The sequence below is a fragment of the Urocitellus parryii genome, chromosome 1 (assembly GCF_045843805.1).
Source record: "Urocitellus parryii isolate mUroPar1 chromosome 1, mUroPar1.hap1, whole genome shotgun sequence".
Classification (NCBI taxonomy): Eukaryota; Metazoa; Chordata; class Mammalia; order Rodentia; family Sciuridae; genus Urocitellus; species Urocitellus parryii.
In genome coordinates, this window is record NC_135531.1 from 276,520,120 (window position 1) to 276,664,298 (window position 144,179).

Genomic DNA, 144,179 nt, shown 5'->3' on the forward strand with positions numbered 1-144,179 from the left:
TCTTCCTGGCTCAGCCTCCCTAATTGCTGGGATTACAGGTGTGCGCCAATGATTGAAGATTCTTTCTATTATTATTTTTATTTTTAATATTTATTTTTTAGTTGTAGTTGGATACAATACCTATATTTATTTTTATGTGGTACAGAGGATCGAACCCAGGGTGCACACATGCTAGGTGAGTGCTCTACCACTGAGCCACAACCCCAGCCCTGAAGATTCTTTTTAAATATATAGACGTGTTCTAGGCTCACTGTATTCTCCAATCCATTTTTAGTGCAGCCACCCTTTCTGGAAATAACACATTAATGTTTATTGTGGGGCATGTGCCCTTCCTTCCAGAACTACAAGTAGTTTTGAATAATGTGGGGAAAATAAGCTATAAAATAAGCTTATTTTAAAATGTCAAGAGAAAAGAAGTTGACAGAAAATTGTGTCTACAGGTCTTGGCTGTGGCTCAGTGGCAGAGTGCTCACTGAGCACAGTGAGGCACTGGGTTTGATCCTCAGCACCACAGAAAAATAAATAAAATAAAGGCAGTGTGTCCATCTACAACTACAAAAAATAATAAAAAGGAAAGAAAAAAGAAATCAAAATGGTATCTACAATATCATATAATAAGAAAGAAAGAAAGAAAGAAAGAAAGAAAGAAAGAAAGAAAGAAAGAAAGAAAGAAAGAAAGAAAGAAAAGCTAGGAAGGCAATCTCCTGAGATGTCGTCTCTTGGTAGTAGGATTGTAACTTTCCTCCTCTTCTTCCCCCTCCTACTTCCCCTTGGAGAAGAGGGTCTGTAACTTTTCTTCTTAAGATTCAGTATGTTCTAAATTTTTTAAAGTGAGCATATGAATTTTTATAGGGAAGCAAATTAAAAGAAAAAGGAAGAAAGAGAGAGGGAGATAGGAAGGAAGGAAGAGAGGGAGGGAGGGAGAGAAGTAGGAATAGAGAAAGCAAATAAGGAAAAAAAAAGGCAAGACAGAAATCCATATATCCATTAGGTCTCAGTTGCAAACTAGTTTATGAGAAAAGGGGATTTGTTATGACTAGGATGTTCTAACATGGCACAGTTTCAGGTACAGTGGGATCCTTGTCAGCTCTGTATTCCTTAGCATACCACTAAATCTACAACTGGGGATCTAGAATTTGGTGCAATACACCATCATGCACAACAAAATATCTACTTTTAAGTAAACTTGTTTTTACTTTCTTGGAATCCTCCAAAAGAAACTTGTTATAATTGTGGCTTAATTATACTAAATGAATTGTAGATTGTTGCTGAATGTAAGTAAATTCAAAGTTGGTTGGGGGGCTGGAGTTGAGCTGATGACAGAGCATATGCTTAGCATGCTTGAGGCTGTGGGTTTGATCTCTAGCATCCCCAATAGTTGGTATGCATCTACCAGAAGACACGATTTGGATTCTAAGCCTAACCAAGGAGTGGACAAAACAATGTGCATGGCCAAAATGCACCATGACATAAATGACCACTCTCCATGTCTGTAGTACATGAAGTAATAAAGTGAAATTTCAAGTTCTATAAGTAGACACATCCATTATCTACAACCTGATTATACAGGGGTGTCCTGAGCCCAATAAAATATTCAGATAGCATACTGTATATTTCTGAGGCACATAATTTAGCTTGAAGTGAAAGTAATAATTATAATCTATATTAAACATTTGAGTGACAATAATTTGGCTTATCCTCTCATAATGAAGAAGAGCTGTTTCGGGAATGTTTTAAATAAGTTAAATCACTTAAAGAGCCATTCTAAGAGATTTTAGGAGGCACCTTTTTCTTTGAATACATTTCCTTTAATAAGTGCAAGAATTCAAAAATTATTTCATGGAACCAAGTGCTGTCTTAGGATCCAAAAGTGTCAATGCCTATCTGTTGCCATTGCAACAAAGTCCAGAAGTCCAGAGGGCAGTCGATACCAGTGACAATGATGTATATGTGCTTCTAATCCTCTGAAAGATGTGTTTTATTTATTTTTTGTGATGCTGGGGAGATGGAACCTAGGCAAGTTCTATGCTGCTAAGCTACCTCCCCAGTCATAACAGGTATATTCTAAAACTACAGCATTGCTGGAGTTCCCACACTGTCTCCCTTCATAGCTGTCTTAGTATCTCCATAATTTTTTCATGGTGCACCCAAGCCAAAATTAGCATTTCTCTTTCTTTAGTAAGTCCAGACAACTTATTAAGCTCCTTAATAGCTTTAATTTTTTTTTTGTGTGTGTGTGTAAGCCACATAAATTGAGAGAACATTTTTATTTTTTTGTTACTAGGAATTGAACCCAGGGGAGCTCTACCACTAAGCTACATCCCCAGTCTGTTCTATTTTTTTATTTTGAGATAAGTTCTAAGTTATAAGGCTGCCCTTGAACTTGGAAATCTCCTGAGCTTCTGGATCATTGGGATTATAGATGTATGCCACCATGCTTGGCTTATTACTTCATTTTTAAAGCACAATGAATAGCGCCTTCATGGTTTGTGATTTCTGGGCACTGTACATCTTCTCAAACCTTGAGATCAGACAGGATATCACACCCTTGTTTCTTATTCATGTTGATTTTGTCTGGGAACTTGCTTCCTATCACTAAAATCTCTGAAAGCCTGATCACTAGAGATATTGCATCACAGAGAATTTTGTAGCATGGCCTAATTTTGAAACTTTTTTTTTGGTACAAGGGGTTGAACCCAGGGGTGCTTTACCACTGAGCCACAGATCCCCAGCCCTTTTTTTTCTTTAATTTTTAATTTTGAGACAGGGTTTTACTCACTGAGCACAGTTGCTGAGGCTGGCCTCAAACTTGTGATCTTTCTCTCTCAGCCTCGAGTCTATATTAAACATGGGATTATAAGTGTGCACCACTTTACCCAACAAAATTTAGTTGTCTTGAGCTAACTGAGCAGTACAAGACAGGTATTCAGTATCATTGTATTTCCTTTTAAAGTTAAAAAAATTCTTGGCAACTCTGAGAGTTCACCCTTGGAACACAGCTTCAGAACTGAATATATTCACCAAATTTGCACCTCTCTTGCTTCTGTTTATTCAAAGCTGTTGTGGAAGCATGAGTTTGCAGACCAGATAAAATCACCAAAAGGACTACTAAGCCTTCTTGAACTTGTGCTCCTCCTGCCTCAGCCTCCTGCATCACTGGAATTATAGGCATGCACCACCGGGCTCAGCTGTCTGCTAAGCTTCTTATGTCTTCATGTTGAGGATTATTTTACTACTGTGTTTTGAAAGCTGTGAAAGAGACACCAGGTCACTAGCAAGGGGTTCTAAAAATAAACTTGACAATACAGGTGGAAAGTATTGCCTCCCGGGAACAAGACAATGTGGTTAAGTACAGGGGACTGGCGATCAGATCTACATCCTAGGATGCTCTTTCTGGTGGCGATGGAAGAAGAATCAGGACGGGGTGGGGGGGGCAGTACCTGGCTCCCTCCTTTCTCCTCCTACACCAGCTTGGCACATGGCTTTCATCTTCTACCCACAAGGCAGGGCCTTCCCTGTCCAGAGCCTGCGTTTTCTGGAGTTCACAGACAACTGAGTGGCACATCTGGTTCTTACTGTGGTTGGCATGTTAGGGATTTTACAAATCCTTCCCTAATTAAAGCCTAGCTTTCCAGACTCCTAGCCTGCGGGGGGCCTTGGCAATCTTGGTTAGGGAGTCAAAGGCCATGCATTGCCTGGTCTCCCCACCCCTCACTGCTAACTGCTGCGGCCACTGCACTTCCCAGTCTTCCTCAGATCACTATCTCATTTCTTCCTTCCTTCATTTTTCCTGTTCAGTACTGGGGATTAGACCCAGGGTGTTCTACCACTGAACTACATCTCCAGCCCTTTATTTTTTAAGTCAGGGTCTTTCTAAACTGCCCAGAATGGCCTTGAACTTGTGATTCTCCTGCCTCAGCTTCTTGAGTCACTGGGGTTTTCAGGCCTGAGCCACCATACCAGGCTTTGTTGTGTCTCGTCTCCTTAGAACCTACTGGAAGGGAGGTAGTTCATTCATCCTGTCCCACAAATATTAATCTATTTAGTGTCTACTACATTAAAAAGTGCTCAGTAAATATGCGTGAGCAAAGGTGTAATATTTAAAGATTTGGCATACAGCACATTCCTCACACATGATAACTTAAAAATCCAAGGACTGTGGCGTAGCTCAGTGATAGAATGCTTGCTTGCCTAGATGTGTGAAGCTCTGCACTGAAATAAATAAACAAATAAACAAAACCCCCAAATAACAAATAAAATAAATCTGAAAGGTTTTAGAGACCAGGGAGAGGGAATAAAATGGTGGCGCACACCTGTAATCCCAGCAGCTTGAGAGGCTGAGGCAGGAGGATAGTGAGTTCAAAGCCAGCCTCAGCAACTTAAGGAGGCCCTGATCAATTCAGGGAGACCCTGTCTCTAAATAAAATACAAAAAGGGCTGGGGATGTGGCTCAGTGGTTGAGTACCCGAGTTCAATCCCTGGTACCAAAAAAAAAAAAAAAAAATGAAGACTAGCCCGGTGCAGTGGCACACACTTGTGATTCCAGAGACTTGGGGAGCTGAGGCAGTAATACCAGCCTTTTGCAACTCAGCGAGACCCTGTCTCAAAATAATAATAATAATAATAATAAAAGAAGGGCTGGGATGTGGCTTAGTTGTGAAGTGTCCCTGGGTCAATATATATATTGGTAGATTGTGTGTGAGGCCTTGGATTCAATCCTTAGCACCTTAAAAATTAAAAAAAATCTATATAGACACACATATATATGTTGTAAAAAACATATCTCTTCATCCTTTAGATCCCCACCTTGTACTTCTCTTAGGGCACTTTTGATAATTATTTGTCATATCCCTTGCTAGAGACAAAGCTCAGGGAAGCCAGGCCCGTGTCGAGCACAGCCTCTTATTGATATGTATATTGGACTATAAGAGTGGCCTGAACATGGCTGAACCCTTTTGGGAGCCTCTCATGCCCTACCAGGGCCATATTTATGTCTCTAGCAATTATTAAATGCCTATGCCAGCGCTTCCCAAAATATGGGTCTGCAAACTGTCTATACTGCAATGACCAAAGGTTCTTTTCTTCTATTCTTTTTCTTGCTGGGTGTTGAACTTGGGGCCTATGCATGATAGGTACATACTGTACAACTTATTAGCATACTTGCTCAGGTACGTGCCATACCAATAAGCAGCCCCTGGGGTGCTTTTACAGCAGGTTTCTGGGCCCTCCATCTATGGAAATGGAATCTCTGGAGGCTGGGAAAATGCCCATCAGTATTTGAGAACCAGTGGTTATACCCTGGTTCATACACTCCTTCTATTAACATTCTGTGGCCTTCAACATAACCAGAAAATACCCAGGTGTTCAGGCAGCTATCCTAGCCTTCAACCAAACTACAAGAGCTGCCCTTGATAGAGACCCAGCAAGTGGCCTAGTGTCTGAAGCACCCTTAATCTCTCCTTTTGCTGAGTTCACCTATGACCTGCACCACCTCCCTCCTTCTCCTTCCATTGTTCAGCAGTCTGCCTCCTCCCTTCCAGCTTGAAGCACAAGTTTTACATTGTATGTTTTAAAATAAAATGATAACTCTTTCCTGAGAATATGTATCAACCCCAAAGAGATGCTGGGATTCATACATATGGTCTTTTTTTTTTTAAGAGGTTCTGGGGCCTTGCTCATGCCAGACAAGTACTCAACCACTGAGTCACATCCTCAGCCCAAGATGCAAGGCTTCTAAGAATGACTGGGTTATAATTCCTTCTGTTTTCCTCAGAGCAGCTAGCACAGTCTAACGGTTTTGGCCAGGTGAGTGAGTGGAGATGTGTTCTCTAGGAATGCCTTCTTTCTGCACTAGAGTGGGTCTAGTCTCCAGAGAGCGTTTCCTGAGGTAATTCTGGGAAACAGATACAGTTCAGAAAAAGGGGAGGTGATGAGCGCACTCTGAGAAAAGAGATGGCATTTTAAGAAAGCACAAAGAGGGGCTGGGGTTGTGGCTCAGTGGTAGAGCACTCACCTAGCTTGTGTGGGGCCCTGAGTTCGATCCTTAGCACCACATAAAGATAAATAAATAAAGGTATTGTGTCCATCTACAACTAAAAAGTATTGAAAAAGAAAGCAAAAGGAAACCTCAACTCATTTTCACCTTGTTTTCCCCAATATTTGGTATTTAAAGAACAGCTTTTTGAAGACAATGATTAATTTAATGAGGAACAGAATTGTCATTGAAAGATGGTGCTAGTGCTGAGTTTCCTTACCACCCACAGATGCAAAGAGAGCCAGGTAATGGCCTCAGACCTACCTCTTTGGTAATAGAAAACTTTTTTTTTTCCCCCCAGTGCTGGGGATTGAACTCAGGGGCACTTTACCACTAAGCCACACCCCAGCCCTTTTTATTTTATTTTGAGACAGTGTCTGAGTTGCTGAGCGTGGCCTTGAACTTGTCATCCTATCTCAGCCTCCCAAATCATTGGGATTGCAGGCATGCGCCACTGTGCCAGCTCCAGAAACTTTGAATCACTGGTATTTTATAAAGGACAGTGACAGGGATAGCAGCTCAGAAGTAAGTTTCTAAAAGAGAACGCTTTTTGGTTTTCTCTTGTCAGACCTGAAAGCACTGCTGATGAAATCGTGTCTCTCCCACACCAGCTTCCTTCTACTGGTCTTGCAGCAGCCCAGCCTCCCCAGCCAGCTGCTTCCCCATGGTTTTCTTGTTTTGTCTCTGATGTACACCCTTGGAAGCAACAACCGAGGCTTCAGGAACCAGATCAGTCAATCTCTGGAGTAAAATACAATTGAGATCCTATCACTGATAAAATATCTTTTGTCTCACTGTGGTACAAAATCATGTTCCAGAAAAAAGGAGAGATGGAAGCAGTGCCATGCTAAAACTGTAGGAATATTTTAATTCATGTTTTAATTACATTATGTAATAATATCACAGTCTATTTTACAAGTTAAATGTATGAGAATGTATGAAATAGAAATGGTAGGAAAAAACTAAACATGGGTCAGGAACATGAATTTTTCCAAAACCAAGGGCAAAGGAAGCCTGCAGGGTCCAAGGAGGAGGCGGGATGGGTGACCGCAATATCAGTTCCTGGCATTGGTTTGTTCCCTGCTTGCACCAGGAAGGAGTCCAGGCAAGTCCCCTACCTTGGTCTGGGGTTGGAGTTTAATCTGGTCAGTGGAAGATGGCGGCTTGGGAGAAAAAAGCCATCTGGTTACCTACACGGAGCTGGTCCCCTGGTGGCCACAGACAGGCTCTGCGTCAAGGGAATCAGGGGTGAAGTGTCATAAATCAAACATGTGGAGGAAAAAAGTAAACGGTTTCCTCCTCCCTCCCCAAAACCCAAATTCTTGAAGTGCACACTCATTCTTCTCTCAAACGTAGAAAAGTCTCACTCTGGATGTGCTTACGAGAAGATCGTCGTCAAAAAACTTTGTTTCTATGATAACATTCCCACTGTGAGGAAGGAGAAATGGGAGGGCAAGAGAAAGCATGAGCATGACAAGGCACAAGACTTGGCTTCCATAGGTGGTTTCCTTCTGGGGTCTCTGGCCCTGGGATCATGCACAAGTCAAAGCCTTACCGTGGGGCATTAGAATACTAGTCCACACGGGTTAGAAGTCTCACATGATACTTATGTGACTAGTTTGTCTCCATTGAGTTAAAAATGGGACATGAGAGCTTGTCTTGGTGTACTCTTACACCCTTCATAGGGTGCTCTACGCATAGGCTGCTTACAGAGCCCAGGGTCCTCATGATACCAAGCTGGAGGCAGGATTACAAACAGCCACCTGCAGACTGCCTCTGCCCTTTAGAGAGGTACCTTTTCCTATAATACCTACTGCAGTGGATAGCTGAGGTTTGGCTTGCCCTGTACCAATTCTCCTGACTTTGAGTAGCAGCACTCTGCTTCTCATTTGGGGAACCGTCCTTCCTCTAGTCCAGGTGTCAAACCAGTGGCTCCTCCTGTACCTTGCAGAGGGGTGACCATGGGATGTAACTCAGATCAATCAATCTCTCCCCTGAGCAGGATCCTTCCTCTGGTTGCTCCTGGAGGAAGCCATCCATAGACTCCTACCCCTGCATCTTCTAAGCTGCCCAGGTTTCTCCCTGGCTCCTTCAACTCTGTTCTATTAGCCAGAGTCTGTTCCAGTGGCTTATAGTCAAAGACCCTTAAACCATGTACCTGTACTGTGAGGATGAGATTTTATTTTTCTGGGTGGCTATCTCAGTGCCCCCATTTATTTGTAAAGTAGGAGAGACTGTGACCTTACCAAATCACTTAAGCTGAGTGAAAGGCAACTGTTTTGTTTTTTTTTTTTGGGGGGGGGGGGCTCTCAAAAATTAACAACTATTTTGGGAGGCTCTAAAAAGTAAGACATCACATACTCCAGTAGATTGGCTGGCTTTAGTACCTGAAAGAAACCAGATCTGGCCAAGAAGTTAAACAAAGATTAATCAAATTTAAAACAATGTCCTCCTCTTCTACCTTGTATTTTTTTCAGGGTAATTAATAACCAGGAGATACATTTCTACTGGTGATCAATTATAAAAAAGGTAAATAAGGTACTAAAACTCTACTGGGCTAGGGTGTAGCTCAGTGGTAGAGCCTCTGCCTGGCATGTGTGAGGCCCTATGTGCCATCCCCATACACAAACAAAAAAGGGGACTGAGGTTGTGGCTCATTGGTAGAGTGCTTGCCTAGCATGCATGAGACACTGGGTTCAATCCCTGGCACCACTTAAAAATGAACAAATAGGGCTGAGGTTGTAGCTCAGCGGTAGAGTGCTCGCCTAGCACATGTGAGGCCCTGGGCTTGATCCTTAGCACCACATAAAAATAAACAAATAAAATAAATGTATTGTGTCCAACTACAACTAAAAAATAAATATTTTTTAAAAAAATGAACAAATAAAATAAAGGTATTGTGTCCATCTACAACTACAAAAAATTAAAACATAAAAAGGTACTACTGTAATAAAAAAACTATTAAAGAAAAGAGACTATTAAAAACTCAAAAGTAAATAACCTCTATTTACATATTTAATGTGGCTTTTATAAAGGACCTGTTGAAAGAGATGATCTGATAGTACACAGTTATCTGTGGTAGTCTTTTTATTCCCCCATAGAACTAGGGGTTGAAACCTTGGGTGATTTTACACTGAGCTACATCTCCAGTCCTTTTTATTTTTATTCTGAGACAGGGTTTTGTTAAGTTGCCCAGGCTGGTCTTGAATTTGTAATCCTGTCTCAGCCTCCCAAGTAGCTGGGATTAAAGGCATGTGCTACTGCACCCAGCAGGACTAACTCTTTAGAAGTCACTATTACTAAAACATCCCCAACAGTGCTGGGGATCAAACCCAGGGCTTTGTATATGCTAGGAAGCTCCTTCCCACTGAGCTATACCTTCAACAGAGATAAAACATTTGAAAGACTAATATATTTTCCCAAGAGAAAATGGTAGGTGGGCAGTAACTGATGGTGTTTTTGGGCAAAGGACAAATGAACTGTTCTTTGTGCAGAAGCATAGCTATTAAATCAGAAGCTAGTCACTGGAAACCTGTAACCAAACATATCCTCTAAGTCAGGACTTAGAGTTTGGCAGATTCTGTTAAGGTGATAAAATAAAGCCTAGAGACACCAGAAGGATGGCAATTAGGACAGGGAGTGAGGTAGCTAGATTTGGTATCTATTACATGCCAGTTCCCTTGCACATCATCTCATTTTATCTTCACAATGCTTCTGTGAGAAAGAACTATTCATTCTTTGTTTAGAGATGAAAGACTAAGGCTCAGAGAAGTAACATACATTATTACCCAAGATGACAGGAAGTTAGGGTGAATCAGGAGGTTTTTTTCTTTTTTGGGGCAGGTGGGTGGGCACTTGGGATTGTACCCAGGAATGCTTTACTACTTGCTACACTCCCAGCCCTTCAGACTCACTAAGTGGCCTAGGTGGCCATGAACTTGTGACTCTCTTGTTTCAGCCTTCCAAATGGCTGGGATTACAGGTGTGTTGTACTGCCGCACCCGGTATGAATCAGGAATTTTTTTTTTTTTCTTTTTGTGGTGCTGGGGATTGAACCCTTGTGCACGCGAGGCAAGCACTTTGCCAACTGAGCTATATCCCCAGCCTCCTAAATCAGGAATTTAAAATGTGGTCTAATCAAAAGTTTTTGATTCTTTAAATTTTTTTTTTCATTTTAGATGGACACAACACCTTTATTTTATTTTATTTATTTTTAGTGGTGCTGAAGATTGAACCCAGGGCCTCACATGTGCTAGGCAAGCACTCTACCACTGAGCCACAACCCAAAGTTTTTTATTCTTTCTGCTCTTATCACACTATCTTATTTATTTATTTATTTTTGGGGGGATTCTAGGGATTGAACTCAGGGGCACTTGACCACTGAGCCACATCCCCAGCCCAACTTTGTATTTTATTTAGAGACAGGGTCTCACTTGAGTTGCTTAGTGCCTCACTTTTGCTCTGGCTGGTTTTGAACTTGTGATCTTCCTCTCAGTCTCCAAAGCCACTGGGATTACAGGTATGCGCCACCACGCCTGGCCACACTATCTTTTTTATAGAACAAAAGTCAGTAACCTGTAAATTAAGACATCCCTGGATACTCCTTTACCTTTATTTCTCAACCTAGTTCTCTGCCCCCTTGACCAGGATCAGGGGCTCCCTGGGCCTGGAATGCCTGCTTTGAGATACACTTTGCAGTTTCCTGGGACCTCACTCACGTTAGGACGCTGGCTGGCATCATCTGGGACTCAGGTGCTGCCTCTATCAAGGACTGCCAGGTATTTGTGGAGTTAGGGATCACAAAGCCAAATTCGAAGAACCATTCTGAGGGAAGAAGGAAAAGCTGGTGAGCAGTGCCCCCATATAAAGTTACCAGGCTCTTTGTCTCCCTTTAGAGGTGACCTCTTTTTACTCCAGAACTACTGAAGTTAGTGATCAGAAACTTTCCAGACCCTAAAGGCATAAGAAAGGATGAGGAAGTCCCCTCAGGTGGTCCTCTGAGTAGTGCCAGAGGCTTGCTTCTTGTGGCTTAGCAAAGGAGGACAAGTAAGCAGGACACAGGGTAAGCAGCATTTTCTTAAAAGCAGACTGGATGTGAACTAAAACAGAGGTAGACTTTCTCACTCAGAACTTTAGTGCTAAGGTGCCTAATGCCCTCTTAGGCTTTATGGGGAGAACTCAATGCAGGGTGCCCTTGCAGTTGAATCTTACTTATGGCACTATATGTACAGCACTGCACTAGACCTGAGCACAGCTGCTTTTTCCACGACCATGTCAAAATATCATATCAGTGCCAAGCCAGGCACCAACACCCAGACTCTCAGTGTCAGGGACCTTGAAGCCCCTTATCATAGCCAGACTTGTTTTGGGTTTATTTTCACTGGGGGTCCCTGATCTTGAAGAGAGTAAAAATCCTATTACAAACTGAGTTGAAAAATGAATGTTTTCAAAACACTCCTTTGCTTTTTGTCCCAATTCCATCTAAGCCCTGATTTCAGGTATGTAGGAAGCAGAATACCTTCTAGACATTGCCCTTTGAAGTAAACTTTTTGTTCCAGACGGAATTTTTCCATTTGCTCTGCTGAAGAAAAGTTCAATTCTCGAGACACTGCCTTGCACTTGAGGATTTTCTTGGGAACACGAGCTGATAAAAGAAATAGAAATGTTGGATCCATTCCACATAAAACCATATGACAATGATGCCTCAAGTTTCTGGGAACTTGTTACTGCTGATTTAGGAAACTTGTTTATATATATATATATATCTTAAATTCAGATAATGCCCCTGTAACTGCATGAAACTTCAGTTGAAGGGAGAGAACTCGAATGTACCCACTGTACCTGAAAGATCTTCAAGGAATACCAGATTTGGTGCCTCTTAGGGCCTTGTGTAGCTGCCTTCACCAGGCACAGGGCTGCATGGGTGCCCTCTTTTTATTCTTTTCGTACTTTGTTGTTGTTGTTATATAACTGGGATTGAACCCAGCCTTATGCATACTAGACAAGAGCTTTAGCACTAAGATACATCCCTAGCCCTTTTTAAGACAGGGTCTTACTAAATTGTTGAGGCTGGCCTCCACCTTGCGATGCTCCTGTCTCATCCTCTTGAGTAGCTGGGATTACAGGTGTGTGCCACTGTGCCTGACTCTACTCTCAATTTTTTTTTTTTTATTTTTTATGTGGTACTGAGGATTGAACCTAGTGCTTCGCACATGCTAGGCAAACTCTATACTGCTGAGACACAGCCACAGCCCCTCTACTCTCAATTTTAACTCTGCTTTCTCTTTTACTTCAGGGAGATAAAAATGCAAATTTCCTTTTGGAAAAAAAGTTGAGATCTTAGTTCACATCTTTAGGTTTATTCTAATGCTAAAACTTCAGCACAAAATGGGAAGTGGGAAAAAAATATAAGAAAGGAACAAAAAATGCCAGCAACATGTGGATTTGCATGTTATGCTATCAGGGCTCACACACTTATTAGATATGCATTTACTTAGCTTCCTGATGCCCAGAGCTGGTTCTGGTATTGACTACAGCCCTATGAACACAGGTATTAGAAAGTACCTTCATGCTCCACACCAGGGACAGACAGGTCTTCTGTTCCTTGCCAGAGTATTTTCCCTGTCTCAGCATCTCGAAGGTTCATCCAATTTCTGATCAAATATAATTAAGGAAAAATAAGGCTCTGAAAGTGACTCCAATTTTGTACTCTATGGATCATGTATTTGCTTCTACTTTCTTGTTTAGTTTTTTAGCAAGTTTCTCAAACTGCTAAGTGCCAAGAAAGTTGAAATGAATATGCAGAGTCCAAAAGATGTTTAAAAGAAGGTGCAGAGACCTACAGGAGATGTTTTTATCTACAATATAAGAATCCAAAGACTGCACGCACCTAGAAATTCCAAGAAAGGGACAGAAAATCAACATCGAAAAATTTACAATTTACCAACTGAATATGATTACCCAAAAGACCTAGAAGAACATATATCAGAGGTCCCTGAAGGAAATGACACATGTGGGTCCCCCTAAAGTGAAAATCATGGTGCATAAGCTTCAATCATAAGCACAGAAGTTCTGCTTTTTTTTTTTTTTGAACCCAGGCCTTATACATACTAGGCAAGTGTTCTATAGTTGAGCTACTGCCCCAGTCCTGCTTTTAAAAATGAGAAGATAGTGAAATATCACCAGAAATTCAAGAAGGCATTTACTCTGAAAAAACGAACCAGAACAAAGAAAAAAGCAATTTAAAGGAAAAAAGAGAATATAGACAAATGGAAACTTTTAAAATGTTTTCCTGGTTTGGCCATCACTATTTTTAATTTTTTCAGATGCAAACTTTTAAGAGGAGTATTAAAGATGGGTGTGGTGATACACACTTAAAATCTCAGTGACTTGGGAGGCATTGAAATTTGAGGCCAGCCTCTGCAAATTAGCAAGGCTCTAAGCAACTGAGTGAAACCCTGACTGAAAATAAAAAATAAAACAGGCTGGGGATGTGATTCAGCGCTTCTAGAATCCCCAGTACCAAGTGGGGGGGGGCAGGAAGTGGCAAGGCATAACCTTATAGGCACTAGATGTTATATATAAGTGATTGTGTATATTTTTGGTGATTTTCTTTGGCTGAAGGTTATAATATATGAGGCTAGTATACTCTCAGTCCAAAAAATCTTCTAACCTAAGTATTTATATTTTCTAGTTCTTGTATCATTTGGCAAAACAAATGAGTCAATAATGCCAATTCAAAAATACATCCTGAGAAAAGACAGCCTTTTCAACAAATGGTGCTGGGAGAACTGGAAATTCATATGCAGCAAAATGAAAATAAACCCTTATCTCTCACCATGCACAAAACTCAAATCTCAAAGTGGATCAAGGACCTAGGAATTAGACCAGGGACCCTGTGCCTAATAAAGGAAAAGGCAGCCTAAATCTTCATCACATCAGATTAGGCCCCAACTTCCTTAACAAGACTTCTAAAGTACAAGAAATAAAATCAGGAATTAATAAATGAGATGGACTCAAACTAAAAAGCTGCTTTTCAGCAAAAGAAACAACCAATGAAGTGAAGAGAGAGCCTACCTTTTGGGAGCAAATTTTTGCCACATGCACATCAGATAGAGCCCTAATTGCCAGGAAATACGAAGAACTCAAAAAACTTAACACCAAAATAAATAAATAAATAAACAAACAACCCAATCAATAAATGGGCTAAGGAGCTGAAGGCACTTCTCAGAAGATATACATTTGATCAACAAATATATGAAAAAATGTTCAACATGGGGGAAAAGGTACACTCATTCATTGCTGGTGGGACTGTAAACAGGTGCAACCAATCTGGGAAGCAGTATGGCGATTTCTTAGAAAACTTGGAATGGAACCACCATTTGACCCAGCTATGCCACTTCTCAGTCTATACCCAAAGGACTTAAAATCAGCATACTATAGTAATGCAGCCATATCAATGTTTATAGCAGCTCAATTCACAATAGCTAAACTGTGGAAGTAATCTGGATGTTCTTCAATAGATGAATGGATTAAGAAACTTTGAGAGGGCTGGGGATGTGGCTCAAGCGGTAGCGCGCTCGCCCGGCATGCGTGCGGCCCAGGTTCGATCCTCAGCACCACATATAAACAAAGATATTGTGTCTGCAGAAAAACTAAAAAAAAAATAAATAAATAAACATTAAAATTCTCTCTCTCTCTTAAAAAAAAGAAACTGGAATATTACTCAGCATTAAAAGAGAATGAAATTATAGTATTTGCAGGTAAATGGATGGAGTTGGAGAATATCATGCTAAATGAAGTGAGTCAATCCCCCAAAACCAAAGGCCAAATGTTTTCTCTGATGAGTGGATACTGATCCATAATGGGGGGGGGGACATGGGAAAAATGGAGGAAATTTGATGAGGCAAAGTGTAGGGAGGGGTAGGGAGGGAGCATGGGGGTAGGAAAGATGGTGGGATGAGATGGACATTATTACCCTACTAGGTACATATATGACTGCACGTATGGAGTTACGCTACATCATGTATAATCATAGAATGTAAAGTTGTGCTGCAGTTTGTACAATGAATCAAAATGCATTCTGCTATCATATACCTAATTAAAATAAAATTAAAACAATAAATAAAAAACAAAACAAAACTAAAAAAGAATAAAATACACATAATTTATTAAAGAGATTCCTGTTATAATTAAAAAAAATAAGTTTGGGAAAAAATATCCTCTAGAAAAACATATTTTCATGGAGGAACCACATAACTCAATGCAAGGGTTAGAAGATAAAGCAGAAGGAAGCTCTCAGAAAGAGAAAGAAAAAGACAAGGAGAGAAAAGAGTAGATATGCAAAAAGTGGGCATCTATTAACTAACAGGAGTTTTAGAAAAACAAAGCAGAGATAAGGGGGCAGGGAGGTCATCAATACATCAATTCAAGAAAACTTCCCAGATTGTAAGTGTTCTACAAATGTCCAATTCCCATCTTAGTGAATGTGCAGAATATCAAAGATAAAGAGAAGTTTTCTTCCAAAGGAAAAAGAAATTGTCATATAAAAGATCAAAATCATAATGGGAAAAGAAAAAAAAATCAGAATGAATCAGACTTTTCAACAGGAACCCTGGAGAATGAGAGAAAATTTGAGCAGTGCCTTTAATATTCTCAGGGAAACAATTTTTGATACAAACTGAAAATATTGTTTAATTTTTCAATAAACTGACAATAACAACCTCTACCAAAACAACAGGGAACCTGGTGCAGTTGCTCATGTTTGTAATCTCTGTGGCTAGGGAGGTTGAGGCAGGAGGATCTCGAGTTCAAAGCCAGCCTCAGCAACTTAGAGAGGCCCTAGTAACTTGGCAAGATCCTGTTTCTATATAAAAAAGGGCTGGGATATGGCTCAGTGTTTAAGCACCCCTGGGCTTCATCCCCAGTACAAAAACAAAAACAAACAAACAAAAACCCCAAAAAATCAAAGTTAGAAGATTACACGGGATCCAGGAAGCAAGAGCTCTAACACAAGAGGCAGGCATGGGAACTGGAGTGGTGGTGCTGAAGGTCCCAAGACAAGAAATCTTGAGTGCCTGGCCCAGGAGCAGAAGAGAGCAGGGCAGAAGCAAGAGACACGATTTCTCTCCATAAGGTGAACTTCACAGAATACCCAATGCATTTATACAGAAAGGAGATCCACATAATTAGGGGAGTCTGGGGTCAAATTAGTATATAATACAGGACACCTAAACAAATGAATCACAAAACAATACAATTACTGATATCAGGGAAAAACCAAAGGTTGTATTAGAAGGAAAGAGTAGGCACGGGACACAACATGGCTTCACTGTAAATAGTGTTGACACAGTCATTATGATCAAAATGGACTACAGTAGTGCATGCAGTAAACCCAGCAGCTCAGGAAGATTGCAAGTTTGAGGCTAGCCTCTGCAAGTTAGTGAGACCCTGTCCTCAAAATAAAAAATAAAAGGGTTAGGAATGTAGTTCTGTGATAGAGCTGCCCTGGGTTCAATCTGCAGTATCACCACTACTACCACTACCTTAACCAAAACAAACAAACAAACAAAAAACAACACACACACACACACACACACACACAAACACACCAGACTACGGCTTCAGTATGGTTTTTCTGGGAAGACACGGAACAGGAATGAAGTGTGGATAAACAACAAAACCATCATTTTCAATAGCAGAAAATCAATAAATAATACTTAAAACTGAAACACTAGAGTGTAGCCACAGGGTGCTTTTTAGAAATACCAAGATAAACACCAAATTAATCAGCTAAGAAGAATGAAAAATAGTCTTCTCTGGGGAGTAGAAAACAGGGTATGAGGACAGAGCATATTGCTCTTCATTAGAAACTTGGTGAACTGACTCTTTGAATGGTAGATACATATGACTTTATAAAAATAAAGAGTAAGCTTAAAAAAATGTATCTGGCAAGTTCAAGGCCAGACTGGGCAACTTAGCAAGACCTTGTCTCAAAAAGTAAAAAGGGGTAGGGGTGGTAAAGCTACTGGGTTCATGCTGGGCATGGTGACGCATGCCTATAATACTCATAGCTCAGGAGACTGAGACAGGAGGATCTTGAGTTCATAGCCAGCTTCAGCAACTGTGAAGGGCTAAGTAAATCACTGAGATCCTGATTCTAAATAAAATACAAAATAGGGCTGGGGATGTGGCTCAGTGGTCGAGTGCCCCTGAGTTCAATCCCCAGTACATCCCCTCCCCCCAAAAAACTACTGGGTTCAGTCCTAACACCCTCCCAACCATCCCCTCTCCCAAAGATAGTCTCAAGCTTTTTTGTTTAAAAACAACAAAATAGGTAAACAAGAAAATAAATCATGTCTTTTCTCTTTAAAAAAAGATAAAGAAGTATTTTCCAAAATCAAAGGCCAAATCTGTGAAAGATGGCTAATGTTTGTAAATTTTGTAGATTGAGTGCCAACTAAATACAGTTCACATATTGATATAGTTTTTCTTTGCTATTTAGCAACTCAACACTCTTCCCACAGGACCCTGTTGTCTCTCTCCCTGGGGGAGGCAGAGACTACACGGCACTGTGGCAGGTAGGAGGGCAGATCCTTCTCTTTTCACCCTGGTGCAACTAGAGACAGTGTGAGGCCTAGTCTTGTACATCTGGGGTGTCCAGTTCTGGAGTCATACAAGAACTTGGGAGTCTTCCATGTGGAGTGAGAGGCAGCCAACTTGCCCTTTCTGCTCTGTGGCCTTTCCAAGCAGTTCCAAAAGCCCCAGATACCTTGGCACACTTTCTCATTGTTTGGCTGGCTGGCAGTGGAGAGCCCAGCCCAACATCTCATGTGCACTGGCACTACATTTAACCCTCTGGAGAGACTCCTTCTAGGTTTTGCTGTCATATAGGAGAATCACAAGGGATAACAAAGGGCTGTCCAGCAGAGCACCTGGAATGAGATGAGGACTCTAGCTTCCTATGCCCTCAACTTGACTGCATATTTCTCCTCTTTGGGGTGCAGGTCCTAATCAACTCACCTGTGTGTTCACCAGGTCTCTAGGCACTGCAGAGCTGGTTGGCCTTCATATTTCCAAACTCCACCTTTTCTTTCTCTTGCTAGGCCTCTTGCATGCTAGGCAAGTGCTCTACCACTGAGCCACACTCCCCATCTTTTTTTCTACAACTAAATTCAAAGGCAACTAAAAAATATATGATCCTGCTTAGGTCATGTCTCTCAATTCCAAGTACTACAAATCTGCCTACCAGTCCTGGGGTTTCTGTATATTAAGAGAAGCTTCTCCAACTGGAGAGGGGAAAACAACAGATAATATTGCCCTGTCAACTTATTCTGAGTTCAGATCTAACAGACATGTCCTAGACACGTAAGCCAAGGTTTCCAGAAGAAACAGTCCTTATTCAGACAACTCAGGAGAGACTTCTCATTCTGACATAACAGAGAGCATCCCATGTCCCCATTACAGTGATAGGGGCATCAGACTTCTTAAAATTAAACAACAAACCAAACAAAATGGGAATTATCCCCACAGTTCCAGACTCACAGGCAGGAGGGGCATTCTAGTAAAACTAATGTGAGAAACACCTTGGAGAAGGGGTTTCCTAGATCAGACCCAGCAGCTTCCAGAAAACACTGACCCAGGTCAATAAGAAAAGCCTGAGACTAGAGATCACTTTTCCATCTGTCTAGTAAGTCCTAAAAAGAAGAAAGTTTTAAGTTAGTCTTTTATCTGACATTCAGTGAAGAGTGAATTTGATGTTTCTCCATTTCAGACTAAGGGAGAGAATCAGCTAAAAATACACTGTTAGTCTCCATAGCCCAGTGCTCTTCTCTTTATAAGTAATCAAGTTAAAGATATAATTGATTATCTTTTATTTAAAAAAAATCTCTGGCTAGTTCAAGAATTACCCACTTTTAGGGACCAGAGAGAGGGAAGAGAGGAGGGAAAGGGAAAATGTAGGGGTATGATACTGTCTAAATTATATTGTATGCAGGTAACAATAAATTTCACCATGGTGTATAATTATAATGTACCAGTAAAAAATAAAAAAAAAATCATTCCTTTCTGAGGCTCAGTGTTGTGGTGCTCACCTGTAATCCCAGCTACTTGGAAGGCCAAGGCAGGAGGATTACAAATTTGAGATCAGCCTGGGTTATTTTTTTGTTGGGGGGGTTTACTGAGGATTTAACCTAGGGGTGCTTTACCACTGAATCACATCTCCAGACCTTTCTTAAATCTTTTATTTTGAGACAGGGTCACACTAAGTTGCTTAGGGACTCTCAAACTTGCAATCCTCCAGCCTTAGCCTCCCAAGTTGCTGTGATTATGGCAATCAATGTCTACCTCAAGTGCTTCATTTTACAATCCTAACAAGAGTTGTAAGATTCTATCCTCAATATTTAATACAAAATTAGAGAAATACAAAGCATTCCATACAAAGGTGTTAGAGGAAGGCTATTTAAGGCCTCTTCAAGTTCTGTAATTTTTGAGGTGAAAAGGAAGGCTTGAAGATGGAAGTGTGCTCAGCGTAGAGCTCTTGCCTAATATGGGCAAGACCCTGGGTCCCACCCCAGCCCTGAGAAAAGAAAGAAGGAAGAAAAGGAAGGCTCTTAGTTCATGGGGATGAATATGGGGAACTGATTTACAAATTATAAAATGCAAATTCATAATAGCCTATAGCAAATAAAAATTATCAAGGTAAGTGTCTTAAAATAATAAAAAGAACAGGTGATCCTCAAAAGAAGAAACATCTGGCTAAAAATACTAGAAATAGAAAGGTGAGTTTTGATGACTGGTCATCATTTGGCTGAAACATTTTTGTCTTAACAGCTTCTTGCTAACCATATTTTTCAGAGAAAGGAGCCTGAGTTTTAAGACTTAAAGGTCAAGTCTCTTCCAATCTTGAGAGAGGAGGATTAGGTAGACAGGCTTTAAGGGAGGTGAGGGCTGGAGTACTATTTATAAATACCACCCTCTGGGTCACCTAGGTCTTTTCTCATTTGAAAGCTCCCAGGTGATTTGTATGCTGCATGAGCACAGAGGGCCCTCCTGTACTACAGGAAGCCTCCTGCTTAGAGGAGAGCTATCTTCTGGCACTGGGACCTTCTTATTTGGAACCAGGCAGAATAAAAAAAATTCTCATATGTAAAAATAAGAGCCTCTCTCTCTCTCTCTCCCCATCCCTCCCTCCCTCTCTCTCTCTCTTTCTTTTTTTGCCACTGGGGATTGATTCCAGGGATGCTCTACCACTGAGCTGTATCCCCAGACCTTTTTTTTTTTTTTAATTCTGAGACAGGGTTTCCCTAAATTGCCAAGGGTGGCCTTGAATTTGCAATCCCCCTGCCTCAGTCTCCCGAATTTCTTGGATTATAGATGTGAGCATCTTTAAAATAAGGTGCAGCTTAGTGGTAGAGTGCCCCTGGGTTTAATCCCCAGCTCCAGAGCAAAATCAATAGTTTGCAAAGTGTTGAATCTCAGGAAAGATGAGAAAGGAAGTGAACATTCTATAAACATCATAGAAGAACTGGAGGCCCTTGGCTCAAAGGAAAGGTGAGCTAAGTTCTCTTATGTAGAAGAAAATATGTGCCCTGGTGTGATGCAGTATAGCCAGTGGAGACAGATACATATGAGGTATAGAAGACAGTGAAGGAGGAGGGTGGCACTAGGCAAGTGCTCTACCATGGAGCCACAACCCTGGCCTCCCCAGCCCCTTTTTGTATTTTACATAGAGACAGGGTCTCACTAAGTTACTTAGGGCCTTGTTAAGTTGCTGAGGCTGGCTTTAAACTCAAGATTCTCCTGTCTCAGCCTCCTGAGTTGCTGGGATTACAGGTGTGTGCCATTGCACCCGGCTCAATATCAGTTTTTACATTATAAACAGAGCTAGCACCTCACTGGTGAGTTAAAGGAGGAAGGAAAAGTGAGAGAAATTATTTTAAGGGAAGACAGCAGAGAGAGTGAGGGAATGGGATGGCAAAGAGGGGATAGAAGAAAGAAACACAGGAAGAGAAAGACATAAGAAGGGAGCGATGCGATGGGAAAAAGACATTGAGAAAAAGACACACCAAGAAATGCCCACATACAACTGAAAACCAAGAAGGGCCAAGATGCAAGGGAACAAGAAGCAACCGGGTGTGGTGGCTCATGCCTATGGTCCCAGCTCCTCAGGAGGCTGAGACAGGAGGATCACAAGTTTGAGGTCGGCCTGGGCATGTTAGTGAGACTCTGTTTCAAAAAATAAAAAGGGCTGGGGGTACAGCTTAGTGGTAGAGTACCCCTGGGTTTAATCCCCAGTAATAGGAATAATTTTAAAAAAGAAAAAAAAAAAGAAAAAGAAAAAAAGGAAGAAAGAGGTCCAGGAAATTTGCAAAAGTTTCCCCAGAACTTTTTTAAATTTTGAGACAGGGTCTCATTAAGGTACTCAGGCTCGCCTCGAACTTGCAATATCTCTGCCTCTGCTTCCCAAGGTGCTGGAAGTACAGGCATGGATTAATTTGAGTAGCTTAACCTAGAAAGAGATTAAAGGAAGGGAATGGTTCCCTTAGTTTTAGCATTTTAAATAAAACCTAATTTTAATTCCTTCTAATTTTTTACTTTACCAGCAGAACTCAGGACTAATATGTAACAACCAAAATTAGGAGTAGGATGGATTATTTCTGGAAAAATTATTAGAAAACAATGACTATGTTCTACTGTTGCATGTGTTGCTAAATTAGTGCTCTTAAGATATGTGTGTGTGTGTGTGTGTGTGTGTGTGTGTGTGTTAGGCATAGGCAATTTTCTCCCTTGAGCTACATCCACTCCCTTTTTTCTCTTTTATACTGTTGGTATAAAACAGCTGCCTAATATTTCTCCTTTAGTTGTTAGTCCATTGTTTCTCAAAGTATGGTTCCATGCCCTTGTTAAAAATATTGCTTCCCAGACCTCATCTCAGACCTATGTGATCAGAATCTAAGTGTGAAGGCTGGGAATGCTCCTCTTAAAAAAGAGATTTTTATGGGCAATAAAATCTAAGAACTACCTGCCTAGCTTTCAGATCAGCACTGCCTGTTCAAAACCTCCAATAGTTTTTCACTGTTTAAGATGAAAGCCCTATTTATTTATTTATTTATTTATTTATTTTTAGTTGTAGATGGACACAATACCTTTATTTTATTTATTTATTTTTATGTGGTGCTAAGGCTCAAACCCAGTGCCTCACACTTGCCAGGCAAGAGTTCTATCACTGAACCACAAACCCAACCCCAAGTCCTATCTTTTTTTTTTTTTAATTTTTTTGTAGTTGTAGATGGACAGAATGTCTTTATTTTATTTATTTATTTTTATGTGGTGCTGAGCATTGAACCCAGTGCCTCACGCATGCTAGACAAGCACTCTGCCCCTGAGCTACAGCCCCACCCCCCTCTTCTTTTTTTTTAATATTTATTTTTTAGTTAAAAGTGGACACAATATCTTTATTTTTATTTGGTGCTGAGAATTGAACCCAGTGCCTCACGCATGCTGGGTGAGCGCTCTACCTCTAAGCCACAACCCCAGCCCCAAGTCCTATTTTCTTAATTTGCCATTTCAAGTTCTTTGTGGCTCTAACATCTCTAGTCTCCCTTCTTGCTTGACGCTCCTTCCCACCCCCACTGTCACTGGGGCACAGGGAAAAGCCTGTGCTCTCAGGTAGTTTTGGAAACCTTTCGCAGGAGGAGACAGCAAAATCAAAAGACTTGAGTTGTCTTTGGGGATCTATTCAAGTGTTATGATAACTACAAGGCCAAGCTGATTGAGGACAAAACTGATTGAAGACACAGAAAGAAAGATTTTCTTACCCTAGAGGACCCCTGTGGAGGCAATCATGACAAAAGCAAATGGTAGGACCAACAACACAGCAATTGTCCCAGAGGTACCAATTCCGAATACATCACATCTCTTTTGAGAGAAGAGAATGTCTTTTGTCTTTTTTTTTTTTTTTTTTTTTGTAGAAGAATACCTTTGATCCTAAGAAAATTTCTCATTGTTTGATGAGACTTCACAGGTAATACAGAGAATGGTCAAGTGCCTTGGCCAAAGTGGCGCAGGTAGAAGTTGTGGACCAGGAACTACAATAATGGTCAGATTGAAGCCCAAGTCTCTTGCGGTCCCCCTTACCCTTCTCCTCCCTGTGATGAGAAATAAAGCAATGATAAAACAACAAGGTTCTTCTTGCTCTGCTACGCCATTCTTATCCTTTCCTCCAAAGACTGAAATTCACCTTTATTTCTTGCAATGGATTAAATATTTGCGTCCCTCTTCAATTCAAATATTGAAATCCTGACCCTCAATGTGATGGTGTTAGAAGATGAGGACTTTGGGAAATGACTAGATCATGAGGGTAGACGGCTCTCTCCCTCCCTCTCCACTGCCAGGATACCAAGAGAAGAGGGCAGTCTGCACCCTGGAAGATGGCTTCACCAGAACCTGACCATGTGGCACTCTGTCTCACACTTCCAGCCTCTAGAACTGTGAAGCTGTAAGTTTCTGTTGTATACAATAAGCCGCCCAGAGGCACTTTGTTACAGCATCCCGAACTTACTAAGACATTTCTATGGCAACTTTAAAAATTACTGTTTTTTCTTTTTTCCAATGCTAGGGATCAAACTCAGGACCTTATACATGCTAGGCAAGTGCTCTACCTTGAACCTATACCCCCAGTCTGTGTTTTGTTCTTTTTTTTTTTTCCAAAATGTTTTATGTGGTGCTGAGGATTGAACCAGTGCCTCACACATACTAGATGAGCACTCTACCACTGAGCCACAACCCCAGCCCCTGTGTTTTATTCTTTTTTATTTATTTATTTATTTATTTATTTTAGTTCTCGGCAGACACAACATCTTTGTTGGTATGTGGTGCTGAGGATCGAACCCGGGCCGCACGCATGCCAGGCGAGCGCGCTACCACTTGAGCCACATCCCCAGCCCCCCTGTGTTTTATTCTTAATGAACAACTTATTCACAAAAAGATCCAGAAAAACTAAGTCTTAAGCAGTTTTCTAAACTGAACTGTTCAAACCAATAACAGTTCTGATTTCAGTCATATGCTCCCACTTTTAGGGAAGTTGATTGTTCATAAAAGAGATTCACAGGTAAAATACAACTTAATCCTTTCACTTCAGCTGTTCAGGTCTCCCTTATCTTGCTCACTCTTATATATCCTGTGTTTTATGGGTAGACCTAAAGACACTTGAATATTGCGACAGAAGGGATTTTTGTGTTCTGTGAATATGAAAACAACACTTTGTGTTAAGAGAATGATTCAAGAGATGTTTAGAAATGAGAAAAAATGATGCAAATATATAAGTTGTGATTCATGCTAACTGGGAAAGCTTTAGAAGCATTCCCTTTATAGTCAGGAGGACAAAGACACCTTCTAACTTCCACTGTTATTTAATATTATTCTGGAGGTACTAGGCAATATAATTATGAAAAAAAGGAATAAGAAATGTAAAAGTTGAAAAAATAAATAAAATTATTATTGTTTCTAAGTGATATGATTTCATACCTGGAAACCCAAAAGAATAAAATGAGATTCTACCATAAATAATAATAAAGGTTGCTTGGCTCAAAATCAATATACAAAAGTAATAATAATTAGGTGTGGTAGCCCATGCCTGTAATCCCAGTGGCTTGGGGGACTGAGGCAGAAGGATCATAAATTCAAAGCCAGTATCAGTAAAAATGAGGTGCTAAGCAACTCAGTGAGACCCTGTCTCTAAATAAAATACAAAATAGAGCTAGGTATGTGGCTCAGTGGCTGAATGTCCCCGAATTCAATCCTGGGTACCAAAAAAAAAAAAAAAAGTAATAAATATCTTTTATGTTAATAAGTCAGAAAATGAAAGATTTAGAATGAAAAATTTTCAAAGGCAACAGAAAACGCCTGGGAAGAAACAAACAGTAAGGATATTGTAAACTATTACAAAATGTTAAATGCTATTGAGAAATACAAAAGAAATATTCTTTCCCCCACCCTTTTTTTTTTTTTTAAGTGCTGGGAATTGAACCCACAACCTCATGCATGCTAGACAAGCATTCTACCACGGAACTATATCCCCATCTCCCCAAAGAAATCTTTATGTGGAAACATCCTACTTTCAGATAAAAAAACTTAATATGAGGCCGAGTGTGATAGAGCATGCCTGTATTCCCAGCAGCTCTGGAGGCTGAGACAGGAGGATCTTGAGTTCAAAGCCAGCCTCAGCAAATTAGCAAGGTCCTTAGTGACTCAGTGAGACCCTGTGTCTAAATAAAATACAAAATAGGGCTGGGGATGTGGTTCAGTGGTTGAGTGTCCATAAGTTCAACCCCCAGTTCTCCCCCACAAAAAAAAAAATCTTAATGTGAGAAAGATGTAATGTTCCATATTAATCTGTAAATTAGTAGAGTACTTATAACTTATAAGATAAAAACAAATGGATAAGCTGATTCTAAAGTTATGGGAGGGCTGGGGATGTGGCTCAAGCGGTAGCGCACTCGCCTGGCATGTGTGCAGCCCGGGATTCGATCCTCAGCACCACATACAAACAAAGATGTTGTGTCTGCCGAAAACTAAAAAATAAATATTAAAATTCTCTCTCTCTCTCTTAAAAAAAAAGAATAACCTTTCAGACAGTAAAACTTATAAATGAATAGTAATTAGAATAGAGTAGTGTATATAGGGTTGGATATGACTAGACAGATCAATGGAAAAAAATATAAAGTTTACCTAGAAAAATAAATCATATGGAATTTAGCATATGTCAGTGGGGCCATTTTAAATTAGTGGCATAAAGATGGACTGTTGAATACCATTGGGATCAAGGACTGACATCTAGAAAAATTAAATCTCTACCTCTGTCCACTAAAATGTATTTCAGATAGGTCAAAGATTAAGAAAAAAGAAAGAACCAGAAAAAAGCCTCAGGAATCTTGGGGATATCCTTTTTATAATCTAGAAAAAGTAGGGAAAATCTATTGTAATAAAAAAGTCCAGAAGCCTTTATAGTAAGTCTGCTTCTTCCTTTTCTGACCAAACCTGCAAACTGCAACAACAGAGTCAACCATCAATGGCAGAGTGACATCAATGGCACTGTCACTGTCTTATCCTCTATATAACATCTGCAAAGACTCCCTATTTTTTTTAATATATAATTTATTTCTTTATGTAATTTTTTGGGGATACTGGGGATTGAACTCAGGGGTATTTGGACACTGAGCTAAACCCCCAGGTTTATTTTGTATTTTATTTGGAGACCGGGTCTCATTGAGTTGCTTAGTACCTCGCCATTGCTGAGGCTGGCTTTGAATTTGTGATCCTCCTGCCACAGCCTCCTGAGCGACTGGGATTACAGGCATGTACCACTATGGCCGACCCTTTATTTTAAAAATAATTTAAAAATATTTATTTATTTGTTACCTGGAGCTGGAGATCAAACCCAGGTCCTTGTGCATGGCAGGCAAACATTCTACCACTGAGCAACATCCCTAGTCCTTTAAAAAAAAAATTTTAGGCAGGGTCTCAGTTGCCCCTGCTGGGCTTACACTTGCCTCAGTCTTCCATCTCTCAGTACTGGAGATGGAACCCAGAATCCTATCCATGTTAGACAAGTGCTCAACCACGGAGCTAGGTGGGATTACAGGTCTGTGCCATCATGCCAGGCCCTTTTTCAGATTAAACAACAACAACAAGAGGCTTTTTTTAAAAATTTATTTATTTTTGTGTAGATGGACATAACACAATGCCTTTATTTTTATGTGGTGCTGAGGATTGAACCCGGGTCCCGCCCATGCTAGGCGAGCACTCTACTGCTGAGCCACAATCCCAGCCCCAAAAAAGAGGCTTTTAAACCTAAGAAAAATTTCTTTTTTGGCTAGAGGGACTGAATTTTCATGGCATATAATCTATTATACTGCTTTAAAATGTTATAAAGACATAAATAACTTGGATTTAAAATCACTTCTTTTTTTTAATATTTATTTTTAGTTGTAGTTGGACACAATACCTTCATTTTATTTATTTTTATGCGGTTTTGAGGATTGAACCCAGGGCCTCGCATGTGCTAGGTGAGCGCTCTACCACTGAGCCACAACCCCAGTCCTAAAATCACTTCTTAATTATTAACCAGAGGACAGACCTAATTTTTCATATCATTGTTTCCTTGAATTTCTTTGTTCTACCAGAAAGTTTCTTTTTAGTGTTGATTGGGGCTGGGTTCCTCCTTACTCTAACATACATAACTTCTTGCAGAGATGGATTCTGGCAGGATCTGTTAATTTGATCAGGTTACTCTCTGCATCAACTCCATAGTCACCTGGTTTCAGTTCACTAAAGGCAGAGGTGTGTGGCTTCTTTGAATAAAAGGGGCAGAATTAACAGACCATACATTTGTACCTCCTGGCTAAAAGAGACAAAAGAATCCTTCATCTGAACTAATCAACATTTAAAAATTAGCTTCCACTTGCAAATGGCTCCTGCATGTCTTCCTCTGTCTTCCTCTGTCTGATTCTCTGGTACCTTCTCCTCTTTAGTCTTCCCTTTATTCTGAACTCTTGTAGTGCTTGCTCTTAGTGCGTGTTTTGAGTGTTAGCTATCATCTCCCTAATTTGATTATGGGCTTCTTAAGGATATAGATATTTCCTCTCCTTGAGTTGATAAATAAAGCAGGGGAGTCTCTGGCTGAGAGTTATTGGCATTAGTCTGGTCATTTTGATCAGTAACTTTATAATGTACCAAAATCTGTTAGAAAAATCTTTATTTTGGGGGGAGGAATTATGGAGAAGAAGGACAAATAAAGGAGAAACTGCTTACAACTTAGATTTGGATAATCTATATAAGGCTAGTCAATATTAATTTTTTATGACTTTTTTTTTTTTTTTTTTTTTTTTTGGTGCTGGGGATTGAACCCAGGGCCTTGTGCATGCGAGGCAAGGACTCTACCAACTGAGCTATATTACCATCCTTAGAGTACATGGATTTTTCTTAAGAAGGATTTTTCATGTAATTCATATTTGTTAGAGTTTTTATGGTACTGGAGACTGGCAAGTGCTCTACCACAGAGCCACATATATCCCCAGCCCTGTAATTCATGTTTGAATTAAGGCAAAACAAAAACAAAATAAAAACAAAATTTCCTTTTTTCCTCCCTCAGTACTGGAGATGGAACTCGGAATCCTAACCATGTTAGACAAGTGCTTTACCACGGAGCTATATCCCCAGCCCTTTCTATTTTTTATTTTGAGTCACTAAGAAGTCCTTGAATTTGCAACTGATCCTCCTGACTCAGCTTCCCAAGTAGCTGGGATTACAGGCATGAGCCATGGTGTCCAGTGAGGCAGGGCACATGTCCTACTGGTTAGGGGCTTCATCCTGACAGGGAAGAATCTGAGTCAAGCTAGGTGATAACTTCTAAAATTTATGCTCCATTTATAAGTAATCACATTTCAGATACTGAACCTCTTAAACAGAAACATTTGTCACACTACTATAATATGTTGTTTTCTACCACAGGAGACTTTAAAACATTTTTGATATCTTTATATATATATATATATATATATATATATATATATATATATATATATATATATATATATTTTTTTTTTTTAAAGTCAAAGAATCTGAAATACAATCACTATTATATCAATAGCACTTTATAAGCATATACTTTCTTTTTTTAAAAAATAACTATTTATTTATGTGGTGCTGAGGATGGAACCCAGTGTCTCACATGTGCTAGGCAAGTGCTCTACCAGTGAGCTATAGCCCCAGCACATCAAGCATACCTCACACAAGCACCAAGACCAAAACATCTGTATCTAAAACAATTTCACTAAATGTGCCAAGACAACCTGTAATTCTATGATATCTTAGGAACAGCTGGCAGGGATGTCCTCTGTCAATTTTTTCCTGTCACCACTATTTTCCTTTGTCTCAGAGCCACAGGGGAGGTCTACAGAGTTTGCTTTTGATTGGTAACAACAGCAGAGGCAGTGGATTCCCTTCTCGGCCTAACTTGACTCTGCTCCTCCCCTGGAAACAGGATAAAACTGAAGACAGAATATACCAAAGAGTAAAAATAATTGGCTATGTCATGAAACTTGTGGTTGGCTACTGAGGGAACATGGAAATTACTTTAAAGAGGAAGGAACAAAAGGAAATTCTGTAAAGCTGACTGTGGCAGGGAAGTGGACTTTGAGTAGACTAAGTTCCTTTGACCCTTTGCTCACCACTTTTTTGTTGTCGTACTTTTCTTTAAAGGATTTTTATTGAAATGAATCCCTGTTTTACTTTTTTTTTGGGGGGGGGGGCTGATGATCAAACCCAGGGCCTCATACGTGCTGTGCAAATGCTCTACTACTGAGCTACACTCCAGCCCTAAAAACTCTTTTTTTTTTTTTAAAGAGAGAGTGAGAGAGGAGAGAGAGAGAGAGAGAGAGAGAGAGAATTTTTTAATATTTATTTTTTAGTTCTCGGCGGACACAACATCTTTGTTGGTATGTGGTGCTGAGGATCGAACCCGGGCCGCACGCATGCCAGGCGAGCGCGCTACCGCTTGAGCCACATCCCCAGCCCTAAAAACTCTTTTGATTGATGTATAATAATATATAACATTTGCTAACTTTTTGGCTTTTAATGCACATAGTGGAACCTGACTGTAAATAAGAAAGCTGGTTCCATGACTGTTTTGCATGGTCATTCACCAAATAAACTCTCAGGATAATGAGAGAGTACATTATCCAGGTAAAAAGTAGTTAATGGTACTGTGCTAATATTGATTATCTGGTCTTGATAATACACCAAGACTACTGTAAGATGTCATTCATCACTGAGACAATGAATGGAGGGTACATGCAAACTCACTGTAACACACACACACACACACACACACACACACACATATTTATTTTTTAAAATTATTATTTTTGCAGGGCTGAGGATTGAGCCCAGGGCTTGGCACATGCTAGGTAAGTGTTCTATCACTAAGCTATACCCCAAGAATTTATTTTGAGATAGGGTGTCTCTAAGTTGCCCTAGCTTGTGGAACTTATGATCCCCTTGCCTCAGCCTCCTAAATAGCTAAGATTGACAGGTGTCTGGCCTGTGGGTTTTTAAATGCCCTCAACATCCCATTGTTATACTTTTCTTAGGAATAAACCTTATCACTCAGGTTTTTTTTCTTCCTTAAGAATATCAGAGTAGCCAGGTGCACTTGTGCACACCTGTAATCTCAGGAGGCTTAGACAGGAGAATCGCAAATTCAGGGCCAGTTTTAGCAACTTATCAAGTCCCTAAGCAACTTGGTGAGACCCTACCCCAAAATAGGGGATGGGGATGGGCTCAGTGGTAAAGCTCCCCTGGGATCAATCCCCAGTAGTAGAAGAAAAAAACCAAACAAACAAAAAACCACCTCCCTAAACTCCAAAACTATTACAATAATATTATAACAGAAATTTCAATAGGAAAATGGGGCAATGAAATTAAAGAGAATCAGTTGAGAGGGCCAGAAGAAGGAGTTTTTGGAAATCCTTTCCTTGTTCTCTATTATCAGGGTGTTTATTTCTCACTCTGAAAATTACAAGTTTTAGGTTGAGAGAAGGATGTAGCAGAGTTAATAGCTGAGGAGAGAGCTGCTGATGGCAGTGATTTTGAACCTGGGTAACTAGAAAATAAAGGTACCTCAAAAAATTAAGGAATTCAAGGAAGCAAATTGATCTTACTTTGGAGAGGAAGAGAAGAGTAGTTGCTAACAGGGAGGCCCTTTATGAATTTCAAAGATGAAAAGGAAAAACGTTATCATAAATGGTAGTGGTGGACATGAAGTTCTTCAAACTTCAATAATTGTATGGTATACCGGCATAAAATAAGCAGATCAATGTAGCAGAAAAACCTAGATATGATCTCATCATATGTATTATATATGCTTAAATTCAAGTCAGTGAAGAAAAATTGTCATTTCCTATTACATAATACAATACACTACAATTGACCTCAACATAAAGACACAAAGAAAATGTGTGTGAATATTTATATAACCAGAGGATGAGAAAGGCCTCTCTATGCAGAAAGCTAAAGAAGAAATCATAAAGACTAAAATTATATGTATATATAATTCCACAGAAAGAATTCAAGATCTGAGTGGTTTTAGCAGAAGGAGAAGTAGGGACTAAGGTTGAGGATGGAAGTCAGAAGAGACCCAGCTAAAAATTGCTTTAAGGGCTGGGGATGTGGCTCAAGCGGTAGCGCGCCTAGCGTGCGTGCGGCCCGGGTTGGATCCTCAGCACCACATACAAACGAAGATGTTGTGTCCACCGAGAACTAAGAAAAAATAAATAAATGTTAAAATTAAAAAAAAAAATTGCTTTAAACTGGGTGCGGTGGCTCACACCTGTAATCCCAGTGGCTTGGGAGGCTGAGGAAGTAGGATCACAAGTTCAAAGCCAGCCTCAGCAAAAGTGAGGCACTAAACAAATCAGTGAAACCCTGTCTGGGGATGTGGCTCAGTGGTCGAGTGCCCCTGAGTTCAATCCCCAGCACCAAAAAAAAAAAAAAAAAAAAAAAAAATCGTTTTAATTTTTTGACAAGGAGAATGTGTGTATTGCCTGAATAAGTAAATTTAGTTTTTTTTTTAAATATTTATTTATTTATTAGTTATTGGTGGACACAACATCTTTGTTTGTATGTGGTGCTGAGGATCGAACCCGGGCCGCTCGTATGCCAGGCGAGCGCGCTACCTCTTGAGCCACATCCCCAGCCCCGTAAATTTAGTTTTAAAAGAACTTCAGAAAGTAAAAACATAGAAAATCTTATGTAATTCCAAATCACGATAAAGTCAAATGAAAAATTAGAAAAATATTTAATATTTTATTTTTCTGGTACTGGGGTTTGAACTTGGGGGCAAGTCTACCACTGAGCTACATCTCAACCCTTTTTATGTCTTGTTTTGGAGACAGAATCTGGGTAAGTTGCCCAGGTTGGCTTTGAACTTGTGATCTTCCTGCCTCAGTCTCCAGAGTAGCTGGGATTAGAGGTGTGTACTAATGTGGGTACATTAGCATGTTTGCTGATACTTTATATACTTCACCTCATTAATAGATAGTGTGTGTCAAGTACTGTATTAGATGCTTTACAAAAACCCCCTGTTAGGTCTTCTTAGCTCAAATACTTTACTTTCTGTATGAGAAAATTAAGTCTTAAAAATATTAAAATCATACCTAAAATCAAAAAGCTAGTAGTAGTGGGATAAAGATGCAGGTGGTACTTTGTATTGCTTTATTTTTAAGATGTAAAGTTTCCTAGAATTTCTCTGAATTTTCAGTGGGCAGTCCTAATGAGCTAGTTCTTTGATTCTTCCCTTACCAGATCTTCCCCAGGGAGAACTGAGCACTGTCACTGGCTCTGGCTTCAACCTCATTCCCCAGCCAGCCAGCCACAGCCTGTGCTTCCTCCAGGGAGTGCTGTTAGCCTTTGACTTTTGCTGTAAGAAGAGAAAGACCCCTTCTTGAGTCAGAAACCATGTGAAGGGTATCCAGAATAAAACCCAAGTTTCTACCAGCAAAAAGCATCCTTTATCCTTTTGAGTTTTCTTAGGAAAAAAAGGATAGGCTCTTGTTAGAAAGAGCAAGCTTCCTGGGACAGAAGAGGCCAGTTTTCCCCAAAGGTAACATTTAAGAGTGAGTTTTAAGAGTCAGAAATATTAAACCTTAAAGGGTTTGGGAAGAGCAGATTCCACTACTATTTATTCTTCAGTTTGAACACGTGAGGATATAATATATACCCCTATGTTTTTTAAATTAAAGGAACACAAAAAGGTTATATTGATAATATAATAATATTTATGAACTGACTTCCAATGGAATCATCATACATTAGGCTTCTTTACCTGTGAAAAAGTATAGCCTCTGCACTAAGCCTTTCAAAATGTTTTGGCTGATGAAGTTTAAAGAACCCCTCCAAAACAGACAAATGAAAGAAATCAATAACCATAAAACAAAACAACAAGAAAAGCAAACTTCTAATGTCCAGGAAAATAAAACAGATTCATCTACTTAGGAAATTAACAAACCCATTTTTCCCATTCACTGTCTCTAGTCACCAGGGACATTTTAGAGGTCACAACACATTCTTCTTAGTAGAGGACCTGTCTACTGTCAATCTCTGGAAACCCTCTGGGTTGGGATTTTTTTTTAATATTTATTTTTTAGGTATAAATGGACACAACACAATGCCTTTATTTATTTATTTTTTTATGTGGTGCTGAGGATCAAACCCGGCTAGGCAAGCATTCTACCACTGAGCCACAATCCCAGCCTGGGATTTTTTTTTAATACATTTATCATTTTTATTTTTTTAATGTGATGCTGAGGATCGAACCCAGTGCCTCACGCATGCTAGTCAAGTGCTCTGTCACTGAGCCACAACCCCAGCCATGGATAGGGATTCTTTAAGGCCCAGAATTTATAACTCCCCTTGCCAGGAGACTGGGATTGATGACTGAGGGGTTTGAGGTTTTTCCATTGGTTCCTTCACTTGTCAAATTCTCCCCAGAGGCTTTTTCCTTATGGTGGGAGTGAGGAGAACTCTTTTTAACTTTTTTTTTAATAGTGCCTTTTATTCTCTCCTATGATCAAAAACTAATTAAATAGGTTGCACTTAATATTAATATGACAATATTCCCTAAACTCATCTACAGATGCCATGCAATCCTATCAAAATCCCAGTGGGCTTCTTTGAAGAAACAGACCATCTAATTCTAAAACTAAAAATGCCAATTGATCTTGAAAGAGAGAAAAATATTGAACAACTCATGCTTCCTGCTTTAACATTATTATTATTATTATTTTGGTACTGGGGTATTGAACCCAGGGGTACTTACCCACTGAGTCCCATCCCTAGCCTTTCTATGTTTTATTTTGAGATAAGGTCTCACTAAGTTGCTTTGGGCCTCTCTATGTTGCTCAGGCTGGCCTTGAACTTGTGATCTTCCTGCCTCAGCCTCCAGAGTCACTGGGATTACAGGCATGTGTCACCCATCTTGCTGTAGCTTATTATAAAGCAACAGTAATTAAGACTGTGTGGAAATGGCAGAAGAATGGACCAAAATCAATGGAATGGAATTGAGAGTCTAGAAATAAATCTCACATTAACAGTCTACTGATTTTTCACAAGAGTACTAAAATAATTCAATGGAGAACAGAACAGTCTTTTAAACAAATAGTAATGGGACAATGGATATATAATACATATATATATATATATATATATATATATATATACACACACACACACACATATATACAGAAATATATATCTGCATATGGATATACATTCATATATACAAATATATATGAATGAATATATGAATATGCAAATATTCACATATCTGAAAAAATATATGAATATATATTCACATACTTATATAAATAAAAAAATTGGGCTGGGTGTGGTGGTGCACTCCTGTAATCCCAGCAGCTTAGAAGGCTGATTCAGCATCGAGAGTTCAAAGCCAGCCTCAGCAAAAGTGAGGTACTAAGCAACTGAGTGAGACCCTGTCTTTAAATACAAAATAGGGTGGGGGATGTGGCTCAGTGGTTGAGTGCCCTTGAGTTCAATCCCCGGAACGCCCCCCCCCCAAAAAAAAAATTGGGCCCCTACTCTCACATCCTATATAGAAGTCAACTCAAAATATGTTTGTAGACCTAAATGTAAGAGATAAAATTATAAAAATCTTACAAAAAATATTGGAATACATCTTTGTGACCTTGGGTTAGGAAAAACCTTCTTAGGTATGACAAAATAAAAAACAAAACCAAAATGCAAGTGTCAAAAGAAAAATAAGTTGGACTTCATCAAAATTAACACCCACCTCCCTGTATTGGGGATTAAACCCAGGGCCTTGAGCATGCCAGACAAACACTCTACCACTGAGTTACATCTCAGCCCTTCTCCTACTTTTTTTTTTTTTTTTTTGGTGGGGGTACTGGGGATTAAACCGAGGGGTACTTTACCACTGAGCTACATCCTTTAACCCTTTTTGTTTTGAGACAGGGTCTCACTAAGTCACTTAGAGCCTGGCCTCAAACTTGCCATCCTCCTGCCTCAGCCTGGAGTTGCTAGGATTATAGGTGTTCACTGCCATGCCCAGCTCCCTGCTCCCCTGCACTCCCTTTATTTTTCAGTGATGGGAACTGAACTAGGGGTGATGCACCCTGAGCTATATCTGATCTCTTTTTATTTTGAAACAGGGTCCACGTTGCCAAGACTGGCCTCAAAGTTGTATCACCCTGCTTTAGTCTCCTGAGTACATGGAATTACAGGAATATATCATGTCCTTTTGCTTTCTCATGACAAACTTTAAAACATAAGAAAATTTTAATTTTAGCCTCACATAGTGGCACACCTGTAATCTCAGGTACTTGGGAGGCCAAGACAGGAGGATTTCAAGTTTTAGACCAGTTTGGGCAACTTAGCAAGACCCTCTCTCAAAATAAAAAATAAAAAAGTCGGGGGTATAACTCAGTGGCCCTGGGTTAATTCCCTAGTATCAACACACACACACATATACACTACAACAAAGACAACCTACAGAATGGGAGAAAATATTTGCAAATCTTAGACCTGACAAGGGTATTGTATCCAGGATAAAGAACTCAATAATAAAATGACAATAACACATTTTTAAAAAATAGGCAAAGGATATATGAATGTACACTATAGACATATATACATATACATACATATGCACACAAAAACCCAATGAGCACATTAAAATATGCTCAACATCATTAGTCAACAGGGATATGCAAATCAAAACCACAATGAGATACAATATCACACCTACTTGGATGGGTTCTTTTAAAGAGTCCTGACAACAAGTATTGATGAGAGTGTAAAAAACTGGAATTCCTTATACACTATTTGTGGCACTGTGAAATAGTACATAAACTTTAGAATAAACAGTTTGGTATTTCACCAAAAGGTTAAACATGGCTGGGGCTATAGCTCAGTTGGTAGAGAGCTTGGCTCGCATGCACAAAACCCTGGGTTCAATCCCCAATACCACACACACAAAAAAGGTAAGCATAAAATTACCATATGGCTCAGCAATTCCCTCCCTAGGTGTATACCCAAGAAAAACAAAAACATAAATTCACAAAAAAGTTTATCTATGGTCAGGTGCCGTGGCACACACCTGAAATCCCAGCTGCTCAGGAGGCTGAGGCAGGAGGATCACAGTTCAAAGCCAGCTGCAGAAATTTAGTGAGGCAGTTAGCAACTCAACAAGACCCTGTATTTTAAATAAATAAATAAAAAAGGGCTGGGGATGTGGCTCAGTGGTTAAGCATCCCTGGGTTCAATCCTCAGTACTCCACACCCTCACCAAAAATTTATCTATGGCCAGGCCTGGTGGTACACGCCTATAATCCCAGTAGCTCAGGAGGCTGAGGCAAGGAGGATTGCAAGTTCAAAGCCAGCCTCAGCATCTTAGCAAGGCCTTTGGCAACTTAGTGAGAACTTGACTCAAAATTTAAAAAAATAAAAAGGGCTGGGGATGTAGCTCAGTGATTAAGTACCCTTGGCTTCAATCTCTGGTAAAAACAAAAACAAAACAAACTTTGTCTATGAATTAATATAGCAGCATTATTCACAATAACCAAAAAAGTGGAAGCAACCCAAATGTCCATCAGCCAATGAATAAATTAAATGTGCTTTATCCACACAATGGATAGTCAGCCATAAAAATGAATTAAATATGTATATATGCTACAACATGGATGGATGATGAACACAGTATGCTAAATGAAAGAAGCCAGTCACAAAGGACCAAATATTCTAATTATTTGAAATGTCAGAATAGGCAAATCTATAGAGCAGAAAATGGATTAAGAGTTTCCTAGGGCTGGGTAAGGGTAGAAAAATGGGGATTGATTGTTAATGGGTGCAGGGTTTCCTTTGGGGTGATGAAAATGTTCTAAAAGTGATTGTGTTGGTGGTTGCAAAACACCAAGTCTACTAAAAACCACTGAATCTTACACTTCAAATGGGTGAATTATATGGTATATGAATTTTATCTCAATAAAGCTACTATCTATCTATCTATCTATCTATATATATATATAAAGAATTATAGAGATATCAAAAGTCTTTCAAAGAATCATAAAATGACCCTGTTCCACTTTTTCAGTTTTCATGCATAAATGACCAAAAATGACTAATCTGTACGTGGACTCTAAAGATACATGAAAAGCTCAATAGCTATTTATGATATCCCAGTGTTTTATAAATCATTGTTTTAATAATTATAAAGAAGGAACTGGGCTTCAAATCCACTAAGACCATCAATGAAATCCATCATGCATTTGTATAGCACTTTTATACACAGTATCTTAGCTGATCCTCTTGATTTAATTGGGTTTCACCCTCATTGTAAAGTAACAACCTCAGAGACACTAACAGGTAGTGAAAGGTAGTGATGGATTAGAACCTAGGTCTTATCTCTCTATTAAGCCATCTTCTAAGCTTATAAAAAGTTGCTTTTTGTATAGAATATTTCTTTATTTTAATATAAATATTTCTTAGTGAATTTTTTCTTACATTAGTGTCTTGAACTTTTTCCTTTTTAATACTGGGGAGAATCCAGGGGTGCTCTAGCACTGAGGTATATCCCTATCCCCTTTTACTTCTGAGACAGGGTCTCACTAACTTGCCCAGGCTGCCTTCCAATTTACCATCCTCCCTCCTTCAGCCTCCTGAACAGCTGGGATTATATGTGTCAGCCAATGTGCCTGGCTTGCACGATATCATTCTGAATATAAATAATTAAATTTGGTCCAAAAATCTAATCACTAATTTTTTTTTAAAGAGAGAGGAGGGGGGGGAGGGAGAGAGAGAGAGAGAGAGAGAGAGAGAGAGAGAGAGAGAGAGAGAGAGAATTTATTTATTTATTTATTTTAGTTCTAATCGGACACAACATCTTTGTTGGTATGTGGTGCTGAGGATCGAACTCCGGCCGCACGCATGCCAGGCGAGCGCGCTACCACTTGAGCCACATCCCCAGCCCCACCACTAAATTTTGATGTAATTTTATATGAAAAGTTTTATAGTTATTTTTCTCCATTTTTCATCTAGAATATCCAAAATCATTATCTACTTTATAGTTGTTAAACCCTTTTCAGTATCAGATAATAATCAACATATAATTGGTACCAAAAAAAGTGAAATTGGGGTTGGGGTTGTGGTTCAGCGGAAGAGTGCTCCCCTAGCACAGGCGAGGCTCTGGGTTCAATCCATAGTACCACATAAAAATAAGTAAATAACTGGGCTGTAGCTATAGCTCAGTGGCAGAGTGAAATTGGGTTTGATCCTTAGCACCATGTTAAAAAAAAAAAAAAACTAAACAAATAAAGGCATGCTGTCCATCTACAACTATAAATTTTGAAAAATAAGTAAATACATTAAATATATTGTGTCCAACTACAACTAAAAAATAAATATATTTTTTAAAAGTGAAATTAATCCAGACTTGAATTCTAACAAGCTATTTGGGCTATAACAAGGCTTAAGTGGGCATTTCATTTGTCCAACATTTGCTGAAAACTTATGTGTTTGACTCAGGGCTAACACATAGTATGATTTAATAAGACATAGTCCCTGCAACAGTCTCTGGAGTTTCCTCCAGGCGGGGAAAACCACCAGGTAAAAAAATAATTACAATGTAATGTGAGATGCACTATCTACAAAGGAGGCTTTTACAAAGTACCATCTTGGGCTTGCCTGTGCTCAGGTTTTATGAGATAAGTATCAGTGTCTAAAACATGCCTCCTAAGCTGAATATCTACTCACTAACTTGTATCACCTTTCAGTACTTTGCCATACCCAGGTGTCTCCTTCTTGCCCGATTTGCATATCCAGACAAGATGGCCAAGGTTGATAGGGTTACCATATCAGGTTAAGGCACACAGAGATCAAACATGACTCAAAAGAGCTCACATCTTGTCCTGACTTTGTTCAACAGGTATAGCTACAGCTCCTAAATGCTTTTGGTCATGAAGTACTTTGTAATCTTCCTCAGAAGAAATGCTAAGTTTAAAAGTTCTGTTAATAGAATATTAAGTCTATTTCTCTGAAATGAAAAACTGCACATTTCTCATCTACAGATACTGGTAGAAAAAGGGGCAATAATATGCCAAGTAGAGCTTTTCTCCTGCAGAGTAAACCAGTGTGTATCTTTTAAAAAGGTTCTTAGCAGGATGTCTTCATAATGCAATTGGACCAGGCAATAACAGATTTTTTTTTTTTTTGGCAGTGCAGGGGATCAAACCTAGGACTTTCTACATGCTAGGCAAGTTGGGCAAGTACCCTACCATTGAGCTACACCTGTGCAGACCATTGTTTTCTGAAGTAATAAGACTGGTATTTATTCTCAAAAGTTTGGGAAAGAGGTTATCCATGACTTTCTTTGATTATAACACAGTGTGGCTAACCATAAATTGCTTAAGTTTTCAAGGATTTGCTCTCAGGATTTTCCAGTTTGCTTACCACACAGACATATTAATGCAGAGGAACCTCTAACTGTCAGATATTGGTTGTCTTGAAGCAAAATTCCAACTAAATCAAGGAATTAAAAAAATTTAGAAATACAATTCCCTCCAATATGATTCATAAATTACAATCTAAACACCATTAAGAATTCCCTATGGCGAAGCATCTTAAGAGATGGTAAGGTCAAGTTCTATGTGTTAGGTTTAAACACAAAAAAATACTGGTGCTTAGTTGATGGTAGTTGTAAGAGCCTCTGGGAAGGTCTCTGACTTCACTGTGACATCTCCCTTTACACATGTCTCTTTCTGTGTAGAAGAACAACAAGTTCTGTGAATAGAATATTAAGTCTATTTCTCTGAAATGAAAAACTGCACATTTCTCATCTTTTATACTAAATGTATAAAAACGTTTCCAAAAGTAAAATAGTCTGTCAAAGACCGCACATTGTAAAGAAAGTGAATTAAAAGAAAATTTTTTTAGTTGTTCATAGATCTTTATTTTATTTATTTATATGTGGTGCTGAGAACCAAACCCAGTGCCACACACATGCCAGGCTGAGCCCCAGCCCCAGGCCAAGTCAGTGAATCAGGTTACCTTGGGTCAGAATTCACTTAAAACAATATAAAAGGTGACATGGTTGAATAACTTTTTTTTTTCTGGTACTAGGGATTGAACTCCAGGCCTCGCACATGCTGACCAAGAATTCTACAGACCAGCTACATCCCCATCCCAGGATAAAAATTTTTAAAAATTAAAAATCATTTATAAAACTTGTATAATATGATCATGTTCATTAAACAGTATGTATGTACATTTAAGGATTCTTGATTAAAAGAATCATGACTATTACTGAAAGTTTGGAAAAGGACAAAAAAATAAGAAATAGCTATAATTCTTTAGCCCAGAGATTATCATTTTATATTTTTTCTATGAATATATACTTTCCCTAGTAAATGTAAAAATAAATTTACATACACATGATGCTCTAAGAAAACTAAGGCAAATTATAAGATTCATGTACAACAGTGGTTCTCAACCTTGGCAGTAGGGGAATTTTTAAATTCCCAATGCTTGGACTAGACACCCCCCAAAAAAAGCCAACCAATCAAATCAGGATCTCCAGAGTTGGAACTCAGGCATCAGTATTTTTCAAAGTTCCCTGGGTGATTCCAAGGAAGCCAGAATTGAAAAACACTACTTGACACAGTTTTACACTCCTTGAGTAAAAGGCTTCTTCAAATTTCATGTGCATACTAATCACCTGGGGATCTTGTTAAACTACATTCTGGATCAGTAGGTCTGCGGTGGGACCTGAAATTAAACATATCTAAACAGCTCTAGGTGAGGCCAATGCTATCAGCCCAGGGACCACACTTTGATGAACATTTTGTTTTTCATTCTGGGAAAGAAAATTCTCCTACAGAACAGTAAGAAAAATATAGCCAAAATATGGCCATTGAAGTCCATACTCTTTATTATCAGCAAGGATGACTGATCAAAAGTTTGAGGCTAACATGTGCAACTTAGACAGACCTTATCTCAAAATAAAATAAAAAAGGACTGGTGATGTTGTCAGTGGTAGAGCACTTGCCTCGCATATATCAGGTCCTGGGCTCTATCCCCAGCACTGGAACTATCCCACCCAATATTTGGAATAGCACTTTTTTTTTGGGGGGGGCGGGGAACAGTCATTAGAGTTTATGTATTTGTGTGAACAATAGAGCATAAGCAAGCATGGGGGAGAAGAGTGGGCAGTGAGAGAAAAAAAATATCAAATATCTAGAAAGTTGTGGAAAAAATAAAGCCCTTGGCCATAGTACTAGAAAGGTATAGAGTGAATCTGGAAGGGTATAAGGGGATCTTCAGAATCTATTTCTCTGCCAAAAACATATCTGGGAACCAATACAGCTAATAAACTGACATCGGTGCAGATTAACAACCATCTTCTATCAAATCCCTTCTGGGGACAGAAGGGACCCCAGGAGTATAAGTTTCCCCTGGCAGTGCTTTGGGAACTAACAACAAACAGTGAACCATTTGTTTAAATGCCTTTTTCTGTGAGCAAAGAGAACATCTGGGCTCAAACATGGGGTCCCTTTGCAGCTTCCTGACAGCACCCTTCTGTGAATTTCTAAACATCCAGACCTACTTCACTAGACATATAACAACAAAAGGCAAAAACAAACAAACCAACCATTTTTTTCCTGAGGGTTTTCCCATGGTAATTGGAAATATTAGTATATTAATTAGTACATTTTTTAGAATGACAAAGTAAACCTTTAGTATAAAAATGTTCATAAATCACTACCAGACTTATTCCTGCAAGATAATTTCTAAAAACAATAAGTCAACTTTCATGTAAAATTATCTGGAGCAATATAAAACAGGGGCCATATCTAGGTAAATTTGTGTTTAAATAGAAGAAACTAAAGGAGAAGACTTTACTAAGAAGTGGAAGGAATTCTGTTGTCAGATGATTCATGCATGCTGTATGTGTCTTTGCAGAAATGTTAGCAATCTTTACATTTAGCGGCTATTTATTGTATGATGGTGATGTTAACATGTAGTGAGTGCCTGATACTGTGATGTGTACTTTATCCATATCCACATGAATCTTCAAATTCTATAAAACAGGCATTATTATATAACCCATATGTTGATGAGGAATCTATGGTCTGGGGATGGTAAGTACATTGCTCAAAGTTCATAACACCAGAAAGTGGTAAAGTTGGTTTTTTTGACTGCCTGATTCCAAAGGCCATTCTTTTAATATTTATATGATATTATCAGCTATCCTGCATGCTGTTTGTCTCAGGGAGGGGCTATACTCAAGACTGGGGGATACAAGATGAATAAGGTATGATCCTTAAGTTCAAGACAAGTAGTGCTTCCAGGACACAAGAAAGGCACTCTCAATACTATAGGAAGCAGAATGTTTTTTGGTGTCATGGGATGCCAACTCAGATGAGATGAAATCTGACTAGCAGATTATGCTAGTGTATCCCACAAGTCAGATCTCATCTCATTTGGGGTCCTTGATTCTTGATCTTTTTATATATCTTTGATGGGTAAAAGATACATTCAAAAGAAGATACACTATTTTCTAGTTCAGGCAAGCTTTCCAGAAATTATTGAACTACATCAAACTATATAAAATTGATCAGCCACAACAGTTTCTAGGAAATAAATCTAATACCAGTTGAGGGTTGGTCTCATTTACATTAAATGATAGTGTTGCCTGACATCTTGATACTAAAATCTATCAGAACAAATCAGTCCAAGATTGAGGTTCCTGTCTCTATTTTGAGTTTCTATATATCTCCAAAGGTTCAGGAAAATCCCATTCATTATACTAGCCAATAATGGCTACAAAGGCCAATCTTTTTTTTTTTTGTGATGCTGAGGATGGAACCCAGAGCCTTATGCACACTAGGCAAGCACTCAAACACTCAGCCTAGGGGCACTCTACTAATGAGCTATATCCCTAGCCCTCTGTATTTTATTTTTTGCTTTTTTTTTTTTTTTTTTTGGTACTGGGGATTGAATACAGGGGAATTCAACCACTGAGCCACATCACAGCCATTTTTTGTATTTTATTTAGAGACAGGGTTTCATTGTGTTGCTTAGCAGCTTTTTTTTCTGAGGCTGGCTTTGAATTTGCCATCCTCCTGCCTCAGCCTCCTGAGCTGCTGGAATTGCAGGCTTGCACCACCGCACCAGGCTGTATTTTATTTTTGAGGCAGTGTCTCACAAAATTGTCCAGGCTGACCTCAAACTTGCAATGCTCTTGCCTTAGCCTTCCAAGTTGCTGGGATTACAGGTGTGTGGCACCATGCCCAATGAGGTAAATAATCCTTAATCTATATTTTGTTATCGGTACAGATAGATTAAGTCTTAACTCTTGCACTTCTCAGGGCTACCTTCCTAACAGTTATGTTTAACATGATAACTGAAAACAGCATAAGGCAATGTAAAACATAAACAATATTTACAGGCCTATCTAGCATTTAGCTAGGTATATTCATGGTTTACAGGCAGTCTTCAAAGAAAGAAGAGGCAGGTAAAAGAATGATATTTCAGTACCTACTTTCTTTTTTTTATTGGTTATTCAAAACATTACAAAGATTGCAATAAATATGTCAAGTGTAGTAGTGTTCGGGCTCCTCTTTTTTCCTATTTTTCAATATTCATTTAGTACTCATGCCCACATGAAATAGTGGTGCTCCCAGCAGTTAAATACTTTTCTTAGGAACTTACAGCTGGAAAACAATGTAAGTAACATTCAGACAGAGGTCTGTTCACGTTGCCTGGGAAGAGTGACTTCAGGCATCTGCAGGGTTTTAGGTCGTCCCTTTGTGGATAGCCTAACAGAGATGAAAGAGCTGAGAGAACTGGTGAAAGAGCGAAAAAGGCAAATACACCATGGAAATGGTCTTTTGGGATAAGCTTAGTAGAGGTATGCAGCTAGGAAGCTGTACTGACTGATCCATGATGGAAACAAAATTCTATTCATAATAAAACTTCCCTATTACAAGCAGTGGTTACATATTTGAGCTTAAATATTTCAAAATAATGATCTCCTTCAATTGAGCTGTGGGTTTGGCTATTAAAAAGTAGTCTCCCTGCTTTCAATATATACTGAATGTGACCATGAATTTCTTTTATCTGAAGGTTATCTGATAGGTTCTTAACTACAATTTGGTTTTATAAAGATTTAGTGTTGCAAAGAAACCAAAATTACCTCAATTGACATAGAAGTTTTGCTTGTTACAAAATTTTTGGTAAAAAATAGTTCTTTTTATTTTTTTTTTTAGTTGTTGATAGACCTTTATTTTATTCATTTATTTATATGTGGTGCCAAGAACGGAACCCAGTGCCTCACATATGCTAGGCAAGTGCTCCACCACTGAGCCACAACTCCAGTCCCAGAATTCTTACCCTATTCAGCTAATCTCTGAGAAGACAGGAAACAAGAAATCTTAGGTGGACATTTGGCAATTATGTTCCATAGTTCAAGATGGAGAAACACACTGATTTTAAGAGAAGGGGTTAATGCCAACCACAGATCTGCTTCTAAGAGGTAGTTAGAGAAGCAGGTTGCCATCCTTCTCCAGTCATTTAGGAGATCATAACTATATCTGCATTATCAAAACTTTATTTCTCAGGAATTCACATGGGATTTATTAGAATAGGTCTGTCTCACAAGAGAGCTCAAGGAATGATGTTCAGAGTGAGTAATGGGAAAAGTTTTACATGAAGGCTTGCTTACCTTCTTCCCTTATCTTCGTTTCCCTCCAGCTCTTCAAAGAGCCTCTACTTTTCTTTTGCCTTGCCTATAACTATAATCTTGCCAACCATCTCACTCACTATTATTTCCCAAACACATATAGAAGTACTACATGTTAAGCACAGATGGTTTTGGGGATTCCACTGCTGTACTACTCAGAATGTAGTCTATACATATTTAGATTAATATGAATCCATTTGCACATCTGTGACAGTGTTTAAAACATTTGTTTTTCCTGTGTCATGAGGGATTGAACTCAGAGTGCTTTCACCATTGAGCTACATCCCCAGTCTTTTTATTTATTTGTTTAAAAAATTTTTGTGAGACACGGTCTTGTTAAATTGCTCTGGCTGGCCTCTAACTTGTGATTCTCTTGCTTCAGCCTCCTGAGTAGCTAGGATTACAGGCATGTGTCACAGCACCTGGCTAATATTTCAATTATTTTTCACTTTTTTAAAATGGATTTTTAAAAAAATAAATGACAGTGGAATGCATTACAGTTCTTATTACACATACAACACAGTTTTTCATATCTCTGGTTGTATATAAAGTATGTTGACACCAATTCGTGTCTTCATACATGTACTATGGATAACTATGTCTATCATATTCCACCATCCTTGCTAACCCCCTGCCCCCTAGATTTCCCTCCCACCCTCTGCCCTATTTAGAGTTCATCTATTCCTAAAATTTTTAATATCAACTTAGCAGAGTAATTTGTTTGTGGATTCTAACAATTTTTTAAACTTTTATTTTGTATGTCATCTTTGTAATAATTCACTTTATTTTATTGTATTTAAAAAAGATTGGTCTATAAAGAATTAGAAGTTAAAACTGGGCTATTCATCAGTGATAGTTTAAACAGTATTATTCCACGGCTTCTGCTCTTGACAAGGTTTGTCTAGTGTTATATAAGTGTCCAACAACAACAAAAAAATCCTTTCACATTCAGACATAAACTTTTTTCTTTTTGGCGGGGGGGGGGTGGTGGTGGTGGTACTGGGAATTGAACCCAAGGGTGCTTAACCACTGAGCCACATCCTCAACCCTTTTTATTTTTTATTTAGAGACATGGTCTCACTAGGTTGTTTATAAATGGCTAAGTTGCTGAGGCTGGCTTCAAACCTGTGATCCTCCTGCCTCAGCCTCCGGAGCTGTTGGGATTTCAGGTATGCACCACCATGCCCGGCTCAGACATTCACATTTCTGAAGAAATATAAAATTTAGGCTTTGTAAGTAGGTTTGGAAAATACAAATTTTTTGAAAAAGTGAATTACTAATAGGTTAAAAGGATAAGAGAGGAGGGTAAAATAGGAAGGTAGAGCTGAGAGAAAGACAGTTTGATAAACAGGAAATCACAGGCAACTAAGTTAAAGGTTACAAACTGCTACAAGCCTGAGGTGAAAAAGTCAAGAAGGCAAATCAAGGCTTATTGGAAGAAGGAAGACACTGAGTCCAGGCCCTGCTATCCAATCTACTTTTCAGTGCTATCTGTTACAGTAGTACTTACCAGGGTGTACTATGTACACTTAAGTTTGCAAGTCAAATTCCACTTTCTCAGCACATAATGGACACTCATATACATGTTGAACCACACTGAGCATCAGTGAGCAAGTTTTAAGGGTTGATTAGAATTCTCTTTCAGGTTAAGCATCAGAAAACAAGTCTTACTGAAGAGTATCTAGAAGGCAATGCAGGGGAGCTGCTCATTTAGGTTCCGCAGCCTGTACAAGGGGCAACTTAGAGCTGGTTCTCAGCAAAAACAAGTAAACAAACCAAATCCACCCCCCTACGGAGAACAGCAAAATCAGGCAGCTGAATTGCATGTAAAAACATTAGATTTAAAAGGCTGTTCTGCATAGGAAGGGCAGCAGAATAGAACAGACATTATGATTGCTGTATGTATATAGGTGACTCTAATGACCAGTGTGATTCTGCAATCTGTACAATTAGAAAAATGAGAAATTATACCCCAATGATTCAAATGTATGAATCGCCAAGATCACTGTAATGTCATGTGTAGCTAATTAAAAAAATTTAAAAAAATTAATTTGTATTATATAAACATGATGCCTGATAGGCAGGGCATGGTGAAAAGGAGTTAAAAGAGGACTTCTCTGAGGAAAATTACTTGACCTTTAACATTTTTAATAGTTCATTTTTATACTTATTGAAGTAAAATTGACCTATAATATACTGAACATCATTAGGGTGTACAATTTTTGTTTATTTATTTCATGTATATGTAACTGTGAAACCAATGTGAGAATCAAAATAATTAATTTTTCATAATAAAAAAAGGCTGTTCTGCATTAAGTTTGAATTCATGACTTGGCAGAATACTTGTAAATTATATACAGGCATGTGGTTCTGAGTAATTTCAAGGTAAATAGATTTTTCAGGCAAAATGGCTGACTAAGCACATAATGATATATGCTAATGTCTACCATGGCAGACCAGAGCAATACAGGCAAAGCTTCAATACCAGGCAAAGCTTCAATACCAAGGTCATAGGCATAAAGAAAAACTTCTCCCTTTTTCCTTTGGGGTGGCAGCAACTGCAATGACTAGAAGTAAACAAAGGGAGCTTATATTTGGTGGCATTCTGAACATTTATTTTCATCACAGAAATGCCTTTCTTTGCTTTGCTCTCCCAGTTTCTGGTTGTGGTTTTTTTCATTTTCTTCTTGTTGTCTTTGTTTTTCAACACTCTCCCTTTATGATCTCTCTCCTCTCAGTCTCCCCTCCTTGTTCAGTTTCTGAACTCATTTCCTTCTCTCACTCCTATCTTCATTAATTCTCAAATGCCCCTCTGCTAAAATCCTCCTGTTTCTTCTGTGCTAGTCTTGGTTATACAGAGCAGGATGATGTCTTTTAGTTCATTCTTTTCTTTTTCTTTCCCTTGTTTCCCTCTCTCCCTTCTTTCCTTTTGCTATATTGTGGATTGAACCTTCAAGCACGCTAGGCAAGAGTTCTACTGAACTACATACCCAGCTGCCCCCTTTTGTTGTGGTAGGGGGTTGACTCAGGGGCACTTTACCACTGAGCTTCACCCCAGTCCTTTTTATTTTGAGACAGGGTCTTGCTAAGTTAAGCTGCCCAGGCTGGCCTTGAACTTGCAATACTACTGCTTCAGCCTCTGGATAAGCTGGGATTACAGGCCTATGCCACCACACCCAGCTGTTTGTACATTTTTAAGAATCAATTCTAGCCAGTGGTGGTACAGGATTGTAATCCTAGAGGCTTGGGAGGGTGAGGCAGGATTGCAGGTTTGAAGCCAGCCTCAGCAATTTAACAAGACTCTAAGCCACTGAGATTCTGTCTCAAAATTTAAAATAAAAAGGGCTGAGGATGTGGCTCAGTGGTTAAGCACTCTTGGGTTCAATCCATGGTACCAAAAAAAAAAAAAAATTCCAAAACCAAAAAACAAAAAAACCAATTCTAATTCACAGACATTTAAACATACTTTCTACTCAATTATTTCTCAGTGATGTTCCATTTATGAGAGACAAGGTGAGAAAATATAAATGGATCCCTGGGAACCCAGGTTTCAGTATCCTTGAAACATATTTAATATGCAGCACTGTAATCAGTGGTTGATATCCCTACGAAATGATACTCTGGCCTGGCAAAGTTACTATGCTTGGAAAGGGTACAATAAAAATCCAAATTGGCCTGGGAAACAGTGGAGGTAAGTAATTTAGTAATGAGAAAGAGATCACCATTTGAAACGTAACGTCTTCTCACTAGCAAAGTCAAACAATAAAACAAATCTTTCTTTTTCTAGTATGTCTATTATTCTACTGTGAGCAGTTATATGCTTGAAATTGGTCAGAAACAAGCTGGGAGAGACAACCACAGGGATTCTTAAGAGACATTCTCTGCATTTTCCTTTGCTTCCCAACCTCTTGATTGAAGAAGGGATAATACAAGGTCTTTCCCAGGGGGCTTTCTCCCAAAGGGCATTTTCTTTCATGTTATTTGGAGGCACTGGGATATTGCCTTGAATCTTATCAAAATCTACATTCAGAGATTCCTAAGCTTCACTTAGTTTTTTTAAAACGCTATATTATTGAGAGGGAAAACATCTTTCTCAAATGATAATCCTTTAAAAACATGCAAAAGCAAAGCCAAAGGTGATTTTAGTTTTCAAGTAGGACTTAAGTGTTGTCTAGGGGGCTTCTTCTGTTGTCACTCCATGGCCAATTGCTTACTAGAATTGTGAAAAAAGATGTTCAGATGTCTAAGCTAGAGTAAAAAAAAAAAAAAATTATCAAGTCTCTAGCTTTTCTGTCACCCTGAAATATGAAATCTACAAATTTGCAAAATGGACCCAATCATGAATTGTACAGCAGAGATAAATGACTGTAACAATATAATAACAAAAATGCATTTAAATTTTTTTGGTTTTGTTTTTTGTATAGGGATTGAACCCAGGGACACTTAAACACTGAGCCATATCTTCAGCTCTTTTTATTTTTTGAGACACGGCATAGCTAAGATGCTTAGGGCCTTGCTAAATTGCTGAGCCTGGCTTTGAACCTACTATCCACCTGCCTCAGCCTCTTGAATTACTGGGATTAGGGGCATATGTACCACAGTGCCTGGTGAGGAGCTATGGTTTTTAAAATGAGGTGGCGTACATTATGTCATTCAAATTTCATAACATCTTTGTAAATCAGGTGGGGCAAGCTTTAACCTCATTTTACAGAATAAGTGACTTGTGCAAAAGTGACAACTTAAAAAGTGATTTCCTTTTTTATTATTTTTTGCATTGTTGGTGATGGAACCTAGGGCCTTATGCATACTAGGCAAGTGCTTACCACTGATTTATATACCCAGTCCTAATCTTTTTACCCATTCAAGCTAGTCCCCTAAACTCTGCTTTCCTAGGCCACCAGATTTCTTGAAGAGAAATTGATTCTTGATGACTTTCTTTTCTCATTATTCATTTTCTAATTTTTGCAGATTATAGTTAATTTGTTTCCTCAAATATCAATTTTTTTTGTTTTGTTTTTTTAAATACATCTTCTGCCAGGGTGGTACACTCTTTTTTTTAACGCACACCAGGCGAGCGTGCAACCGCTTGAGCCACATCCCCAGCCCTCAATTGTTCTTAAATCACTAGTTACTATAAGGTATAATGGGACTCTTAGTATATTCTTAAATATTTGTTGAATGAATAAAATTTCCGGCATCTCAAGGACTTGTTTTTGATCCTCCATTCTTCCTCACTCTTGATTCCAACTCACTCCTGAAACACTCTCCTCCCTCATTTTTCATGTCATTACTTATTTTCCTTCTCTAACTCCTCAGTAACTTAAAAGATTAAACTACTTAACACCTACTCATTTTTCATGGTAGTATTCAAATGACAATTCTGAAGTCTTTCACACCACCCCCAGTACTAGTCATTCTTCCTGTTTCTATAGCACTTAATATCTACTGCTAGGCCCCTATCACATTGTATTCTCAGTTATTCTCTCTCCCTTATACTAGAAATGTCCTTTGGACACAGAAACCAGTTTATTTATTTATATCTTTTATCTTGGATTTAGCAGGCGATTTGCCACTTACAGATTACCTTAAAAAATGTCTGAAACAACTGCCAGTAAATGACAGCCCTAGGACTAGAACCTAGCTTTTCTGGATCCTCCCTATTTAATACTTACATAGAAGATGGCTCAAAAGTAATTAAGACTTATGGTGACATTTCTCACTTCTTATTCCATGAAAGTGCTCAGGGTCTCAGCAGGGTCTGCTAGATTCTTATCTCAATCTATAAATACTTCAAGAAACCTTTAAAACTAATCCTAAAAGTATGTAACACTCTGTAACAGGAACCCTGGAGTTGGTTCCAAAATCCACACCCAATATACTTTCACTTGATAATTTTCATAGAAGCTTTAAAGAAAAGGTTGCATTATGAAACTGAAATAACTTAAGCTGCTCTCAGGTAGGATTGTCTATCTGAAATGCCAGGAAATGCTCACTTATTTGTGCGAGGTCCAAAGGGATCATGTAAGACATTCTTTCTCCTCATCCTATGAGATGACGTGAATTGCTCATCTGAGACCACTTCCTCATGGAATAAACTGTGTGAATAATTTAACTGGATAAAACTGCATGGTTCACAATCTTTGTGTTTATTAGATTTTAGTATGTTTGATTATGATCAAAGTTGCTAATCAGATTCCTGTAAATGACCATCTCTTGGCTACACATGAAAGAAAACAACCATTTGCTGCTTAATTACTTTGGGGAGACTGTCTCTTGTTTGCAGATAACGAATTGCTAAATTATTCTTCCTTATCCCAGGCTAGGCCCTGCCTTTTGTATCTGAGAATCGAAGAAAAACTAAAAATAGTATAGGATTTATAGCTATAATGGAAGAAAATAATTTTCAAGTGAAAAATAAATCTGTGACTTAAATAATGAGGAAAATTTTTGACTCAAAAATCAAGGATATAGTATCAAAAATAGATTCCCCAGGAAGGCAGCATAATATATTATGGAAAATATGGACCTTGTACAGAAACAAGGTTTAAATAGAGGTTCGCCTTTATCAAATGTCGATCCTCAATTTCCTCATCTATAAAGTGAAGACAATAATGTAGGGTTGTTGTAATAACATAATAATGTACTAAAGTGCTTTGAAAACCTGAAAAACAATAGGAATACCAGATATTATTAGGCCACACCCTTTCTTCTTGTGACCAAATTAATAGCATTATTTATAGCAAAGCTATTTAGGTTTAATTCTCTACCCTTTATCTAGATTCAGAGGCAATAATTGCTCCTCTTGACTCTGAATCAGCGTATCCAAAATTCACTAAATAAGATAATTCATCAATACTAGGAAAAGAGTTGGTTAAAAACAAAAAGGAAACCAGACTATATTCTTTAGTTACATCACAAAAAAACTGTGCCTATTTTAGGTGTGGAACATACATCAATAGAAATACTTGCTGGAAAGAGTTCTTATCAATTAAGAAAGGTTGTCAACCAAATCAAAAGATTGTAGTATTGGAAAAGGATCTTAGAGTCCTTCTGGAGATCACCTGTTCTGATATATACACATTTGATATGTATACAATTTCCCTCTGCAACACTCTGGATTGTCAAGCATTCATCTGTTTCCTAAAATGTTTATTGGAAAAGCCTTTTTTTTTTTTCCCAGGTAACTCTAATAGTTAGAAATTGGGCTAAACTCTGATTCCTATAATTTCTATTCCTGAGTCTTATATTTCCTCTGAGAGCAACACCACATACATTTAATTCCTCTCCTTTAGAGCAGTTTTTTAAAATTTAGGGAAGAACACCCTTGTCCTTTGAACAACTCTTTTCATTTTTAGACTAAAGGCTCCTGCGTTTCCTAATTACTGGCACGTTTCAAGTACCTCTTCTCTGAACCAGCTCCATTTTGCCCTGGCCACGTCACTGCAGATTAAATAAGCTTTTGTGTGTACCCCTACAGTGAGACTATCACCTTTTTGCCAGAAACAGGATGCTTCTTTTGTCCAAGCCACTGATATCTTTATGCATATCAGACTGTAAGAAAATATATTTTCTTTTCCTTCCAGCTTTAAAATTATCAGCAGGTCAAAGGCAAACAAAGAATGCTGTTTTTGAAACCTTCACAATTTTGAGATGAAGCATTCAAGCAATGTTTAAGAACTGTCAGGTTACTAGACAAGATGGCCTTTAATATTCCTTCCGATGATGTTAAAGCTCAGGAATAGGGACAGGTCTACAAATTCAGAAGTCAAATCCCGCCCCCAAATGGGAATTTGTGGACACAGAATGTCCACAAATGAGGCCTGTGGGGGGAAAAGTGAGGTCAAAACTCATAAGAAGCTAGAGTTGCCAAGCCTTAGCACCACCACTAGTCCTTTATCAAATACAGTGACAGTACTACCCAATTTTTCCATGACAGTCTTACCAGAATTCTGCCTCACTATTCCAGAAGTTATTATCTTGTTTCACTGTAAACCAAATGACACACTCCTGTAAAGAAACTTAGAAGGTCTGAAGAAGATCAAAAATGTTGAATTTTATCCCAACTTCTTCCTGAACTGCAAAAGTAGGAATGCCTGTTTAAGAATCCTAAGTAAGGGCTGGGGATGTGGCTCAAGCGGTAGCGCGCTCGCCTGGCATGCGTGCGGCCCGGGTTCGATCCTCCGCACCACATACCAACAAAGATGTTGTGTCCGCCGATAACTAAAAATAAATAAATATTAAAAAAAAAAAAAAAGAATCCTAAGTAATATAATTAATAGGACATTATATTAATTTAATCTATTTAGGATAACAATAACAACTTCTCAGAGAGAAACAAGCAAACAATTATAATCTACCTGGAATCCATGACTAGATAACCTGTGACCACAGTTTTTAAGGCTGCATGGGTGGTATGTTTTGGCTGCTCTCCAAGTACTTTGGTTGACAGATAAAACTGTTTTAGGAAAATCATAAACTTCAAATTCATTTCTAACACCTGACCAAGGCAATAGTATAAGGCAATAGTGACATTCAAGAGAAGTTGAACAGTCTATCTTAATTAGGAAATCTAAGTGAATAGAAAATGTAAAACCAATTATTTTAGACTAGAAATAAAAATCAAGGGGCTAGGGATGTGGCTCTAGCGGTAGCGCGCTCGCCTGGCATGCGTGTGGCCTGGGTTCGATCCTCAGCACCACAAACAAACAAAGATGTTGTGTCCACCGAAAACTAATAAATAAATATTGAAAAAAAATCAAACTTCAAAGTGTTATGGGAAAGAGGATATCTGGGTTCTAAGACCAAATTATGGGAGAGGAAAAGCAAAAAAAAAAAAAAAAAAAAGAGAGAAGAGTGCTTTCAGAAAGCTTCTAAACTAAATTTTTTTTTTTGTCAACCTGCCATTGGATTAAGAGTCTTTCCTAGATAATAATATAAACACCAGGTACATATCAATGTTTATAAACTGAGTCATTTCTTCAAAAGCAAAACAAATGTTAGAGATTCCCAGTAAGAAAATCTGATAGTAGCATTAAGGAACTGGTTACATCCCAGAGAAATAGTGTTTTTATGGAAATATGAACACTATAGATATTATCATTCATAATTATTAATAGAATGGTTAACAGTAGTTAACATTTATTATTCACCATGTGCCAGGTACCATTATGCAAAGCATTTTAAAAATTTCATTTCATTTAATTATGATAACAACCCTCAGAGGTATAAGATATGGATACAGAGGTGCAAAGAGCATGAGTACTCCACTGAGAGGCACTATGTGGAGGCAGTAAGGCTGAACGTTAACTGTCTGTGCTCTTTTTTTGAGGGGGGGCGGGTACCAGGGATTGAACTCAGGAGCACTTAACCACTGAGCCACATCCCCAGCCCTATTTTGTATTTTATTTAGAGACAGGGTCTCATTGAGTTGCTTAGCACCTCGACATTGCTGAGGCTGGCTTTGAACTCATGATCCTCCTGCCTCAGTTTCTCGAACATTTGGAATTACAAGCCTGCTCTACCACACCCTGTCCAGGAAAATACAAATTAAAGCAAAATACCATTTGTTGTCCAAATTTGCAAAAATTTAAGATTCATATAGTTAATGTGGAAAATTGAGGATTGTCAACATTGTTGGTGAGAGAACATAAGGATATTTTCCTTTTTTTTAAAGTAACAAAAATGGTTCTTACAGAAACACTCTAAGGTCTGGGGCTATAGCTCAGTAGTGGATTGCTTGCCTACCACTCTTCCCGCTCTTAATCACTGTGTCCCATGCTCCCCTGCAGTTACATGGTAAGTTTTGATGGGCACCAACTACCTTCCATAGAGGATACACACACACATACACACACACACACACACACACACACACACACACACACAGAGCAAATGAGAATGAAAAGCTTTTCAGTTTTCCCGGAAAAGCTGCCAACCCTGAATATTATCAATCTTTAAAATTTCTGTCAGATTTGAAATTAGGGGATAACTTATTGTTTTGATAAGCCTGAGTAGCTCCTTCATTTATTTGTTTCTTCTGGGAATTGTCCATATCTTCCCCCCCACTTTTTTTTTTGTGTGTGGTATTGGGGTACTCTACCACTGAGCTATACTCCCAACCCTTTTAAATTTTTATTTGGAGATAGGGGTCTTGCTGAGTTGCTCAAGCTGGCCTTGAACCTGTGATTCTCCTGCCTCAGCCTCCTAATTCACTGGGATTATAGGTGGGTGCAACCATATCTGGCTCCTTTTCCCATTTTGAGCTAAATAATTATGTTACTGATATATAGGCAGCCATTTATATTCTGGACATTACATTAATATTTGGAGTATAGGTAAATAAATAAATAAGATCTGGGGTCACAGTTCAGTGGTGGAGTACTTGCCTAGCAGGTGTGAGGCCCTGTGTTCAATCCCCAGCATGGCTTAAAAAAAAAAAAAGAGAGAGAGACTATTAGTTAAGCTTTTTTTAAAAATAAGCTAAATCACTACTGTATACCATCTATCAAAGCAAATTCCAGGTGGATTAAAGATAATAAAATCATAAAAGCATAATCCTTTCTGATGACTGTCTGTTGGTTTCTTGATATTAATGTAATAAGATATGTATTTATGCCATTGAAAAAGTAATTCAAATAGGCAAAACAGTACATTATAGACTATATTAGAAAGCTACTATAAGAGTACTATGATGAATGTATGGCATTGAAACAATTCATAATAACCATTTTTGGAAATTATGAACATGATAAATTTATTAAGTGAAAATGTAATTTACAAAACATTTTAGTTCCATTACTTATTTATTTATGTTTGGTACTGGGGATTGAAGCCAGGGGTGCTTAACTACTGAGCCACATTCCCAGCCCTTTTTATTTTTAGGAAAGATCTTGCTAAGTTGTGTAGGGCCTAGTTAAGTTGCTAAGGCTGGCCTTGAACTTGGTGATTTTCCTGCCTCAGCCTCGGGATTTGCTGGGATTATAGATGTGCAACCCCACATCTAGCTCTAGATCCATTTTTATAAAAGCAAATACAGCCAGATGCAGTGGTGCACACTTATAACTCCAGTAACTTAGGAGGCTGAGGCAGGAGGATCAACATTCAAGAGCAGTCTGGGCAACTTAGTAAGACTCAGTCTCAAATGAAAATAAAAAGGGGTGGGAATGTAGCTTTATGGTAGAGTGCCCTGGGGTTCAATCCTCAGTACACCCTGATTCCCCAAAAAATAAGAAGGGAAGAAAAAGGCAAAAAACAAATATATTAAAAACACTAACCACATTGGAAGCCTACATTAAAATATTAATAAAGGTCATTCTAGGTGCTGGGGTTTATGATAGAAAAATTAAACATTACTTTAAAAAATACATTGTGCTTTGGAAGATATCCCTTCTAAGTATAGATAAAGAAGGAACTGAGACTCATTTTCATATCCTTTCAAGTACAGAGAGCGCTATGCATAACAGTCATCCAATAATCTTGTTTAATGAATGAAATGGGAGACTCTATATCAGCTGCTTAAAATTATCAAATCCAAAACTCACAAAACAATCACATTTGTTTCCCAAGTAACATTTCATTCATAACTTTGATTTATAATTTAACAACAAGAGAGAAATTCAAGTCTTTGATGTGTTCGCATTAAAAAGGAGTGGGGTGGGATGGGCTGGAAGTGATATGAGAAAGAAATCTTACAAATATATTATTTTGGGGTACTGGGGTTTGAACCCAGGGGTACTCTACCACTGAGCTCTTTCTATTTTTTATTTTGAGACAGGATCTGGATAAATTGCCCAGGCTGGCCTCCAACTTGCTATCCTCCTGCCTTTGCCTCCTAAGTAGCTGGGATTACAGGCATGCACTACCACACCTGGCAAAACATTTATTTATTTATTTTTAAATGTTTATTTTTTTTCGTTGGACACAATATCTTTATTTTTATTTATATGTGGTGCTGAGGATCGAACCCAGGGCCTCATACATGCCGGGCAAGCACGTTTCCACTGAGCCACAACCCCAGCCTCAAATATTTTATTTTTGAAATAACTTAAGATACACACAAACACTGAATTATCTCAGACTACACCTGATTTATGCAATATGATATTCACACTCATTGAAGATCTACAGTGAAAGATTCTGTGTGAATAAAAGGAGCACCAATATTTATATGGAGCTTATAATATGACTTTTTTTTTTTCTCATACCGGGGATTGAACTCAGGGGCATTCAACCACTGAGTCAAATCCCCAGCCCTATTTTGTATTTTTTATTTAGAGACAGGGTCTTACTGAGTTGCTTAGTGCCTCACCATTGTTGAGGCTGGCTTTGAACTCATGATCCTCTTGTTTCAGCTAGGATTACAGGTGTGTACCACTGCACCCAGCACAATATGACTTTAACACACATACTCTGTTTATGACATACCAATTCTATTATAAACTATACTAATTATACTATGAAGCTATAGTTAAACAAAATGCATGCTAGCATAAGACAAATAGATCAATGAAACAGAAATATTTATAATAAACCCATGTCTTATGGAGATTTGGTTTATAACAAAGGCAGCATTTCAAAATAATGGGGAAAAGATGAACTAACCACAAAATCAAATGAAAAATATTAATAAATTTGAAATAATAATTTTAAAATTTTGTTCAATGAAAAAAGAAGACAATTTGGGGCTGGAGTTGTAGCTCAGCAGTAGAGTGCTCGCCTAGCACATGTGAGGCCCTGGGTTCAATCCTCAGCACCACATAAAAATAAGTAAATAAAATAAAGGCATCGTGTCCAACTACACCTAAAAAATAAATATTTTTTTAAAAAGGAGACCATTTTACATTGAGAAAAAGTATTTGCAACATAACAGGCAAATGATTGATATTAAAATATATAAAGAACACCCACAGGGCTGGGGTTGTGGCTTAGCGGTAGAGTGCTTGCCTAGCATGTGTGAGGCCCTAGGTTCGATCCTCAGTACCAAATAAAAATAAATAAATAAAGGTATTGTGTCCAACTACAACTAAAAAATAAATAAATAAAAAGAACACCCACAAAGCAACAAGAAAAATAAGTCAAATGGGCAAAATCAAAATTAACAAGCATTTCACAAAAGAAAATGAAATGACCAAATATGAGACTTGCAACTTCTCTAATAACAACAGTAATAATATTAGCCAACACATAATGCTTACTATGCATCAAGTGCTTTTCAAAATGCTTTAGGTATCAACTCATTTAATCTCACAACAGCCCCAGAGTCAGGTCCTAGTATCATTTCTATTTTATACATGAGGAAACTGAGGCAGAGGTTTAAGGAAATTGTGTAGGGACACACAACTAGGAGTGCGGACTAGAATTCTAATGTAGACGATACAGCTTCCTGACCTAGTTTTTTTTTGTTTTGGGGTACTGCGGATTGAGCCCAGACATGCTCTACCACATTTTTACTTTGAGACAGGGTCTCATTGAATTGCCAAGGCTAGCCTCAAACTTGCAATCTCCTGCCTCAGCCTCTTGAATTGCTGGTATTACAGGTATGTTGTAAACTCCAGTATAGCTTTTAACCACTATACCATACTCTCTAGGGATCCAGGAAAATACAAATTAAAGCAAAATACCATTTGTTGTCCAAATTTGCAAAAATTTAAGATTCACATAGGAAATATGGAAAATTAAGGATTGTCAACATTGTTGGTGAGAGAACATAAGGGTATTTTCCCTTTTTTTAAAGTAACAAAAATGATTCTTACAGAAATAGGCACTCTAAGGTCTGGGGCTATAGCTCAGTAGTGGACTGCCTACCATGTGTGAGGCACTGAGTTTGATCCTTAGCACCAAATAATAAATAAATAAATAAAATAAAGGAATGCTGCCCATCTACAACTACAAAAATATATATATATTTTTTTAAAGAAACAGACACTCTGAAAGTTCATGTAAACCACATTTACCCAATAATGGGTGGACAATAATTGTGGTTTCTTACTAACACATTATTATTATTCCATGAAAGTAGGATCAAATCTTAAATGTTTCTGTTTGCCTCTTCTTTCTTAATCCTCAGACATCAACAAAGGCCACTGTATGATGGATGGGCAATCTCTTGTTCCCACACTTCTATATGCCTTGCTTCCCTTGTGCTTCAGGATTCAGTCAATTCAGGTCAAACTTTCTTGATGCACTAACACAATCATGGAATTGATTAATTCACCTTTCTTTCTAGTGGGCTAACAACAGGTCTGTTTTCTATTCTTTTTTCATATTTGCCCCTTAGCCTCTTTCTGAACAGGTTCAAGAGCCAAGATGGAAGGTAAGAAGTTCAAACTTTCCTTTTTTTGCCATGTTCAAAAACCTTTTGTTGTTAGCAGTGTGGGGTGGCAGATGCCTGTAATCGGGCAGCTCAGGAGGCTGAGGGAGGAGGATCAAAAGTTCAAAGCCAGTTTCAGCAACAGTGAAGTGCTAAGCAACTCAGTGAGATCCTGTCTCTAAATAAAATACAAAATAGGGCTGAGGATGTGGCTCATTGATTGAGTGCTCCTGAGTTCAATCCCTGGTAGCCCCCTCAAAAAAAAAATGTGTTGAAAACATTTCTTTTTTTTCAGTAATATATTACTTACAATTAAACAAAAATTTTGCTTCCGAAATTTCTCAATACTCCATAGTATCTAATTTACCGTTTATAGCATAATAAATAATTATATACATAACTTAACAATATGAACAACTTAAATAATATAAATAGCTTAAGGGAAAAATAAAATAAAATCATGCCATAGGGTGTGGATTTTTTTTTTTTTTTTTTTTGGTACTGGGTATTGAGCCTAGGGGTGTTTTACCTTGGCTGACCTCGAACTTGGGATCCTCCTGCCTCGGCCTCCTGATTCACTGGGGTTACAGGCTTGTGCCACCTTACCTGGCATGCCATAGCTTTCTAACACTTTGGTTATCCTTATCTACTTAAAGGTTCTGTTATGAAGAGAAACAGAAAAGATACATGGGACTATGCAAAAGTCAGTAAACTTCACTACATTAAAGTACCGAAAGTTTATCACAAATATGACAGTCTATACAAAAATGATACACCTTTCAGTTTTTAAAAAAAGTATAGTGGGTCAGTTTTCATTTGTAATATTTCATTTGTACATCCTGTGTACACTTTTGCATTGTATCCTAAAATTTACTACCAACTTGGTTTTTGACATGACAAAGCAGTTAAAATTTCCTGGGGAGGAAACAGGCAGTTCAGAGAATAGTGCTTTACTAAACCTTTGCGGGGAGGAACCCTAAAGGGATGGCTGCATTTCACTAAGAGAGGAATTTAAGACCGGTCTATACTGTAGAGATGGGATGTAAGAAGAGATTAAGGTCGGCAGGAGATCGTAAAATTGGAATACACAAGATCGTATTTTTCTGTCGGCATCTTAGGGTGACAGACTAATACTCCATTGAAAAACAAAACTTCCTTGCTATATGAAGCAGAAGCAGGTTGCAAAAGCGGCACAACAGACCCGAGGCAATGATTTCCATATCCTACCACGTCCTACCTACCGGGTCTTCACCACTGGTGAAGCTGGACAGCTCCACCACAGCTAGCTGCAGCCACACCAATGCCAGCACGAAGTTCCCTTTACCAGAAGTCTCAGTGCAAACCAGAGTACAGGGCATCCCGCACACAAGCTCACCGTCCTCACTCATCTCGCTGGAACGAAAACTGAGCTGAGAGAAGCAGTGACCACCCAACGTCTCTAAAGGCCGAGAGAGTTAATAATTTCTCTGTCCCCACCTTCCTCGGCTACTACAGCCCTGCGAGACGCCACAAGTGAGGGAAAGAAGTTGGGGAAACAGACGGGGTGGAGTAGGGTGGGACTGACAGAGTTTAACGTAGCATTTTGCATCTGTCAAACACAAGGTCACTCGCTCAGAGTCACTTTTCCCTGCTCCCCCGTGGGCTTCCCGCCAAAGACGCTTCCAGTCTCCGAGGCCAGCTCGCCGCGCCCCCTCGGCCCGGGCCCTCGGGCCGCGGCCCCTCCCGGCTTCCGGGTCCCGGCCGGAGCTCCGAACCCAGCTGGCCTGCTGGACGCCGGTCTCCGACGCCGGAGCCTCTGCAGCCCGTCCCGGGACTCCTCCGTCTCCACCCCCTGAGGCTCCCGTCACCGTCCCCTTCCTCCCGCAGGTCGCCCCTGAGCCCGCCGCCCGCGCCGGGTCCCACTGGGGCCCGGGACGCCGTTCCTTTCCTGGCGGCTCTCGCTGCCCTTGTTTTCGGGTGCCCACCGGGCGCCCCCGCCCCGGCCGGTCTCCTCAGGGAGCGGCCGCCTCCCAAGTCCTCCCGGCCCCGCCCCGCTCCCGGGCGGATACAGTTTGAAGCCTCTCAGGATCTCCCTGGCCCGCTCGTCCTTGGCTGACATGATGCGGCGGCCGCCGCCCGCGGCTCTCCCACAGTAGCCGGCGGAGCCTCGCAGACCGTGCCCAGGAGTCGAGGAAGGAGCCGCAGCCGGGCCTGGAGACCTCAGGCAAGCAGCGGCAGCGGCCAGACACTGACCGGCCTCTCCCTCCCCCTCGCTCCCGCTCCTGATCCCTTCTCCTTCCCTCTAGCCTCGGAGCGCCCGCCCCGCAGCCAATGGAAAACCCGTCTCGGCGATTGGCATCCTGGCCAGCCAATAGAAACGTTCAGCGGCTTCGCAGGGGGACGGAGAGCGTCTATGGGAAAGGCCCTCCCCAAGAAGTCCCGTAGGACAAAAATTTCATTCGATGTTGTTGCCTAGAGTTTGTCCCAGCGGAGGGTTGGCTTGAGATCTGCAGACTCCAGGGACCTGCTCTCGCTGGTTGGCATACTAGCGGTCTGAGACGACGGCAGGTTGCCCAGTGCGAAGTGTTGGAAACTACATTTCCCAGCATTCCAGGGCGCGCCCGGGGACCACAGATCCCGGCGCAACGCCGAGAGGCCAGATACTACAAATCCCAGCATGCCGCGCGCCCCACTCTTCTAACTTAGACTCTGATGTGCCGCGCAGTGTGCGCAAATTCGGAATCCCGCAGGCGGGAATGGTGGGTTCTGAATCCGAGACTTAAAACTAGACGAGAAGACCCACTTCATTCTCACAAGAAGATGACAACCCACAGAGAATTAACTTCTGTTTACATGCAACTCAGAAGTCTTCTGCAAATCATGGTAAGGTTGCAAACAACAAACAAAAACTGATTAAACCATGAAAGATTGTGGAACAAAATGACTTCCTCAAATCGTCTTCGTTTGTTTGGGGCGTCTTTTAAGTGTTTCGCAGGGTTTTCTGGTTCATTCCTTCTTTGAACTGGGAAATCTACCGATTGTGTATATTCGGAATATCAGTACGGGAAGGGACACTAAAGAATGTGCTAATCCAATCCCTGTTGTTTTTACTCATGAGGAAGTTGAGGCCCAGAGAGGGGAGATGTTGGCCACAGTTCTAGCAAGTTAGGACAGAATTAGAATTCAGTTCTAAGCCTGCTGACCCCAGAGTGTGGGTTCCACTAGGAAGGTGATATTTTCAGCAGTATGACAATGTGATTGTTATTCTTGATGAACAGGAAATCAACCTTCATCCAGGATTGAAATATCCAGAAATTAGGTAAGCATTTATTTAGTGAATTTACTGCAAGTGAGGAAGTGTGATATTTGTTTTTCTTGAGTTTAGGTAGGATTTCATGTTTTGACTTGTTCTTTCTTTGTCACTCAAGGAAGATGTTTAACATGATTTCAGGAAGTAGGTAGAATTGATTTAAGCCACAATTTCCTTGGAGATCTCCTCTGTCCTTTCCTAGGTTTGTCTTCCTCTTTCTTTCCCTCTTCTCACCCATCTGAGCACACACTCAATTTTTTCTTCCATATAATTCAACAAACATGTTTTCATCTCTGTCATTTGTCAGGCACTGAGTGGGTAAAAGGTGAAAGGCATGATCACTGTCACTAGGAAGATAACCATTAATTTAGGGAAATAAGGAGACTCCATTGAGATTCAAGTTGGATTATGATGCATAAAAGAAATAACATCAGAATGCCACAGAGGTCCTGCTGGAGAGATTTATAACTGACAAACTTTATGGAGGAAGTGGCATTTGAACTTGAAGGATGGATTTTTTCCTACACTAAAAAATTTATCCTTAAATGCTTTTGTCAATGAGGTAAAACAGTAGAGAAAGACTTTTCACATATGTATACACCCATATTGCCATCACCCAAATCAAGATAGAGAACGTTTCCAGCATTCACTGTGCCCCTTCTCAATCTGTACTACATCCACACATCTAGAAATAACCACTCTTCTGGCTTTATTACCATAGGTAATTTTGTCTGTACTTGATTTTCACTTATACGGTGTGTACATTATATGTCTGGCTTTTCTTGTTCATTGGTGTTTTTTATGAGATTCATCCTTGGTATGTATATCTTTTTTAAATTTTTTTTTATTTGCTTAGTAGTATGCCATATGATCACAGTTTATTTGATCTGTTGATGGTCATCTGGGTTACTATCATTTTTTTGGCTGTTATTAACAAAGCTACATTCTTTTTTAAAATACTTTTTTAAAAAACATATTTCTTTTATTTGTCAATGGAACTTTATTTATTTTTATGTGGTGCTGAGAGTCGAACCCAGTGCCTCACACATGCCGGGCAAGCACGCTACCACTGAGCCACAACCCCAGCCCCAAAGCTACTTCTTATATGAACCTTTGTTTCTTCTTGTGGACATAAGCACACATTTCTAGGGAAGAAGTCGCTGTCTTGTAGAGTATGTATGTGATCAGCAACAGAGATATTGCCAGTTTTCCAAAGTGCCTTTTCCAGCAATATAAGAGAGTTCTAGTTGCCTCTTATCCTTGCTGACACAGGGTTTTTGTTGTCAGTCTTTATGTTAGCAATTTTGGCTAAATGTGGCATTTCATCAAAGTATTTATTTACATTTTTCTGACACTGAGCATCAGTATCAGAATGCTTATTGCCAATTTGAATGTCCTCTTTTGTGAAGTGACTGCTCAAGTATTTTGCCCACTTTTACTTATTAATTTTTTTGGTAAGGAGGACTGAACTCAGGGGCACTTAACCACTGAGCCACATCCCCAGCCTTTATTTGTATCTTATTTAGAGACAGGGTCTCACTGAGTTGCTTAAGGCCTCTCTAAGTTGCCGAGGCATGTTTTTTCACTCTTACTGGTGTCTTTTGAAACAGAATTTCTTAATTACAATGAAATGTAATGGTTTTGTGTTTACGTAACACTTTTTGCATTGAATTTAAGAAAGCTTTGGCTGTGGGGTTAATAGGATTTTTACAGGCAAATGTGAGAGAAGAACATGGCAAAAAAAAAAAAAAAAAAAAAAAAAAAAAAGCTTTCTCTAAAGCAAGCCTGGACACAGGCCTGTTTGAATTCATGATGGGCATTGGAAGGCCTGGAGTGGAGAGGCCTGTGAAGGGAGTGGAGTGAGGCAAAGCTGGAATATTAGAAGGAAGGCATACTGCAAAGGACTTAAACTGTAGCCCTGGAGTATGGACATTATTCTGGAAGAAGCAGAGGGATTGCCAGAATATTTATAAGCTCAAATTGAACTCAGTTGTCTTTCTCTCACCCTTAAACTTGCCCCTCATCCTTCGTTGCTGTGTTTTTTTTTTTTTTTAATATTTATTTATTTCTTTAGTTATCGGCAGACAACATCTTTGTTGGTATGTGGTGCTGAGGATCGAACCTGGGGCCGCACGCATGCCAGACGAGCGCGCTACCGCCTGAGCCACATCCCCAGCCCCCGTTGCTGTGTTTTAACACCACTGTCAGACAGCTTTGGCTTCCTGGGCCAGAATCCTGGGTATCCTCCTTCCCTCTCCCTGCATTCAACTGGTCACCAAGCCTCATAGATATAATAGTCTAAATGGCTCCAACAACGTCTCCTTTTTCATCTCCAACTGCTACTACCTTTGTTTAAGATCTTATAGTCTTGTATCTGAAATAAGTCATCTGCTTCCAGTTCTTTTCACATAGTTAGTTCCTGTTCTAACTAGTACAACCATTCTAAATTGACTGTTCTTCCTATTTTCAGCTTTAGAAACTTAAATGGTTATTCAGTGCCCTTAAGATAAACTAAAAACCCCTTGACTTGTCCTTTCTGATTTGCTTATTCATTTTTCCTGACTTAACTCAAGCCTCATCTCCTCCAGATGCCCATCCTTAATCACCCTTCCCCAGGCCACAGTGAGGTGAGTCATATTTGTTCCCCCAGGGGGCTGTGAGATCTCCAAGTGGGAACTTTGCTGTATTTACACTTTCACAGTGTATAGTACTGGCATGTGAATTCCAAGACCCTTGACGACTGGGCTCCAGCTTTGTGCTCCTCATTTCCCGCACCTGAAACCTGGGTTCCAGCCACTGGAAAAAAGAACCTGGGTTCTTTTTCTGCATCAGTGTATGCTGCACAGTGCATGTCCCTGTGATTATGGTCACTACCCTCTTCTGCTTTTTTTTTTTTTTTTTTTTGCCTGGAAAACGATTGTTTTTCCTTTCCAAATCTATTTCGTACCTCCAAAGTTATATCATATTCATCTCGTAGCACTTAATACATTGGAGCTTTTTGAGCACAAGAACCTTGTTTTAACTTTATGTAACCTTCTAGAACATAATAGGCACTAATTTTTTTGAGTAAATGAATGAATTGGTTGGGGCTAGACTCTATAGCATTGTTCTGATTTCTGCACTATAATGCACAGTAAGTAAATGGGGCTCTTTTCCTCGACTTTGAGACCTGAAGATCTGTGTCATGTAATCTTAAAAAAAAAAAAAATCAGTTTGAGGGCTGGGGCTGGGGCTCAGCTGTAGTGCACTCGACTGGCATGTGTGAAGTACTGGGTTCGAATCTCAGCACCACATATTTATGAATAAATAAACGTCTATCAACAACTTAAAAATATTGAAATAAAATTAGTTGAAGCGTTCAGTTATGTGGCATTTCTTAGCCATCTTCCTAGGGGAGTCGGTTGACAAAAATGCAATGCCACGAATGACATTTTAGTTTTAGAGCTATTGTTGTTGGCTGCAGCCATCTCCTATTTATTTTATTCTGAATAGAGATCAAGAACATGGTCTCTGGCTCAGACAGTCCGGATTCCAAAGTAGGCTTGGCACTTGGACTTTTAGATTTCAGCTTACCTGAAAAATGAAATGATTACAGGTCATGATGTTATGAGAATTCAACAAGATAATACATATAAAGCACCTGGGGAAAAAAGGCTCAATAAATGGAAGTTGTTTTTAGGTTTAATGTTTCACTGTTCCTAGGGGTAGCTGCATTTGTCACAGAGAGCTCCTGGGGTAAAGCTCAGCCAAAGGGATGAGTTTCGGGTCCAGGATGGTGATGGCGGCTGCTATGGTTTGGGTCCCCATATCACCTAGGCCGCTTTCTTCTCCTGGAGCCCCTCTCCACTCGCCTCCCCTCACGGTTCCCGGGCTGCAGCCCATCCAGGACCCTCTTCTCTCGCCGTGCCCCAACTCAAGATCAGAGGCGGTGAACTCAGCGCGGGGAACCTTGTGTGGGCGGAACTTGAGTGCAGCGGTGGGAGGCTTCCGGGGGAACCGCACGGTCGACGGGTCGGCGGAGATAGAAAAACGCCGGACGCTGGACTGATCATGGACGCTTGACAACCTGCGGTCGGGCGCCGGGAGGCCGAGCCAGCAACGAAGAGGACCCAGAGGCGGCAGGGACAGGTAGGGGCCGGTGAAAGGGCTGCCCGCGCCGGGGCCGATGCTCCAGGCTCGTCCAGACCTCCGGCTTGGCGGCCTCTGCCAGAGAAACCCGCGGCCACGCCGCCCCGCCCCCGCCCCAGGAGCGCGCCCCGCGGCTCCTCACTCCACGCCAGCGGCCCTGCCTGAAGCAAGCTGCCAGCCCTGAGGACCACCCAGCTTGCGCCCTCAGCTTCCTCGTTGTGGATATCTTCGCTGCCCCATCCCCCCAAAGGCCACCCCTTTGCCCCTCTCCGGTTCAACAAAATAGCGCCCTCCGCTGTTGGGAATTCACCTCCGCTGGGTCCCTAGCCTCCTAGGGGGCCTTTGACTCCAAAAGAAAACGACTATCACCGTTTTCTTAAACTCTCCCTCACACACTGTGCGCTTCAGGCTGAGATCTTTTGCATGCACCGAAGTTTCTCCCCATTTCCCTACCTCCTTTCCACCCCAGCTACTTCCATTTACTCTCTTTCCTTAGATACCCACCTGTCTCTTTACACGTGTCCACGTGGAAGGACAATTTTCCTCTCGTTTCCTTACCACCATCACCTACCTTCCTTTACTCTTCTCCCCCATCTCGCCCCTTCCTCCCTTTCCTCTTGTCTCCTCAGAACTCATTTCTTAACACTTCTCTTTTTCTGGCAGGACCTTTTTAGGTAATGCTAAGTGAGGCAACATAATAGTATGAAAGGATTGTAGCTTTGTATGCCTGACTCCACAAGAAAACTTAAGTTTTTCTGGTACCAAACTATCTTTTAAATTTTTCCGTATTTTTCATTGGTACATTATAGTTGTACATAGTGGTGGGTTTAATTGTGCCCTATTTGTTCATGCAAACAATATAATTTGGTCATTGTGGTTCCCCGGTATTTACCTTTTCCCTCTCCTCCTCCTTCCCCCTTGTCCCTTTTCTCTTCTGATCTACCTTGGATTTTTTTTGACACCCCTCCCCCCTTTCTTTTTCGTTTTCCTCTCTTGTTTCCACTTAGAAAACATACAGTTTTGACTTTCTGAGTTTGGCTTTTTTCACTTACCATAATCTCAGGTTCCATCCGTTTTCCTGCAAATGACATAATTTCATTTTTTATGACTGAGTAAAACTCCATTGTGTATATATATACTTTTTTTTTTTATCCGTTTATCCATTGATGGACAACTAGGCTGGTTCCATAGTTTGGAATTGTGCTGCTATAAACCGGGTTGGCATGTGTTACTGTAGTTATGCTGACTTTTAATTCTTTAGGATAAATATTGAGAAATGGAATAGCTGGGTCATATGGTGATTCCATTCCTAGTCTTTTGAGGTACCTCCATACTGATTTCTGTAGTGGTTGTACTAATTTATAATCCCACCAACATTGTAAAAGTGTTTCTTTTTTTGTTGTTGTTATCCAGACTATGCTTTTGTAAGTTGTTCTTTATTTTACTATACAAAACTCTTTTCCTTCATTTTGTCATACTCCCCGATTTGCATCATTTATGGAGGACACATCTCTGCTTATGTGGGACTCAAGTAGGTATGTTGTGTGTCCACACACACTCAACATGTAATTAGATTACAAAATTGAGGGGCCTTCCTGTACCTAATGTCTTAGGGATAGCAATACAATATCCGCATTGTTTTTCCAACTTCTGTTATTATTGAGGTTTTATACAGAAATTGAGTTATGTTTAGTAAAATGTCACATATCAATAGAGGAATTTACCCTGTGGACTTACACAGTATTTTTAAAGTTTGAATATATTGTTGCTTATCTTTTACAATGCTTTTTCTCCTTTCTTAATGCTTATATAACGTGTGTGTTTTGCTAGGTGTGGAACCCAGGGCCTTAAGCATGTGAAGCATACACTCTACCACTGGGCTACATCCTCAAACCTTAAATTACTTTTTAAATTAAATGAAATATGGTTCTTGTCAGCTGTTTGTTTTATCTTGTTCTTTTTGTAGATGAGATTCTGATAACACATAGGAAGCTGAAATGAGTTGCCTCTGTTTATGGGCAATATCCTTTGTCTCTGAACCAGAATTTGTAAATGAGGTAGATATAAAATAAGTATGGAGAAACTCCTGTGTTTCTTTAGGCTGGTAATCTTTTTTTTTTTTGGTGGGGAGTGGGTATTTAACCCAGGGCACTTGACTGCTGAGCCACATCCTCAGTCCTATTTTGTATTTTATTTAGAGACAGGATCTCACTGAGTTGCTTAGCACCTCGCTTTGCTGAAGCTGGCTTTGACCTCCTGTCTCAGCCTCCTGAGCCTCTGGGATTATAGGAGTGCACCACCACATCCTGCTCTTTAAGAGCCTATAAGGGATGCCTCTGGGAGAGGGACAGATGGGGAAGTGATTTAGACAAAGTGTGTTTCAAACCTCAAAATTGTTAGGACAAAATCCTCTTAACTTCATGTTGAACCCTACCCATCTCAAAAAGTGGTCATTGTATCTGGACTGAGTAGCTATTTTATCTTTATGAACACTATAAAATTATTCTGGCATCTGGTCCAGCTTTAAATAAATACAGTCTTTGGAAAGGAGAAGGAAGAATGACTGACATACCTTTCTTTTGGACAGATCTCAAGGTCAGAGAATGGCAGGTGAACAGAAACCCTCAAGTAACCTTCTGGAACAGTTTATTTTATTAGCCAAAGGTACCAGTGGCTCAGCCCTCACTGCTCTCATAAGCCAGGTGTTGGAAGCTCCTGGAGTATATGTCTTTGGAGAGCTGCTGGAGTTGGCCAATGTGCAGGAGGTAAGAACAGTTTCCAAATAATTGGTCTGTTTTTTTTTCTCTAAACCTTTTCTGTGACTTCTCTAGGTTTCCAAGGAATTTCACTGCTGAAGTATTGTGTACCTCTAGGGTACTATTTAAGGAGTGATAGGAGATGGTGAGGCAGAGGAAAAGATTAAGGATGATGTCTTGGGTTTTTTTATTCAATATTAGTCCCTTGGGCAAAATTAGATTGGGTTGCTAGTTATCTGAAAGATAGCAAAAAAGTCAAAATGGTGCTATAAGTGAGGTATGATGTTTAATAGGGATAGTTTCGGGCATTCTGAGGAACAAAAATCCTCCAGCACAATATAGAAAAGGAAGATTGGTCAGGGACATAATAGAAAATTATTGCTGTGTTGAACCTGAGATGGGCATGAATAGGAAAGTGTTGTTCCTGTGGAAAAGGTCAATGTTGTGTTAAAATAGATGTGTTAAAAAGTTAAGAAAAATAAAGCAAGAAAGTATTCCATTTAGCTTTGTTGATTTGTTTGTTGTATTCTTTTTGGTCAATGTGCCTTAAAAAATGAGATATTTTAAGAGTGACCAAGTGGAACAAAGAGATGGAAAGCAACTTGCACTACTTTAGGCACTTGTGTTTTTATTTGGATTCAGGGGCACTTAACTACTGAGCCACATCCCCAGCCCTATTTTATATTTTATTTAGAGAAGTGCAAGCATGTTTTTGCTTTGGAAGGGAGCTCTCAGAAGCTTTGATGTGTTGGTGGCAGGTTCGCTTTCTCTCTGCCATCCTGGGTTTCTGGTGGTGCAGAATGGCGCCGGCTAAAGGATGGCCACTATGGGCAGATCCAGGTGTGGTACTTCTTGCAGATCATGTGCTGGATGCTTCTGAGAGTGGCCTTTGTATTCTTGATGGTGGTGGTGTTCTGTATGTAGGAAAACTGTATGTTTTCCCTCTAAGTGGCTGACTTTTGCTGGATGGATCATTACCTTCATGAGCATCATGACACCTTTGCCATTAGCTGCTGGGTCTGTGTCCATAGCCAGTTGTAACCACAGCAGTGGACCTTAAGGGTATTGGGCTTGGTGCTGTATGTCTGCTTCTAATTCTTGGTCAGGAGGTAGAGTAGTTCCTTATGACAATTCTGCATGTCTCCCCTTCTTCTGCTGGCCAGAAATGGAACTAGAGAGCCACTGTATTATTTATTTATTTATTTATTTTTTAGTTTTAGGTAGACACAATATCTTTATTTTACATTTATGTGGTGCTGAGGATCAAATTCAGGGCCTCGTGCATGCTAGGTGAGCACTCTACCACTGAGCCGCAACCCCAGCCCTGCCACTGTATTTTTTAACTGTAAATTTTTATTTACTGTTAGTCTTGTTTGCTGTAAGCTCTGTGGGGATAAGAAAGACTTGTGCTCACCATAACTTTATTGGAGTGGAATACATAGACTGACACACAGTAGGCTTTCAGTGAATATTTAGTTTACCAGAGATGGAAAATTAATATTTTGGGAAGATTTGAGAGAACTGGGTTTACTTTTCAACAGAAGACATGACCTTTAGATTCATGAAAAGCCTGAATGAAAATGCCAAACAGTTGATTCTGAAACTGTGCAAGATTGGTGAAGAGGAAATACATGGAAATTAAAGCTGGCAAGACCTTATGGCCTTATCTGTTTTAACTGTCTCTCTGAAAAGGGGACTAGGTTTGGTGGTCTTTACAGGTCTCTTCTACCGCTGATTCAGGGACCTATAGAGGTTTGTAATACCTTAGAAGGTAGGCTGAGGTAGAGAGTGGTAGAGTTCTTACTCTTATGCTTAGCAGATCACCTTTATCTCCACAGTTTGCGTTTTTCCATTTGTGAGCTAGGAATAAGCTAGCTGCCTTTCAGTGGTCTGAAAGTATGGTTCTTGGAACTTTTTAAAAAAATTTTTTGGAATTTTCTTTTAAATGGCTAAAATTGAATAGTAGTAGTATTGTTATTACCGTTTAGATATTACTGAGTTTGGTAAATTGGTGCTGTGTGTATGCACATCCATAAACAAAATTGGTGCTTGATTGTAGTAAAAGAAGCACCCAGTTAAGGTAATTGACAGCAGAGCAGTTCCAGGCAGAGTAGTAGTTCTTCTGTTTTTCTACAGTGTCTTCAGTGAAGAATAAGTAATTTTAATGAAAGTTTTTATTTGGGGAAGCCTGATATCCTGGTTTCCTGTCCTAGTCCGGCTTTTCTTTCACACTTTATGCTGTGCTACTCTTTCCCAGGGTGAATAATCCATATATGGTCCTGAAAGTTGGATCCTAAGCTGTGTTCAGTTGGGTTGATAGTGATTCTCAACCTCCTGAACTGTTGTGTGGACAGGACTGTCTTTGTTTTGATACTGGAGATTGAACCTGGAGGTGCTTACCCGCTGAGCTACATTCCCAGCCCTTTTTATGTTTTATTTTGAGATAGGGTCTAAGTTGCTCAGGGCCTTGCTAAGTTGCTCAGGCTGGCTTTGAACTCAAATCTTTTTACCTCAGCCTCTGAAGTTGCTGGGATTATAGGCATGCACCACCACACCTGGCCCAGTCTTTTTTTTTTTTTTTTTTTTTTTAAGTCGTAGGTGGATGCCCAGTCTTTTTTTTTTTTTTTTTAAGTTGTATATTTTATTTGTTCATTTTTATGTTGTGCTGGGGATTGAACCCAGTGCCTCACGTGAGCTAGGCAAGCAGTCTACCACCAGGCCACAACCCCAGCCCCCAGTCTTTGTTTAATGCAAAAGAAGACCTGAGAAAAGTTGAACTGCTTCCAGTGCTTAATGCCGTGTGTGTGTGTGTGTGTGTGTGTGTGTGTGTGTCTGTCTGTCTGTCTGTCTGTCTGAAGCAGCTACTGGGACATGCTAGGTGTAGAATAAAATGTCATCCTAAGGAAGAGAGATTGAATTTGGGATTTTAATAATCTTATTTATTTTTTTTCCCAAAGAATCAAGAGTTAAGGGACCCCAGGGACCACCTTATCAAACAATACAGAATAAACAGCTGTGGCATCTTTGGCACATGGTCACCCACCTCTGTTCAAGCGCTCTAGTGATTGGTATATAGCTTGGTCTGTGGTAAACTTTGTTTTTCCTCCTCAGCTTGCAGAAGGAGCAAATGCTGCTTATTTGCAGTTGCTGAACCTGTTTGCCTATGGAACATACCCAGATTATATAGGTGAGTTGATTAAGATCCTTCAAAAGACTTAACTATGTCGATCCATTTGGAGGATGATAGAGGTTCTAGATAAAATGTTGCTTGTGTTTATGGGAGAATTCTTGATAGGGCTGTTATCATGTTACTGCAGGTGACCTCACAAAAGGGATTTTCCTTCTCACTTTTTATTTTCCGTCAGGTAAAATAGGGGCTGTGTGTATGCACATCCATAAACAAAGCCCTTGTTTATCTTCCAGGTGAGATTCTTGAGACCTAGTGTTCATAGGGCACTTGGTATGTGATAAAGTGTCAGAATACCCACTTGTAAAATATTTCATTGTTTTAAATGTTATCAAAATAACATACTATATTGAAGAGTGTTTGAAAAATAGATTTTAAAAGTGACTTATATAGATGAATGGATAAAAAAAATGTGGCATTTATACACTATGGAGTATTACTCTGCATTAAAAAATGACAAAATCATAGAATTTGGAGGGAAATGGATGGCATTAGAGCAGATTATGCTAAGTGAAGCTAGTCAATCTTTAAAAAACAAATACCAAATGACTCCTTTGATATAAGGGGAGTAAACAAGGACAGGGTAGGGAGGAAGAGCTTGAGAAGAAGATTTACATTAAACAGGGATGAGAGGTGGGAGGGAAAGGGAGTGAGAAGGGAAATCGCATGGAAATGGAAGGCGATCCTCAGGGTTATACAAAATGACATATAAGAGGAAAGGAGGGGTAAGACAAGATAATACAAATGGAAGAAATGATTTACAGTAGAAGGGGTAGAGAGAGAAAAGGGGAGGGGAGGGGGGGGGATAGTAGAGAATAGGACAGACAGCAGAATACATCAGACACTAGAAAGGCAATATGTCAATCAATGGAAGGGTAACTGATGTGATACAGCAATCTGTATACGGGGTAAAAGTGGGAGTTCATAATCCACTTGAATCAAACCGTGTAATATGATGTATTAAGAACTATGTAATGTTTTGAACGACCAATAATAAAATAAAAAAAATAAAGTAACTTATAGTTGTACCTCCATTAAATTACTGGTAGCTTTTTAGTGCTAGATTTGTTTCCCATTATGCTTGAATGTTCTATTCATCGGTGTAATTAGATTTTATATATATATATATACAATTTCATATTTTTACTTCATTTGCTTCACAAGTCTTTATATTTTAAGTTTGTACTTTATTTATTTATTGGTACTGGGAATTGAACCCAAGGATGCTTTATCATTGAATTAATTCCCATCCCCTTTTATTTTGAGACAGGGTCTCTCTAAATTGTCTTTAAATTGTCCAAGTTGCCCAGATTGGCCTGAAAAATGCAATTTTCCTGCCTCAGGCTCCTGAGTTGCTGGGATCATAGAAGTGCACCACTGTACGTGGATTTACTCAATTTTAACATCTCACAATCTCCTATTCTACCACAAAGATACATCCCTACCCCATTTGAGTCGTTTTTAAATTAGAATCTTAAGTTTCAGAAATAAGGGACTTGCATATCCAAATGCTAACTTGTCTTATACCCAAACCACTTTTTTTCCTCCTGGATTTCCTTTCCTTTTTCTTCCTTCCTCTTCCCCTCTCTCTCTCTCTCTCCCCCCCTCGCACCCTCCCATTCTTCCTCTCTCCTCTTTTTTGCTTGCTTTTTTTCACATGAAAGTAGACTGACACTCAGCTGTTTTCTACTTTATCCCTCCTTTCTCATTGGTCATTTCTCCTTATTCTGTGCTGCTGTCAGACTGAACAGTTTGCCACTTCTTGGTACACCACATTTTTCTAATCTCTTTTGTTCCAATGAATGTGTCCTGTTTCTGTCTTCACTTACTAAGGAGGCAGCATTGTAGACTCTGGAAGCAGACTGCCTATATTCTAACTCTACTTCTGCTAGTTGTGTGCTCTCCGGCAAATGAAGTAATCTTATGTGCCTCAGTTTTCTTAGTTGTAAAATGAGAGTAACAATACAAGTCCATGATCCCTTACTTGCACTTCTTGAGGCTAGATGTTTTAACAGTTTAGAATTTGGTGGACTTTGAAAAGGTAGTATGTGTTTGCCTTTTCATGTAACATTCTAAGAAGGATGTGGGCAGCATCTATATTTGAACATATCCATAATTTTGCAACAAAATAGTAAATATTCACAACAAGTGAGATAAAAGCCAGCCTCAGTTCAGTCCTGTCCTTAGGACAGGAACTGCCACCACATGAATTTCAGCACCCTGCTTAAGAAAAAAACAATCAGTTTGGGTTCAGCTTTTTGAAATCCAGAATTATGTAAAGGGATTGAGGACATTTGGAATCCGTCTTGGGTTTGTTGTGATAACTGGATGTTTGCCTGTGTGCCTGCGTGTGTGTGTGCTGTATGTGTGTGTGCTGTGTGTCATCTGCAGCTACTGCCCTCCCCGATTGCTGCTGTGATTCTTACTATTACTAAAGTTTTGCTTATCTCTCAAGGCTCATCTCAAAATAAAACTCCATCTCTTCCATGAAGCCTGCCTTTCTCTCTCTTCTATACCTCCCAGATGAGATTGTTTTCACTGTTCCCTTCCCCCCCCTCCTTCTCTAACCCTTCTCCCCCTCTTTTTGTCTATTCCTCCCTCTCCCCTTTTCTCTTGGAAGTTTGTATCCTTCTGGTAGCTCTGCTTTGCATTTGTAGCTAGTGAAATATTGAATTATAAGACTGAGGATAAGTCCAGGGCCAAAGAGTTGCACAGCAGTAGGTGTTTGGAGCTCCTGAAGTTGTGTGGTGCAGCAGCCTTGACAAAGCCCATCTTATTCATCCTTGATTTCTCTTAAGACAGCACCTTGCATAGAATAGATGCTCAGTGAAGATATGTTGAACTTAAAATGAGTGTCACAAGGAGCACAGACAGTATTCCATTAAGATAATTCCACTTAAGAAGATTTTGTTTGTTCGTGCCTGGCTTTTTAGGACACTAAACTCCTTGTGTTTAGAGACTGTCTTTCCTTTTTTGGAAGCATGTTGTCTTTCAGAGAAGATGGGAGGTGCTTATAGAATGTTTGCCCAGTGAATAAATGCAGAGGCATGATAGTGATTTAGTAGTACATTTGGTGGGGAGTTGATGAGCTTATTCCATAAAATATCCTAATTTTATTTTGTGTCTTGGTTTTTGTGGTGGGTGGGACTGAGCAGCCAACAAGGAGAGCCTGCCAGAACTGAGTACAGCTCAGCAGAACAAGCTGAAACATCTTACCATCGTGAGCTTGGCATCAAGAATGAAGGTACAGTCCCAGCTCCTTCCCTGCCTTCCTCCATATCCCGAGTCAGGTGTCTCATTGGCATCAATGAGGGAACTCCCACCTACTCACAGTAGAGTTGTATCCTAAATACATAACATTTACTTGGCAAAGAGGAAAAGGTGACAAGGTGGCATAAACAGTTACTCCTCATTCCTGTGTTCAGGAAAAACATGTCCTGCAGGGGCTGAATCACCAGGTCTTGTTCTGGCATGCCATGGGTCCTCATGTGAACTGAGCATTTTGGCATGTTAAAGGGAGACTGCTGTTGAAAGATACATATTTTTCAAATGGCAGGGTATCTTGCGGCAAGTTAACAACTTCTTCTGTTGCTCAGTGCACAGTGAACTATACCCATGTTGGAGGAAGATCTTGGTATATTGGATTTACTGAGAGTGAGTGTGTCCGTCCTGTCTGTCCGGCCCCCCCCCCCCCCGTGTTGAGGATTAAACCTACGGTCTTGCCCATATTTTGCAAATGCTCTACCACTGAGCCATACCCTCAGCCTTTTTTATTATTATTATTTTCAAGGTTATTATTCTAATTGGAATTTTTGCCTCTTATGCTAATTTTACATTCTATCCTTCTGTAAGATTTCATTCCATCATACTTTGGAGTTCTGTGCTCCAGTGGATTTAGAAGAAGCCTTGCACCCAGCTGCTCCCAGCCATTAATAAAGACAGTCCAGACTCAGTTAATTTATAGTTGACTTGGATTCTTTGCCTAGCCTCCTAAGTTTTTGTGGGAATATGCTTTTGAAAAAGTTTGATTTTTGATTGCACTTGAGATATGTATGTGTTCTTGGGCTGCTGTTTCAGTTGCTGAAATTATTTTACCTGATCTATTCACAAATTTCTGAAACTCATTTTAAGTAGAAGGCTCTCCCCCTCCCCCCATCCCTTTTGGTGGTGCAGAGGATTGAACTCAGGGCCTTGTGCACACTAGGCTTGCGCTCTATCACTGAACTATATCACCAGCCCAGTGGGTCCAACTTTGGGAAATGAAGACCTGACCTTTTTCTAGTCCTGCACATGGACTTCTCGAGTGTTATAAGGGTAGGATGACTTTTCTTCTTTCTGCAACCTATTATTGTAAGCCCAGCTATCACCCCTGGATAGCATGCCCTTAGCCATGGAGCGCCCTTCTAGATGTGTTTGCTATGTTTTTTTTTTTGTGTGTGTGTGTGTGTGTGTGCATCTTTCTTTTCTTTGTGTCTACAAATTTGATTTCTGTATTTTATTTCCAAACTGTAGTAATGTGGCAGGATTTGCAGAAAACTGGATATTTATATATTGTCCTTGCATGTAGTATATTGGTACAATCCAATAAAGGATTTGTTGGGGATTTGCATTGGTTGCAAAAATCTGAGAAAACAGATACAGACCTTAAGGTGCCATCTTTGCTGGCTGTCTTCACTGGCCACCTGTAGGAACAAGTGATGGCCTGCACATTTTTTTGCTATAGCACTTTGCTGGGCAAGCAGCCAGTTCTCTCCAGGGCCTGGGATCTCTTGGAGGTTTATGATAATCTGGCATTGTATGCAAAATATGCAAACTTCCGGAAGGTGGCAGCGTGGCACACACTGTTTCCTTTTTCTCTGAAAGGCATCTTTCACACTCTGTGCTCCAGGGTGTGAAAATTGAAGTCTGGGTGAAGTCTAGGATGTAAAGAATAAAGAGGGCACCTTCTTGGATGCCATAGGGTCTTGTTACAGGTCCTGTGATTCATTCATCTACTTTTGTTGCCTTAGACATGAATGATTATCACTGACCTGCATCACCTGAGCCCAAAATTGGCTGTTGTCTATGTGGATAATGCCCACATTTTCATTAATGCTTGCCAGATGGTTTTTATAACTATCACATGGCCTTATCCACAGTGTATTCCCTACTCTGTGCTGCTGAAGGATCTGGAAATGAGGAATCTCCGAGAATTAGAAGACCTCATCATAGAGGCTGTTTACACTGACATCATCCAGGGCAAGCTGGACCAGCGAAATCAGCTGCTAGAGGTGGATTTCTGCATTGGCCGTGACATCCGCAAGAAGGATATCAATAATATTGTCAAGACCTTGCATGAATGGTAAAGCTGAAATGAGGAGGGGGATAGCTAGCTTGTCCTTTGTGCATCTACATGCAAAAATGTGATCACCAGGAGTCAGCTGAGGGCTTGGGGTGAACCAGATAGTGAGCTGCATTTGTGATTACAAATATGTGGCAACAGGAATCATTTCACTCATTTCACTTGTACGATTGTTCTTGCCTTAAATGCAGCCGAGGGTTGTTTAACAGTGGGCTCTAAAATATCCAGACCTAGCAGGTAGAACTTCACATCCTAGTTATTGTGATGCCAGTCCTATACTTTGCAGATGTAGACTCAAAGTTTGGCCAAGCTCAGAAAGTTTTTTGTAAGTTGTTTTTGTTTTTTTGTTTTTTTTTGGGGGGGGGGATAAGAAACCTTTGTTCAGTGTCAGTAACATTGGGCTGGTGTTTGTGAAACACTGTAAGGGATATGTAATGGGTGGTTCTAATTTGGAACACAGCCTCATGCAGAATATTTGATAACTATATCCTGATATATAAAAAGAATTGGGACATTTGTATATTCTCAATGAAATGTGATATTTGCAAGAGCTGTTACACATTCTACAAGGATTTGTTATGGAGTTATTTAAATGATTTAGGGCTTATAAAGCTAGGTAGACTTAAGAGAAGTTTTAGTGAGCTTTGAAGGAGGGCCAGGAGTAGAGTAGAATTTGAGGTGAGGGGAGAATGTAAGCAGGCAGGCTTCATGCAGAGGGACAGGCAAATTGTTTTCCTTAAAACCAATGATCTCTATTTTATCCCCTGGAGTCTTTTCAGGGATGAATGGCCCACCTTTGATCCCTGAGGTCTAATCCCCCCGCCCCCAAGTTTCCCTCATTAACACTACTCTTAAACCTCAGGCATGTGCTTCCCACTCCTCACATTATGTTCTGTCCCAAGTGTGGCCCCAAACTACTTCCCTGTGCAACATATGACAAAAGCAAGAGCTTTCAAAGATTGTTAAACTGTTAAATCAGAATAAACTTATAAAATGTCCACAACACACACACAAAAAAAATGGTCTAGAAACAAAATCTAGATTTCTGATCCTACTAAAGTTGTCTGTTCCAGTCCAGTTTTGACATGGCTGGTATGGTTTTCACAACCAGGGCCTGGTTTCCTGTTTTAAGCCCCTAGTATGTTGGGCCAAGATGTGGTACCTTGACTCCTAGCCCAGAATGTTCACCAGGAAAGATTCTTAGAACTTCTGTTGAGGTTTGGCATTTAATTTGGAACAGAATTGCTACATTGAGAGGTCCCACAAAAATGGCAAAATGTTTACAATATTGAATTTTTATTTTATTTTTTGTACCAGGGATTGAACTCAGGGGCACTCAACCACTGAGTCACATCCCCAGCCTTATTTTGTATTTTAGAGACTGGGTCTCACTGAGTTGCTTAATGCCTCCCTGTTGCTGAGGCTGGCTTTGAACTCATCATGTTCCTGCCTCAGCCTCTCAAGGCACTGGAATTACATGTGTGTGCCACTGCGTCTGGCTCAATATCGAATCTTAAATGGAGGGGATATGAATATTTATTGTGCTATGCTTTCAAAAAAATTTTTTTTATTTTAAAAATTTCAAAACACAGAAAGTGGAGAAAATAACAATGAGCAATAGGAGGGGTATGGCAATTAGAAAGGCACTTCAGCTTCTGAGGAAAGGGGTAATCTCCCAAATAGGATGCTTTTGGGGATTTTTTTTTTTTTCTGTTGAAAGTGATTAGTGTAACCTATCAAGTCTTGCTCATCTTCTTTAGTCCACAGTCTGTAAAACCATTTCCCATGGTCTACAGAAGTTGGATATGAGAGCTGTATTCTAAGAAAGTACAAACAAGCCACCATATTTATCACCATCTTTCCTATTTGGACAATCTGGGGCAAGGGCAGAGGAGGTTAAAGGAAGTCCTACAAGGTGCTAGGGAGACTTATTGGGAAAGAGATTCCTGAGGCTAGGGGAGAGTTCTGGGCCTTCTTGCAGCTCAGGGCTGGTTTTCTTTGTTATAGGTGTGATGGCTGTGAAGCAGTTCTGCTGGGCATTGAACAACAGGTCCTGAGAGCCAACCAGTACAAAGAGAACCACCACCGGACTCAGCAGCAGGTGGAGGCAGAGGTAAGCAAGAAGAGAATGTTTGCTCTTCTCCAGGGTGTAACCTGGCTGTTCTTTGTAGTGTTTTTGTTTTTGTTGTGTGAGCCTTGGTATGGCCAAAACAAGCAGTCCCCCCAATTAGGCATTGTTTTTGTTGCTGGAACATAGGAAAACATAGTGGGACACAGCTCCTGCTCTTGATCCTCTCTGTCTTCTGATTCTTGGTCAGTAGAGGGTGTGCAGACTTGGATTACAGAGAAGGTTATAATTCTCTGATATACATGCATTTGCAACTGTAGAGCAGAAGAAAACACATTTGGGAATGGATCTTAAAAATGGTTAGAAGAAGGCTGGTGTTGTAGCTCAGTGCTTCCCTGGAGGGTGTTCTATCCTCAGCACCACATAAAAATCAGTAAATAAAGTAAAGGTATTGTGTCCATCTATAACCCCCCCCCCAAAAAAAAATTTTTTGTTAGAAGGAGTTGGGAAATGTGGCTCAATGGTAGAGCGCTTGCCAAGCATGCACAGGGACCTGTTCAAGAGCCAGCACTGGGGAGAAGAAAGCTAAAAGGATGGTGGTTGTCAGCTGTGGAGGAGGTACGGGCTTCAAGGCCTGGTAATGTCCTGCCTAAGTGGTATGGCAGGTGCAGAGTGTTTGTGTTATTCTTCTCTCAACTATACACATATATTACAAACATTTTTAATTTCATGATGTTTTATACTAGAAAAGCGAAAAATTCTGTGCATGAAAGGAAAACAGGATGTGAGTGGGATTTTAGTGATGCCTTATTGTCCAGGACACTTGCAATCTCTTGCATGGATGCAGGCTCTGACTTTTGTGTTCTGTGCATTTGTGTGCCTACAGTATGATGCGCGGAGCCCTTAAGATTAAAAGTATTGGTTTATTTTAGCAATTAAAGTCCTTTTTAAGTGTGGCTGGGGCTTGAAATGTCAATGGTATTGAATGAGTTTTAAAAATCAGGTGTTCTAAGAGTGGGGCTCAGAATTCCAGGTGTTTCAGGAGCATAAAAAATGAGGAGACATGCTTTTCACAGAGGGGTTTGTGAATTTGGAGTCTTCTACACCTTAAAAAGAAAACCTGTGCTTATTTATCTCCATAAAACCGGCTCTTGTTCTCTGCTTCACCCACAATAGGTACTCAGATTTTGAACTGAATGCTTCTGTTATTCCATATATGTGTGTCAGTGGACTGCTGAAGTAGGCCTTTCATGAACTAGTGCTAATTTATTTCAAATACCCTCCTCCCCATGTGTATACACTCTAGATGTTCAGTTCATGGTACTTTTTAAATCCTACTTCTAGCCAGGAAGGATAAATTACTTCTAATTTAACATTAGCAAAGGCAAAGTCAATTAGGAAATTAAGCCTGCTACTTCTTTAGTAAGCTGGGCAACCATCCTCTTGAATATATGGCCTCCTATCTGATCTAGGATTGAGATGTGAACAACTTAGGACAGGCTAACCACTTTCCTTTCTTTTTATTTTTCCTTGTAAATCAATTTCTGAGGAAAACAAGGTTTGGAGACCTAGTCCTAGGGAAGCCTAGGTAAAACCTACCGCCTTTAACCTAGCAGGGGACACAGGTTGCTGGACTGTTGCTGATTGTGGCAGCTGGTGAAAAGTGAGTAGGGAAGGGGCATCATTGTGGTCATTGAAAAGATGAATGATGCTAGTTTTAGGATTTTGAACTGTTCAAGGTTACTTTCAGTGACTGGCATCAGAAGGAAGAAAAGCTGGTGTGAGAATCATAGCCTCTGGGACAGGAGTCCCTGTGTTTCTTCTTTGCTAGCAAAGTAATAAATCTTTTTCCTTTTTCTGAAAAAAAAAAAAAAAAGCAAGTGAGCATGGAGTTGTTGTAGACACTGGGCCAATGTGAACCATGCTCTGTTCTTACTCAATAGTGTATACTCTTCGAATCATGGTTATTTAAAGAAAAAAAAAAAAGTGAACAAGTTTGTCATGGTAGCCCATTTTTGGAAAATACAGCTACCTCTGCTGGTAAAGCCTGGTGCCCACTAGGTGGCGCTAAGGACTTAGGTTTGAGAGAGAGATCTGAGAAGACCAAGGCCACCTCCATCACTATTTAAAATGATCTGTTGACTTAATAATCTTCTAGAAAACTTGGAACAGATGGATAGGAAAAGAGAGAGTGAATCGCAGAGGCTGGTTATTTTCTGTTCAATTAGTTCATGGTCTGAAGCCCAGGGTAGGTGCTGATCATCCCCTGCTTAAGGCACATGGAACGTGCTTACCAAACGCTCAGAGTTGAAAAGAAAACAGCGATCTTCAGAAAACAAAGGTAGTTCTGTTATATTCTGCTTACTTTTGTACTTCAGTTACCCTTGGCCATTTATAGTCATTTTCTTAACTGGATGGGTAATCTTTTTTTTTTTTTTTTTAATATTGTTTTAGTTGTTGATGGACCTTTTTTTAGTTTATTTGTATGTGGTGCTGAGAATCGAAACCAGTGCTTCACAAATGCTAGGCAAGCGTTCTTATACTGAGCTACAATCACAGCACAGGTGATCTTTTCTTTATTGGTCCTTAAAGTCCATTGCTGTTCTCAAAGGGCAAAACTTAATGTTTTTCCCCAAAATCTCACAATAGCTTTCTTCTGGTGAGTTGGACCTTCCAGAAAACCTTCCGTCTGAATGAAGATAGCCCTATTACAAAATTATAAAAAGAAATATTCTTTCCTTTTAGCTCTTTATAGAAATAACGTATTTAATTATAATTCCAGCAAGTCTGGGGGTACAGAACAGTAATATTATGAGCTAGTTCATTGTTTCTGAGAAGGTGCTCTGGAGGGGAAGGAAGTTCACAAAGCAACTCTCATTTGATTTTAGAAGAGATTTTTCTTTATATTGAATGTTTCTATGTCTGATGTTCTGTGAAATGTTAATATATAGCTGTAGTTATACATTTACAAAATAGGCTGTGTTCAATTCATATAGGTAATAAAGCTAAAGAAGGCTCTACTTTCAGTTATGTAGAAAATCCCCCAGGAGCTAAGTCAGTGACAAATCTTGAGCTTTCTGACTGTTATAGTGGCACTAACAGTATGTCTTGGGTACCTGCTAGATAGGCTGTCTCCCATCTCCTGCTTCCCCCCCTTTTTTTTTTTTATTTTGGCACTGGAGTTTGAACCTAGGAGTGCTTTGTCATTGAGCCATGTTCCCAGCCCTTTATATTTTTAATTTTGAGACAGCGTCTCACTAAGTTTCTTAGGGCCTCACTAATTTGCTTATGCTAGTCTTGTCTTTGTGTTTCTCCTGCCTCGGCCTCCTGAGCCACTGGGGTTACAGGCGTGTGTTACTGCACCCAGCTCCTGCTGCTCCTTTTCTTTATAGCAATTTTCCAACTGTGGGTTCTATTTCCTATTGTCTGCTTTTGCTTTGCCCCACAGCTGAAGGAAGGTTTCCTGCCCCAGAAAGCTCTTCTCTCTCCATTTGCCTGAATAATTAAGGTCTGTAATAGATCCAGGCTGCATTTATTTTTTGTTTTTTTGCCAGCAGGTGTCTTAACTGGGAAATTCCTGAAGTCCATGTTTTGAAGAGCTCGACAAACTCTAGGTCATCTATGGGTAGGTGGGGTGGGGTGGCCTGTAAGCCAGCTCCTCCAAGAGGAAAATCAGGAGGAGTCGGGTCAGATTTAGACCAAAGAAGACAAGTCTGAGGCTATTTGTCATCAATTGAATGGGGTTCTGTGGAAGAGGAATTAGACATCTCAAAGTCTGAGAGGTTGAAACAGATGTAACTGGTGCACCTACCTGCAGGGCCAGTCTGGAGTTCTGGAAGGAGCTCTGTGCTTAAGCCTGCCCAGCTCCTGGCAGAAGTTAATTGACTACTTCTTCATTTTTGTGGTACTGGGGATTGAACACAGGACATTGCATGTACTAGGCAAAATTCTTACCACTGAGCTACATCCCAAGCCTTTTTATTTTATTTTGAGACAAGGTCTCAATAAGTTGCTTAGGCTGGCTTTGAACTTGCAGTCCTTCTGCCTCAGCCTCCCAAGCCTCTGGGATGATAGGCGTGTGCCACTACACCTGGCTCTAATATTCCTTTTAACCCTGAGCGTCTGTGATTGGCCTTAACAGTCCTTTTCGTCAGTTCTGTATGTTTAAAATGCCAACGGTAGGACTGGCAAAGTGCTTGCCTGGCATGCACAAGACTTTTTTTGGGGAAAAAAAATTGCCAACACTACAGCTGATGTCCAAGCAAGGCATCTGTCACACTAGCACCCAGTGTGGGGGCCACAGCACTCCCCCTCCTGAGATTGTCTTTGTGGAGTTCTCAGGCCTTGTTTCTTGCACATAGAGATATTTGCCTAAGAAGCCCTCTTTTCTTTCCCTTAGTGTTTACATTTTGCTTCTGTGTGATAACTACTGTGGAGGACTTAGATTTGTTGGTAATCCTGTTGGTACAGGGAGAGGTGTATGCATGAGACATGGAGACCCAGTGCTAGAGGAGGTGATGGAGTGAGAGCACTGCCAGGCAAAAGCAGCTTGGGAATTCCAGACAGGTCAGTGTGGGTTGGAGTGGTCAGGAAAGGTTGTATGGAAGAGGCACTTGACTCTCCAGGCAGGTAAGGAGATTAGCTAAGGAGGCGTTTTGCCCAGGCTGGACTTGCAGGGTCGTGAAAGGCGGAGATAAAATGAGTGCTTCTGAGTGTTGGTGTGGTGGGGAGGGACAGTGAAAGTAGCTGGAGTGAAGGGTCTGTGTTGAGGAGCAGGGAAGGAAGGTACCAGATCTTGAGTGGTTGAGTGGTGTTTAAAACTAAAGAAAGAACCAAGTTTTCTCCTGAGTCAAGTCCCTTGCTTTCCAGGGTCACTAAGCACCCAGGATAGCAGCTTATCAAGTGGGTATGAACCATAAGTGAAAGCTGCTTGAAGGTAAGCAGGCATTGGAATGAAGGGGAGAGTGGCTCTGGTTCTGTTTCTTGCTCAAAAGGTTTTGACAGGATCTTGAATCAATAGAATTGAGTTGCCTGTGATGGGGTGGCTGTGTCACCCTCCTGAGGGGTGCTGGTGTAGCCAGGAGAAGGGGCTGTGTGCAGGCTCCTCTGGAGCTGCAGTGAGAATCTGTGGGTTTCTATGTGAGGACATGACACTGGAAGTAGTAAACTTTAACAAGAACAAGTCTATGTACAGCTTAAAGAGTAAAATAGAACACTGGGGGCAGTTCCAGAGGTCAACAAGGGAACCTTGCTTAAGGGAATGAATATGCCCAGACAAGGTTTGCTCCTGGCTGGCAGGTCAGGGACTGACTGCTCAGCTGAGCTGTAGATACTCCAGATAGTCCAGAGCTAGCCCAGGACCCCTGAGACCACTCAGAAAAGAGAGATGCTAGTTAATATTCTTTTTCATTTTACCTTTTTTTTTTTTTTTCCCTTTTTCTTTTCCTGGTGCTGGGAATTGAACCCAGGGATGCTCTACCACTGAGCCCACAATTTTTCTTTTGAGGCAGGGTCTTGTCAGGTTGTTCAGTCTGGCCTGGAACTTGGAATCCTCCTGCCTCAACCTCCCAAGTTTCTGGGATTTATAGGTGTGTACCACAAAGCCTGGCACTAATTAATTTTTGATAGACTTGAAGTGACTTTATGCTACAGAAACACAGATACAAAGTAATTGAAAATAACCATTATTTGGAAATTGATTACTTTTTTTTTTAACTCATGTAGGGGTTAATAGACTATCAGTAAATCTCAAGACATCTTAATCAACATAGAAAACTATCGTCTTGCTTGATTAAAATTTTGTTAGCTTTTGAGGAAACCTCAAAATAAACCCTCAGGTACTGTCATTATTGCAGGACCTTCTCACATTGTGGAAGTCAGAGGTGACTGGCATGCAAAGAAACAAATTTAATTCATGCATTACCTCTTAAGATTTTAATATTCCTCCTAATGTTTAGAAAGCATATCAAACTACAGAAGCATTGGAATGTTATTTTATAAAACAGTGACACCTGAGAAATCATATTTTTAAATCTCTCCTTCAAGGCCATCAAAATAGTCCTAGAAGTTAAACTGGCAATAACAAATCTTTCTCTTAAGAAAGAGAGGTATGCCTGCTTGCCCCATGCTTTCACTTGCCAGCTCCACCAGTAACTGCTGAAGCAGAGACACCGAAATGGCAGGGAACCCAAGGGAGGGAGGGCTACTGAGTTGGGGGTTCGGCCTGGCAGAACAGCTGATACACCCAAACTTGACCTAGACCTTGTTCCGTATTACCTGTCCCAGCCCACAGTCCTGTGTAGCTCTCTGGCAGAAAGGTTCAGATGATGGTGAGTAACAGAAGTTTGGGGTTTGGTTGTTTCCACTTCACAAAATGACAGTGACAACAAATACCCACCTACAGTGGAGTTTGGTTGACTCTGAAGATGATTGCTTCTCTTCTGGAACTGAATATTACTCTCACTTTCTCAGTCATTATTTGGTATTTGCATTTGGACTGTTTCTTACTCAAGCTCCTGATAGTCTGTTTTGAATTTTTGATTTGCCTACTCCCTTCTTGCCCTGTAGAAAACCAAATTACTGCTTCTCAGAGAATATGGAAACCATCAAACAGGAAAGATACACTTACTCTGCAGCATCCTTCTCCTTCCTTCTAATGTGTGGGTTTTTTTTTTTTTTTTTTAAAGAAGGCTTATATTTGAATGAACTCTTGCCTAGCACCTCCTTCTCTGCTTGCTTTTCCTTCATGTTTTCTTCCTTTTTTTTTAATTTGTTTTTTAGTTGTAGATGCTGAGGATCGAACACAGTACCTCACACTTGTTAGGCAAGTGCTTTACCACTGAGCTACAACCCCCAGCCCTGTTTTCTTCCCTTCAATGAGCTAAAGAGCAAAAATGTAAAAGCCATCAGGACTGGTATTGGGGGGTGGGCGTTTAAACAGGCACTGCACTGGAGTACATGCTCCATGGATTGGTATCATCAGTTTTCAGAAGGTACAGGTTGAGCATCCCTAATCTGAAACATTCCAAAATCTGGAAATTTTTGAGCATAGGTAAAATCTATGCAAATATTCCAAAATCTGCCAAACTCTGAAATCTGAAACACTTCTCTGGCTCTGGGCATTTTAGATAAGCAATACTGATTTTGGGAAAATGTGGAACCCCTTTCATCCAGAAAGCTCATGTCCTGGAGTATGTCTTCCACAGATTTTCACAAAGTATGCAGGGTAGATGTAGAAGGCCATTTATCCCCACACCAGAAAACAAACAAGGAGCTAATTTTAAATGGTAGAACATTTACAGCACAGTAGTATACAGATATTCAAGAGGACATGTGTTGACATGGAAAAATGTTGCTTGGGTATTTTTGAGCCCTTACTTTGTTAACAGAAAAAAAGGTATGTTGCAAACAGTAGACTTGCCAGTTCTTTTCCTTAATTTTCTTTTGTCAATTATTTGGTTGAAATTCATGCCCTACTTGTTTATTCAAGAGGAGTCCAAGGTACTTGTAGAAATATTTGGTTTCATACATTGCCTGTAGTTAGGTGAGTTTAGAATTATTCCATTACTCTTCTCTTTTTTTGTGCTGGGGATTGAACCTAGGGGTACTTAACCATGAGCCATATCCCCAGCCCTTTTATTTACTTATTTTTTATTTTGAGACAGGGTATCACTAAGTTGCTGAGGGCCATGCTAAGTTGCTGAGGCTGCCTTTGAACTTGCAGTCCTCCTGAGCTGCTGGGATTATAGGCATGTGCCACTGTGCCTGGTTTGCCCTTCTTTTTCTAAGCGTGTGTTTACCATTAATTTCTTTTACCTTCTGGGTCATACTGCTTTGTTAGATGGTTTACTTCTACTTGTTTTAAACAAGAAAGCATTGGTTCCACTCCCCCCCCCCCTTCCTGGAGTACTGGGGATGGAACTCATTATACACACTAGGCAAGTGCTTCACCACTGAGATACATCCCCAGGCCTGGTCCCACATTTTTGCCAGACTCATTTCTGTTTACCTTCCTAAGCATCCCCTGTTTGTTTCTTCTCACCTGGATTTCTGAAGATCATTGGAAATTTTCTTGCAGACAATTTTTGGCGACTTCTCTGCCTCACTATACTGAGAACAAGTTGTTGTGCATGTCAGATACTCACATCCACTTCTGTCTCTCTCCAGGTTACCAACATCAAGAAGACACTTAAAGCCACTGCGTCCTCTTCAGCTCAGGAAATGGAGCAGCAACTTGCTGAGCGGGAGTGTCCCCCTCATGCTGAGCAGAGGCAGCCTACCAAGAAGATGTCCAAAGTGAAAGGTCTGGTCTCCAGCCGCCACTAGGACCGGCTGGGGCAGCTGGCACTCACCAGGCCTGGGTCAGGTGGGGAGGGGACACCAAGGGCCTATTTCCTCCCTTCTCTACCTACAGTGAGTTCCAGACCTGCCCATCCCCTCACCAGCGTCTCCCCACCCATTGGTACCGTTCCAGAAAAACCATTACTCCTTTCCCCACCCACTCCCTCATTCCTGTTGTTCCCTCAGACTCAGGGGCTCCGTGGATGCCATCCTAACAAGGTGGACACTGCCCGCTTCTCTCCAGGAGGTTCTTGTCTCTGTATGGGCTTGTCTCCCTGCCAGTTTTCTTTTGCTCCATGTCATTTTGTCAGGCTGGTCATAAGCCAAAGGCAGCTTTAACCAGCCCACAGGGATGACTGCGGAGAAGGCCCCTCTCTGGACAAGGAGGGGGCGTTCCTTCTCTAGCCCCATGTACCACAGTCCCCATGATGGTGCAGGCGCTCTCTAGCCAGGTACCCACATGCTTGTTTTCCCTCTCCTGCCTTATCCCTGTTGGCAGCTCCAGTTCAACCATGGAGGGATGTGATGCTGGGCTATGTTTACTAAACCTTCGGGTTTTCAGCCTCTTAAACCCAGCTTGGATCTCTCGTTATTTGGGAGTGCTAGACTGACTAACCTCTGGTATCTGAGCACAAACAGAGGGTGCTGTGGGTCTGCTGGTGGCAGAAGTGTTTCTCCTAGCTTGGTGTCTTCTGCTGGCCACTCTTCCTGCTGCCTCTGACTGCTCAGCTTTGTTTTGGTGTGTAGGCCCCAGCTGCTCTCTGGGGCTGTCTGCCAGCACTTGTTCTCCCAAGACCTTCCACACTTCTTGGCCGCCCCTGTGGCAGGGGTGGTGGTGTTGGGGCCCCTTAGTCTGGTGAAGGACTGTTGCTGCTGCTTCTCTTCCTTCCTTCCCCTCCTTGGCTGGTGATCCAGAGCCCTCTGATGACAGCATACTCCTGGCCAGAGAAAAGGACTTGACTAGACTTTCTGAACTTGAACAGTTTCAGGTTATATTTTAATTTTTTTTTTTTTTGTACAGGTTAATTCTAATACATTTCAACATACTTTTTTCTCCCCTTGTGTCAATATTTGTTATAGACTAATCGCCGGGGATTTTTTTACCTGGTTGGAGGGTGGCATGTGTGTATGTGTGTGTGTATTGTTTTGTTTTTATAAAGGGAGGTGGAAGTCCTGGACTGATACTAAAGTTCATTGAGGAAAAAGCACATTTTAGAACAACAACAACAACAACAAAAATAAAAGTGTAGATTTGATGTATGTGCCTGGAGTGTGGGGTCCCATAGCTGGTAGATCTGGAGGGGTGGGGAGTCGGGTGGTTCAGGAAAATGAGATGCTACCATGGTTTAAAAATGGGTTTTTCCTTTTCCTAAAATGTTCAGCAGATGTTGCAGTATTCTCATGTCTCTTTCATGTTGGTATGTGTGCCCGAACGACACTGTGCCCAATGAGAGAGAGAAGTGTAATTCCCAAAGAGTCTTTCATGATTCCCTGGTCACATACTTGTGGAAAGGGGGTTCTATTATTAATAAACATGGCACTCCCTGCATCCCCTATCCTCATTGGAAATAATTGCTAAGGTCATAGAAAATTCCTGGGGGAGGAAGCCTATGCCTACACTCATGTCACCACCAGATCCTTCCAGGTCATAACTAGTGGGACACGTTGTGGGAAAGTTTAGGGAATCATTTTTCAAAAACCTTAATAGGGGCTTGTTTTGTACATCCTCCAGCCTCATAGGTTTTTCCAGTTATTCTTTTTAGACCCCAAACTTGCACACTCACTGTTGGCAAGCTACCTTTCATCCTTGTTTTTCCCATTGGTGAGTAGATCAAGAAACATGGTTTGACATGTGCCATGCTACAGAGCTGCTTACTTGAAGAGAAGATGGTGATAGTAATGACACATTAGTAAAGGACTTTACAAAGTGTCTTCCTGTATAGTGAGTTGCCTGCCTAATCTTCTGAGGTTGGTAAGGGTAAGTATTATTACAGTCATCCTCACTTTACATATGAAGCAGAAACTCAAAGGTTTAAAGTGCCCTGATGATAGGTGGTAAAACGAGGACTCCCAGATCCTGACTTGTGCTGACATTCTAGGTTAAGACTAACCTACAGTCTACTTTCCAGCTGACTGTACTCCCTCCCTGCTTATTTTTCTGAAGGCTTGTCTTGCTTTTAATGGACACCCCACCACACACATGCCTCAGCCTCTGCTTCCCAGACTCACCCAGCCACTTCATAAGGATGCAGAGAATATGGGGCAGAGGGTTCAGCTGTAAGGTCCATTGCTCCACTGGGACTTGAGTAAAGACCTTGCCTCCAAACCATGCAGTTTCTCACCTTGCACACTGCGACAGCTGAGCTTAGGACTGAGATGTGCAGATGTGCAACATTCAAAAGAGGTGTCCTCAACAGTGGAACATCTTAGGGAAGAAGATGCTGCCATATTAAACAGAATCAGCTCCATGGAAGTGCCTGGGGCTGGCCCAAGCCAGAGCTTTCTGCTTCCTGAAGCCCCTTTTCCTCTTTACTGTTTGTTCAGATAAGAGTCATTATTCATTATGGGCCCTACTTGTGTAATATTAGGGAGGTGGTCAAAGCCAATACAGGCTATTCTTATGTCCCAAATTGGAAGACACTGCCAATTCTCCTCTCCCCAAACTTGACTCCTCAAACTTTGAGTCAGGGGTTAATGGATGACCAAAGATACCAAGAGAGAACTGCTGTGGGCTGCATCTCTGAAGTGCCGGGTCGTGCAAACCCCACCAAGCATTCCAGTTCTTGTGTGTCAAGTTGCTCTAACAGCCTGAGACTTCAAGCACTTTTTTAGAAAAGTGGTAGTTGGTTGAATTTTACTGGTCCTGAAGGAACCATCACACTACTAATGGTATTTGATTGTCAAGGGTAGTACTCCTTCGGTAGTCTGGATGCACTTGTGGCCCTCTGGGGACTGTAGAGCCATGAGCATCTGACACCTTCAGAAAGTCTGTTCTTGTAGTTTCACCTGAGATGTGTGGATTGGAATACACATTATAAACCTCATACATCTCCTTTATGCTACCCTTGGGGCCTCTGATCTTTAAACTTACGTCTGCTAAGTAGGTTGTCACTGACTTGACCTTGGGACAATAAACATGGGTGCTGTTGATTATGAAAATGGAGTGTTAGGTCTAATGATTAGGGATAAGAATTGCTGTCCTTGGTTAAGGATGAAGTCCATAAGGAAAAGGTGAGGTGGCCACACTCTCCCTGGGGTTATTTGTGCCCATCCTTTCCTTATTTTCCCCTGCATTCCCTACTTCCCCCATCCCCCCACCCCCAGCTGTGAATCAGTTTGGTGACTTACCTTTCCTCCTTGCTGGAGGAGACCTCACAGCTGCAGACAGTACTGCTGTGGGCTGCTGTGGGCTTGCTCTCACCAGCCTTTGCTGGGAGGCATCCATTATGTGTCTCCAGTGAGCTTTCACTCTTTCCCCACAGCTGTCACTGTCTCTGACAGTGGCTTAGCCCATCACTCCTCTCACTGCAGTGAGGATTATACTTCCTTCATAGGAAAAAATAGAGAATATCAGGTGGGTCTCTCACAGTTTCTCGTCTCCATCCATCCTTATCTCTTGTTCTTCACAGTGGAAAAGACTCCTCCTTCCATGTGAGCACAGTTTATCCCCCTATGCCTCCGCCTCTTCATCCACTTCACCTTTTCTTCCCCAAGTCTTCACTCTTGCACCCTTAGCCTCTAGTGGCTGGATATGGTGAAGAATTTCACATCTTCAGGAGACCCTCTCTGAATATGATGTGTCTTTCCAGCCTCTAATGACCAAACTTTTTTCCTGTTCAGTGACCAAGATTCTTGAGACTTGTCTGTACTTTATCTCTGCTTCTGCCTCACTGGTACCTGGCCAACTCCAGATCATTTTCTTGCCCATTGACCTCCAGCTTGCTGAGTTGCTCAGCCTCCCTCTGGCTTGGTCTTTGGTTTGCAGAGGGACTGGTGAGCCCACTGCAGGTGTTCTTAGCTTTCCTGGCCCTAATCTCCTGAGTTTCCTGGGTTTCTCTGCCTATTCTAAAATTTCTTTAGGACACCTCTAAAGAAAGTCCAGTTGGGAATGTTTCCTAGGGTTACTCTGACCTTATTTTTCTTCTCCATGGCTTGTATGATTCATTCCCATAGCTCTAATTCCATTTATAACACCCAGATCTCCATCTTTGGCTCATTCTACCAACATGAATAGTTAGCATTTTTACTTGCCATCTTCTGGTCCTACCACGGTCAGTAAATGATGCCCATCATCCAAGATTATTAGTTTCTTATGGCTTACATAACAAATGTATTTTTCCACAGTTCTGGAGGCTGAAAGTCCAAGATTAGAGTGTTGGCAGCGTTGGCTTCTCCTGAGGCGCCTCCTCTTGGCCAGCAGGTGGTTGCTTTCTCTTTGGGTCCTCAAGTGGTCTTTTCTCTGTGCATACACATCCTTCATGTCTCTTTTAAAAGGATACTGGTCATATTAGATGTTCCCATCCATTTAGCTTTACCTCTTTAAAGGCTCTGGGTATAAATATAGCCACGTTTTGGGTTAGGCCTTCAACATGTGAGTATAGGGCAGAGTCCCAGCACATTCAGTCCAATACAATCATTTACCTGAGCTACAAGCTGGGATTCATCTTTAACTCCTGCCTGTCCCATCTCTTGATTCATCACATCCTGACCATTGTACTTTTATTATTTGAACCAATCCTTTTTCCATTTCCTCTGCTACCTCAAGCATTTGAGAACTCATTTATTTATTCAATATACTCTTCAGATACACATTATGTGCTAGGGATGTAACCAAAGAAATTTAAAATATTAAAAACAAGTAGATAGAAAGAAATGATAAAAGGCAAATGCAGAAATAAATGGGCAAAATCAAAATTATGAATCTAAAGATTTTGATACCATGAAAAAGAAGAAATACCTGTCAAACCTAATTAAAGAAGTGGTGGTGTACCTCAGTGGTAGAGTGCTTGCCTAGCATGAGCAAGGTCCTGGGTTCAGTCCCCAGCAACACAAAACTAAACAAAAAAACAGGAAAATAAATTTTAAAATGCATTACTGTTAGTCAATTTTAAGTTTAATGATAATGACAATTTTCTGGAAAGGTGAAATGATCATAATTTATTCATGAGAGACAAATTAAGAAGTGTTGCTATGGTTATGGCTCAGTGGTAGAACACTTGTCTAGCACATGTGAGGTATTGCGTTTGATCCTCAGCACCAAATAAGTAAAGGTATTGTGTCCTTCTACAGCTAAAAAAGGAAAAAAAAAAAGACTCCTGGCAAGGGGACACCGTCCAACAGGTCATGTATGGGTCCCACAGGAACTGCTGAAGCCACAGTCTAGACCAGAGTGGGTGGAAGGTGGCCACTGAGGTTTCCAAGAGCTATGGAGTGTGGAGTCCCACTCAGCTGTTGTCCAGACATAAACTAGTCTTTGCCAGAGACATTCTATCTTTGCCAGAAAATGTGCACCAGGGACTTAGCTTCCAGGGGGTGGGCCTATGCCAGTTTAGGCTTGTTCGGGCAGAGAGTCGCATGTGAGCACTTAGTACAGAGTGGTTGTGGGTAAACATGGGACGCTCACTTTCTCAGAACAATTCTCAAGGTGAGAACTGTTACAACTCCTGACCTGCTATTGAGGGAACAAGTCCTGGCTTGCTGTTTGGTAGAGCTGGGACTCAGATCTGAGAGTGATGCAGGTTCAGCCCCTGACCACTCTCCTGTGGGATTTGAAGTTCAGGCACTGCTTTGCCTCTGGGATACTGGGACTGGCAGGGATCAAGCCCACGTTCAGGGCCCAGGACTGGATGTGGGTGGGCAGCAGAGGAGCTGTCAGCTCAGCCAGTCTATTCATACTTTGCTCTGTTCTCAACTTTCCATGCAGTAATTTTAAAATGTCTCTTGGGCACTCCTACCACGGAAAGTGTAGTCAGATTTCCCTCACCTTGCTTGTGTAGGGGTCAGCCTCAGTGAGGTCATTTTATTTTTTTAATACTGGGGATTAAACCCAGGGGTGCTTTACCACTGAACTACATCCCCAGCCCTTTATTTATTTATTTATTAGTTTGAGGTGGAAACAATATCTTTATTTCATTTTTATGTGGTGTTGAGGATGGAACCCAGTGCCTCGCATATGCCAGGTAGCTCAAGGCGCTACCACTTGAGCCCACATCCCCAGCCCGCCCTTTTTATTTATTGAGATAGGTCCTTACTAAGTGCTGAGGCTGACCTGGAATTTGGGATTCTCCTGCCTCAGCCTCCTGAGTCACTGGGATTACACTGCCCCTGACTCAGTGACACCATTGACTACAGTGTGGCAGACTGAGGGTTAGTGACATGAGGCTAAATTAGAAAAGATACTCCAGCATCTACCTAGCTGTCTTTCTGGAGTCACAGGACTTGGCTGAAGCTGCCTTACCGGAGAGATCACTGGGGAGTCGGGGAGAGGGGAAAGAGATGCCCAAGGAGTCTTCACAGCACATGCGCCATGTGGGAGTGAGCAGGCCCCATCTTAAAGGCTGGTGCCAAATAAAGCAGGGCATCTCTGCCCAGTCCTCCACAGACTGCAGATCAGTTAGGAAAATAAATGCTGCTGCTTGAGCATGCAATTTGGAGTGGTTTATTACTCAGCATTAGATAGTTTGAATCCATATCAATGAGGATAGTGCTACCTCATTTGAATTCCATAATGTGAATATGCCAATTTGTACATCCATTCTATAACTATCATCCAGTATGTTCTTTTTGATTTATTATTATTATTATTATTTGGTGCTAGAAATCAGACTCATGCATGCTAAACCTGTATTCTACCACTGGGCTGCACTCCAAGCCCCCAGTATTTTTTTTCTTTCAATGGTTATTTTTTTAGCTATAGTTGGACATAATACCTTTATTTTATTTATGTGGTGCAGGGCCTTGCATGTGCGAGGTGAGTGCTCTACTGCTGAGTCACAACCCCAACCCCAGTATTTTCTTTTATTAGAAGTGATCCTTTGCTGGGTGCTGGGGTGCATGCCTGTTATCCCAGTGGCTCAGGAGGCTGAGGCAGGAGGATCATGAGTTCAAAATCAGCTTCAGCAACTTAAGGAGGCTCTAAGCAACTCAGTGAGACCCGTCTCTAAATACCAAAAAGGTCTGGGGATGTGACTCAGTGGATGAATGCCCCTGGGTTCCATCCCCAGTTATCCACCCACACATACAAAAAAAGTGACTCTGAGAAAAATATCTCTATTCATACTGAAGTTTGCACATGTAATCTGAGGTCAGCTGACTCTGAAGGCTGGTGCGTGGAAGGGCAGATGTTATTTCACATTTACTGCTGGATGGCAGCTCCTCCTTAGCCATGTTTTGGCTCCCCCAGGCTGCGCTTCACTCCTCCCCTGCTACTCAGCCCCTTGGAGCTTCCAGATCCATTGTCTTCCTGGAGGCAACACTGTCCCCTGTCCTGGGTTCAGCCCCTCTCTAGCCCAGCACCTCTTTTTGGGGGGGGGGTGGGGAGAGTAGGGTGTAGATGGACATGATACCTTCATTTTATTTACTGGTTTTTATATGGTGCTGAGGATCGAACCCAGTGCCTCATACATGCCAGGCAAGCGTTCTGCCACTGAGCCACAACCTCAGCCCCTAGCGCAGCACCTATTGTTCAGACTAAACCTGTCTCTGCCTCTTTGCCTTCTTGCCCTAGGCCCACCCCCATCCTCACCAGGCATCTGGGTCCAGCAGTTCCTCAAATCCCAGGAGCATACTCCAAAAGTCAGAACTTTTTGTTCACAACAGTTCTTAACCAAGGGATAATTTTGCTCATGGGGCCATTTGGTGATAACTGGAGACTTAAAATTATTTTTGAAATTGGGGAACTGGAGGTAGAGACTTGCCTAGCATGCATGAGCCCCTGAGTTTCATTCCTAGCATCACATAAAAATTTTTATTGAGATAATTATAGCTTTATATGCAATTATAAGAGATAATACAGAAAGATTTCTTGTACAGTTTGCTCAGCTTTCCCCAGTGGTAACATTTTGGAAAACTAGCATATGACAACCAAGATATATGTTTTTAATTAATTTGGTTTTTTTTTTTTAATTTTTACAATTTGTTCTAGTTAGTGATACATGACAGTAGAATGCATTTTGACACATTTACACAAATGGAGCACGACTTCTCATTCCTCTGGTGATTCACACCAGCAGTGTAATCATACATGTATATAGTGTAATAATATCTGTCTCATTCTACTGTCCTTCCCATTTCCACAGCCCCTCCCCTCCCTTCACTACCCTCTGCACAATCCAAAGTTCCTTCATTCTTCCTTGACCCTTCCCCTGCCCCCACTATGGATCATCATCCGCTTATCATAGAAAACATTTAGCCTTTTTGGGGGGGGGATTGACAGGATACTGACATTGACTCAATCCGCAGATTTTACTCAGGTAAGTTCAGATTTACGTGTGTGTGTGTGTGTGTGTGTGTGTGTGTGTGTGTGTGTGTGTATGAAATTCTTGCAATTTTAACCACCTCTGTAGATTTGTGTGGCCACAGCACAGTCAAGGTAGCATTTCCATCACCACAAATTCCCCCACCTTTTGTCTTTTTTGGGGGTGCTAGGGATTGAACCCAGGATCTCTTGCATGCTGGGCAAGTATTCTGCCACTGTTATACCCCCAGCCCACAATGAGGTATAGCTTAATGAGAGCTTCAGAATGGTATTTGGTTGCCAAAGGAATCAGCCATGTAATTCAAGGGTAGGAACTTTTAGCCCCATCCCACTGACCTCCAGGAAGTACAGAGGGGCTGGGATTGAGTTAATCAATTAATAATCTGTTATTTAATCAATAATGCCCATATAATGGAGCCTCCATAAAATCCTAAAGGAAGTGTTTCAGAGAGCTTTTTTGGAATTGGTGAATGTCTCTACAAGCTGGGAGGGTGGGGCACTACAGTGCCACAGGGACACAAGCTCCTGTGTTGGGGACCCTGCTTGGCCTCATCCAATGCACCTCTTCAATAACTGTTTGTTTATATTCTTTATGATCGCCTTTATAATAGACTGCTATTAGCAAAGTGTTTTCCTAAATGCTGGGAGCTGTTACAGCATATTATCCAACCTAGCAGGGAATTGTGAGAACCCCTGATTTGTGGCCACATCAGATGGGAGTGGGGTAACCAGTACTTATAATTGACATCTGAAGTGGGAACAATTTTTGGGACTAAACCCTTGCAGGATCTATGCTAACTCCAGGTACTCAGTTTCAGAATTGAATTAAACTACAAAAACCACCAAGTTGATGTCCACTAAAAACTGGAAACTTGCTTTGGTGTGGAAAATCCATTCATTTGTATCAAAAGTGTTATGAGGAGAGAAGTGGGTTTTCCTTCTCCCTGTGCACACATTCATACCAACAACATTCTTGAATGACACTGCTCTTCAGAGCACTGTGCTTAGCACTTTACATGGATCATGTCCCACACTAACCCTTCAAAGCATGTGTTATTACCTCTTTTTTAGGTGAGGTCAGAGAAGTGATATAGCTTGCCTAAGATGATAGATATAGCTAGAAAGTGAGGGAGGTCTCTGCTCTCAGTGTTGCCTCCCTGAGATGTCTGTTATAGAAGAGAAATATTTCCCTAAATCTAACACCATTCCAGTGTGATTGGCGTTTGCCTTTGTTATATCGGGCAGCAATCACCCTTATTTACCCACTTCCCTCCAGACTAGGCCAGAAGCCCATGGGGTTGTTCATTTGTTCATTCGTTCAACAAGTATTGTGTCTATAGCACATCAGGCTTTTTTTCTGAGCACTGGACAAAATAGAGTGGCATCTCTGACTATGCAGAACTTTTTGTTCTTGTGGGGAGATGGAGATAGACAATAAATAGGAGAGGATGTCAGACAGAACTGGCCCCAGTTCTGTGAGTCTATAGGAGGGTTACTTTAGTTTCTGGGAGCAGAATGGGAAAACCTTGCCTAAGAATATGGCAATATGAAGATTTGATCTTCTGATTGAAATTACTTCACCTAATTGTCTGACAAATTCTTTAAGAAAAGTTCCTATAAATGGACTGTTTGAGGTCCAGAGTTGCAATTTTAAGTTGGAATTTTAAGGCCACTGGCACATAGAACCAAACAACTCCCAGAAGGTCTTGCCAACTTGCATCCCCCCAAGTTCTGAAGCCAGAACTTCAGAGCAGGGTGCCAGGACCTCCATTTGGTACCATACAGGTACCAAGCGTGGACCCTTCCTGTCTTTGGGCCAGAGCATTTGCTTCTTTTGAGCCCAGGGTTCCCTGCTGATGTGGTCAGTTTCTATTGGTGCCCTCTTGTGAAAAGCCATGTGCCCTAGCTCTGGACAGCACTAGACGCCTGTCATCTTTCCATCCTCAGAGGAGAGCATCCCCTTTGTGTTTTAGTTTGCATTTCTTGAGTTACAAATGAGAGTAACTTTTTTTTATAGGCTTATTATCCCATTGCATTTCTTACTTTGTTACTTGTTCTCTCTCCTTTTCCTATTAGGGTTATTTTTAAAAATAGTTTTTTTAAATGCTTCCTGAAATGAACAGCAGAGGGCAGCAGTGCATCAGCATGCTAAGGGAATGGTGCTGGAACCTGAGGCTTAGCAGTACATCCTGGGCAAAGGCAGAGAGCTTGGCCCTAGGGGTGGAGGTGGTTAAGGTCCTCTCCAGATTGGAGTTATTTGTCTGAGAGTCTGTGGTGTGAACTGGGAACCAGAAAATCAACTTTGAAAGGCCAAGACTCTAGGTCCCAGAGAGGTAGATGAATTCTGTCCATAAGAGATATTTACAGGCATATTTGTTGTTGTTGTTTTTGGTACCTGCCATTGAACCCAGGGGTGCTTAACCACTGAATCACACCCCAAGACCTTTTTATTTTTTATTTTGAGACAGGGTCTTGCTGAGTTGCTACGGCCTTGCTAAGTTGCTGAGGCTGGCTTTGAACTTGCCATCATCCTGTCTCAGCTTCTAGAGTTGCTGGGGATATTTGGGTATGGGTATGTACCACCCTGCCTGACTAGAAGGCACTTTTTAACTAATCTTTTCATGTGTATGTGGTACTGGGATTGAACTCAGGACCTCACACATGTAAGGCAAATGTTACTACTGAGCTCCATCCCTGGTAGAAGGCACTTTTCAAGTTGTTTTGGCATTGCATGAGTTCTAGGCTTTGCCAGAACATGGTATATGTGCAGTGTGTGTGTGTATGTTTGGGTTTGCATAGATGCCCACCCCACCCCCATTGAAAGCTAGCTGAATAAGCTTTTCTATATGCCAGCCTCTCTCCACTGTGAAGTTCTCAGTCTCTTGAGGATTGAAGCAGCTGAAAGAGTCCTGAGTAGAGTCCTGGGTGGTGCTGCAGGAGTGTGTGCTGTGGTGGGGAAAGGGCCTGAGAATGCATCTCCAAGCTCCTTTAACCCTTGGAGGCCAGATGAGCCTCAGCAAGATGTTAAGTCCTTGAGATCATGCAGAATTGTGCATACACTTATATATTTTCCTTTTAAAAAACTTAAAATTTGGAAGTAATTATAGATTTACAAGAAGTCCCAGGAGTAGTAGAGAGGCCTGTGTACCTTTCAACCAGTTCCCCCCAACAGTAACTTCTTATGTAACTTAAATACAATAGCTAAATCAGGAAATTGACATGAGTATAATCCAGGTGGTTTTTGGACTGTATGAGTTTTACATGAATGCCTGTGTGCACATATATGTGTATGGTTCTATGCAATTTAATTATATATATAGATTCATGTAACTCCCCCCACAATCAAGAATTTGCTGTCACCCCAAAGATTTCTAATGTTACCCCTTTATAGCCACTCCATCCCTAACTCCTAACAACCACTATCTGTTCTCAATCTTTATACTTTGATCATTTCAAGATTGTTACTTAATGTGTTTTCTTGAAAGGATCCAGAGCAGTCATCAGATGTGCTATGGTTTGTCCTCTCCACAGCTTGTGCTAAAGATAGTCATTGTGGTGGTGCTGGGAGGCAGGGCCTTTAAGAGGTGATCAGGATGTTAAAAGGGTTTAATGTAGTTCTTGGGGGATTGTATTAGTTACCCAAGGGCAGGTTGTTATAAAGTGAGGCTGCCTCCTCTTGTTCCTTTCACATGAACCTGCCTGTCCTTCATGAGTTGAAGCCATATGTGACCACCCAAATCTTGGACTTTTCAGCCAAATAAACCAGTTTCTTTACAAATTATCCAGTCCCAGATATTGTTATAACAGAAGACAGACTAAGGTATATTCTCAAGGGCATCCAAAATAAAGTGCTAAAATTGCAGAAGCCTGATGCAATTGCTACAGGAAGCTGAGCAGGAGAAGTAGCCCCAATGCCAAGTGCTCTCTGGGTTGAGAAATAACCACCAGGCTCTGCTGAGTGATTACTATGTGTGAGGCATTGGAGACTCACAGAGGTTAAGTCACCTGCCCAAGGCCACACAGCCATAAGCATCAGAGTAGGAATGAACCAAGTTCTCTGCGCCTGTGCTTAAGCAGGAATGATTAAAAAAGGGGACAGATTTGCTTGGAAGGGCTCATCTGGTAGCAAAAACTTAGGCTAGTCCAGAAACCAGTCCTTGTGCTAGCAGGAAGTGTATGAGTGACAGATATGGCTGGGAGAGCACCAGCCCTGTGGGTGTTTCTGGTAAGGGAGCTTGCTGCCAGGGCTGGCTGTATCATAACTTCCTGGAGGGTGGCCTGCTGGTTTGTGGTGAAACCAAGTTCACCTAAGTGCTAAGTGACTTTCCAAATCATGGCAGTACTTGGTAGCCCAGATAAGTGTGTGCATGTGGAGGAAGGGGGAGAGGTAGGCAGAATTACTAAGAAGTAATGGAGTACACAGACAATGGTAGATTATGGCACTAACTGATGGAATACGTTTCTCTAAATTTGGTCAAAATTCTGCACATTTGATCTCTTCCTCCAGGAAGAGACCTCGTTTGGAGACAGGCCTCGTTTGGAGAAAGCTAGCTACTTCTGTTGATACTTTCTTTCTTTTTATTTTTTTTCAAATATTTATTTTTTAGTTGTAGTTGGACACAATACCTTAATTTTATTTAGTTTTATGTGGTGTTGAGGATCAAACCCAGGGCCTCACACGTGCTAGGCAAGCACTCTACTGCTGAGCCACAACCCCAGCCCTTCTGTTGATACTTTCTGTCTCCATCTCTTATCTTGGTAGCATGAGCCCTTACACTACTTCACCATTCCCCCCAAAAGAAAAGACTAGGTGGGGTTGGGGACCAGACTGTGGCATGCACTTGGATGGATTTTCTTTTGGTTTGGCCCTACTGTCTGGGCTCATTTCTTGTTGAAGTGGAAGAGATCTGAATCCTCCTAGGTTTTCCTGTTGAGGCCTGCAGTGACCATCAGGACTGTTGGCCCTTCAGCCCATGTCTCCTCTTTCTACAATCACTCCATTTCCCTTTGTGGAATTTATCTATCTTTCATCTATTTTTTTCTTCAAAGGTGTAGGGAATTGAACCCAGGGCCTTGCACATGCTAGGCAAGCACTCTACCGCTGAAATGCATCCTCAGCCCTTTTCACTAAATTGTGCAGGCTGGCCTCACACTTGTAGTCCTCTTGCCTGAGCCTCCTGAGTAGCTGGGATTACAGGTGTGCACCACCATGCACCACTCCATTTTTTTGTATTCTTGAAGGGAGTTATTCCAGCTGCAAAAGCCAGAAGCCATGGAGCCAGACCTTTCTCTGCTGGTGCCAAACTCAGCCACTCACACAAGCTCCCATGGAGCTTAAGTCTGATGCAGAGTCATCATGTTGGTGGCCCCATGTCCCTGCACCTGGGCCGCAGCCATGTTCCCCCAGCCTACCCCAGGGGACCTTTGCTTCTTGCCCATTTTCAAGCCTTTATCCACTGCCCATCAATTAAAGGCTCCAGAGATCCTTTCAGTCTCCCTCTTGCTTGAGTTGGCCAGTATTGGACCCTTTACTAGGAACCAAAGCACCCCAAGGTTAGACATAGTGGAATGTGGGCTTGTCCTTGGTTGGTTCCCATCCCCTGTGGCCAGCCTTGCTCTGTTCTGAGAGCACTCCTTGGGACCCAGTCCAGCTCCTCATGAAGAAGAGCTGAAGCTCTTATGGAAAAATAAAAATCGCCATTGTGTCCCTTCCTCTCGTCTCCATACAGACTTCTTTAGGGGACTTTTTAGGAAGGTCATTGCTGGGAGAATGATTTGCCTCCTCTGGGTTGGCTGGATGAACAGTATCTTAGAAAGTGGTGTGGCAGAAGGGTCAAGAGAAATTCAAATTTTATGTGCCATGTGACCTTTGGCACATATAAAGGTTAATTCTAAGAATTAAATAAAATGAATGAAAATTTATATGCTATAACGAAGTACCATGAACTGGCTGACTTAAAATGACAGATTTATTGTCTCACAGTTCTGGAAGCTAGAAGTTCAAATTCAAAGGATTGTTAGGGTTGGTTCCTCCCCAGGGCTGTGAGGAAAGGATCTGTTCTAGGCCTCTGTCCTTGGTTTGTGGGTGGTCATCTTCATATTCACCTGACCTTCTCTCTCTTCACATCATCTTCCCCCTGTGTTCAAAGTTTCCCTTTTTCACAAGGATTAACTTCCTCCCATTGCAATGATCTCCCTTTAACTTGATCAATTCTATAAAGACTTTGCCTCCAAATAAGATCACATTCTGAGTTACTGGGAGTTAGGGCTTCAATATGTGAATTTGGGAGGAGGGGTCACAATTCAACCATATCAGATAGTATGTATCACTTAATAAGTACTCAATGAACACTAGCTATTACTTTAATAATGCCACTACAATCCATGATTACTTATAGGGAACACCCCTGGAAGGCAGGTGAACAGGTGTGCTGCTGAAGATCATAGGTCCTAGAATACCCTATCTGATCCCATTGTCCAAGGAATAGGCAGCAGACATGTGAATTGGCAGCTATTTAGGTCCTTGAAATGTGTGCTCTGAAACTGGGACTTGAGCTGGGACTTGTGGCCAGTGATGATGGGCACCAGAACTGAAATATTTGTCTTACACATCCTTCCTTTCCTCTTTGGGGCTATTGCTTTCTCTTCTCTGCTTCCTGCCCATCTGCTCCTCCCTGCTCTGTCTCTGCAGATCCCTGCCTCACTTCTCCAGGCATGGGCTGTCATTCCCAAGGCTGACATCACTCCCTGGGAAGTGGCCAACTGCACTGACCAGTGTCTCCAAGTCTCAACTCCACATTTCTGGGAGAGAGAATCTAACTGGCAGGCACTATTGGATGCCTACCTAAAAGTCACTTGCCCCTTCATTCTTGCTAAGCAAACAAACTATTCCCGTTTTGTTTTAAATGCCAATGTACCAAGCCCAGGTGATAAATTGGGATTGTCTAAGCTAATCTTTTTTTCACTGGATATTTAAGTCCCCAATCTCCATCCTTTTCTGTAAAAGATTTTTTTTTTCTTGCTTAAGAAAAAGAGTCAGGTGTGGCTTGAAGCTTGTGCAGTCCTTTCCTCCTCCTGCCTTTATCACAGAAGTGATTTCTGGAGCAGCAGCAGCAGCTGTGATGTCAGGTGACAACTATAGGGACAAGAAGCCAACATACTGAGGATGATACAATGAAAGTATGGAAAGGGCCAGGGTCCTTAATGACAATACTGAGCTACATGAGCAACCCTGATGTCATTTGTTGGACTTCTTGATTTGTGTAAATATCTGTATTTGTTTATATCATCATAAGCTGGGTTTTCCTTCTTTGCAGCCATAACATTCCTATATACATCTAGTTTCAAGGAACAGATAATCTAATGCAAACTCAAAAAAAGAAGAGGAAATATTGGTTTATGTAATAAAATCCAGAGGATGACTGAATTGACTCTACAGGTTCAGAATGTCATCAGAGAGTTTGCTGTATTTCTCTGCAACTTCTGTGAACTTCTGAGTTCTGGTTTCATCCTTAGGGCTCCTTCCCTCAAATTCCCGGTAGTGGCTACAGTAGTTATAGACATTTTTATTAATTTGATTTCAATTGGAGGTGGGCTTATCCCACCCAGACCAGATGGGAGAGGCTTCAGAAAAGAAATTTGAGATGCTGTTAGCAGAAGGGAGGGGAAATTGATGCTGAACAGTAAACCACAGGTATCTACTACCTCCAGCATGGGGTCTCAAGTTTCTCCCTGGTCAAATCAGTTATGACCAGATGGGCAGCATCACATAGTACAGAGTGTTTACTGAAATGGGGCTGTAGTTCTTACATAATGGGGTGACAGCTGGACAGATCTCTCAGGAGGTCTCCAAGAAACATACAAATGGATCTAGAGCTTAATGAAGTATTATAAAGCAAACACCCAAAGTGCTCTTGTAACCCAAGAGTTAGAGGGTTCTCTCTCCCTATTATAGCCCCTAACTCCCTGCCAAAGCAACAATTGCCTGCTTTTATATAACCAATTCTTTTATATAACCACTTTTTTCTTTCTTCCTTCCTTCTTCCCTTTCTTTCTCTCCCTCTCCCCCTCCCTTCTCCCTCCCCTCCCCATCCCCTCCCCTCTCCCTTCCCTTCCCCCTCCCCTCCCCTCCCCCCTCCCCTCCCCCTCCCCTCCCCCTCCCCTCCTCTTCCCCCTCCTCTCCTCTACCCCCTCCTCTCCTCTACCCCCTCCTCTCCTCTCCCCTGTCTTCTCCCTCCTCCCCCTCCCATCCCCTCCCCTCTCCCTTCCCTTCTCCCTCCCCCTCCCCTCCTCTCCCCCTCCTCTCCCCTTCCCCTCCCCTTCCCCTCCCCCTCCCCGCCTTCTCCCCCTCCCCCTCCCATCCCCTCCCCTCTCCCTCCCCTTCCCCCTCCCCCTCCCCTTCCCCCTCCCCCTCCCCTCCCCCTCCCCCTCCCCCTCCCCTTCCCCCTCCCCCTCCCCTTCCCCCTCCCCCTCCCCTCCCCTCTCCCTCCCCCTCCCCTTCCCCCTCCCCCTCCCCTTCCCCCTCCCCCTCCCCTTCCCCCTCCCCCTCCCCTTCCCCCTCCCCCTCCCCTCCCCTTCCCCCTCCCCCTCCCCTCCCCTCTCCCTCCCCTTCCCCCTCCCCCTCCCCTTCCCCCTCCCCCTCCCCTCCCCTTCCCCCTCCCCCTCCCCTCCCCTTCCCCTCCCCCTCCCCTCCCCTTCCCCCTCCCCTCCCCCTCCCCTTCCCCCTCCCCCTCCCCTCCCCTCCCCCTCCCCTCCCCTTCCCCCTCCCCTCCCCCTCCCCTTCCCCCTCCCCCTCCCCTCCCCTCCTCTCCCTCTCCCCTCCCCCCTCCCCTCCCCTCCCTTCTCCCCTCCCTTCTCCCCTCCCCTTCCCCCTCCCTTACCCCTCTCCCCTCCCCCTCCCCTCCCCTCCCTTCTCCCCTCCCCTTCCCCCTCCCTTCCCCCTCCCCCTACCCCCTCCCCCCCTACCCCCTACCCCCCTACCCCCTTTCCCCTCCCCCCTCCCCTCTCCCCTCCCCTCCCCTTTCTCTTTCTCTAATTGAACCCAGGGGCATTTCACCACAGAGCTACATCTCCAGTCCTTTTAAAATTTTGAGACAGGGTCTCATGAAGTTGCTGAGGGTCTTACTAGGTTGCAGTGGCTAACCTCAAGCTTGCTATCCTCCTGCCTCAGCCTCCTGAGTTTCTGGGATTACAGGAGCATGCCACTGTGCCTGGATACACAGCCACTTCTTATTGTCCTTTATAGTTTTGTCAACCAAGCATGCATGTCTAGCTATTATGGTATTGTTTTGCCAACTTAAAAAAATAAATGATTTTACCTCTCTTTTAATCCACGTTATCCCTTCATCCTTTTTTTTTTTAAATTTTAATATTTATTGTTTAGTTTTCGGCAGACACAACATCTTTGTTTGTATGTGGTGCTGAGGATAGAACCTGGGTCGCACGCATGCCAGGCGAGCGCGTAACCGCTTGAGCCACATCCCCAGCCCCTCATCCTTTTCTTTTGTAGCATTTCTACTGAATTCTGCTGGCCCCCTACTCATGGGTCGGTTTGGTGTGCTTCTCCTGCTCTGTGGGTGCTGCTCATTGTTAGCCATACCTGGAAGTTTGATCAGATCTGCTTATTCTCTAGTGAGACTCGAGAAGGTACTGTGTTCATTCATGGGGGTGTGTCATGTTCACCTGCCCCTCCTTTAGGGGTGTTCATACTATTGATGCTCAGAACTAGGGTCCATTAACTTCCTGGGAGTTGCAGAGTGGTAACATATATTGTCATTGTACTCTGATGCAGATTTTATTGCTTCTTAATTTTGTTATTCCACACAATATATAAGTAAATAGACTTTGAGAAAATAGACTGTGAGTGCTAGACAGATGATGGCGGCACGTGTGAGGCTGCTCCAGTGTTTTACATAAGGTAATGGAGAGAACCTCAGCTGCTGCCACTACCAAATGATGATATTTTAATTCCGTCATTTCTTTTTCATTTATTTCCATCAACAGATGCTTCCTTTCATCTACTGTGAGTTTATCCAGCAGGACAGCTCATATAGAAGGGGCAGGATAAATGCTCCTTCTTGTCCTTTATGTATCCATTTGCAAAGCCATAAACTGGTCTCTTTTATCCTCTGGAGGTGACCAATTCATTTTTTCAACACCATTATGAACCCATGGGGATTTAAATGTATTTGGTGGGTCTCACTTTGTTACAATTATTACTGTGGCTCATATTGTCCCAGCTTTGGCCAGTAGGAGCCTCTCCTGGCTGGCTCTGGAGTGTGGCTTCCATGCTATCATGCATGTCAAGATGTTCCAGGCTCCTTTTGAATGTTTTCTCCTTAGACCTGGAATCAGCCTTTTTCCACACAACCCTGACCACACATGGACCCCCAAAGCCGCTCACTGTTAACTGAGATAACAGACATAGAATGACAGATAAGATGCCACATTAGTGTGTACTGTTATTTTCTATTGAAATTTTAGTAGCATATTTTTAAATTTACTCTTTTCTTAAAATATTACACATGTATCTCCTTTTTCACTAAGAATCCTGATTCTTTGGAACATGGGGGATAATAGTAAAAATATCTATTGTTTCAGGCAAAAGGAAGTAACAATCCTAGTGCTACCCTCCCAGATGGTAATTGGAGAGTTTAAAAGTACTCACTGAGTCTTACAGCTGTTCTGTTAGGTTAGAGCTTGCAGCCTATTTATACATTTCCTTCCTTCTAAGCCTCATATTGTTTTGGTTTGACAAGTACCTGTGTATGTGTGATCTCCCACTTGATGTCTCAAGTCTGAGTCTTGATTCTTCAGGTAGGGCTTATGGGAACAATATTCCCTAGATAACACTGTATCTTTTATGTTTCAAAGTCAGTTTTCCTGGGTATCAGATCCTTGGCTCAAATTTTACTCCTTTAGATATACTTGCCTTTTTTTTCTTTTATTTTTTAAAATTTATTCTTAAGTTTTAGGTGGACACAATATCTTTATTTTACATTTATGTGGTACTGAGGATTGAACCCAGTGCCTCGTACATGCTAGGTGAGCGCTCTACCATTGAGCCACAACCCCAGTCCCGACTTTTATTTTTTCTGATAAAGAGCAATGCTATTGAAAAGTGTGATGATTATCTAAATTTCTTTCCTTTATAAATCTCTTGCTCCTTTCCCCCCTTGATTCTTCAAGGAATCCTCTCCCGTTTTGGGGGGATGGATATTGAACTCAGAGCCTTGCATGTGCTAAGTACATGCTAAGCACAAGCTCTACCATTGAACTATGCCCCCAGCTCCAGCCTTTTTAATATTCTGTACATTTGCTAAATATGTCTTGGCATTGTTCATTCACTAGAGATCAAACCCAGGGCCTAGTACACACCAGGCAAGCAGTCTACCACTGAGCTACATCTGTAGCCCTCTGGGTCCATTTTTCTCATGAATATTATGTAATCTTTTTTTTTCATATGTATCAGTTGTTAATTTATTATATACCAGCTCCAATCCATCCTTCAAATGGTTGGTTCTGCAATAAGGGAGCAAGTTCTCTCTTGCAGAGGGGACAACTTTGTCAGTAGAGGGCACTGTAGGGACACTGGAGGAGGATCTTACAGACCAAAGCACTCCACGGATGAACCGTATCCCTTGTCCCTTTTTCCTTGATTTGAAATAGCCTGCATAGCTCATTGTCTATATGGATCTTTTCCTGCTCCTTAGTCTTTTTATTAAATATTTTTTAGTTATGGGTGGACACAATATTTTTATTTTATTTTTGTGTGGTGCTGAGGATTGAACCCAGTGCCTAACGCATGGTAGGCGAGCACTCTACCTCTGAGCCACAACCCTAGCCTCCTTAGTTCTTTGTTAGATATAGACATTTTCAATGGAGTTTGGCATTACTTTGTATTACCTATTTTGTATATAAAATTAGTTTCCCTGAAATTTTGGGATGAGGTAGAATGAGGAAGCTATTCTAAATTATCAGTGCTCTCTCTACTGTTGTTGTGTAATGTATTTAAAAAGTATGGCATACCAGTAGAACTAATTAAGTTCAGCAAGGTTGCAGGATACAAGATCCATAACAAAATCAAATGAATTTGCAAAGAAAAAATTAAAATGAAATTAAGAAAGCAATTTAATTTATATAGCAAAAAATAAAATGCATAGAAGTGTAAAATGTACTCTTAATACTACAAAATATCATTTAAAGAAATTTTAAAAGACCTAAATAAATGGAAAGACATGTTTGTTGGTTGAAAGATTTAATGTTGTTAAAATGGCACTACTTCCCTAACTGATCTACAGATTCATTGCAATTCTTGCCAATATTCTGACAGGCTTTTTTGCAGAAATTGACAAGCCAAACCTATATTTCAAATGGAAAATCAAGGGGTCTAGAACAGCCAAAACAATCTTGAAAATTAAGAAAAATATTAGAGGACTCACACTTCCTGACTTCAAAACTTACTAAAAAGCAGCAGTAAGGAACTTAGTGTGGTACTGAAAAGGGATAGCTGTAAAGACCAAATAGAATTGAGAATTCAGAAATAAATGCACAGCAGCAGTTAACTGATTTTTTACATGGTAAGAATAGTATCTAAAGGGGAAAGAATAGTATTTTCAACAAATGGTTCTGGGACAACTGGATATTCACATGCAAAGAGAAAAACAGGCAAATTGAACTTGATCAAAATTAAAAGCATTTGTGCTTTGAAAGATACCAACAAGAAAATTAGGGGCTGAGATTGTAGCTCAGCAGTAGAGCACTTGCTTGGCACATGTGAGGCACTGAGTTTGGTCCTCAGTATCACATAAAAATAAATAAAGATATTGTGTCCATCTACAGCTACAAATATTAAATCAAAAAAGAAAAAAAGTAAAAAGACAGCCCATTGATGGGAGAAAAGAATTGAAAATCATATATTTGATAAAGGATCATTATCTAGAATATGTAAAGAACTCTTAGAATACAATAAATAATAAAAAGACAACCTAACTAAAAATAAGCAAAATATCTGAATAGACATAAATATTAGAATATATAACACATACCAATGTGTGATATATTTTTATACTTATATAAAAGAAGATACACAGAAGTCCAATAAGCACATGAAAATGTGCTCAGCATCATTAGCCAACAGAAAAATGCAAATCAGAACCACAATAAGGATCCAGGTATAGGTACAGTGGTGTACACCTGTAATTCCAGCACACAGGAGGCTGAAGCAGGAGGATCACTTGAGCCCAAAAATTCTAGACCAACCCAGTCAACTCAAAAGACAAACAAATGAACAAACTAACCACAATGAGATTCTACTTCATATCCACTGGAATGGTTATAATTAAAAGGACAGCAAGTGTTGGAGATAATAAGGAAAAGATAGAGTCTCTGTGCTGCTGGTGGGAATACAAGATGGAACAGCCACTTTTGGAAGCAGTGTAGTGGTTCTTCAGCAATTTAGACTAGAGTTACCATTGATCCAGCAATTCCAAAACTCCTAGGTATATGCCTCAAAGAACTAAAAGCACACACATGTGCACACACAAAAAAACATACATGAATGTCACCTGTTCTTTCTATTGGGGAGGGTGGTGGTCAGGCATGTGTTAGACAGTCCTGATTGGATCTAGCAGTCCCATCTCCTTGCTAGGACAGATTCACAGTAACCAAACATGAGATTGATTCATCAACCAAAGAACATCAATTTAGTTCTTTTTCTTGATAAATATTGCTGCCAGAGGAATTGGGAAACTCCTGGCTCCAAATCCACAAATTGTAATCTCTGTGGCAGACCCACATTTGGTTAAACAAACCATAAGCAGATTATTTGGGGAAGATGGAATCAGGACAAGGATTTTGTTGTTATTGTTGGGGTAAAGAAGATTAAACCCAAGGCCTCATGCATGTTAGAGTTGCACTTTTATCATTGAGTTACATCCTCCGTCCTTTTATTTTATTTTTTGAAACAAAGTCTAAGTTGCCCAGGCTGACCTCAAACTTGGGATCATCTTGTCTCAACCTCCCTGGTAGCTAGGATTACTGATATGTGTCACCATAACTTCAGAACAAGGAAATCTGATAAATCAACAGCTAAAGGCATCAGGTCAACATAGTAAGGCACATCTATCTATTAAAGGGGCAGCCTTCTCCAAGGGGTGAGAACTAGAGACTGTGGGCAGATTCTCTGACCTCCAAGATTTTGCCAGTCCCACTATGATTCCATTTGGTGTGTCCATTGACAGCCCCCTTCTGGAGGATGTGATTGTTTTTGAGAGATAGTGTTCCATCTGCAGAGCTCCCAGAGTTTTAGAGGCCTGGGAGTTATTTTAGGTCTGTCTGATGGGTTTGCATAGCTCTTCGGGATCCTTTCCAGGCTCTTTTAAAAGAAAAATTTTATTTTATTTATATATGATAGCAGAATGCATTACAATTATTATAATTATTACATTACAATTATTGCACATATATAGCACAATTTTTCATATCTCTGGTTGTATACAAAGTATATTCACACCAATTCGTGTCTTCATACATGTGCCTTGGATAATAATGACCATCACATTCCACCGTCATTTCTAACCCCATGCCTCCTCTTCCCCTCCCACCTCTGCCCTATCTAGAATTCATCTATTCCTCCCATGCTCCCTCTCCCTACCCCACTATGAATCAGCCTCCTTGTATCAGAGAAAACATTTGGCATTTGGTTTTGGGGATTGGCTAACTTCACTTTATCTTCTCTAACTCCATCTATTTACCTGCAAATGCTATGATTTTGTTCTCTTTTATTGTTGAGTAATATTCCATTGTGTATATATGCCACATTTTTTATCTATTCATCTATTGAAGGGCATCTAGGTTGGTTCCACAGTTTAGCTATTGTGAATTGTGTTGCTATAAACATTGATGTGGCTGTGTCCCTGTAGTATGCTGTTTTTAAGTCCTTTGGGTATAGACCGAGGAGAGGGATAGCTGGGTCAAATGGTGGTTCCATTCCCAATTTTCCAAGAAATCTCCATACTGCTTTCCATATTGGCTGCACCAATTTGCAGTCTCACCAGCAGTGTATGAGTGTACCTTTTTCCCCACATCCTCGCCAACACTTATTATTGTTTGTCTTCATAATAGCTGCCATTCTGACTGGAGTGAGATGAAATCTTAGAGTGGTTTTGATTTGCATTTCTCTAATTGCTAGTGATGATGAACATTTTTTCATATTTTTGTTGATTGATTGTATCCTCTTCTGAGAAATGTCTGTTCAGGTCCTTGGCCCATTTATGATTGGGTTATTTGGTTTTTTGGTGTTTAACTTTTTGAGTTCTTTATATACCCTAGAGATTAGTGCTCTATCTGATGTGTGAGGGGTAAAGATTTGCTTCCAAGATGTAGGCCAATTGACACCTTTTTTAAAAAATATATTTTTAGTTGTGGATGGACCCAGTATCTTTGTTTATTAATTTATTTTTATGCAGTGCTGAAAGATCGAACCCAGTGCCTCATACGTGTGAGGCAAACACTCTACCACTGAGCTATAGCCCCAGCCCTCCAGGCTCTTTTTGTAGATTTTAAAGGCACTCTGTTCTGCCATCTTATATATTCTTGGAGGGTTTGGGGAAAGTGTCATTATAAGTGCTGAGGAGTGCCATCAAACAGATATAACTAATTTAGTACTCCATCAGGACTTCTGGTGTGGGACCTGAACTGTGACTTGGATGCTATAAATACAGTGAGTATGGCCCAGGCCTGTGCATTTCTCACTGTTTGGTCAAGCCTCAAGCAGTCTGGAGGCTGATTATCAGTCACTCATGCCATGGATCACTTCCAAGGGCCTCCCTCCCTGTGGGGAAAGTGAGTCTTTCATCAAGTGCCCCAACACAGAAATTGTCAGTCTGCAGGTGGCTCTCTATCTATTTGGCTTTTCCTCCAAGAAGCAGTTGGGAGAGGGTTAAATTCCATACACAAGATACTTGTTCAGAAACATTAGTCAGCTCTGACATTCTGTGGCTTTATAAAAATGCAAGCACCCTTTTTCTCAGCCATATGTAACCCTAGAAAAAATTAACCTGGTCTCAACCATGATTTATATAGGAATATAATATCCTACTTATACTTTCACACTGTCATCAAAAAACTGCCTCATCTTTGTCACTAAACAACACCCTGAAAGTTTATTACCTGGCACTAAAGCTTTCTTTTTATGACTCTTGGAAGATGTATTGCCGTCAATGCAAAAAGGAAAGCAAAGAATGCTATAAGACAACCAGCCTCACTTCTACAACATGCTCTCTCCTTGGCTAATGAGGATCACAAGCTAAGTTCCTTTGTAAAGAACTTGCTTCCACAGCAATTCTCATTCTCTCTCTCTCTCTCTCTCTCTCTCTCTCTCTCTCTCTCTCTCTCTCTCTCTCTCTCTCTCTCAGTGCTGGGGATACTTCCACATGCTGGGCAAGTGCTCTATCAGAGCCACACCCCCAGTCCTATTTTCCTTTTCACCTGTTTTCTGAGACTTGGCATTCAGGTCCTACAGTAGAGGCCTAGGGCAGGACTTAATCTGGGAAGTAGGCATGTGGCATGTGTGAAGTCTGGAAGCACCTTGGTACAAAAGGGCAGGGTAGTTTCTTGTTGGAACTGAGACCAGGGTATGAGCTTGACCCCTCTTACCCTCTCCCCTTTCTCAATATATTTATTTACTTTATTTTTATTTTTGATCAGTGAAGAAATTATTATATAAGAGGGAAACCCTAGAAGACTTAAATAATTTTAAATATCAGTGCTGGCACCTCTTATATGCTAAGCAAGTGCTTTACCACTGCTCCTGACTTTCCCTGTTTAAGACTCACCTTCCTCAAGGTCGAGTCCTCAGGCTCCATCCTGTGCTTCCCACACCCATTCCTAGAGCAGCTTTTAAGGCACTTCCTTAAGATGCTAGATAGCCTATATCTGAGCCTGTATACATACCCCTCTGGTTTACAGATTTTTACAGGCCTCCACTAGGTCTCATTTATCTCTGTATAACCTCTAGTTACTGCTGTTGGGAGGTGTCAATTGGTAACTGTGAGAAATAGCCCTATTGGTTTGTGTTATAGATATTTTTATTTCTAGGGGAAACATATCCCCTATACTGTGTTTTCTTTTTGAGTTGGGCCTGTTTTTAGAGTATTTGTCTTTTTATCAACATTTGCAAACCCTTTATAGAATATTAATATGAATATGTTCCATGTAGGATCAGCCCTAAAATTGTGGTAAAGTTGGGCTGGGATTGTGGCTCAGCAGTAGAGCCCTCGTCTAGCATGGCCGGGACCCGAGTTCGATTCTCAGCACCACTTAAAAATAAAGGCATTGTGTTGTGTCCATCTACACCTAAAAACTAAATTTTTAAAAATGTGGTAAAGTAGAAGAAAAACCAAATTTTAAATTTCTATGTGATCACATCTGTTCATGTTTTTCTTTGCTATTTCTTCCTTTGCTTCACAGATTCTCCAGCATAGTTTATAACCAATCTATGTCTTTTATCTTTAGGCGACAGTACTGATCTGCTGTTAACTCAGGACAAACCCCCAGGGCAACAGGCTCCCTGTTCTCCTCCCCAGGAAGAGGGGCCTGGACTTGGCCTAAGGAAGAGGGGATCCCCACCCCCACCCTTGTTCAGGATTATCCATCCCTAACTATGTCTTCATTTCTGGCAATATTTTGATACTTGTGGGGACAGGTACGGGGAGTACTGCATACATGGGATACGTTAAGGGCATCTGAGTGGCAGGCCATTCCCCTCATGCTAGGTGCATGAGCAGCAGGCTGCTTAGCCTGTAGGCACAGCCTTGGGAGTGAGGCCAGGTATTGCAGTACCTGCGCTTGCTCCATGGCCCACTCCTCAATTGGTCACTGCAAGGACGGTTAGCAGGAATTGCATTGGTGGCTGCCTGTAATCTGCTTAGCTACTGCCTGAGTGTATATACATGGTAACTGTGTAATAACATCAGACCTGCTTCTTGCTTGGTCTCTGGAGGTCTTGATTAGCGACTCCGCAGCCACACTGTCCTCTACTCTGTTCTATGGACCTCCTCGTTGGATGAGAGAGAGCCCATGGGTACTGTCTTCCTTGTTTCACACCAGTAGATCATAAACTTCTAAAATCTGGGATCATTTGTACCTCATTCATGGATGTCTCCAGATACTAGGAGAGTAGTTGAAAGTAAACTTCCCAGCCAATCCAGAATATCTGCATAAAGGTAAAAGAGAAAGAAAATGGTCTTACTATTGAATAAATATTAAATTAGGCTGCAATGGACATCTATCTCAGGCCAATCCACTTTTAAAGCAATCAGAGTCAACCCATTATCACACACAACCCATTATCACATACATGTTTAAACACTGGGTTTTTTCAGTAAATGGGAACTTACATCCTAGAGCAGAGAACTAGGCTTGAACTCCTAGACTCCCACAGAGAGACTGGGGTGTCCTACTCAATGTTCATATTTCAAAGACCCCCCCAAGAAAGTAATTCCCAGGACAACAAACTGGCAAGAGACTTATCTGAATTTTTAAAATTTTTTTATGATGTCAAAGAGACAGAGGAAGTTTTCTAATGATTCTAGAGGAAATGCTAAAAAGGTGGTGTAGTAGTCAGCTTTTTGTTGCTATGACCAAAATGCCTGATAAGAAAAATTTAGAGGAAGAAAAGTTTATTTGGGGCTCATAGTTTCAGAGATGAAAGCTTTTCCCAGAGCTTTTTTTTTTTTTTTTAATTGCTGAAAGGGACACTGAACACAAGGTTGGTTTTGTAATGAGTGAAAAGGATGACTTGGTAACTTAAGTTCCCTTCCACCCACCCCCTGCCCCAGGTTCTCACACGCACTCATGCATACACACACTCTTCATCCATCCAGGATTTGGAGATAGCAGTTTTCCTAGCAACCATCTAAAACCTATAATTTTGACTCTTGCCTCAATAAAAACTGTTTTCTTAAAAAATTGCATTTTCATTGTTCATCTTAAATCATTAAAAGCATTTCAAAGGGGCTGAGGTTGTGGCTCAGTGGTAGAGAGCTCGCTTAGCATGTGTGAAGCCCTGGGTTCGATCCTCAGCACCACATTAAATAATAAATAAAATAAGGGTATTGGGTCCAACTACAACTAAAAAATTAAAAAATAATAATAAAAAAGAATTTCAAAACAGAAAACATGTAGATCGAGATTTTAAGTGGTTTCTGAACTTTTCTATTGCTGGCTAAGGACAGTTGCTTGTACCAAGACATCAGGGTTGTTGACACAAAATAACAACTGCGCTTTAAAGGAAATTTATTCTCTTCAGAGAAATTTAGCTTCACGGGTTCCACACAGGGACCTCTGCCTAGCTCCATCCTCTTGACCCACTTAGGTTGCCACTAACCACTTTAGCAGTGTATGCATCTGCTGCTCTTTGGTATAGAAGAGAGACAGTAGAATCAACTAATGAGGAGGTTGTTTGAAGGTGTTTATCCACTTTATCCCTTTGAGCGTCCATTGACATGAACCCATAGTAGCCATGTGATTAGGAGAAAAGGCATACAAATTTATTTAACAATCATGGGGTAAAAATCATAGTTGAGTAATTGCTCAATAACTCAGTGAACTGCAGATGCTAAGTGCCTTTCTACATAGGAGGGGAGCAGGGAAGATGAATGTAATTTTGAGGGGCGGTAAATTATTTTAGGGAAGTTGAATGGACTCCGGGAAAAAGAAATTAGCTTGTAAATGATTCTCTTTGGAATTGGAATGATCCCCAGAGAGAGATAATATCTTGAAAATGATTCTCTTTGGGATTTGAATGAGCCAGAGAGAGAAACAATGTTTTGTCACGAAGTCCATCCAGGTGTGGTTCATTCCTAAGTATTCTTTTCTTTGATAGATGGTAAAATTTCAGAGAGGGAATGGAAGGCGCAGCTTCTTTCACTTTGGTGAATCCAATCTGAAGGCAGATAAGCAAATATAATAGTAAAGCCTCTTCCAGTGACTGCTCATCTTCAAGAGCCTTCAATTTACAATGATCATGGGGGTTGGGGGCATAGCTCAGAGGTATAGTATTTGCTTAGTGTGTGCAAGGCCCTGGGTTCAATACCCAGCAAAAATAAATAAATGACAAAATAATTTGCATATTGGGGTATCATATTTTTGGGTAAAATTCTCTGGGTAAAATTCTCATGTGTATAAGGATTTTGTTGTTCCCCTCTCAGACTTTCCACTATGAACTTCTCCCCCTCCCATTCTTTCCACTATAGGAGCTCCTTTTCCAGTCAGTCCACCTCTTGAGAAAATTGATAGTGTTCAATGATGACAGTCGCTGCATTTTATTTTTTAAAAATGCAGATCTCCAAATTTAGCAATTGCTGAATGGACTTGAAAAAGACCAAAATGCAGTAATGCTGCCAGAAGATAGAGCTCCTTCCTTTCCTGAGTTAGAATCAGTGACAATTATGACAGAAGACAGTGTGTGTTACCACAGAGCTTGATTATGTTTCAAGAGCCAAACTGAAACTCTTCTCTCATGGTTCATAGCTGTAGATCACTAACTGCTACATATATAAAATAATAGCTCTACTTGGCGAACTGTTTTACTCAGTTTTTGTTTTTTTTTTTTTTTTTTCTGCAGTGACCAAAAGACCTGACAAGAACAACATAGAGGAGGAAAAAGTTTTTGGGGGGCTCATTGTTTCAGAGGTCTCATTCCATAGAGGGCCAAATCCATTGCTTTGGGTCCAAGGTGTGGCAGCACATCAAGGCAAAAGGGCATGGCAGAGGAATATAGTTCAGGACATGACAACAAGGAAGAGGTGGAGGGAAAAGAGAGAAAAAATAAAGAATACTCCCCTCACCACAGACAAAATATATACCCTAAAGGCACATCCCCATTGACCCACCTCCTCCAGCCCACTCCTACCTGTCTATAGTTACCACCAATCCATTAAGTGGATCAAAGCACTGATTAGGTTAAGGCTTTCATAACCCAATCATTTCACCTTTAAACATCTTGCATTGTCTCACACCTGAACTTTTGCAGTTTATATATAAACTATAATAAGAACCAAGAAAATAGATTTTTTTGAGCCAAATAAGAGTGACTGTGGCCTAGGAACATGGATTAAAATTACCCTGAATGATGTTTTTCACCATGGAAAAAGCTACATGAAGTTTATAGCCACAGAACAAAAAAGTTCATAAGGGGCTGGGGTTGTAGCTCAGCAGTAGAGCACTCGCCTAGTGCATGTGAGGCACTGAGTTTGATCCTCAGCAACACATAAAAATAAATAAAAGAAAGGTATTGTGTCCAACAACAACTACAAAATATTTTTTTTAAAGTTCATAAACCAATACATCTATTTAATACATTATGGGGGCATTAGATAGGCAGGCTACAGAAAAGTGGGTAAAACCTCTTCCATAGGTTTTAGATGTTATAATATTCTTAGTTTTAGGGTTAGTGGAGAACAGAGATCTGCTAAGCTTATGGATATATTCTGAGAGATTTGCCTAAGAGTCATGAGGATAGTAAGTCAGATTCAGAGGTTGAAGGTAAATGGCAATTAAAGAATTAAGATAGCCCAAAATAATTTTGTTTTTTGACCTTCATTGTTGCCAGACCCAACTCCATCTGCTCACCACTAAAAAGCCAATACTTGGGACCTAAGAATTGGTAGAAAGGAAATCAGATCTATTTAAGGACACCCTGAGAATATGGGGGAGCTATCATCTCTGCTCACCCCCAAGAAAAAGACTTTCAGAGAATTAAAGTATGTAAAAGGTATTATATAGGGAGGAAGAGAAGGTGCAAGGTGCAATGGACAGGAAGATTATGTGCTGGGCAAGGTCTTTGTCATCCAGAGCACATGTCTCCTTTATAGATTTATTTATTTTCCTCTGACCAGAACATCACAACAAACCTTGACCTCCTGGGGCTAATTCCTGTAATTCATTAGACAAACATATTGCTTTTCTGAAGTTAAACCTCATAGCAATATACATGCTTTGAGTTAGTCGATGCACAGGACTGAAAAATAAAGAGAGGCATTGCATATTCTGATGTTAGCTGAAGGTCACCAGATGTTCTGAGTTCTGTAAATCTAAAGAAAGATTATTTAGCAGTTATCATTTGAATCATCTAGATGTGGTTTTTCTCTAGAATTTAGAATTCCAAGGAGGGGAAGCCAAAGTATAACTTTCAAAGGCTCAGCCACCATCTCTCCATAGTCACAATGTTCTACTCGGCTGCAGTCAAACAGTGTGCAGGATTTTCAATTCAGATGTTGCTTTTTCAGAGAACTTAGGCTTCACACTACTGTGGTTTGGATGTATTTTTCCTCCAATATTCATGCATGGGGTGTGGTATTCAGTGTGGCAGTATGTAGGTAGTATGGAAGCTCTAAGAAATGGACCCTAGTAGAATTCTGTAGGTCATTGGGAAGGGTGTGACCTTGGAAAGGATCATGGGACACTAGCCTCTTCACCTTCTTTTTTGGGTGATTATATCACTTTTTCCCACATGCTCTCCTCCATTGCCATCTACCATGAGGTGACACAACCTAGGGAGGCCCTTGTATGAACCTGAACCATGTTGTTTGGATTTTCATGAGCTAAATAAACCTCTTTATAAAGTTAGGCTGCCTCATATATTTTGTTATGGTGATCAGAAACAAACTAATACAGTAAAATATAAGAATTATCTTAAGGACAAACACTCAACAAGCATTTCATGGGTCTATAGGCTTGTTTTATTGTTTTCTTAGACATTGCTGGTAAATCCCTTTCCACCAAATGGGGAAGCCATTTCACATGAACGCTAATTTTTGAACTTTTTGACACACTAATTCCTAGGAATTCTATCCTAAGAAAGTAATCCTAAAAATGTCAACAAAAGCTCAATGCTCAATTATATTCTCTATAACATTATTGTAATGGGGAGCATAAGCAACCTAATTTTACCTGCATATGGGTTAGGCAAATATTTAGTTTCCTTGCCTTCCACTTGTTTTTTCTGGTTGTGAGGAAGAAAGAATTATGTGCTCACTGTAAGGATGTGGAAGCCTGGGTCAGGAAAGCTGCCCAAACCACACTGCCTTGGGGCCTCTGTCCCTTCTCTGGGGTCTTCCTACAGGTCTTACCTCAGGACTGTTCTGTTTTCTCCTGACTGCCTTCATGTGACAGGCACCCAATTTCCAGTGCCCCTTTCTTCCTTGCGGACAAAATTGCCTACCTTTGCCCCAGACCCTTACTAGAATTGGCAGCCAGGCTGTGGGAGGTGCCGATTCTCCATTCTGTTTTTTTCTCCTCTGTCAGTAGCTCTGGGACAGAGACATACTGCACATTCTTTCATATGTCATCTGAAGACAGAAATCAAACTGCTTTCAAATTTTTCTAAAACCATTTCATAAAATACAAGTTACTTGTCAACTTTATAAATAGTGAGAAGCAGTAAGTCTAGTACATCTGTACATTTGCTAAACTCATCAAATTGGTCACTCAGAGAAATTGGTATAATTCTAAAAATGTTAAATGTTGGCAAAACAGAAAATGACTTTAAAAGAATTCAAGAAAAAATCATTGTCAACTTAAAATCTCTTCTATGAGATGTTACAGATTTAGAATAGTGAAGGCTAAATTCATCTTGTAGCATTTAACAATTTGAACATTTCTTAAAATGTTGGCAAGATATTAAAGAATATGAAATAGCTAAAAAACATATTGGCTAAAATGGTATTTGAGAACTTAGTGTCCTAGCTATGTTTGGTGAATTGGTCATTTGATGACCAATTGATAAACGATGAATTCTCATGGAATTTGTGAGATCCACAGCTGAAAGTCATGGTGGCTTCTATGTCTCTTATCTGTCTTTGACTGTCTGTCTCTGTCCCTCTGGACATTCCTGTCTAGCTCTTCTCTGCCCCTCCTGGCTCTGGCCTCATCTTCCAACACCCACTTCTGCCTTCAGCTCCACTCCTCATGTGGCAGGTGTGTCCAGCCTGTACTTGGAGCCTAACTCCCCATTCCCTGTCAGTGGGTGCTTCATTTCTCAAGAACTGTATTCAGGACTTTGAATTCCAGATTCCCAAAGAGGCTGCATGGCTGGGCTTAGGTCAGTGTCTCATTGTTCCTGTGGAACCACACCTGCTGGAACCAGGACGGTCCGGCAGTGACAGCATCTTGGTCCCACTGAGCTTGTCCCTGCCTGGCTTCTCACCCTTCTTCCCCTAGATTGGGTTTTAGAGGTGCCTTCACCCTGCATGACCAATCCTCCCATCCCTTCATCAGGGCCCCCTGGCATCTCCTAAGAAGAATCTCCCTCCTGCTTCCTCTGCAAAGCCACCAGACCCTCTTCTGTCCCTTTACAGGGCTTAAGTTTTCCTTGACCATGCTGGATGTGGCAATACAAGTTCATTTGTCTGGTGTCAGTCTCCCCGACAAGATCCTGAGATCCCCAAGGGACTTTTGTTCCTACAGACATGTTCCTTCAGACATGTCAGATGCTCAGTGAGGATTTGTTGAATAACTGAATAGACTTACATCCTCCCCAGTGGGAAATGCCCAAAGTCTTGTCCTGGGGACCACAAAACTCCAGGTGGTGACTGTCCCCTGTCCCCTGCCTGCCTTTCTCCCCAGCCATCTGGACTCCCCCACACCCAGTTCAGACCATTACCTCCCCAAGAAGAGAGGTGGGGATAATCACTTCTCATTGTCTCTCTATTTTTCCAGGAGAGCTTCAGAATTATTTGGGCAAGTTTCCCGAGAAGCTTCTTTGAGATTTTCATTGACATTACTCTAAATATACACATCCATCTGAAAAGACATGGTTACAACATTAATTATTTTCACAATGAACATGACATGTCTCTTTATTTTCTAGATTTCCTTTAAAATCTCAGTAAAATTCTGTAGTTTTTATATTGCTTCTGCTTATTGATTGTTAAGCTAATTTCTAGGGAGCTTTATTTTTACAGTGCTATTTATGTGTATGGGTCTTTCCCCTTCTTTTATTTTCTAGTTGTTGGTCAGAAAGAAGGAATTGATTTATGAATATTTATTTGGTATCCATTCACTTTAACTAAATCCCTACTGATTCTAAGAATTTTTCATTTGATTATCATGGGTATAGAACCATGTTATCAACAGATAATGATTTTATCTCCTTCCTTTTCCTTCCTCCAGCTGTACCTCTTTTTCAGCTGTTTCTTATTGCATTCGGCAGAGTGAATCCTTCCTTAAATAAACTTTTGTTAGGGAAGATATTCAGGACTCCACAGAATATTTTAAGAACACAGCCATGAAAGTGACACATCTCTATTTCTGGGATGCTGCCAATGCAGTACTTAGAGGAGATTTATTGGTCCCAGTGCTTACATTAGGGAGGGAAAAAAAGAGAAATAATAAATCAAGTCCGTACCTGATGAACTTTGTTCCCTTTAAGCTACAAACCTAGAGAAAGAAGAAAAAGGAAGTAATAAATTTAAAGAAAATGGAGGAAGAAGAGAGAATTGATAAACTTAATTAATAGCACCTGGGAGGAAGTGGCCACTTCTGCAGAGTAGAGCAGTGTGGGACAGGACAGTTCCTGCCAGGGAGCCTGGCTCTGCCTTCTCACCATACATCTGGAGGCAAGTGGGTCTGGGGCAGGGGCTTCTGTTGATCCCATGGCCACCACTGCCCATGGGTTTCTGACTAGAGCTCTTTACCCAACCAGAACTCCAGACATTTGGGGAGGGATAGAGAATGTTCAGAATTAGGAATGCATCCAGGACCAGCATCTAGAGGTAAGGAGGTGCACAACTTGGGGTGAGCAGTGAGCATGGCATAGCATGTATGGTGCCTTGGCACTTCATCAATCCATCTGGTCTCATAATACTTATAGGGTGTTTGTTTCCCTCTGTCTTTCTTGTTTTTAGTCAAATTTCTTTTTAAAATTCCAGCAGAGTACAGTGGTGCATGCCTGTAATCTCAGTGCCTCTGGAAGCTGAGGCAAGAGGATTGAAGTTAGAAGCCAGCCTCAGCAAAAGCAAGGTGCTAAGCAACTCAGCGAGACCCTGTCTCTAAATAAAATAGAAAATAGGGCCGGGGATGTGGCTCAGCGGTTGAGTGCCCCTGAGTTCAATCCCCAATACCCTCCCCCAAAAATAACTAAATAAAATTCTGCCCTGATAGAAAAGACAAGGCCTTGGTTCTGCCTGCCCTCTGCCAGAACATTTGGGGATGAGGTAGCCCAGGCAGGGTGGAGCAGGGCACAGGTGATCAGTATGGGCTCAGAATGGAGAGACTGCTAAACTAGGCCTTCAAGTTCTTTTTGGTCTGGCTGCTTAGAGGATTAATATTATGTTTATCTGAAGGGAAAATTCCTTTATAGTCAGTGAAAAAATTAATAAGTCATTAACCAGATTCTCAAAAAGAGCAAATACAAATTAATATGCTCTGAAAAAAAGGAATGAACTAATACAAAATATGTTTTACAAGCAAAATGAGGGTATTGGATTCTCAGCAGTTTGCTTGTATGTTTTTGTAACAAAATGGAAATTAATATCTTCCCAGGGGCTCATCATCTATTCCTCTCAACTCAATGTAATCTGCAGCAATTGTTTTTAATAGAAAAGGAAAAGCTCCCAGCTGCTCTTTTGAACAAGCCCACAGAAGGACATCTTGGAGTAGATCTGTGTTCTGCTTGAAGTCCCTGGGTGGCCTCTTTATTTTACCGTGGAAAGAGGGCCGGTCTATTTTCCAGATGGAGGTTAGTGTAGACAAGGCTTAGCAGGTGCTGGCCTCCCTGGTGAGCAGAGATTTGGCACAAGCAAACCAGAGCCTCCTGGAAGGAAAGAACAGGGGCCTTAGCCCCCATTCCCTGAGATCTGAAGCTAGGAGACCTGTGGGGTTACTTAGAGGGTTCCAGCCAAGGTCTCCTGATGAAAGGGTCATGCTACTCTGGTACAATGCGGGCCAAAGCTGAGAGTCCTGGGGCTGAGCCATCTTGCTGGTGTGGAAGTTTGGGGGCAATCCTGAGCTCAAGAAGGAGCCTGGGGCCTGGGTGCCGTAACAAGGGGCACTCTCAGGCTGAGACCAGAAGATTCATCAACTGCATTGTTCAACAGGTATCTTTTAGACTATGAGAATAGTTTGTAGCAGTGACATTCAGTGGCAGCAGCAGAAGCAAAGATGGCAGCTGACTCTCCCTGCCTATGTGAGGGAACATGTTGGGGAGGGAATGAATACACTTCTGGTAACAGAAGCCTGTGGACTGTAATTGGAAACTCCTAGAGATGTGACTCCTTGTATGCTAAGCTGGTAAGTACTGTTTATCTCCATGAGTGTAGCACTGAGTGTTAATTTTCAGTATTTTGCAAGATCAAGTTTGCTCGGGCAGCTTTAAGGAAGGAAACAGATATTTATCACAAACACAACTAAGTTTCAAAGTTTTAGAACAGAAATGCATTTTCCTAAAATGGTCAAATATATCTTCAAATTGGCTTTAAAAACTTAAGGTAATGCTAGCTGCTGTGACAAATAAGTCTCCAAATACATTGGTCTTAAACATGATAGAAAGTCCAAAGTAGAACTAGTGGTCAGTGATAACTCTCTATAAGGCACCAATTCTTACACCCAGGATCCTGCTACTTTATGGCTCTGTTTCAGCCTGCCACTTCCAGGGTTACCATGTCTGTTCACATGAAGCTACTGAGGGCAAAGAACATGGAGAATCTCTCTCTCTCTCTCTCTCTCTCTCTCTCTCTCTCTCTCTCTCATACACACACACACACACACACACACACACACACACACACACTGGTGAGCTTTTTAAGAGCCAGGACTGGAAGAGCCACGTGTCACTTCTCACATCCCATTGACTGTCACAGGACCATGCTTAACTGTAAATGAGGCTGGAAAACAAAGTCCAGCAATGCCTGGGAAGAAGATGGTTGGTGAAGAGACAACAGTTTGTGCCTGTAGGGGCGAAAAACAATTTTTTGCATTCTCCCCTAGTAGGTTCTTTGGCTTTGGCTCTGTAAATTAGACTAATAGGAGACAGATTAGCAAGAATGATCCTGCTTTTAGGCATATAAAGAACTTCAGAAACTCAAAATGCCAAAATAATTCTTTTGTTAAAGTGATATATACTTTGGGATGCCTTCATGCCCCCAGAAGTCACCTTGATTATCACCTGATTCTCAGAGCATCTGAGACCCAGATCACCCTTCACAAAAGTTGTAGTAGAAATGCTAAGCTTGGGCTGGGGTTGTGGTTCAGTGGTAGAGGGCTCGCCTAGCATGTGCAAAGCCCTGGGTTTGATCCTCAGCACCACATAAATATAAAATAAAGGTATTGTGTCCAACTACAACTAAATAAACAAAATATTTTTTTAAAAAAGAAAGAAATGTTAATATGAAAAATGCCAGTGTCCTTGAAATGTGTTTGTTCATCAAACAAATAACTTGTACCACTCTCTTATGATGAATAAATACATTGTGATTCTGATTCTTAGGCCAAACTCACTAACAGCACTAGAACTTGCTCCCTATTTCTCTTCCTTGTAGCCTTTTAATCTGAGAGTTTAATGATACAGAGCATAATGATACTTTCTGTAACCCTCATCTCTGAACCATTGTTTTGGGGGTTCTTCATGGCCCTATAAGTGTCATCTGCCCACCAACATGCACATTTATGTTATTTTGATGCTCAGGGTATGGAAGACCACACTGAGGGGGAGATGGCAGCACTTATACAGCTGGGGTGACTTATGTTCTGCAGGAGCTGACTGGGATTATCCAGGAGCTCATGAGCGCTAACTTCCAGGTCTCCCAGAAGATTCTTGGGATGGTGCTTTGGTTTGGATGTTGTTTGACCCCCAAAGGTTCATGGAGACTTGGTCCCCAGGGTGGCAGTATAGGAAGGTGGTAAGACATTTAAGAGATGGGATCTGGTGAAAGAACCTTAAGATCTCTTAAAGAGAGGGGACACCACCCTCAGAAGAGATTACTGGTCTCCTAGAGTGAGTTTTTATGAGAGTGAGTAGTTAGAAAAGCCTCAACCTGATGCCTGAGTTTCTCTTTGGCTTCCTGTTTCAAGAGTAAACCCTCCTTTCTGCACATGCTCCCATCATTGTAATCTGTCATGACGTGATACAGCCAAAAGCAGGCACTACAAGAGCCTGCACCATGCTGTTTTAGACTTTCAGCTTCCACAAATGTGTGCTAAATAAGCCTCTTTAAAAAAAAAAATAAAGTAGACTACATCAGGTGTTTTGTTATAGTTATACAAAATTAACTGATATCATGGGGACTTTGTGAAGAAGAAAGACCTTGGGAGTATATGAGATTTTTTTCCCCATGGGAATGCAAGTGACTCCCATGGTGATTGGGGTAGGTGTAGTCTAGGGAAACTTTATCCAAGCAAAATTGAGAGCCCATTTATCTTTCAGGTGGCACCGTGCTCCCTCTGAGGCATTTAGTATTACAAAGATGCTTCAGGTCATTTATTTTTTTCTTGAAAAGTACATGTGCCCTCTAAGCCATTGGATCAATGAAGTTTTGTTCATTTTGTTCATCGATAGAAAATTTTTGTATTCTATTCAAGAAATTGCTACCAAATCCAATGCTGTGAAGCTTCTGCTCTGTTTTTTTTCCTAAGATTTTTGTAGTTTTAGGTCTTATTAGGTCTTTGATTCATTCTTACTTAATTTTAATACATACAGTATTCAGTAAATGTCACCTATCTTCTTTCAGAGAGAGGCACCGGCAGCTCTCCCAGCACAGACAGAATAGCATCCCCACCTTCTAGATGTAAACTGTGGATTTGAGGCATCCCTAGGACCAGGTATTATATCACTTGTTCAGAAGACCCCCAGGCTCTATCACCACCCATTGAGATCCAGCCACTCACCAGAACCTGGGCCCAGGTCTACCCTCCTACAAAATGTACCTCTCACTCCTAATTTTCTGATTTCTGAGAGAATATGATTATCCTAGTTCATTCCTATTCTCCTTTCCTGTCAGGTACTCACAGGGCAGATGTCCCCTGACTGTGGAAGGTTAGCACTGAGTGTGACCACCCTGACAGGCAACAGCCTGAGGCTGCCTGTCAGGAAGGACTCAGAGTGTCAAGGGCTGCCTGCTGCCCTTGGGGTGGGCTATAGAGCATAGTCCCCTTGTTTGCCCAAGTCTATGAGCAAGTGTCAGAGGCAAGTTTCAAAGCCAGGTCTGTTGATATACCAAATCTATTACTGAAACCTCAGCCCCTTTGTCTCTGCTGGTCTTTCAAAGGTAGCTGTGGGAAATACAAGGGAGTTCCCTGGCCAATACTGAAATATGACCAAAATTGTGGAAATGATTATTATTTTTTAAAGTTTGTTTTAATTAGTTGTACATGATAGTAGAATGCATTTGACATATCATATATAAATGCAGTATAACTTCTCCTTCTTCTGGTTGTACATGATATAGAATCACACCAGTGGTATAGTCATATATGCATGAAATAACGCTTGCTTAATTCTACTATCCTTCCTCTCTCCTCTTCTCTCCCCTCCCTTCTCTCCCCCCTGCTAAATGGAAATGAGTATTGTTTTTGACCACTCCTTTAGTATGTACATTTACAAAATCCCTATCAAGAACAATTATCAGGCCCCAAACCAACAAAAACCCCTCACACTATAGGATAAATCAAGAAATAAAGGCAATAAATCATTACCCCAGATTTTGAAAAGTGGCGTGAGTTGCCTATTAGGAAGTCAAGGGAATGGGATGAGGTCATCCTAAAATGGCAGAAGGGCCTCAAATGAGAGCCAGCTGTGCTCAGACTGTATACTTGGCCCACACTTGAGCCAGTCCACATAAGAGATGAGTCCAGAATGGAATATAAACCATCCTGGAACCCTCAGAAAATTCGAGTCCCTTGCCAGGTAGGAGCTGAAGTAGGAATGCAGTGATATCAGCAGCTCTTGAAATTTCCCAGCTCAACACTTCAGAGAAACCCTCAAGGGTTTTAAAAGATTTCTGCCTCTTCCTTTATTTTATGTATTTAAAAAATTGCCGGGGCTGGGGATATGGCTCAAGCGGTAGCGCGCTCACCTGGCATGCGTGTGGCCCAGTTTCCATCCTCAGCACCACATACAAACAAAGATGTTGTGTCCGCCGAAAACTAAAAAATAAATATTAAAAAAATTCTCTCTCTCTCTCTCTCTCTCTCTCTCTTTAAAAAAAAAAATTGCCTTCTCTGAATCTCCTTCACCTCCTTTGGTCTCATGGTTACTTCCTGCTCCAAGCACCTGCAAAATAGTCCCAGTTTCCCCTGGTTAAGACCCCTAAATAATGTCCCAAGATCCTACAGAGAGCACATACCCAGGCATTCTCCATGAAAAATGGTTGTTCATGGAGGGGTTAAACGATCCCAAACAAGACCACCTCGGTTTGAGTCCCCATTCTAATTTTTATTTGCTGTGTGATCTAGAGTCTCTACCTTGGTTTCCTTATCTATAAAATGGGATAAGAATAGTAAACATTTAATAGGATTTTTGTGAGGATTAAGTGAATTGATTAGGTTTTAGAGTAGTGCCTGGCATGTAGTAATTGCTTATCTTAGTTCATTTTTATCATGAAGTAAAGGACAAGAGAGCCATTCCATGATAAACGTTAGCAATTTTGACCATCCCAATGAAAGTCATAGGTAGGAATACCCCACAGCTGCCTGGCCAGCGCTTACATACATCCCTAGGGGCATGGCTCAGGGGGATTTTATGAACTGCTGTCTTTTTTCCACTACTGTAATTACATAACTCCTACCCACTTATGTAATGACATAACTTCTACCCACTTATCATGGAAACTAGTTGGTTTTATGGGCACAGGACATCCATTGCCCTTTTTAATAGCCTCTGACCTATTTTAGGGTGTTTGCTTCTCCCCACTGGGTACAATCTTTGGGAGCAGCCTTTGGGAAGGAAGCAGTAGGTCAGGACCTCCACAACCTTGTTGCTGCAGAAGCCCAGAGAATCTTCAAAACCTATCATGGACCCCAGTACTGCCATGGAGGCCTTGGGGCCTAAGTTCTGTCCTAGGTCTCTGAGATAGAAAAAGAAGTAGAGAGACACAGGACAGAAAAGGAAAGTTAAAATAGACTTTTTGCAGCTGCAGCACCACCCTGGTTCCTACCCTGCTTCTGAATTTGATCCCAACCTTTCTTCTGCCTTCCCATGATCCTTCTGAATGTCCCAATAGCCTTCCTTTGTGCTTCCTATCTGTTCCAGCTGGCCAGAGTCACAGAAGACCTCTAAATGAAACTCATTTTAAATTCCATTGAGAATTGTTCAGTTTTACAGTTCCGACATCGAATAAGGATAGGGAGACCGATATTGGTTTCAGAATAGCTCCTGACACATAAATTGGAACCCAGATGAAAGATTGTAGAATAATGGAAAGGTCACAGAATTGCTGTTTGCATTCTGATTCTTGTTCACCTGGCCAGCTCTCTAAAAACCTTCTGCATGTCACACAACCACTGTAGGCCTCACTGGACCTGTCAGGTGGAGTGTGAAAAATTGGCCCATTGAACAGAAATCAAACATATAACCTTTTATTACTAACCTGGGAATGTCCGTAACACTGTGAAATTTTGCAAACACACCCTTCCCTGTCCCCTCCATGCCTGCCCTCCTGTACACTCATTTCCTAGTTATCTTGTTTCTGGTCTCTGTTTCTTCCAAAGCTATCATACATGTGACCAGTTGAGTGATCTGAGCATTGAGGACTCATGATATCTAGAGCTGGTGGAGACCTGGTAACCAGCTAAACCAACCACCTTATTGGAGGAGGGAAATGGAGGGTCTTGAAGACTGAATGACTAACAGAGTTGGAATTAGATTGCAGGATTCAGGGCCTTTTCCAGCCCTCTTTTTACTATACTGCTGCATGGTCACTCATGAAGGAGAGTCTGAAGCTGTTGAAGCCAAAGGAACAGGCTACAAAGGTACCAGAGACAAAGGGAAGAAGCCAGGCAGCCTTGGTGCTTTGATCAAGACTAACTTGGAGGTCAAGCTGAGTTTGACAACGGAACCTGAGAACTCCTGAAGGAGGCCTGATAAAGCCCTGACTTGAAACATGGTGGCAACTAGGAGTTCTGGGAAGCCCAGCAGGTGATCATTGAGATGTGAATACATTCAAAGGAGTGGGGGAAAGTCCTATCTGATCATGGCGAGGGAAGAGTAGCCACCTGTTTTTTTTTTTTTTTTTTTTTGTCCAATAGTTCACTGAAAATATTTTACCAAATAAAACTTTTCCTAACTGGCAAGAATAATCTAGAAATGGATTGCTCAAATAATGGAGGAAGTCCTCTTGAGGCCAGTGTAGTCACTTATGCCCTGACTCAGAGCATCAAAACCACCACCGGAAAACCTGAATACTCAAGACCACAGTCTCCAGTTTAGTGGACAGAACCTGTAGCCCTCTGGGGCCCAAAGCCAGAGAATGTGCCGGAGGAGAGTTTTATTGCAAAAACCTAAATTTAACCAGCTGGAACTCTTTTTAAACAATCATCCTATTCATATATTTAAAATAAATTGTGCATCTTTTAGCAGGCAGTCAGCATTTCATTATTAAGATGGAAGATGGAACAGAGTGTTCTTGGCTGGGTTGATCTCAGAATCCCAGGCTCCTTTTCAGGATTGCTCAGCATGTGGTGGAAACACTTATGAAGGTGAATGTGCTTCAGGCCGACAGATGGGAGGGCTGAACACCAACACAGCTAGCAACTGCCAGTCAATGTAGTGGCATGCAGAGAAGCCTTCCAGAGACGATGCCACTGTCCTGACATGCTACCAGGTGCCTGAAGGGAGCATGAAAGTTAGAAAGAAAAAAGAAGTTTCAGAATGCTCAGTGGATTTACCAAAAGCTCTTGGTAAGAATACTAAAATATTTCATAGAGCTATGATAGTTAGATATTGCCAAGTGGTTAAAAGAGAGATCTCTCCAATAGATTCATCCCTAATAGACTTTGGGACACCTAAGAAGTCAACATTTAATCCAGGGGGACAGGGAGCTCATTCCTTGCAAAGATCAAACTATGAAATCTTGCGGCATGTTTCACGATGAAAAATTACGCACAATTAGGAATGAATATAAAGAAATAACCCTGAGGCAGCCCCTGATCCCAATCCTGACAAGTCAGCGCAAAAAGATTACATGGATCAATCTTTCCTCTGAATATCAATATAAATGTCTTCAATAAAATATTAGCAAATCTGATTCATCAACATGTTAAGCCATAGTTTTACTAGAGAAGTGCAAGAATCGTTAAAAATTGGGGAAATTTGTTCTTGTAATTTTTGCATTAATAAGATAAAGGTTAAAACTTATATAATTATCTTCAGTGCATCTTAAAACTTTAATGCATATAAGTCACCTGAGAATTCTGTAAAAATGCCGATTCTGATTCAATATGTCTGACATGGGGCCAAGTTTGTTCCTTTCTAACAAGCTTCTGAATGATGCTGATGTTTTTGGTTCTTGTTAGTAGCAAAAATGCAAACTCTGAAGCCCCCTCTAGACCTATTGAATCAGCCTACATTTTAGAGATCCCTGGGTGACTCAAAGGCATATTAGAAGTTTGAGAAGCAACAATACTGCTAAATAGCTCTTCTTGCTGGGTAAGATACTGTTATTACCAGAAGAGCTTTTTTTCCTCTAGGCAAATTAAATCAGAATCTGCATGATGGAGTACTCAGGCGGAAATATTTTTAAGAGGCTCAAATGTGAAGCTCGTATTGAGAGCCATTGTCTAGGTAAGTGATGAAAAACATTGGATATAATTCAATATCTGTTTCTAACCAAAAGATTCAGAACTCTTTAAACAGGGGAGTGAAACTCAGAAAATTGAAGATCAGATGTTTTTTTTTCTTCTATGTGGAAGCTAGAGAGAGAGAAAAAAAAGGAATAAAAAAGGGATTTCACACAAATAGAAGGGAGAACCATAGAATGGAGTAATGGGATCAAGAGGGAGGGGGAAGGAGGGCAAAGGGAGACACTGGGAGACAAAATCAACAGAACTATACTGTTTCCACAAGGAATCCTACTGTTATTATATAAGTATAATGCACCAATAAAACCCACAAAACAGGGGCTGGGGTTGTGGGTCAGCGGTAGAGCGCTTACCTAGCATGTGCAAGGCGCTGGGTTTGATCCCGAGCACCACATAAAAATAAATAAATAAAATAAAGGTATTGTGTCCAACTGTTAAGGTCTGTAAACAAGTCAAAATAACACCTGGTATTTTGCCAGGGGAATGTTAAGAGTTCGTAAACAAGTCTGGATGGTGCCTGGCAAAATGTCAGAGGGAGTGGTTTGAAAAGTAACAAAAGCGAGCCATTAAGTTTGGAGATGCCTTATTGGTTGATTGATGTATCTAGTTTATGCTAATTAAGATAAGCTGTGCAAAATGTATAAATAGCTCTGTTGTCCTACAATAAACGGCTCCCATTCCTGCTGTATCACCGAACACAAGTTATTCGTCACCCCCCCAGCTATTTTGCTGCAGCCGGACTGCGGCATCCAACTAAGAAAAAAAATTAAAAACCCACAAAACAAAAAACAAAATGAAAAAGGGGAGTGATTTCTTAGCCTAGTTAGAAGTATTTATCAGAAACTAACAGCCAACATTGTATTTCATCAAGGAAAAAGAAATACCTCATCAAGTCAAGAACAAAATAGGAATGTCCACTGCAATTTGCAGCTATCAAACACCACTTGGTGTTTCAGATAATGAAATTGGATAACAAAAAGGAAGTTGAAGTATAAATAGTGGAAAAGACAAAATTATGACTTCCAGGTATAATGATTACTTTCCTAAAAAAATAAAATCAATAGAGTATTAAAACAATAAGAAACTTATGTAATGTGGCTAGACTCAAATAAATAAAAATCAAGAGCCTCTTAATATATCAGAAATAAAATAGTATAATTTATTAAAGAATCTTTTGACAACAGTAAACATTATAACTATATCCTCAAATGATATCATTAAGAAATGCTTATGGCACACAAAAAGAAAATGCCAAAACTTTTACCAAAGAAGACTAGAATAAATGAAAAGATACATTCTCTTTGTGAATGAAACTATTAGTAATATATGAATGTCAGTTCTACTTCAAATTAAAAATAAATTTAGAATTTAAAAGGAAACCAGACCTGAATTTTCAGATTGGCTCCACTCATCTCACCAGCTGTTGAAGTTTGAGGTTTTAGTCTCAGGGCTACAGGGTTTTTTTTCCTCCCAAGCAACAGTGGGAGCAAATTTTGAGGGTTCTGCTCACCTGCCAATGGACCCTTGCAAAAATTTAACCCAACCTCGACCCAGGAGTCTTTTCCGATGTCTGAAAATGAAGAAAATTAGTAGACTCTCATCCGGTCAGTTCAGTAAAGCAACTTCATGACTTGACTCTGAATCCTTGTGCTAAATGCCCATCCCCTCTGCCGGAAGGTCCACCCCAACCACAGGACAGGAGTGAAAGGGTCAGAAGGGGCTTTCCCAATAGGTGGTGAGGAGTCCGGACATTGTTATCTGCACAGAAAGACCATGTGGCAAGATGGAGATATCTCCTAAGTCTTCAAGGAGAACAAGAAAGAGACAACAATCTTAAGGAAGTTCAGAGTGAATCACAAAGTATACCATTCAAATGTACCTGCAGTTTTTTGGTATATCATGGATGGGATCCTTCTGAGAATGCTAGAATAGGGTATGATTATGACACAGAGTCTATATAGGTGTAAATTGTATTTGTTCTTCATGATGGTAATTTTAGGCACACTTTTCTATGCTCAGACTACATACCAATGATTTTGAATAGCTATGTATGAGTTTTTATGTATGTGATGTCTTTATTCTTTTGCATCCTTTTTTTTTTTTTTTTTTTTTTTGGTGTTGGGGATCCCTTCATACCTTAATGCCAGTAATTTATAAGGAATCTGAGCAGTTAAAATGTGCATAAATTATTTCAATATACTTTAGTTTTACTTTTCTGTTTGACTCAAAGAAGTACCAATAGGTCTCAAGTCTTCCTGTGGATTTTAAAAGCCTGAAATCTGAAATGAAACTCAGGAACTGGAAAAAAAATAAAAATAAATTTAGAGCCGGACACAGTAGTGTGCTCCTATAGTCCCATCTACTCAGGAGGCTAAGGGAGGAGGATCACTTAGGCCCAGGCTAGGCAATATATCAAGACCCCCATCTCAACAACAGCAATAAGTAAATAAAAATAAATTTAATAAAATTCCTATTAAGCAAAAATGTAATTAAAAATGTATAAAGGTATTCAAAAGTTCATCTGGAAGAATAATTTGATAAGCATAGAAAAACAATATGGTGAAACAATAATGAAATAAGGGAGAGGCTTGCCTTACCAGATATTTTAAGGTTAAGATATAATTTACATAAAATAAAATGATTCATTTTAAGTATAGTTTGATGAGTTCTGACAAATGGATATAATCTTATAACCACCAACCCACTCAAAATATAGAATATTTTCATCTCCAAAGATGGTTCCCTTATGCCCTGTTGTAGTCAATTTTCCCCAAACCTCTCATCCTCCCAACACTAGTCCTGACCCACCTGTTCTAGAATTTCATCTAAGTAGAATCTTATATAATATTTTCTTTGGTGTCTAGTTTCTTTCATTTATCATTGTGTCTATGAGATTCACCCCTTCTCAGATATTGAAATAGTATATTGAGCCTATAGGAATCAATATGGCATCATGCTAGTGTAGGAAGAAACAAACTGATCAATGGAACAGAACAGAGTCCAGATACAACTTTAAATTTCAGTGGGAATTTAATAAATGATAAAGGTAGCAATTCAGATAAGTCTGTGGAGTACAGATTAGCCAATAAATGGCTTTGAGAAAGCTGGCTTATTATCATAGGAAATGAGGTTTATCTTGTGTTGAAATAAATGGCAGATGATTAAATATTTAAATATAAAAATAAATCTATTAAATAAAAATATAGGTATAATGTTTTACAGTCTTGTAGTTGGATGGCTCTCTTAAGCATTGGTCAAATGCCTATTTATATAAAAGAATGACAAACTTGATAAAAATCCAAAACTTCAATGTAATATTACTCAGCCATAAAGAAGAATGACTTTATGATATTCGCTGGTAAATGGATGGATCTGGAGACTATTATGCTAAGTGAAATAAGCCAATCCCTCAAAACCAAAGGTCAAATGTTCTCTCTGATATGTGGATGCTAACACACAACAAGGGGAGAGCAGAAGTTCAATGGATTAGACAAAGAGGAATGAAGAGAAGGAAGGGGGGATAGAAATAGGAAAGACAGACAGTCGAATGAACCTGAAATAACTTTCCTATGTTCATATATGAATACAGTAAATCTCAACACCATGTACATCCACAAGACTAGAATCTAAATTATAATGAGATATATTCCATTTTGTATAAATATATCAAAATAGATTTTTATTGTTATATATAACTAAAAAAAAAACAAAAACAAATTTAAAAAATCTAAAATGTTTAAATGGCATATAATACCATCTGGAGAAAATAATGGCAACATCATACAAATAAGGAATAAAAATGCCTAATATAGAAAAAGCTACTACAAATCAAGTAGAGGAAAATGAGCAAAGAGGAAGAAATTATATACTGAGACAAAATCTAAGCAAAATCTAATCCCAAGAAGTGGGATTCAAAGAAATGCAAATAATAATTGTTAATTTGTTTGACTATTTACTTGTTTGATTGACTTTTAAAAACTTAAAATCAATTTTTGGTGTACAGAATCAGATACCCTATTGTGGTTTGAATGTGTCCCCCAAAAGCTTATGTGTTGGAAACAGTCCCCAAATTCATATGTTAAAGGTATCCAGAGGTGAGGACTTTGGGAGATAATTAGGATTAGGTGAGGTCATGACAGTAAGGCCTTCATGATGGGACTGGTGACCTCATGAGAAGAGGAAGAGAGACTTTAGCTGACATATGCTTGCTTCATCTCTCCATGTGATGCCCTCCACCATTATGATGCAGCAAGAAGGCCCTTACCAGATCCAGAGCCATCCTCTTGGACTTAGAACCTTGAGCTAAATAAACATCTGTTCTTTATGAATTACCTAGGGTGTTCACTTATAGCTACAGAGACACACTCTTACACATTAAGGGTTTTTTTGTTGTTGTTGTTGTTTTGGTACTAGGGATTAAAGTCAGATGCACTTTACCACTGAGCCGCATCCCTTTCCTTTTTATTTTTTATTCTGAGATAGGATTTCACTGAGTTGCCCAGGCTTGCCTGGAACTTGAGACTCTCCTGCCTCAGCCTCCTGAGTTGCTGGGATTGCAGGTATGGGCCGAGGCACCCAGCTGTGCAGGTTCTTTAGGAAGGCGGAGTTCTGAGTGGTGGGAAGGGTTACAAAAGCTATCATGTGTGATCCCATTTAATCTTCATAGTAATTTCATGTAGTAGGAAGGAGAGGTGTTGATTATGTTGATTTTACAAAATAAGGAGTTCATAGATTCAGTGATGTTAACTTCCCTAGGGAAATTTTAAGTGGTAAAATCAGGCTCTAACTTGTAGTTTGCTGGATGTTTGAATTGAATCATGACTTTTTTTTTTTTTTTTTTGAGCCAATGTGGTTAGTTTTTTCTCCAATGAATTGCCATTAGTTCTGAAGTTTCAGAATTATTTTTTAAAAAAATTTTTAGTTGTAGATGGACACACCACCTTTATTTTATTTATTTATTTGTTTGTTTGTTTGTTTATCTATTTATTTATTTATTTATTTTTGTGGTGCTAAGGATCAAACCCAGTGCCTCACACATGCTAGGTAAGCACTCTACCATTGAGCTACAACACCAGCCCAAGTTTCAGAATTATTAATGCTAATACATTATGCTCTCATTTCAGGAGAAGGTAAATTTAATGCCATAGGAAACTGCAATCTTTTCCTTTCAATTTTTGCAGTACTAGGGATTGAACCCAGAGCCTCGCAGAAGCTAAGCAAGCACTTTACCACTGAGCTACACTCAAGCCCTTTTAAAATTTTATTTTGAGACAGACTCTCACTAAGTTGCCCAGGTTGCCCTTGAACTCCTCCTGCCTCAGCTGCTAGAGTACCTGGGATAACAGATGTGCACCACCTTGCCCAACCTCCAATCTTCTTTATTAATGAAATAGTTAATCCATTCAATGTAAGACAAAATTGCTAGATTAAACATCTTAAAAAATGTAAAAATGACTGTATTCTATTACTTCTTTAATTACATAAAATTGTGAGTTATAGTAACAAAGAACTTTGATACATAATTTTTTGGTAAAATTAATTACATAATTGTTTAATTTCCTCCTTCAACAAATAGTATTAAGAACCTACTATGAGACAGACACTGTTCTGGACATTGTAGATGCAGAGATGAACAAAACAGGCAAAATCACTGTCTGCATGGAGCTGAGGTCCCACTTTATTTTTGACACATGATGAAATAATTGTACTAGTTGAAGTAGAAAATATATGACTGTACAGCCACTGTTTTAAATACTTTAGTGGATATTTTAATTAACATGCATTGCAGTTTTAAGTATATAAGATGTTCACTATCTTTGCCTGAAAATTAAATTGAGGCTTACAGGTATGTCAGAGTGAACTTGTATGGGTTCACTTTATATTTTGTTGCTCTTCTTCTTAGGAAGAGTCCAGAAAACCTCTTTAGATTTATTAAGGGCAGCCCCCACCTACCTTAGCATACCTGGAGGGAACATCTGGTGCTCAGGAACTGGTTTTATATTGAGAAGGGGAGGGGCAGCCTGACTCCAGCAGAGGTAATTAGACCCTCTGGTGATAAAGGTTTAAGAGGAAAAAACAAAAACAAAAAACAAACAAACAAACAAACAAAAAACACAGCCTCTTGGACTTGCTTCTAATTTTAGCACTTAAAATTTTCTTGAGAGAAGCAGAGAATCTTTGTTACGGGATTTCTGGGAAATTGGTCTCCAAGGCTCTGATTGATGTCCTGGGACAGCTCAACTGGGATTGGTGTTGTGTATGCATAGTGCAAAGTCCTGCCAGGTGGGCACTGCTGTCTCAAGGAGGCTGGAGAAGCCAGCCAGAGCACCAGACTCCAGTAGTGCCTTCCAAGTCCACTCTGACCAGTGGGTTGTACCTATGGCCACACTGGTGCCACAGCCCATGGCCAGTGATGGTCAACCCTGGCACTTGAGAGACCCAGGGGCTCCATGAAAGGGAAGATTTAGTAAGTGAGTGATGGGGACACCAATATTTGTCTGCTGCATGGGGTCATTGAAGGGAGCTGAGAGGAGCCTGGTTACCTGATGGTTTTAAATGTTGTGTTCTTTTGGGAAAGTTCGCTGATTATTGGTTCAAGTAAAGCAAAAAGCTGTGGGATATACCTAGAATGTTATAGATCTTTCCCTACTGAATACAGGTGTATGTTATCCTGGTGTATGATGGGGTGGGCCTTTTGGTCCCTCAGACTTGATAAAAGCTCAGCTGTAGCCCATTTCACATCCAGAGGAGTTTCAAGTCCTGTCCAGGATTTTGGCAGGATCCAGTGCAGCCTATTCCCCAGGCACAGCTAACAATGGACCCTGCTCAGCAAGTAGGGATCTGAGTGTAAGGCTCAGGCCTCCCCTGGACCTCTATCCCCCCAAACCTACCCAGCAAATTTATCTCAGCAAATTCAACTCCAAGATGACCCTTAGATACCTCCTATGTCAACATCCTACCTCTTTCTTGGCTAGTCTTGAATGACCCTCAGCTCTTGCCAACTTGCTAATCCCTTCCCCTGTCTTCTCAGATCCCTTCTCCTCGTTCTTGATCCCTCTGGAGTAAAGTGGGATCCCTCCTTAGCTCAGACAAATTGCTCAGCCTGTCTCCTCTGATAACTGTCCCCTTTTATGACAGTCTATGGGTGCCTGTCACCTTCCATGTTCTCAAATATCACATTTTCCAGGTGATTCTCTACACAAAGATGGCTGCCCTCCTAAGGGGATCCCGCTTCCAACTGTTAAATTGATACCAATTTACTTTCTCTCACCCAGCACTTCTAGTAGGAAGTCCGTCTAGGCAAGACTGAGCTAGTTGCTGTTGGTGGTTTATTCAATAAGCACTGATAATATGCACAAGCATTTTTTGTGTGTCTCTGGCAATGTAGTTGGAAGTTTGGTAGTGATGCTATGTAGAAGGCAAGGTGGAAATTATTTCCAGAACTTGTAACACAACTCTAAGTTCTATGGTAAATTGTACAGTATGTGGAGTATATCTCAAAACAACTATTAAAAAAATTTTAAATTCCATGGCAGCTCTTAAATTTTCTCTCTTGACCAGTCAGACTGTCATAGCATATTAGCTTCCTTTGGTTTTGCTGTAACAAGTTACCAAGCCTTAGACCCTTAAAACCACACACATTGGTCTGGGGCTGTGCCTCAGTGGTAGAGTGCTCGCCTAGCACGTGTGAGGTTCGATCCTCAGCACCACATAAAAACAAATAAACAAAGGTATTTTAAAAATTAAACAAACAAAACAAAACAAAACAAAAAGGAGGTGAGGATTCCAACACAAGTGACACTGGGCAAAAGGCATGGTGTCCTGGACCCTCCAGAAGAAAATCCATTTGCTGCCTTCTCCCACTCCCAGGGGCTGCCCACACTTTCCTTGACTGATAGGTAGCCCCTTCATCCATGGTCAAAGCCAGTAGAGTTGCATCTCTGTGCCTTTCTTGTCTCATCACCTCCTCCTCTGATGGTGCTATCTGCCTTCCTTTCCATTTTAAAGGACCCTTGATTGTATGTGGCCCACAAAATAATCAGATAATCTCTCCAATCTCTAACCCTGTACCCTTAATCACAGCAGCAAAGCCCCCTGCACCCTATAAACTGACATATTCAAGGTTCCAAAATTGGATATGGACTTCTTTGGGAAGTCAACCGCTTCCCCATAGTTAGATTGCTGAGTGAATCTGGCAAGTGACAGTCTAGGGCTGTTTATAACAGTCCCCTTTCCCCCCTGCCTCCAACTCATTATGGACCTAGACCTTGGTGAAGGCCAGTGATTAACTTCACCTATTGGGTGTTACTCCTTGGCTTTTAGAGCCCTGAGCTCTTCCAGAGTCCTTGTAGTTATCCAGGAACCAGGGGTAGGCAAGGCTAGACTTAGTGGTGGTCCAACCTGACCTGAAGGTAGGTTTCCCAGAACTGACAAAGGATATGTCAGCACATATGTATGTGTACGCGGGCACACACACACATACATGTGTTGGTGCTCAAGCCTAGGGTCTCACATGCTAGGAAGGACTCCACCACTGAGCTATGTCTCCAGTGCAGGGGTTTTCTTGTGAGTTATGAGCCATAGCCAGGTAACTGTAGACAAGAACCATGTGCATGGGGAGATCTTGGGCTGGGTGAGGAGCTGGACCCCATGGGTAGGGCTGCTTGGCAAAAATGCCTAGTGCTCCACCTTCATGTCTAGAAGGAAGCTGTGTCTTAAGTCCATTTTGTAAAGCTGTAATAAAATGCCTGAGACTGGGTAACTTATAAAGAACAGAAATTTATTTTTTCATGGTTCTGGAGGCTGTTCTCAAGATGCACCTAGATCAAGGTGGCAGTAGGTTTATTGTCTGGTAATGGACCAGTCTCCGCTTCCAAAATGGTACCTTGAACCCTGCATCCTCTGCAAGGGAGGACAGCTGTGTCTTCACATGGAAGAAAGTGGAAGGGTGAAAAGGGACCACACGTTATCTGTCAAGCCCTTATATAATAGCATTAATCCAGTTGTGAGGTGGAGCCCTCACTACCCAAACACTTCTCAAAAGGTGCCACCTCCCAATTCTGTTACATTGGGGATTAGGTTTCCAACATATGAGTTTTGGGGGGATACATCAGACCACAGCAGGCCGGAACCTCCAAGCAACCAAGAGGAAAAGTTTCCTGCTGGAGAGCAGCTGGTCAGCCTGGGGCTGTGCAGCCTTGGTGGGGTCCCAGCACCCCAGCAGGTGCTTCCCTTTGTGACCCAGCCACTGTAGACCCATAGATCTTCCTTGCCCTCACCAGGGCCCTGCCCTCATTGGCAGAGGCCCTTGTCCTGGGCATCAGCTCCAGCAGGGTTCCTTCACCTTCTCTGTCTCAGCAGAGGGAGTCTGTGGCTTTATATGGAAGGTGTGGGACATGGAGACTCTGAAAATTCCATTTTGGCTGCCCTGGGGCCTTCCCAGGGCTCTGTCTTGTGGGGAGATAGTTGACCTGTACCAGCCCCTACAGGTGCTGGGGTCACTCACCGCCCCACTGCCTGAGGCAGTGTCCTTTCTCCAGTGCCCCCCCTGCAAAGCCTGTTTGCAGAAAGAAGCAGCACAGCTATGTGTAGGGACTGGTGGCTTCTGTCTGCTAGGGCTAGAGGGAGAGCCAACCACAGAGAACCCAAGCATGGACACTGCTCCAGAACCTGGGAAACAAGTTCTGGAGGACCTACTAGGTCACTCACTTTATCTGCCAAGTGTCCCTTAGAAGGGTGGATCCTGCTCCAGCCAAATCAAATGGTCCTCATGTAGGTGCCCATCACAGGAGACTTGGACCATAGCCATAGTCCGTTGGCCCAGAGATGAGTCTTTGAATCAGTTAGGCCAATTGGGGTCCGTCCCTGGGGTTTCACTCCCTGAGTGCCCTCCCTGCCCCACTTCCTTTCTGATCTACCATTTTAGGAAGAAAGAGGCAGCATGTTTCTAGCTGATCCAAGAGAATGTGACTGACCCTTACTCTTTTTTTAAAAAAAATATTTTGTAGTTGTTGATGGACCTTTATTTTATTTATTTGTACATGGCATTGAGAATCAAACCCAGTGCCTCATGCATGCTAGGCAAGCATGTTACCACTGGACCACAACCCTAGCCCCTGACCCTTACTCTTGAAGACTCATACAAGGAAAATCCCTGTGGCTTTGGTGATGGTGATTCCTAGCTCACTCTGCCCCAGAGGCACTTTCTCAGAGATCAGGGTTTTCCTTTCTACAAAGCCAGGTGGAATTAAGAATCTTCATATTTTCAGCCCTGAATCAGCCCACAAGCAAGCCCAGGGACTGGGCCCAGGCTAACCTGTCCTCTCCTAAAAGCTCTTGGAGGAGTCCCAGTGAGAAGCCTAGAAAGGGCTGGGGCAACAAGTGGAGTCCCCAGGCAGAGGGTGACATGGCTTCTTCAAAGTCTAGTCCATGTCTGAAGAGCCATTCCCTCAGGGTGTCTGAGCAATCTTCATCCTCCCCATGGAAGTCTACTAAAAAGGCAAAAAGGAGCCCCTGCTTCAAGGTGTCCAGTCCATCTTTGCCAAAAGTAGTCTGTGCCCACCTTTTAGAAACAATTCTGCAGCAAGAGAAATGAATGAGCATGAATGCACATGCCTGTAATCCCAGTGCCTCAGGAGGTTGAGGCAGGAAGATGACAAGTTCCAGACCAGCCTGGGAAATTTAGCAAGGTCCTGCCTCAAAGTAAAAAATAAAAAGGACTGGAGATGTGACTTGATGGTAGAGCACTCTGAGTTCAGTCCCCAGTGGTGATGCAAAAAAAAAAAAAAAAAAGAGTCTACTTTGGATAAGAAAGGAAAGTTAAAACCACGTTGCAAACATTTGGAAGAATGAAAACCAAACAAAAACACAACTCATAGCCTTGTTGAGATGTAGGAAATGCTTGCTCTTTGAACTCCCCAGCATGCAATCCAGTACCATGATAGAAGCGGGCATGGGGCTACTTTACCCAAACCAGTGATTCTCAAGTGTGGTTCTAGGAACAGGTGCAGCAGTGTTCCCCAGAAACTTAATTGAAATGCAAATTCTCAGGCCTAGCTCAGACTTTCCAAATTAGAAATGGAGGACGTGGCCCAGCAAGCTGTTTTAACAGGTTTTCCGAATGTGTGATAGTTTGAGAACCACCTTAAATCTTTGTAATTTCATGCAGTCCTGCACTCTCATCACCAGAGGGCACCAGCAGGCTGTAGATTTCCTCCTGCAATTGCCAGCCCCCTTTTTACATTCTCTGAGGACCTGTAATCCATACTAAGACCTTGCTAGGGTTTTTTTCTTTATTTTTTAAATATGTAAAGACTGCTGATGTTTTGGAAATAATGGCTAACGTTAAATGTCATCGTGTTTGGACTAAATTGTACTGTTGTTCTAGTCTTTGATTAACTGTGAACCCAGTGTATTTTAGTGGTGCTAGAGCCTATTTGATGGCTCATTTTTTGTTTGGAACAAAAAAGAAACATAAGAGCACTGGGGTTGGAAATAGAAATGATCTCCTATTGAAAGCTGATGTTCCAGAAAAGGCAGGCAACAGCTCCATTGCGTCCCATTCCTTTCTTTCCTTCTCCTGGAAGTCCCTGACTTCTCACTACAGTGGGCAGGGTCCCTTGGGCTGAGAGTTTGCCCAGAGACTCCTCTCTCCATCAGTTATTTTCAAATAACTCTACTAAGGTATAATTTATATATAGTGGTGTACACATTGTAAGTGTTTGGAACCTTGTAAGTTTGGTGAATTTTGACAAAAGTAGCCACCACCCCACTGATTTTTTTTTCCATTATCAGTATCACTTTTCTTACACTTAATTTATCATCCTCTTTTGCCATTATAATCAAACTTATTCAGAGAAATAAGCCAGAATTATAATGGCAGGAGATTTTTGTAAATACCTTCTCATGTGATATTCGAGACTAGATATTTTCCAGATATCACTCAAGAAGCTGCTGATATGCAAAAAAAATATTGGTCAAAACATAATCCACTTTCTGTGTATCATTTCATATCTACTGAGCATCACATCTTGTTAAAGATGTGTTTAGGGACAAACACATCTTTAACACATAAGATCATTCACTGAATTGTTGACATAGTTGTATTTTAAAGTTTCTATGACTAAGAAATTTGAGGTTCTCCTTTCTGAGCTTTCCAGGCTTTGATGGACTCTCTGGTATGTCACTTCGATGGGTAATACCTGTACATTTTGTCAGTCCCAGCATATGGCCAGGATGCTGGCCACAGATGTTTTCAGGTAGGTGGGCGAGGACACACTGACAGGCACAGTATATTGGGATATGAAGTCCACAGGCTGGACAGTAGGTCAGAGTGTTTTTTAAAAATGAAACTTATTAGGAATCCATGATTTGCCTCTCCTCCCATCTCTGCGTCAAACACTGTTTGGTTGCCACTTTAGCACCCGACGGGCTCTGAATGCACCCTCAGAACAGTGGGCTCCAGGCAGGGGGGCTCTCTTGAGGTGCCCTTTGGGTTGCCCCAAGAGCCTTCACAGAAGGACAGGAGTCCAGGAGTGCTATGGGCGGCGGGGGAAGGTGGTTCAGCTTCCTGCTGCCTCCCAGGGCATTCAGCTGTCTCCTCCATGGCCCCGAGTTCCCTTTTCTGAGATGACTC

The 144,179-nt window shown here is 40.8% G+C and overlaps 2 protein-coding genes across 4 annotated transcripts; one reads left to right on the forward strand and one right to left on the reverse strand.

Annotated features, from left to right (window-relative positions):
- Window positions 1-6,884: 6,884 nt before the first annotated feature.
- Window positions 6,885-61,475, reverse strand: Pde6d (phosphodiesterase 6D). 2 transcript variants are annotated; one of them, XM_026396256.2, is made up of 5 exons: window positions 61,218-61,475; window positions 12,599-12,687; window positions 11,553-11,678; window positions 10,753-10,858; window positions 6,885-7,262 (listed from the first exon to the last, which is right to left on the reverse strand). In XM_026396256.2, exons 1-5 carry the CDS (start codon window positions 61,265-61,267, stop codon window positions 7,181-7,183), a joined length of 453 nt encoding a protein of 150 aa, XP_026252041.1. In that variant the 5' UTR covers window positions 61,268-61,475; the 3' UTR covers window positions 6,885-7,180. The 2 variants fall into 2 exon arrangements, with proteins under 2 accessions (XP_026252041.1, XP_026252040.1); XM_026396255.2 differs by having other exon boundaries at window positions 7,170-7,462; window positions 61,218-61,468.
- Window positions 61,476-61,763: 288 nt separating this feature from the next.
- On the forward strand, window positions 61,764-89,614 carry Cops7b (COP9 signalosome subunit 7B). Of its 2 annotated transcripts, none has more exons than XM_026396254.2 (7): window positions 61,764-62,031; window positions 69,174-69,351; window positions 72,454-72,529; window positions 75,685-75,773; window positions 77,668-77,870; window positions 79,878-79,983; window positions 88,105-89,614. In XM_026396254.2, the coding sequence occupies exons 2-7, from the start codon at window positions 69,190-69,192 to the stop codon at window positions 88,261-88,263; spliced, it is 795 nt and encodes a 264-aa protein (XP_026252039.1). In that variant the 5' UTR covers window positions 61,764-62,031; window positions 69,174-69,189; the 3' UTR covers window positions 88,264-89,614. The 2 variants fall into 2 exon arrangements, with proteins under 2 accessions (XP_026252039.1, XP_026252037.1); XM_026396252.2 differs by lacking the exon at window positions 61,764-62,031 and adding an exon at window positions 66,497-66,586 and having other exon boundaries at window positions 88,105-89,612.
- The last annotated feature ends 54,565 nt before the right edge of the window (window positions 89,615-144,179 follow it).

Bases quoted from the DNA above. Each gene is read 5' to 3' on its own strand.
- Pde6d (XM_026396256.2), bottom strand. From the start codon at position 61,267: ATGTCAGCCAAGGACGAGCGGGCCAGGGAGATCCTGAGAGGCTTCAAA. The intron at 12,688-61,217 runs GTATCCGCCCGG...ATATTTGATCAG, and splicing joins ATCCTGAGAGGCTTCAAACT to AAATTGGATGAACCTTCGAG. The intron at 10,859-11,552 runs GTATTCTGCTTC...TTCTTCCCTCAG, and splicing joins CAAAGGGCAATGTCTAGAAG to AATGGTTCTTCGAATTTGGC.
- Cops7b (XM_026396254.2), top strand. From the start codon at position 69,190: ATGGCAGGTGAACAGAAACCCTCAAGTAACCTTCTGGAACAGTTTATT. The intron at 69,352-72,453 runs GTAAGAACAGTT...TTTCCTCCTCAG, and splicing joins AGTTGGCCAATGTGCAGGAG to CTTGCAGAAGGAGCAAATGC. The intron at 75,774-77,667 runs GTACAGTCCCAG...CCTTATCCACAG, and splicing joins GCTTGGCATCAAGAATGAAG to TGTATTCCCTACTCTGTGCT.